At 36.5% G+C, this 144,179-nt stretch overlaps 1 protein-coding gene across 5 annotated transcripts, besides 5 other annotated features; it reads right to left on the minus strand.

Moving 5' to 3' along the window:
• Positions 1 to 4,547: 4,547 nt before the first annotated feature.
• CWC22 (CWC22 spliceosome associated protein) lies at positions 4,548 to 66,969 on the minus strand. Of its 5 annotated transcripts, none has more exons than NM_020943.3 (20): positions 66,539 to 66,969; positions 52,987 to 53,126; positions 48,249 to 48,316; positions 46,367 to 46,477; positions 41,424 to 41,669; positions 37,862 to 37,990; positions 33,306 to 33,474; positions 32,865 to 32,918; positions 30,613 to 30,748; positions 30,322 to 30,528; positions 30,173 to 30,235; positions 25,550 to 25,654; positions 24,219 to 24,300; positions 18,694 to 18,754; positions 14,629 to 14,706; positions 13,877 to 14,029; positions 12,143 to 12,270; positions 10,497 to 10,598; positions 10,184 to 10,404; positions 4,548 to 5,387 (listed from the first exon to the last, which is right to left on the minus strand). In NM_020943.3, exons 2-20 carry the CDS (start codon positions 53,011 to 53,013, stop codon positions 4,801 to 4,803), a joined length of 2,727 nt encoding a protein of 908 aa, NP_065994.1. In that variant the 5' UTR covers positions 53,014 to 53,126; positions 66,539 to 66,969; the 3' UTR covers positions 4,548 to 4,800. The 5 variants fall into 5 exon arrangements, with proteins under 5 accessions (NP_065994.1, NP_001362958.1, NP_001362959.1 ...); NM_001376029.1 differs by having other exon boundaries at positions 66,742 to 66,778; NM_001376030.1 differs by lacking the exon at positions 66,539 to 66,969 and adding an exon at positions 59,403 to 59,578.
• Positions 66,117 to 66,649: an enhancer, noted in NCBI's record as "NANOG-H3K27ac-H3K4me1 hESC enhancer chr2:180871172-180871704 (GRCh37/hg19 assembly coordinates)". NCBI's record gives its function as "activates a minimal SCP1, AML or CMV promoter by ChIP-STARR-seq in primed H9 embryonic stem cells {active_cell/tissue: H9 hESC(primed)}" and the evidence as "EXISTENCE:reporter gene assay evidence [ECO:0000049][PMID:30033119]".
• Positions 93,460 to 93,960: an enhancer, noted in NCBI's record as "H3K27ac hESC enhancer chr2:180898515-180899015 (GRCh37/hg19 assembly coordinates)". NCBI's record gives its function as "activates a minimal SCP1, AML or CMV promoter by ChIP-STARR-seq in naive H9 embryonic stem cells {active_cell/tissue: H9 hESC(naive)}" and the evidence as "EXISTENCE:reporter gene assay evidence [ECO:0000049][PMID:30033119]".
• Positions 116,158 to 116,944: an enhancer, noted in NCBI's record as "OCT4-NANOG hESC enhancer chr2:180921213-180921999 (GRCh37/hg19 assembly coordinates)". NCBI's record gives its function as "activates a minimal SCP1, AML or CMV promoter by ChIP-STARR-seq in naive and primed H9 embryonic stem cells {active_cell/tissue: H9 hESC(naive and primed)}" and the evidence as "EXISTENCE:reporter gene assay evidence [ECO:0000049][PMID:30033119]".
• Positions 116,474 to 116,768: a silencer, noted in NCBI's record as "tiled region #8338; K562 Repressive non-DNase unmatched - State 24:Quies". NCBI's record gives its function as "represses a minimal TATA promoter and a strong SV40 promoter by Sharpr-MPRA in K562 cells {active_cell/tissue: K562}" and the evidence as "EXISTENCE:reporter gene assay evidence [ECO:0000049][PMID:27701403]".
• Positions 131,399 to 131,964: an enhancer, noted in NCBI's record as "OCT4-NANOG hESC enhancer chr2:180936454-180937019 (GRCh37/hg19 assembly coordinates)". NCBI's record gives its function as "activates a minimal SCP1, AML or CMV promoter by ChIP-STARR-seq in primed H9 embryonic stem cells {active_cell/tissue: H9 hESC(primed)}" and the evidence as "EXISTENCE:reporter gene assay evidence [ECO:0000049][PMID:30033119]".

The raw sequence follows: 144,179 nt of genomic DNA on the forward strand, positions 1-144,179 counted from the left end.
GTTTCAAGAAAGATGAAGGACCTTATCTTCCCACTCTATGAGGAGCAGAAACCAAAAAATGACCTTCTATGTCTAACAGTGCCATTCCAAAATTAAGTAATAGTTTTTGAGGGTCTAGAGTGGAGTCACAAATTAGCTACTGTAAAGTTAGTTTGCCTGTAGATCATTTTGTTTGGACAGCTTAATTCTGGCCTATTTAATAGTCAACATTTAAAAATCAGAAGCTCCATAAAAATTCGGATTATTTAATTCTTTCAAATACCAGGGAGATGGTCAACCTTGTCTTCATTTTAACAGGCAGAATTGGATGAAGCTGAGTAAATGGTGCTGCCTTTAAATGACTCCAGTTCACTACCCAATTTGTCTCATTTGTGATTTTCACCTGGCCCCTGTAGGTATTAGAGTTTGCAATTCCTGGTCTAATGGTATTATGTCAGCTTTAATGAAAATGGTTAAGAATAAAACCAGTAACAGCAATAATAGCACACTGAGCACTTAGTTGCAGGCACTAAGTATGCCACAGAGATCACCCACCATTTGAGGGAGGTGCTATAATTGTACCATTGTACAGGTAAAAAACTAAGAGGTTCAAAGACCTGCCTAAATGTCAACAGCCAGAAAGGGGTAATGGTAAGATTAAAAATCCAGTCAGACTTAATTTGCAGTTGCCAAATAGTATTCAAATTAAATGGTACTAAGTTACCCTATATGAAATCTGAGTCTTTTCCTAAAAGCAGATACCTCCATTTCAGCCACAGGAACTTGTGCTCTTTTCCGCAGTAAATACACGGACATGCACACCTCTGTGTGACTTTGGGTTGTTATCTCATTGCCTCTTACCTGTGCCTAAGATGATCTGAGATGAACTCAATAGCTTAGTTTCTTGCCATAAATCATGAACTTTGGGTGGCGGGAGGGGAAGGTGGGAGTGGTAGAGACTTGTCTTCATTTTTATGTCTAGTAAACATAAAATGCATAGATGCAATTAACCAACTTCAAGAAACTGAAGTTCTAATTGGAGATATGCAACAGACTCAGAGGTTTTTAATGAGGTTTAGTAATATGTGGGTGAGTATAAATGGAAGTTGTAGAGCATATTCAAGGTTGAGGGGACACAAGACATCACAATGAGAGCCAGGAACACCATTTGGAGATGTTTCAATGAGTGTTTCAAAGTGTGTAATGTGAAAATGTCCATGTTAAGGGAACAGGTTTCCAAGATGTCACATTGGGCACTCTGAGCTCTCTCCTAAAGTATCAGTGGGTGTTAAAGTTTGCTTGGCTGAATAAATATTCCGTGGAATATACACAGAACAGAATGAAAGAACTTGAAAGATCAGACAGAAAAGACATTTGACTATATTGGAAGAAGTGAGAATTGGATTGGAAAACAAAGGCATCAGGATTCTAAAAAAATCTATGGGGAAGACTTTAATCTGCTAATCTATGAATTTTTTGGGGGGGGGGATTACACGTCAGTTAAGTCAAAATCAAAATGGTGTAAACAAAGCAAGTCAAGAATAAAAACCTCACTCATAACTATCTGGGATAGCCAAAACCTTTGTTTCTGATAATACATTTGAGAAATGTGAAGTAGTGGTATAAGACACAGGAAGTAGGTTGCTTGAGCTAACAGGATACGTACATCTGGGAAACAGGTACTATGATAGAAGTGATGGATAATTACTCTGTCACACCTTAACTCCAAAACAATCAATTCATTTTGCTGTGCTACTTTAACACGATTCTGGTTTTTTTCAACTATAAATGGCATTACAGATGGAATGAAGCAATCAATGAACCAGTTGATGAGCCTGAATTTTCTTCCACATCTTTGCTGTATGCTATGAAAAAGAACTCTGCTAAATGCCCACTGTGTTACATGGTATTCTAGGGCCTTTGACTTCATTATTTCATATAATAATCACTACAACTGTGTAAGGTAGACAAAAGTATTTTAAAGGTGAATCAGAAGGTCAGAAAAGTGAAATAATTTGCCTAAGTTCACACAGCTGCTAGGAGACAGAGCTGATTCTCAAATCCTTCTCTCTGGCTTTTATTCATCCTCCAGTTGTGCTTTGGAATGAAGATGATCTGAGTTAAATACTGCTACTTATCAACTTTGTGGCCTGAGCCTAATTAGTCTCTTTGGACTCCAGTCTCCTCTTCTGTGATGTAGGAAGACAATACCAATTCTCATGGGGTTGTTTTGAAAGAATTAAATTCGTTATTTGTTCATTTATCTATTCGAATGATAGATCACGGAATGAGGGAAGTAAAGAAGTGCTGGGGTGGGGATTGGTAACTGATTGTAACAAAGTCAATGGATCAGAAGGTTTGCTGAGGTGAAGGATTTCTAGAATAGTGGTACTAAAGCAGGTGAACTGGTTGGGAAGTGGCCAAAGTATGATGCTTCAAGGAGGGATTTCAGAGGTGGTATGATTTGAAAGCCAACCTAACGGGGATGACAATGGGAGTAGGTAGCTAGGGATGTAGAATTAGAACTTTGGAAGCAAGGAAATTGAGAACCTGAAAAGGAATGAGCATGCAAAGTATCTAGAATTCAGTTGATCCTTAAAAAATACTAACTCTGAAATAGTGTAAAAATATAGAAATAGCAAACATAGGCAACATGTTTCTTGTTTACACATTAAAAGAGTGAAGGTGAAAAATCTGCCTGAGCGGCAGACAGTACATGTGAATACATCATAGTTGATGCTGCAGAAATGCATTTTCAAAGCAGAACAGAATAGTTCCTCAATCCAGCTTCTAGTCTCTGCTTCTGATATAACTCACTTATACTCAAAATACTTCTGCTAGAGGTAGTTAGGTATTAATTGCTTGTATAAGAGTATAGAACATAGTGAGGAGCACACACACAAGACAAAACACAAGTTAAGTAGAATAGGAAATGTTAACAAAAATTTCCAGGCAATATTTGCTGTCAAAAAACATCTGTATTACAGCTGTTCCTTCTGCCTACAAGGTTCTTCCCAAGCAATCCACATGTCTCAAGCCCTCACTCTGTTCAGATATCTGGGCAAGCATCACCTCATCAAAGAACTGCTCTGTCTATACACCCTGTCCCCCAATCACTCAGTCTCGCCTTTCTCTGCTTTACTTTTCTTCATAGCACTTACCACTACTGGATATATCATATATTTATTTATTTACTGTCTTTGTTTACCATTTCCCTCCCCTGAACTATAAGTCTCAACGAGTAGAGACTCTGTTCACTGTTTTATCTCTAGTACCTAAAACAAACCTGAGCAAACAGTAGAAGATTAATACATATTAATAACATTTTAAAAATAATCTAATAACTCTAAGGTCTTAAGCACTTAATAAAATGAATGGGTTCCCATTTTTACATGTAAAAGTCATGAACTAAGGTTAAAGTGTAGAAAATAAACTAAAATTTCTAGTCTACTGTTTTTTCCTTTTTACCAACCCTGAAGATGAGGGTTCAGGTAAAAAAAAAAAAAAAAACTATTTCCCTTAGGGCTCATGGCCTACATGTTTGTTAAATCCAATTTGCTCAGCTTGTAAGTTCTGTGGAATGCACTGTCCATGATGGTCCCTTCCAATGACACCAAATTTTAACCACCACAAAGGGAGAAAACACTAAAAGGAATTTATCCAAGCTGTCTCATTCGAATGAATGCTTTTTGTGAGTTGGTGGGGAGAAGGAGCGGATATTTCTTTACATGAATTTTATTGTTATTTATACTCAAGTTAAACAACAAAAATAGGAAACATTTTGAATCAGCATATGCCCAAAAACTAAACATTAAAATGGTGGTCCCACTATTCCTGAAACCAAACATTGGCTAAAATGAACTATATGCACCTTTAAGGTGAGCAAACACAAGAAGCCTATATTTAGCAAGGAAGTTAAAATGTTTGTCAGCAAGTCTAATATCTTAGAGGAAATATTTATTTCAAAAGTAATAACTAATGTGGTCATATTAATTAATCAGTTAACAGTTACAATGATGGAAACCCTTAAAATTCATATAAAAAACTGAAATTACATTTAGGCTGCTTGCATATTTCACAACTATATGTTTTCCAATGATCTATTAACCTAAACTAAAAATTAAATACACATTAATTCATCAACAGTGATATAACTTCAAGGCTGAGAAAAATGCACTAATCACAAAGAATTTCAATTAAATGATATCAAGGAGTCCAGAGAGAAGAAATATTTCCTGTGGGAGAAGTTCTAATTATAAATAACTGCGTATTGGTTTAAAGAGTAACATACACCTAGCTTTACCAACACTTGTGAAAAAAATTACACATTACATACTTTGTTCAAAGCCTAATATGAAAATTGTAACAAATCCTCTACTGAAAAAAAAAAAAGTGACTACCTGAAAAAGATTCATAACATCTCATTAACAAAGCAAAACTGTTAAACTGAAAAGGTTCACCTGTTTTGGTCTTCAGTTACAAACAAAAAAGCACTGATAATTCACTATAACAGCTTCTTAAACAACTAAAAAAATATTTTGTCAATTGAAAAAACATCACTGAATCAATGAGCTTTTGATCATTTTATTCACAAAATATAAGCGAGACTTACATCCCTTTCTGGTGAAAGTTTTCAAATAATTTTATGGGTAGGGCCTTGAGATGTATCAATTATAAAACATGTTAAAATGAAAACATTTTTTAAATTTACAAATACAAACCAATACTTTATACAAGAATTCTCTATAAAGTTCGTCAAAGTAAAAAATAATTTGTTTCAACTGAATATAAGGCATGTCCAGTTTATGTCATTTTGTAGAATTATTTTTGTTTTGCTGGAGACTTTTCTCTTCGCCGGTCCTGATTTTTCTTTGATTCTCTGGATTGTTCAGAGTATCTGCTAGATTTTTCCCATCGTCTCTCGGCACCATTTTGATATCTATCTTCATCACTTCTTGAGCCTGAGTGCTTTCTATTCATTTCCTTTGACTTTGATCTATCTTTTCTTCTGAAATTTTCACTGTCTTTAATTCGGTGTGTATGCTTCTCATTTTCAGAAAAAGAATTTCTTCTCTCTCCTCTCTTCTTTTTGGGATCACCATGCTTATTTTCCAAATCTATATGCATTTCTTGGTCTCTGTCATTCGCAACTCTACTGTAGTTATTTCGTTCAGAAGGAACATCTTTGTCTGATGTGTACTTTGTTATAGGATCTCTCCAATTTGAACCACTTGAATTTTGATCTCTGTGTTTTTCTGACCTTCTTTCTCTCTCAGTCCTTGTTTCCTGGTGCCCGTGTTCTTGTCTTCTTTCTTTTTGTTTCCTATCATTTGTTTGCTGGTTTCTGATCAATTTATCTACCTCTTTACTTCTGGTCTTCCCATGTCCCTTCTTTCTTACATCATTAGCTGCGTGTGTAAAATAAAAGACAGTTAGCTTTTATTTCAATCTTAATTTCATAATTATAACAATCACATTTACTGATACAGTGTAGGTTTACTAACTCAGATAAACTAGGTGCAAAGCCAAATTGATTGAATAGAAAGTCTGATGACACAGAGTCTTACCAAATGCTTAATTTTATTTTATTTTTTGAGACAGTTTTGCTCTTGTTGCCCAGGCTGGAGTGCAGTGGCGCAATCTCGGCTCACTGCAACCTCCGCCTCCTGGGTTCAAGTGATTCTCCTGCCTCAGCCTCCCGAATAGATGAGATTACAGGCGTCTGCCACCATGTCTGGCTAATTTTCGTATTTTTAGTAGAGACAGGGTTTCTCCCTGTTGGTCAGGCTGGTCTCGAACTCCTGACCTCAGGTGATCTGCCTGCCTCGGCCTTTTAAGAATATACAATATTTCAGGCCAGGTACAGTGGCTCATGCCTATAATCCCAGCACTTTGGGAAGCAGAGGGGGTGGGGGACAGATTGCTTGCGCCCAGAAGTTGGAGACCAGCCTGGGTAACGTAGCGAAACCCCTTCTCTACAAAAAATTCAAAAAATTAGCCAGCTGTGGTGGCGTCAGCCTGTAGTCACAGCTACTCAGGAGCCTGAGGTGGGAGGATCAATTGAGCCTGGGAGGCAGAGGTTGCAGTACGCCAAGAATGCACCGCTACACCCCAGCCTGGGTAACAAAGTGGGACTCTGTCCAAAAAAAAAAAAAAAGGGGGGGGGGGAAGGGGAGGGGAGGGAGGAAGGGGAATATATAATATCTCAACATTAGTTACCAAAGTACTGTTTTGATCTCGAGATTTAAGACAGTAAACAGAAATTTTATAGCAAATGTAAAAATTTTAGAAAGCGACTCAAATGGTACATTTCTACTTAACAAATTGAATCCAAAAGCTGAAATTCCAGCCCATAGAGTGTTATTCATAGGACTATTAAGTCAGATCAAAATACAATGATCACCCAAACTAGCATTCACTTCCTAAACATAGGAGGAGTAGAACAACTGGGTTTGCTTAACAGCATGAACATATATTTCTCAATGAAAGGTCTCTTCCTGCAAAAACAATAGTTCTCCCCTCTGTTACTATCAGAGAGGCACTAACTGCACCAACAAGAGCAGATATGTTAAGATTTACACTCATGGGCTTTATTAGAGCCACAAAGGCTTAGTTTCTGTAGAAACTCTTCTGAAAAGACCTCAAACAATTTGATTTTGCTGATGTAATCACAACTATAAATACAAAATGGTTATACTGAAATAACCACTTTAAGCAATAAAACAAACTTAATCAGTTTATCTGTTATTTAATTTGGGTGCACAAATCAAAGATGCTAAGATAACAAAAATTTCTCTCAAATTCATACATAGGCAAGAAAGAGAAAATATGATAGAAAAGTGCCTCTTGTCACCCTAATTCTACCTAAATCTCACTGTACCAGCCTCTATTTCTTCCGCTAAATGCATATCTTTGGCACATGGTACAGTCAGTTGGTTTGCCACTAAGGACCTATTTCTCTGGTTCCTATCAAACAGCTCAGCTGAGCTGCAGCTACCCAAGCAGAAACCATCTGGCTCTGTGCTAAACCAGCGTCCCCTTGATCCTACTGTACACCACTGTCGGGCTTTACTGATATTAAAACCCAGCCATGTAACAAGAGGCAATCTCTTCTCCGTTTGCTATGTTTGCATTATAATTTCCTAATTTTGGGGCAGTTCATGCTGCTTTTATGCTATTTAGTATTTTATTAATAAAACAAAGTTCTCTACTGAAATTATATGAGAAGGCAAATTAATTTTGAATCAGCAAGCTTCCTTATTGCAGCAATTCATGCTGTGTTATCATCTGTTCTCAAAATGGATACCATGAAATAACAAATTCTGTAGAATATAAAAATGGTGAATGTTAAATGAACAATGTTTGTACACTTCAATTCATGAATAAAAGTTCCTGTAAGCAAACAATCTTTCTCTGATAATTAAAAAAACAGCCCCACAATTCTGGATGTCACACAGTATGTAAAACACTTTGAAACATAACAAGCTATGGAACAAAGGTGTAAAGATTGGCCTTTCAATTTAAGGCTACAGAGGAAAGTATTGATGCCATATTTGATGAAATATTGCATCCAAACAAAACAAAATGAGAAATGACATGCATGTAGGATAAGCAGACAATCCCTTATTTGGACCAAGATACTGTAATGAAAGAAAGCAGAGCTGACCTTGGGTAAAACAACACAGATCTTTTCAGAAACTGTGAACCAGATCAAACTTTGAAAACATCTTTTACTATAGCATTTCCACTTCCAGGTAGGATAGAGAAGACTGTGGCAAACCTGTGCTCCTGCTGAAAATAACTAGAAATGCCAGATACAATTTTAAAATGTTGCATTGAAAAATGTTGAAAAGCACACAGAAATCAAGTTGAAGGAACTCCTAATTGCCAAAGCTAAGATGATTTGAGCAAAATAAATGACAGTATTGGACTTTAACCCACAGGATAAGATAAATAACCGTGAGTCTATATTGATATTTACAGTTGACTAAATAAATAAATGAGGGAAGAGGGACAATACTTTCTTATAGAAGAAATTCAATTACTAGATGTAGAAGAAAACAGACAAATAAAAAATCACCATTAGGTGATTTTTTAACCATCCAAAGATGGATGTTAAAATTAGTGAGTAAAAGCTGGAGGAAAAAGAGATTTGCATAGTATCAAGTTACCTCCCTACAAGACATTTTCACAGAGAAAAATAGTTTCCCTGAAGACATCCAGTGGACACCACCTTACTCAAGTGATCAAGGTTGTCACCCAAAATAAAATTATGAACCTCTTGATAAGATGCACTAAGAACAACACATTGTTTCTAATGTACTCTTGCCAAAAATGTCTAATCTCATTCTAATAAGGAGAAAACATCAGACGAAACTCCATACTGAGGGACAGGTTACAAAATAAGTGACCAGAGGACTTCAAAAGTGTTAAAGCTATTAAGAACAAGGAAAGCCCGAGAGGAACTATCATAGAATGCAGAAAACTGAGAATACAATTAAATGCTAGCAGAATCCTGAAATAAGAAAAACGACATTAGTGGTAAAACTGGTTTTCAAATCACATCTGTAGTCTAGTCAATAATGCTGTTCCAATGCTAATTTCCTAGTTTGATAAATGAACCAGTGTTATGTAAGATGCTACCATTAGGGGAAGTTGGAATGAAGAGTATATGGAAATTCTCTGTACTGTTTTTGCAACTTTCCTAAATCTAAAATTAGCTCAGAATAAAAGGTTACAGTTACAAAGTAAAAAATATAAAGGCATCAGAGAGCTAGTGGAAAAACAAGTACTAGAGGGGCCAAGATGCAGGAGAAAGCAGAAACATTGAGAAGTAAGTGATGTTCTACAGCTACTTTCTCCCTGGGAGCATCTGCTGATTCAGGGATGCTACTGAGGGACAGAGACACCAGAGGTCTGGTAGCCTTGCAGGGCTAGAGAGACAAGAATGGGACTGGTTATTTGCAATACATATATGTACAAAAGATATCATATCTAGAATATGTAAAGAAAACCTACAAATCAACAGAGAAAACAACTTAACTAAAAAAAATTGGTAAAATACTTGAACAGCCACTTGACAACAAAAATCCAAATGGCCAATAATGGATAAAATGGCATTTAACTTCTCTAGTTGAAATGCAAATTAAAACTAAAACCGCCATGCAGTACCATTACACATCCACCAGAATGGCTGAAATGAAAAAGACGGTCAATTTGAAGTATTAATGAGAATGGGAGCTAATGAAACTCTTATACATGGCCGGTGGGAGTGTAAATAGGAATAACCACTTGGAAAACTGACAGTATTCACCAAAGCTAAATATATGCACATCTTATGACACACTGACTCCACCTATAGGTACATACCCAGTAGAAATGTGAATAAATAAATAAGGTCATCAAAAGATATGTACAAGAATATACATGGAAATATCACTTGAAAATCTAAAGTCTGTTGAGCAAAAATGATAAATATATATTGTGGTATATTCATATAGTAGGAAACTACATAGCAATATTACTGAATTAACTATAACTAAATGCAGTAATGCATCTAAATCTCACAAACATAATGGTAAAAAAATAAGCCAGACATAAAAAGGAGTCCATAATACATAATGCTAAAGGTAAAAACAGGCACAATTAATTTATGAAATTACAAATCAGAATAGTAGCTGCCATGAGGATGGAAGGAGTAGTAACTGGGAGAGGAAACACAGAGAACTTCTGGGGTACCGGTATATCTTGATTTGTGTGCTAGCTATGAGGATGTGTTCCCTTTATAAAAATTCATATAGCATCTGAGATCCACAATGAATGTATGATATATCTCAATTACAAACAGCTTTAATATTAAAAGTAAAAAACTAAAATTTATTTAAAATAAAAACATCAGGATAGCTCCTATAAACTAGATTACAAACATTATGAATGGATGGTTCATATCAGTCATCACTCAGATAAGTATCTGCGAATGAAATATTTTCATTTCTATGATGAGGATGTCAAAAGGTAATCCCAGCATTATAAATGTTGTATTACAGACTGCAAGAATGATAGATGGGACCATTTGTATTAATTGTGGCTTTTAAACAACTGATCTCTAAGACAAATAAACAATCAAATTATTTTCTTCCTTCATATATATCAGCAACATATTTATTAGAAAAGAGCAAGCCAAATTACACATAAGCTTCAATACCTGAGGCAGAGCTATGACTACTGATGGATGAAGAGTCGCTCTCTTCACTGGAAGACTCTGAACTGCTATCACTGCTGTCAGAATCAGAGTCGGATGAGTCAGACTCTGAAGAGGAGGACGCTGAAGAGGAAGAGGATGGGGAGGATTTATTTTGCTCAACATCTGGTTTCTGCGCCACAATGACCTTTGGTGTATTTTTGAGATGCTCCCGCAGTTCATCCCTAATTTAAAATATAATCTGTTAGATTCTATTTCAAAGACAATTATGAGATAATTTTATAATCTGAACATAAATTCTGAGAATAATCCTTACGTTAAACCTCCAAGACCTATAGAAGTAAAGAAGTTGATGGCAAACCGAGTGTTTCTTGGATTATCTCGGGGTAATAATCCTTCAAAGAATGGCTGCAGAGTTCTAAAAAGGAAAAAAATAAACAAAAGAGAACACATTGCTTAAAGATAAAAAGGTAAAATCCTTAGTCATTTTTCAGATTTTTCATATATTAAATTACTAAATGAAATACAACCAAGTAACTAGTTGATGTCATTTATTAGGTTAGGCTACGTGCTATCTAAATGAAATGAGTAGGGTCAAGTAATAATGTACCAAACTTGATTTCTATCATTATACAATGTAGGAGGTTTTTAAAAAACTTTTTTTACACACACACATATAGAAAGATAAATATATACACATATATACACGTGTGAATATATATAGTGTATATATATACACACACGTATATATAGTGAATATATGTACAAAAAATTTTAAAAACCTTCTCTGTTGTGTATGTACACGTACACACACATACATAGAACTGTGCCAAGTACTGGGGGAGAGGTGGAAGTCATCAACAAAAGGGAGAAATCAAGGATGAAGACCATATAATTACAATATATATGGAGTGAGACAACCAGAAAGACACTAACAATACAAGGTGGTTTTGGACATTTGGTTTTCAGCACCACACTGAGTAACTACTCAGTGGAGTCAGAAAAAACTTTCTCACAGAAAAAGGTACAATATAAGAAGAATGATTAAGAGTTTCCCAGATAGATCAATAAGACAGGAGAATGCCAGCAGTGGAAACTGAGGTAAGGAAGCATGAAAGAGCCAGATATGTTTAACAAGCTTGGCAGTGTTGGTATGGCTGGAGTGCAGCTTGCTGAAGAGAGAGAAGACGAGCCTGGTCAAGTAGACAGGGACCAAATAAGTAAGTATATGAAGCCAAGAGAAGTGGATGGAATAGTCCAGAGACAGTGTGTGGAACCCAGGAACACTGAAGAGGCAGGCTGAGGAGAAGACTGAGAGAGGAAGTGAGAAGAAAGTATGGAGCCACAGTGAGTAGGTAGTCAACTGCATAAGTGAGGCAGAGAAGTGAAGAGGCATGCAGCCTGAGAAAGACAACTGAATATGGCAGGTGGTCACTGAGAAATCTGAAAGGATGATTTCAGTAGTGTCAATGGAGTAGAAGTCAACCTAAGTGGCAATCTGAACAAACAGGAAATAAGAAAGGTGAGAGGGGATTACATAATAATCCTGAAATAAGGCTCTAGTTCTATGTAATATTTTGAACAATTATTAATAGATGAAATATATACTCAAAACTGTCCACTGATAATATTAGTTATCATTCTAAGGCTTAAAATTAGGGTAAAAAGAAAATAAAATTATAAATATCACTGGAGAATTCAAGTGAGCATACAAAAACAATTCTGTATTTTCTAAGAAAATCTAAAAAGGCATTAATTTGAACTCCACTTAAACTAAAAACCACCACTAAAAGTTGCATGTTGTCCTGTGTGACATAACATGAAATTCACAGTGATTAATGGATGAAGAAAGTCTCAGGGGGCTTAGCTCTTGTTTTTACAGTCTCGGATGGGCTTATGTCTGCTACAATGGGAGAAAACCAGAGGTCAATAAGAATAAAAAGTGCTTAATGGCAAACTTACTCATCCTTTAATCTTGCATTAAGTTTAGGAAGACCCATGTATTCACACAGTTCCTGGAAAAATATTTTGACAAAAATTCTACTGGATGATGTAGTGGTTTCTTCACTCAGTTTTATACATTCAAGAACCTGAAAATTAAAATAAAAAAAGACAAGTATATTTTAATTTATAAAAGACAGGACATAGTGACCAATATTTGTAGGTTTAAGTGTTTCTCAAAATTACTATTTATTCCCATCTTCAACCAGAGTTATCTCTGAATATCTCCCCTTATGCTGACATAAAGTTTAAAACTACTTCTCTATACTAACTTTCAAAATGTTAAGATGCGACAGAAATAGATTTCATTCTCTGTTTTGAGTAATGTGCTTTTTATAGCAGGGAAGATATCCTCTCTTGAGCATATAATGGTAAAGATTACTAGCTCCTAAACCTTACTCATCAAAATGTGGTGTATATGAAGGTTTGGGGCAAAATGCCACTTAGCACATTAGGCTACAATTTTGTTTAGCACACATAACATACGATTTAAAAAAAGACAGAAAGTATAATGGTTTATTCTGAATATTAAGACTGTGGCTTAAAAACTGAAATGCCTAAAGAAATATTTTTAGGGAAAATAAAAATAAAAGTAACCTCTAGTTTTTATGGGTTATGTGTTTGGGGGGCCCATTAGTTGGTTAATTGTTTAAAATTCTCACTTCATTTTCTCAAAGAGGGGAAAAAAGAAGTCAAAAATTATTACAATTAGTCTCCTAGGTTAGATTACGAATGCCTATTAATGTAGCTGGACATACTTGGTACTTAAAGTACTATAAAAATCTAACCAATGTTTTTAAGTTTGAGATATTGCCTCATTCTACCATTAGTAGGATGGCATTCTACAAGATAATCCTGTTCTTTCCTCCTGGATGTAATTTCTCATCCTTCTCTCTTTCTTTCTTTCAAATTCCTTTAGTAATTTTGCTTTTCTTAGAATCTAAGACTTTTTATTTTGTATCATTGCTATGGGCATATCTTACCTCTGGTCTTATACTGTAACCCTCTTGAAAGGAGGGGCCATGTATAATTCACTCTGAATACACAGCACCTCTCTCAATGACTCAGTATATAAGTGGTGGCTAACTAACACTGGTTGAAAAACAGCTGTAAAATCAATGCCAGCTTAATGAACGCCTTTCAAATTTCAATCCAGTGCACATTTCCCTATCAAGAATATATCTTTCTTTGTTCTATGACTATAGGATATCCTCTCTATAGCTTACCCAACTTCAATGTCTGCTAAAAAGAACACATCCTTCTAGAACAATCATTTTTTCTCAAACCCAACAAGAGAACCATGGAGAGTTATTCCCTCAGGAATCAAGGGAGAGTAATTCAGAGACACATTTACCACCAAAATAGTGGCATATGTGGATGTGAGTGTGCATGCACGTGTGTGTACACAGAGAAGATGAAAATCTGCAGTACTTTTCCTGAAGACACTCCTAGCCATCACTATCGAAACACTGGCATGTTTGGACTGTTAATATAATACAAAGATAGTATTTCTTGTATATTATTTACCTAGCTTTCTGATTCCTTATAACATGATGATAATCTCAAAGACAGCAGTTCTACACATTTCATTTTAAAGCACATTTCATAATAGGATAAATATGGCTAGCTTATACGAAAATCTATTTGAGAACAGGGAATTAGGAAGGAAGTATAAATATTGACCCATGTACTTACACTCCATGGAAGTGAATCAGTGTATAAAAGGTGAGCAAACATCTTAGCAACATTTCGCAACTTGTTTGTTTCCAAGCGATGGATGGTATCATACTGTTCTTTGAATATACCTTCAAAGGATTCCATGTACTCTTTCTTTAGCATGCAAAATCGCTAATAAATAAAAAATCAGTACCATTAAAAATTGAATGTTAATACAATTATGAGCATATTAAATCCTAAATTTACTGAATCAAAACTTTATTAATATGCTTTATATTTTCAAAGAGCATATATCACTAAATCCTTTTGTGCCATATGATGCTCAAAAAAGAAGTTAATATATATGGTTTCTAATTACCTGAGATTTACATGTTAAAACAAAATCATACATGTAGGTGATCACATGAGGGTAGAGCTTAAAGAAATATTTTAGATCATGCTTTAATTGTGCTGCCTGAACATGTACTTGACTTTAGACACTGCTTTGAGATTTTGAAAAGACAGCATTTACTTGTCGTCTATTGGGAAATCATTACAAATCATGGAAAATTCCAAAAAGCTCTGGAAAAGTGATATGCAAAGTTAAAGCACTGCAAAAATGAAGTAGAAAAAGAGGAAGGTGAAGAGAGTGGGAAACCTGAGGAAGGAGAGAATAATTTGCTTTTAGCAAAAGTGGTAATATGTTTTTAAATGAGACCAGACCATAAAGCAGAAATCATTAATTTACAATATTCGTTTTAAGAATTCCCTCAGTAGAGGCTGGAACTCACCCCAGCTAATAAGCCAAAAAATTTTTCGTATGTCCTCTGTTGGGCACAGCAATCAAGTATCATGTTGCAGAGTTCTTTCTATTTGGGAAAAAAAATACATTAATGATTCAAAACACAAAGAGACTAAATATTGTATAATTTACCAGTATGATAGTGACTGCCTGCATTTTTAAATAAGGGTTTAAAACAGTTCAAAAATTTTGTAAATAAAATAAAAACCTCAATCTATGTTAAACTCATCATTTTTTACAGGCTTGGGTCTGGCTGACAGCTTCCACAGTCATTTATGCTAATTACATTAATTATAAAATTCTAAATTCATGATAAGTATGAACCACATCAAGAAAATCTAGTATAGGAAACAGACATATGAGGGAGAGATTTAATACACTGCATTCTTAAAGGATTCTATGCAGAATTCTTTTAAATATAGACTCACCAACACAACATCTAACAATTCAGTTACATATGTCCCAAGGATATGAATTCAATTGCTAAGGAATATATTTAGCATGGAAAAGGCAGATCATTATTAGTCTTTACAGAGGCATAAGTAGGTACAACTTCAACGTTAACATAAAGTTAACGTTGATAAAGAAACATCAAAAAACACCTCTGTGGATGAATTTTCTCACCTCAAAATAAATGTTATTCATATAGACCTATCTATATGGATCTATACAAATAAATGGAATCATTCCATAACTGCTAGTATATTATTCCAATTAGCTATTCAGGCGCCATGTAAACCTCTCTGAAAATTCTGTTAAACTAATGGATAAATGCCCAGTCAAGAAATACTATCATCACAGATGATTTCTACTTAACAAATTAGTTTCTTAATTAATATATTAATTCCTGAAATAATTCAAATGAAATATGTATTGATTATAGCAATGTCATAGATGAAAAAACTCAAGCAACATAAGGTGAATAGAGACAAAATGAAAAAAGGTGTTAATTCATCTACGATCAGTGTAATCTTTTCTATAAAGATTTACCAGAAACTTAAAACAATTTTCCAAATAGAGTAACTGTAATATACTTGCTTTGTGCAAACAGAAAGCAAGCATATAAAAACGTGTTGCTTTTTAATTTTTACCTTTATATTTTCAATGAACAATTTTGACATTTTGTCATATTTACTAACACAGGATATAACCTAACTAAAAATAGTAAATATTTTAAAAAATTATATAATTAAGTATTTACTGCATATGTTAACAGTATTGTCAGAGACTCCAGAGGAGGACTTAGAGCAAGAGGTAGGAAGGGAACCTTGGAGAAGCACAGAACAGATACTCTAGAATTATGCTGTTCAACATGGTAGCCGCTAGCCATTATGGCTAGTGGCTATTTAAATTTAAATTATGTTAAATTATACATAAAATTAAAATTTTAGTTCTTCAGCCACATTACTAGTCATATTTCAAGTACTCAAAAGCCACATGTGACTAGCGACTACTGTACTAGAAAGTGCAGAATATAAATACTTCCATCAGTACAGGAAGTTGTATTGGACAGCACCGCTTTAGATACTGATACTCAAGGAACAATCTACTCAAAGCTCAAAGGCCTCACTTTACAACATAGGGCTGGCTACTTTCAGATGCCATTATATTGTGCTATATATATATATAAATATATATAAAAATAAAGATAAGTCTCAAGTTATCTCAAGTTATCTCCACTAAATGTTTATAAATGTGTAAGTTCTGAAAAGGTGTACTTTATCAAAATTTCATAAAGTACTAAAAACTAAAAAAATAAGGCTTTTCTAAATTCTACCAAATTATGTTAACTTCATATACGAAAATTCACTTTCAACTTTTTTTTTTTACCAACATTACATTTTATAATATAACAGTTAATCAGGTTTTAAACAACAAAACATGGTAATATGCTGATAGCACTGCTATGCACTACTTGCAAAACAAATTACCTTCTTCCCTAGACTAAACGCAATTATAAGAGTTATTCCCTCTAGCTTATAAGAATTAAATATTTTAACATTTTAATTATTACAGCAATTTTAGGAGTCTTTTGAGTACATGAAAATAAATGTACTAAGATACTTTTCCAAATATTATCAAAATATACTGAGGTTATTTCTGGAATAACTATCTTCTCAATGAATATTAATACAATTTATGATGGCTTAATTATCTTCCTCAAATAACATGACAAGATCATACAGTAATTTCAGTGACAATTATAATTTTAAGGGTTTTAATGTATTAATTTCCTTCCAATGATGGCATATCAAGCGTGGCCAGTGTACAAACAAGCACACTATTACTAATATACCAATAACAAAACTTTGAAAGGGAAAAAAAGGAATCTTTTACATTTAAAAAGATAATTTTTTGTCAAAATTCCATATCACTATATTTCAAGAATTAATCTATATTCTAGAACAAAGACTGGCAAATCTTTTCTGTAAAGGGCCAGATAATAAATATTTTAGGCTTTAGAGTCCATATGATCTCTGTCAAAACTACTTATTCTGCGGCTGTGGTGTGAAAACAGCCCATTGACAATATATCAATGAATGAGTCTTGCTATATTCCAATAACACTTTATTCATAAAAACAGGCAGCAGGCCTCCACCGCAGGCTGCCAACCTCTGTAACACATAAACATTTTTAAAGGCTTTGGACAAAGAATTTATATCTAACAGTAACTTAGCTCCGATAATCAAGAAGACCTAGAAGAACTAGAAACTGAACAGCCCATCAGAGCTGATACATTCACTCTGGCATCTGTGCCCGGTTTACCACATTTAAAGCAACGTGAGAAAAATACAATCACCAAAGCTATGGCTCAGTTTTTTCTAAGGATGTAATATCTAGATGGGAAGGAAGCAATATATATAATATACATTAGAAAAAAAAAAACAGAAGAAAGAGCAACTTTATCTACTTAATCTGATCTTTATTATCCTTGGCATTAGGGTTCTCATACTTTGAAAAGTGAAGTATATCAAGCTGTAAGACAGTGAGTCCCATGGAGCCAAGATGGAGCTATCTTGTGGTGTGCCTGACATATAGTATCTGCTGAATACATTTTCATTAAAGGAATTAATGAATGAAGACTGGGAGTGGTGGCTCACGCCTGTAATCCCACTGCCTTGGGAGGCCGAGGCAGGCAGATCACCTGAGGTCAGGAGTTTGAGACTAGCCTGGTCAACATGGTGAAACACCATCGCTATTAAAAACACAAAAACTAGCCAGGTGTGGTAGAGGGTGCCTGTAATCCCAGCTACTAGGGAGGTTGAGGCAGGAGAATTGCTTGAACCTGGGAGGCAGAGGTTGCAGTGAGCCGAGATCATGCCACTGCACTCTAGCCTGGGCGACATAGTGAGACTCTGGCTCAAAAAAAAAAAAAAAAAAAAGAATGAAGAAAATTATATAAATTTTTCTATATCCAACTAGAGCAATGTAATATGTGCTGTGATCTTTATCTTTTCTACTGCAAAGAATGCGTTAGTCACAAGCTCGCCCAACCTGTGGCCAACAGGCTGCATGCAGTCCAGGACAGCTTTGAATGAGGCCCAACACAAATTCATAAACTTTCTTAAAACATTATGTTTTTTTTTTTGCAAATTTTTGTTTTTTTAGCTCATCAGCTATTTTTAGTGTATTTTATGTGTGGCCCAAGACAATTTTTCTTCCAATGTAGCCCAGAGAAACCAAAAGATTGGATACCCCTGCAGTGCATCCAGAAGATGGACCACATAATCCATTAAAGAACAAATTTCCTACTATATTCAAGTCAAAATTTGATTTATAGGCAACAACTCAGAAATTCTACATAAAGTGCAGTGTTTCAGAGACTCTCTTTTTACCATATCTCATTTGAGCAGAAAATTTAATTCACTGGAGTGAGCAATATATCTGAAACACCCTAAGCTTTGTGTTAACTTAAAATGATATAAAACCTACATTAAAAAATAAATATTTAGTACTGAGGTATTGCTTCAATCCACAAAACTTACCCATTAACAGCCTTAAACATTTTTAAAACCAATATATACATTTCCTAATAGAAAAAGTATTAACATACTGTTTGGCTTTCAGGAAACTCCATTTTCAGCAATTTGTGAGCACATTCTTCAAAATCTAAACTGTGGAAATGATCACAATAGGTTAAAAGCTTGCAACATAGACTGTACACTCTTATACACAAGAATCTTACTTTAATAATGGTTTTAAATCATCTTTTTTAACTGTAATTTCATATTGTTGTACTGTGTATATAAGGAAAATATAGCTCTTAACTCTAGAGATAAGTGCCAATACATACAACATGGATGAATCCTTGAATTATGCTAAGTGAAAGAATCCTGACACAAAAGACTACATATAGTATGATTCCATTTATACAAATATTCAGAAGTGACAAATCTATGGACACAGAAAGTAGATTAAATGAGTAGAAAGTGACTGCTAATAGGCTCAGGGTTTAGTTTAGAGTAATAGAAATGTTCCGGAATTAGACAATGATGATGGTTGTACAACTTTGTAAATATAATAAAACCACCTGCAGTCATGCATCGCTTAATGACACGGTTATCTAATGAGAAATGCATTCTTAGGAAATTTTTTCATGTGAGAACATCACAGAGTGTATTTACAAAAACCTAGATGGTACAATCTAATATACCTAGGCTACATGCTATGGCTGTTGCCCCTATGCTACAAACCTGTTCAGCATGTTACTGTACTTCTGAATACTGTAGGCAACTGTTAACACAATGGTAAGTATTTATGTATCTAAACACACTAAACATAGAAAAGGTTTAGTAAAAATATGGTATTATAATCTTATGGGACCACCATTGCCTATGTGGTCTATTGTTGACTGAAAAACCATTATATGGCGCATGACTGTAAATGTACACTTTAAAAGGGTGAGTATCATAGCATGTGAATAACATCTCAATCTTAAAAAGGCAAAAATAAAAATAAGAGGTATATGCATTGAATTGTATTACTTTCTCAAACCAACCAACTTCAAGCCATAACTAATCAGATAAAAGGGTTTCTATTCTATGTGATTTTCTTCATTTTAAGAAACAAAACACATGATGTGTAAGTTTCTCTCATTTCTGCAATCAGATAATGCTTATCGAATGTTTTCCCACTACAAACTGGTCACTCAAATATGACGGTAGTAAATTCTTAAGTGTTAGCAATATCTTTTCCTTCAAGCATTGGAGGATAATAACTGTATATAATGAATTTATTAAATGTTCTGACTTGATAATCCCATATTACAGCACAAATCTAAGTACTCTAAATCTGGGTAATCAGGTCCAGATCTCAAAGAGTGCTTCCCAATGCTCAAGGTTTTAAAGAGACATAGCTGTTCTGTTCTACAATTAGTTGTTAAATAAATCTAAGAAAGAAAAAAATCAATAACTCTATTCAAAAGCTTAGATAAAACAACAGGTAGAATGGTTAACAATGAGGACAAAGAAATAAAAGCTTTTAAAAGTTAATACTTTAAAAAAATAATTACAACTACCTAACATTTTTAAGAAATACATTCTTATTCACAAATGTACACGTAAATTAGAAACAACTGGAGGTAAAAACACCTAAAGGATACTATACTGATTTAGGTTTATACACAGGATTTCAGAAGGATTTAGAGACAATCTAATATGACTCTCATTTTTATAGATGAGAAAAATGAGACTTAGGTATTAGTATTTGAAATTTGCTCCTGGCCACATCGTCCCAGAAGTAGAACTTGAACACAGGAATATTTACACTTTCTCACCCAATATTGCATAAGAAAAGGCTATAATTAATACTTAATTTGAAAAGTCATTTCTTGAAATGTATATCACGTGCTTAGAGAAGCCAGGAAAAGTCCTAATTGAGACAGCAGCAACCACAGGTCAAGTTTCTCTGCTTACATTAAAATCTCAGTGTGGAAGAGTAAATGATATATTATTCTATCATAACTCTATCTACTTTTACTAGACATTGCCGATTTCTTATATTTTTCTATACTGCTTCCAAGAGGTGAAAGGCGTACCAGGAGTTCAGCATAACATTAGTGCTTAATCACTACTTTTACAAGTTAGCTTGGTTCATCCTAAACACAGGGCATCTACATTTTATAAATACCGCATATAAAAATAGTAAATATAAAATAACTTGCAAGAAAAAAATATGCTTTTACCCAGTATTCATATGCACAGAATTTAAAATATCATCAGTATAGTTCACCTAAGAGAATTAGCAAACTCAATTTGTTAATTGTTTATTGATTCAGAAATAATGCTACTATATTTGCATTTCTGTGGAATGACCACACCCTTACTTTTGATAATACAGCATAAAATCATCACTAAGTAATGATTATGGACTTAGTTTTGCAGTTCATCTATATTCCTCAGCTTCTATTACTTAGAGGGTTTCCTAAGCACAACAGGGTAATAATCCAGGATGGTACAAGGCAATGAAATAAAAAAGAAACCTATCAGGAAAGAGATTATATAACAGATAATATTAAACAGTATCTAACATTAAGATTAAAATACTAAACGGTAATTGATACATTTTAATAATACAGCAAAACCAAAAACATTTAAAACAGATGTGACTTTTTCTTTTCCAGCTCTTTTAAAAAACGAAATTAGTACTGAGACAAAATCCTGAAATTTCTGAAAAACAGTCGAGTAGTTGATGAAGAAATGTTACTACTTTTCTTTTATCTACTAAGTGAAGTATCAGGGAGAAAGCTATATGACAGTCTGTTTTTCCTGTTCTTATTTTATTTTGAAAGTATTTAATGACCCCCCCTACACCAAGACAGTTTTTAGGTTGTACTAATTATAAATATTAAATGAATTAAATTTTCTTGATATTTTAGTTCTCATCTTAGGTTGCTAAACCAAATGAGTTTCAGGTTTAACACAAATTAATAGCAATTGAGGAGAGGGTAAAGAAAAAAGAAGACATTTACTGAATTACTGTCTTCTTTACATGATGCCAGATTCCAAGTTGTGTTTACAAATGGTTTTGTTGATGTGTCCAATATCAGAAACTCTAAACAGGTGGGGACATGGCAGTCCATCTCCCACTGATGTTACAACTTCAATAAAATAAAATCAGACTGGAATATCGTTTAAAAGCAAGAACAAAGAGGAATGTTTTATTTTTAATAGCAAAGGCAATTGTGTAGTTTAATGTTTTATGCATATAAAAAAGGGTATTTAAGGAGCCATAACAGAAGGAAGATAAGACTACTGGTGAGATTAGTCAACAAAAACAAATTTAAAAAATAAAATTTCCACACAGTTCAGTTGCCAGAACTTCGTTTTTGTTCACAAGATTTTCAAAAGTGGACTGTTTAAGATGCCCTCATAGCCACCTGGCTTGATTATTACATCCTATTCCTGATTTTTAGCCTGGCATATAATAAACATAAACCTCCCCTTAAGATAATCACTGTTGATATGTTAACATATTACTTCTAGAATCTGCCTATTTTTACAGTTAAGAAAATACTACAAGCACAATTCTATATAGTTATATAGTTTTTATCTGACTTAATATTACATCACACTGTTTGCTCACATTTAAAACAATTCTCTATTAACCTAATTTTCAGTGGTGGCATAGACTGGATATTTTGATTATTTGTGGTAGAAAATAAGATTGTCTCCATTTTTTTTTTGCACTAAACAATTCTGTATATAATTATGTGTCCATATTTATATCTTTAGGAAATACAGTAATAAAAACAAGGGTCAAATAGCATGAACAAAAAGCCCTTGATTCACATTACGTAGCAGGGTGGCTATAGCAAATAACAATGTTGCCAGATTTTGAATGTTGTTACCATAAAGAAATGATGAATGTTTAAAGAGATAGATATGGTAATTACCCTGATTTGATTATACAATGTATAATCACCCTTAGGGTATAAATATGTACAATTATTATGTGTCAATTATAAATAAAAATTAACTAATTAAAATTAATAATGTTTAAAAAAAATAACAAAAAATCCCCACAGAAAATCAACATCTAAGACAGGAGTTACTGCTACTAGGACTGACACCACTATGTAGTAGTGGCTATTACTTGTTTTTTAATGCTTTAATTTTTCAAGTCCTTTGTGTGATTCAGAGATTATCAAGGTTACGTTTCTTTTAAATAATTATTCAAAGAGCTCCACTGTAACTCTTCAAAGTTAATGTAACTGCAATACTAACACAGTAAATCTGCTGCTCACAACTGATGACTGTTGGATTTCTAAAAGGACAAACAAATGAAAGGTCAAACCCAAAGAATATTCACCTCTGAGAAAATATTTCTCACTTTTCACTTTAAGTTTATATGAAAAAATATTTAATACTTTTTTTTTTTTTTTTTTTTTTTTTGAGACGGAGTCTCGCTCTGTCGCCCAGGCTGGAGTGCAGTGGCGCCATCTCGGCTCACTGCAAGCTCCGCCTCCCAGGTTCACGCCATTCTCCTGCCTCAGCCTCCCGAGTAGCTGGGACTACAGGCGCCCGCTACCACGCCCGGCTAATTTTTTGTATTTTTAGTAGAGACGGGGTTTCACCGTGTTAGCCAGGATGGTCTCGATCTCCTGACCTCGTGATCCGCCCGCCTCGGCCTCCCAAAGTGCTGGGATTACAGGCGTGAGCCACCGCGCCCGGCCATATTTAATACTTTTTATGTGAAGAGAAAATAAGTAAGGATAAAGCAAAAAAATTCCCAACCAATGTTTTGCTGTTTAACGTTCCTCTATTTGAAGATAAACCTAAAGCCAAAAAATGTTCAGACTGAAAACAGATGACTCCTACTTATGAATCATTACTGCTATTACATCATCCTAAATGGAAATATACTAAACCTAGTAATGAAAGAAAACTGAGAAAACATTTCTCCTCCAGTGTAAAATGTAAACAGTGTGCCTATTAAATCAATAGGTTGATTCACATACAAACTACCAGATGCACTAAGATTTAACATCCTCATTTATTTCTCTTCAAAACCAAATTCACATCCTTCAAAGGGAATAGGTTTTGTTTTCATGACATCACATCACACTACTTCTTACTTAGCATTACTTCAAAGAGTCCTCAAAATCTTCCTAAGTCTAATTCCTATTTCTGTTTATACTCATTGACATCTGCAGAGCAAATCACTGTCCAACAGTCATCACAACAGTGCTTCTTTGCCTAGAATCAGAACTAGAAACCAAATTTTAAAAATGTTAAATATTACATTTTCATTATAAAATTAGGTACTCTGCTATCTTGTAAAACAGAATTATTTTCAAGTTTTTATTAGTGGCACTTAACTATAAGAAATGATATAGCTAAAAAACCATTTAATTAGGTAACACAATTAGACCTTCCCATTAAGTAAAAACAATTTGCCTATAAAGCAAAGAACCAACAGAAAGGTACTATGAGCTTGGGCATGGGATGGGGGAGAGAGTCTAAGAATGCTGAAATGGTGTCCAGTTTTCTGTTATGAGACCCTAAAATGTATCCCTGATCTCTTTACCCATCCCTTATCAAAAACAAAAAAAGGATGAACTGAGATATGATGCCTTACCTTGACTGAATAGCAAGATAAATTGTACGACGAAATGAGACCAGGTTAATTTCTGTTTTGTCATGAATAGTTACTTTTTGTCCTGAAAGAAACATAACAAAATTACACAACTGCAAAAATAAATGTGATGAAGTTAAAATGTAACTCTGTATAGCATTTTCTTCAAAAATCTATTTAGAATCAATACAAATTTAATAATATTATCTTTTTACTGTGTAAATTAGTATTTATAGAATTGAAAGTAACTATTTCAAGTCTTTTGCTATATGACAATGTTAGCTCAAAGAAGTCCAGTACCAAGCCAAGAAAACTATTTTTGTTTATCTGTTATCTGCTCATTTAGACACTATAAAAGGCTGCACTCATGCTGTTGTTTGGTAAAATATTATTTCTAGAGTTATAAACAATATCTTGGTAATTTAGACGCACTGTATAACTCATGCGTAAAAATTCAGTTGCAGAGAACACTAGATCATCACGACAGGCTGGATGAGTCCAACATAAATACATATATTTGTTAAAATTTTCTCTTATTTAATGCATGAAAACTTTCCTTATAAACATTTAATAGTTTTTATCTGAACAGTAAAATGTAGTACATGGATAGAAGATAATTTTAATAAAAAAAGTTGGAAAAAATTAAATCTATTTTTACAAAATATGTTATAGAAGAAGAATTGTACTATAAGACAGAGTATTTATTATGCCCTAAAAGGCAAATGTATACTTTTAATATCTTCACACATGCAATACATGTAAATAATGACCAGTTTATTTATGTTCTGATGTATTTATTAACTGTGCCTTAACCAAAGTAAAGTTCCGAGCTTATTTCTGTGAAATAAGGTAATCAAAGCTGAAGAGGAAGAACATACTACTTCTGTGTAAATATAGCTTTTGGCATCTTCACTCTATTTTGCCAAAATGAACAGCAAATATGCAGTCACTCTCATTTGTCACATTCCTGCCAGGGCTACATAAATCACATGAACTCAATAAGAAAACATGTTTTTCATTGTCTAGAATATAATCAAAGGCATAATATACTAAATTAAAATTGTGCTGATGTTAAAAAATGAATTTGTTTAATACTTTTTGAGCAGTTTCTCAGTCTTGGCAATACTGGCATTTTGGGCTAGATCATATCTTGTTGTAGGGGGCAGTCTTGTGGTTTGTAGGCTGTTTAACAGCAGCCCTAGTCTTCACCTCCTAGACGCCATCAGCAGCTGTCCTTGCTCTCCCCAAAGATTGAGAACTATTGTTTTAGAAGATTACATTAGAATTAATTTTAGAGTATCTTATAATATTATTTGAATATGCTACATGTTTACCTTCTTCATCTTCTTCTCCCTCTTCCTCTTCTTCTTCCTCGTCCTCTTCACTACTCCCAGCATCCTGGTCTGTGTTCGAGTCAGTATCTCCCTCATCAAGAATTTCTGTAAAGTACAAAGTAAGTTTAGGAAAAAAATGTGCAAGTCATATACATGTATTTCATTCTAAGAAGATAAATTCTCAGTTCGTTGAAATCCACTGTGGTGTAACAGTTTGCTAGCCAACAAAGATAACCACCAAGCCTCGTGTTATTGCCTAGGTTGTCAAAAAGCATTATAACTGATTTGACTAAAGAGAGCTGTATGTATCACTCTTCTGCCACATAAAAAGTGTCCATGAAACAAGGAGATGAAAAAAACAAAGAAAAAGTAGACGATGGTTTTTGAAAAGAGCAAGAGCACTGGCAAATATTAGGAATAGAAGTTAGTATATGGGAGTCAAAATATTGTTTCATCATCAGAAAGAAGACAGTCCATTACAAAAAGTTAAGGCTAGATACAGAAAACAAGAATTTAGGCTAAGAATGTACTTGGAAAGACAAAGAAGGGAGAGAAAATAATTGCATAATTTAGTGTTCACTTGAAATAAATAGTAATGAGATTTTTATTAAAATACATATCTCTAAATTGAACATTACAATAAATTCAAAGACTTTTCATATATAAAACAGAAACAGAAGTTTAAAAGCCTTTAAGACAACTGGTAAGACAAGCACTGTATTAGATGATCACTTTTAAAAATACAAATGATATATTCAGAGCTGGATGAAAATAGTGATGTATATGAGACTACATAAGGCCAGTCATTATGTTAAAAGCAAACAAATGACAAAAACTAAAATTATATTTTGTCCAATGGTGCTCTGTTAGCCTGATAAAAGACTTTGCATACCTGACCAACTCTTTACTTTCGCATTTCTATTATAATCAGAGGGTTTTTAATACAAAGTTCTGGGACCAATTCACTTTAAGAAAAATTCTAATTTCTTTATATTTAAGCAGTATAAATCAGGAGACACATAATGAAAGTTAGCAGAGAACTTCACATTATGAGACACAAATCATTTTACAAAAATGAAGAGTAGTCATGCAGCCCTTATCTGACATATAAATCTCAAGAATATTTCAAACAAATGTGAATTCAAGAGATAATCTGAAGTATCTAGTTTATTACTATGCAACATGGCTTAGACAGACTTTTAAAAGAAACTATTTAGTATTCAATAGTAGGAAGACAGGCATTCCTGCTGTTTTCCCAAACGCTGTTAAGAGCTAAAACACAAGTACACCTGGGTCAGTCGAAGGTGCTAATTACTAAAGCTGTGCCCACTTCCTGCTGGGGCCATTTTTTTATGCCAGCTCTAGAAGAATGTTTTACAAAACAATGAAGGTCAAATGAATTGTCTAATCATTTACATCATCCTCTTCTCATCTCTCCACTTTAGACTCTACTTATTAGTATCACTTAGGCAAGGACAATTGGATTTCATTAACTGAATAAAGGAGTGGTTTCAAAGCATGGTCTAGGAGTCCATCGGGGATCACTGAGACCTGTGAGGTGGTCTGGAGGTCAAAACTATTTTCATAATAATACCAAGACAGTATCTGCCCTTTCACTGTGCTGACATCTGTGATGATGATCCAAAAGCAATGGAGGTTAAAACTTCTGTAACCTAAGCACTAAACAAGGCATCAAACTTCACTAGTAATCAATGTATTCTTTACTGCCACCCTCTTGAAGTAGAAAGCCAGTTTCATCTGAGAATGTCCTTGATGAATTTTATTAAATCTCAGCCCTGAATATAGGACTTTATCCTAATCTGAGTGATGAAATATAAAGTTCATATATATAGCCCTTCTGTTAAAGACATATATACAATGGTGACAGTTATGTCAAGGAAAACCACTTGTGTGACTGCTTGCTTTGCAAGATGAATTAGCTATTTTTTTCATTTTTACTTGAAAAAAATGGCCAACTAACTATAGTTGTTAGATATTTGGCCAACAATTTCTCAAATGCAAACAAACTGAGACTGTCACTTTGGGGAAAACAACTAACAATATCTGCGATGATGAAAACATTAGGGTTTTCAAGAATTTTGAAAAACCTATATCCATCTCTGTGAGCTTGTGAGTTCCCCGACACTTAGATTTTTTTGGACGAGAGCGGTGGTAATATTATTAAATGTGCTATCTAGGTATTATATCAACATGTTAATTTGATCTTGATAATATTAATGTTAACATTTAAAAGATGTGCATAACTCAGCGAATTAGTATTTTCTAAATGACTAATGCAACATTACAAAATCATGCATGAGTAAAAGATTTATTTAAAGTGACAAATGGATTCTAATGCAACACTATCAAAGTTCATTGATATTGTTTCAGAATTCACACTGCAATTAATCTTAAAATTACTAGTTGTTAAATATTGGCATTTATCTGAAAAGGCTGTTAAAATATTGCTCCCTTTTTCTAACTACATATCTATCTGGGGCTAGATTTTCTTCACATACTTCAATTAAAACAACCTACTGCAATAGATTGAATGTAGAAACAGATATGAGAGTCCAGCTGCTTCCCATTAGGCCAGACAGTAAACTTTACAAATAAAATTTTATAAAATATATATATAATACAAAATATAAAAAACACCATTCTCACTAAATTTGTTTTGTAAAATAACAATTTTTCTTTTTTTTTTTGAGACGGAGTCTCGCTCTGTCGCCCAGGCTGGAGTGCAGTGGCGTGATCTTGGCTCACTGCAACCTCCACCTCCCCAGTTCAAGCGATTCTCCTGCCTCAGCCTCCTGACTCGTTGGGATTATAGGCATGCACCACCACACCCAGCTAATTTTTATATTTTTAGTAGAGACAGGATTTCACCATGTTGGTCAGACTAGTCTCGAACTCCTGACCTCGTGATCCGCCCACCTCCGCCTCCCAAAATGCTGGAATTACAGGCATGAGCCACCATGCCCGGCCCGTAAAATAACGATTTTCATAAAAATATGTAATTTATGTTAACATATACTAGGTTTGCTATTATTCTGAAATAATTTAATAAATATTCTTTTATATTGTTTTAACCTTTAATATAGTAAATAGCAATAGATACAACCCACATAAAAAGAAGCTCTTTGGAGTTGCCAATAATTTTCAAGAGTGTAAAGGGATCCTGAGACGAAAGAATTTGAGAACTGCTATAATAAAAGAAAGTACTACTTTCCAGGCATTGGCCAATTGCCTAGATGCTAAAGAAATGGATAGAGAATTCTCAAGTTTAAAAAAGAAAGAAATCAAATCAGGTGTATCTAAGAATTTCACAAAAAACATTTGGCATTTTTCAGGGAGACTGTAGGAAAAGAGGTTCATAAGAAAAGAAGGCAAAATGGATCTATGGAGTTCTCTGTTTGGAAATGAAATTATAACAGAAAAAAAGAATCTGGCATATTACAGTGAAAAGCTCCTAGGAAATCAGCATCTAAGAAGAGAAACTCATTATTATAACAGGTTTTTAGGATAATGCAGAGGAATGGAAGATTTCTCCCAATTTTACTTTTCATTTCAACCTTCTACTTCTAAGCACTACTGAACAATGGAATGCAGACAGAGACAGAGTTCTAGGTTTCTGCTTTCTCTGTATATGAGACTACATAAGGCTGGTCTTTATGTTAAAAGCAAACAAATGACAAAAACTAAAATTACATTTTGCCCAATGGTGCTGTTAGCCTGATAAAAGATTTTGCAAAGCTAACCAACTCTTTACATTTCTATTATAATCAGAGAGCTTTTAATACAAACTTTTGGGGTTTAATACAAAGGTAAATTTTATTGCTTCCACAGCAATAAATACTTCTCCAGTAAAATTACAACTCAAGAGAAATAAGCCCATAAAATTATTATGTAAGTAGGCCTGAGTGTTAGCTTTAGGAGGAAAATAATACAAATGTGAAAATAGTAACTAATAATAGCTATCATTGTAGGTGATAATACACAACACTGTGTTTTATATATCCTTCCATAGAAAGGTAACATTTAGTCTTCCAACAAACAAGTAACTTGCTACAGGTCACTCAGCTAGTAATGTCAAAGATAAATTACACATCAAAACCTGTCCAAAGTTAGTACTTACAATATACCAATGATGTACAAATGAAAATGATCAATTTATTTTATCAGAGAGGCACCAATACTATGATTCATCCTACCAGAAGGATATTAACCTGACCTCAAGAAACAATAAAGTATAGCACTTTACAATAAAGTATACCACTTAATTGAATACTAAACTGGGTGGCACAGAATGTAAATGGTAGAGAAGCTAAATAAAGGCCACCACTAATCTATGAATATTTCTTAAGATGGGTGAGACGTAAGTGTTGCATAGTTTAGAGGGAAAGAGGAAAGAACAATGGGGTAAGTAATTCAGAATGAAGTAAAAAACCCTGGGCAAGCACCAGGAAAAAAATAATGCCCGAGGAAACAGCTAAGAGAATAACTTTATAAGAGCAGCGATTCATTAGGTGGGGATCTCTAAATATTTGCTATCAGTATTACGTAACTACTTAAATTGCTTCTACTTATCCAAACTAAATTATTTTATAAAATTTTACATACCTTTCTTAATAGCTTTGTACTTCTCTTCATTCTCCATAAAATTAGGATCCATCTTGAAAACATCTAAAAAAAATGTAAAAGTTAATGTTTATTTTCTATATTTACATTTGTTGGTAAGCCTCTTTCCAACTAACATGCCCCGGACTTACTAAGAACATCTTCTGGATTATAGTCATCCTCCAGAGGGAGCATATGAGTGAATTGATCATCTTCTTCCACCAAATCAAGACCTTCTAGGATAATGGGGTGGTCCTTGAATCCATCTTTCCGTACAGCAAACATCACTTCAATCATATATTGAACTCTTTTGTCAATTTCAGACTCATGCAGAATGTTTCGAAGGCGTTCAAATATAGCTAAAAGTTAACAGAAAGAAAAGACAATAAAATAAGCAATAAATATAATAAAAACTTAACATCAAACTATGAATGTACACTTACCATTGATTCCTCTTGGTGACACTTGTGTTAATTTGAGGCCACATTCCTTAAGAAAACCAATAGCTACTTCAACGCTATCATCTGTTGGTCTTTCCAGGAGCAAAGTGAGCATCTCTAAGCATAATACTTCGTGTGCCTTAAATAAAATACATATACAAGGAAGAAACAAAATGCTTTTACATACATTAAATTATTTTTATAATTTCTAAAAATTAGTAAATCTGTTTACAATAATTATATTGCACATATGATGGGCAAAGTTTTATAAAGCACATGGAAATACTCCAAATATGGGATACAATTTTTCTATCACTTTTATTATCTGTCTACTAAGAATTTTCAGATGACTGTTTCAAAAATCTTAATTTTCTATGCTGAATACAACTATTTGAATTATCTTCAGAAGAAATATTCTTAGCCATTATGTACGGAAAGTGTCATAGATAAAATATGTTAAAAATCATATACTACTTTCTAATAAGGTAATTATTTTCATAATTACTACATAAGAAATAGTAATATGATTTATAATACCCTTCTCCATGATCACAATTCTTTATATACATTTCCCAATTCATTCTATCAGCAACTCTATTAGACACAAATAGTCCTTAAGTTACATGAATACTAATTTTATCACAAAATATCTTAACAACTTCTGGAACACAACAGTTTTGAATAGTCTATCTTTTTTTAAAAAATTAAATCAAACTATTACTGGCCACGTTCAAAAACTGACATTTATAAACAATGCCAGGAAGAGTGGGAATAAAATTCTATTGAGAAGTTTGCTAAGAGAAGAAAACGAACAACAAAGAATGTTTAAAACACCATACATATGCCTTTCTAAAGTCAGACAGTGATTTAAGATGGTGAGGAAAGAAGTCTAAATCTCAACTCAGGAGATATCTTCTTCCAGCTGTGCACAACATCAAAGACACCCACTACTTCTTTTTACTAGGGGAGGAGGGGTGTCAAACAGTCTTAGGTCAGTGACAAGAAAATACTGCCCTGTACCACAGCTGGAAGATGCAAAAAATTTATCATATCGAGTGTTTCATGGCAATGCCAAAAATCTCTAGTCTAAGTGTAATACACATTTAAAAACGGAAATATATCTCTGGTTACAGATGTGAAATTAAGTTTCCATGGTCTTAAGTAGCAAGTTATCACTGTAATAATATGATGACTAATTAGGTCAAAATCTAAAAGATTTGTAAGAGTGAAAGAATTTTCATGTAAATAAGAATCAAAATATTTAATATTAGTGAAATAAGACTAAGCATGACTTTAAAATTCTTCCTGTTATACATGATATTAAATTGGAAATGATAATATATATCTGAAGGAAACTTTTGAGTATGAGCAAGGACAATTTTAGCATTTTCATGGTTAAATAAAAGCTAAATCAAAACCATCAAATAATGAATATAAAATAAACACAAACTGAATAACAGCATGATAAAATTACCTGCATTTGAAACAGATTAAAATCGATCAACTCTATTCTATCAAGTGATTCTAAAAATATATGACTATACCTGTGTGGTTGCAAGGAATAGAGGTTTTTGTAGAATATCAGATATTTATTAGATTCTCATGAACAGCAGGGAATGAAGTGGAGGAGATACCAACTTTATTGTTTTATAAAAATGAAGGGAATGGTTCTTCAAAGGAATGGTTTGCAGTCAAGTAACCATGTACAGTATTAAGTCAGATTAATTTGATAAATATCTAAAGTGTTTTGATCAGCATCAAAGTGTTATATTAAAGAATATTAAATATGGCCAGGCGTGGTGGCTCACACCTGTAATCTCAACACTTTGGGAGGCCGAGGCTGGTGGATCACGAGTTCAGGAGATCGAGACCATCCTGGCTAACATGGTGAAACCCCGTCTCTACTAAAAATACAAAAAAAACTAGCCGGGCGTGGTGGCAGGTGCCCGTAGTCCCAGCTACTCGGGAGGCTGAGGCAGGAGAATGGTGTGAACCCAGGAGGCAGAGCTTGCAGTGAGCCAAGATTGTGCCACTGCACTCCAGCCTGGGCGACAGAGTGAGACTCCATCTCAAAAAAAGAAAAAAAAAAAGAACATTAAATATATTTATTATAGTTTTAAAATGAAAATATCATCCAACATTTTTATCCCAAGGACTATAAAGCAAAGCAAAAATAGAGAGGTATCAGTGAAGTGGCATCAACCCTCTGGTCTAATGCCACTGAATGGGACCAAGTATTGAAGATAATTACTTACCACATTTTGGTTAATAAGATGCGCCACAAATTTTGAAGCAGTCAGGCAAAGTTGCTGAAAAATAAAGGTGGAAAGTTAACCTATAAACTAAACCCAATTTTCATTTATTTACATAATCTATGGCCTACTAACATCATCTATTTAAAACATGTACCACACAAGTATAATTTTTACATTATAAGAAAGTTACAAAATAAAACACATGAAAGAGTATCCCTTCTGGTTAAATAGTTATAGTTCTACAGTTATAGCCATCATTTTTGTGGCTCATCAATAGTGGCCAGGGATATTTAACAGATCAAAGAAGTTCTCATGAAAGACAGTTTTTAAAAAGCATTATGTTATGTAGCTGTGTCAAAATCAACCTTGCTTACTTTTGTTGATACTGGTTTGTTAGTTTGTTCCTATGTATCATTCTACTTACAAGCCATTCATATATACCTTGTCATTTCTTCGATAGCCTTTTCGAAAATTAAGAATTAACCTTTTGAGGATTAATTCTCCAATTTGTGGAAATTTTGAGTTGATAATTGCCACTAATGCTGCATAAACATGGGTGAAGATTGGAGAAGCACTCTGTGCTTGCAAAACAGACCTGGACAGCAGTCCTCTGTTTAAAAAAGAATTTAAAAAGGAGTCAACAATAATCACCAAATTAATTAAACGAAACAAAAACTATTAAAATTCAGTAATATTTCTCTATAAGTAATCATAAAATCTAAATCAGAACTAACTGGAAAGAGTTTGTCTTACTAATAAATAAAAATTGTTTTTCAGAAAACGAAATGTGAATTTGTGATTTTGTAAAATAGAATGAAGATTTTACTGCAATTTATCACCAAAATTTTTCTCTCTACATATAATTCCTCTTTTCCCAGTCTGTTATATCTAATCATGAATTTGAACCTTAAAAAGGTTCATATAAATAATTTCTTTAACATTTTTTAAAAAGTAAACAAAAGCAGACCTGCTTCAAAAGTATAAAAGGTAGATAACATAAAGTTTCTACTACAGATCTGTCATTTTTATAAAATTAATTTTGTGATTAAAGACAAATTTGGGTTTAAATCTTTAAGTCTAATTTTAGTAGAATAAAATGAAGATGTGGAATACTCCTGTGAGAAATAAAGAAACGAATTAAAAGCAATGCCAGATTAATGCTAAAACAGTAACAGGAAATTAAAAGGTACCTACTTGTAACTCATTTTGAAAATGGTCATGTTTCTATATGCATTTGATGAGGAAGGGGAAAGGCAAATTGGGCAAACTAAAGTTACTTTTAGCAATGTAATGACAAGTAATTATTGGATTGCCAAAAGTCAGGAAAAAAAGTCTTAATGGTAGTTTTAGATATGACAACTGAATCACTAGAGTGGAAAATAAGAAAAAGGATGCAGCTTATAAATTATAGTATCTTTAGCAATCCATAACTCTTCTAAGTCTACTTTTTTTCTAAGTAAATTGGAGAGATCTCTGCCCACTTTTGAGGATAATGGCTGTCTCTTGATCAACTTTCTCTACCTCTAAAACTTGCTGCTCCTACTTTATACCCCCACCTTTTTTGGAGAGGTTGGGGAGAGACAGGGTCTCACTCTGTCACCCAGGCAGGAGTGCAGTGGGGCGATCTTGGCTCACTGGAAGCTCTGCCTCCTGGGCTCAAGCAATCCTCCCACCTCAGCCTCCGGAGGAGCTGGGACTACTGTGTGCCACCACGCCCAGCTAATTTTTGTATTTTTCATAGAGACAGGTTTTCACAATGTTGCCCAGGCAACTCCTGGACTCAAGTGGTCCTCTTGCCTCAGGCTCCCAAAGTGCTAGGATTACAGGCTAGGATTACAGCGACCGTGCCTGGCCACTACATTCCATATTTTTTTAAAGATGAATCATAGTCATGTAAAATGACATGAGAAAACAGCCCTCAGATTTTAAAATAATAAATACAACATGGAGTAATTCTATTTTCTGACCCTTTTAAATATCACCAATTGCTTAAAGCCACATATTCTTATAGAATACGGTGATTCCCTTCTGCTTTTCTAAAATGTATTGCTCATCTTTCCCATTTCTCTCACATTCCCATTTCACTCTCACTAGAAATTAAATTGGAATAAAGGCCATATATGACGAACCCATAGCTAATATACTCAACGGTGACAAGCTGAAAGCTTTTCCTCTAGGATCAGGAATAAGAAAAGGGTGCCTACTCTTTCCAATTCTATTCAACATAGTACTAGAAGTCCTAGCCAGAGCCATTAGGCAAGAGAAAGAAATAAAAGGTATCCAAATCAAAAATAGAGAAGCCTGTTTGCTGTAAACAGGATCTTAATATAGAAAACCCTAAAGACTTAACCAAAAAATTGTTAGAACTAATAAACTAATTTAGTAAAGCTGCAGACACAAAATCAACATACAAAAATCAGTAGTGCTTCCATATGCTTACAATGAACTATCTTTCTGAAAAATCAAGAAAACATCCCATTTACAATAGCTATGAAAAAAAAAGTTAGGAATAAATCTAACCATGGAGATGAAAGAGCTGTACACTAAAAACTACAAATTGCTGATGAAAAAATGGAAGAACATGCATGACATCCCATGTCCATGGACTGAAATAATATGTTAAAATGTCCACAGTACCCAAAGCAACATACAGACTGGACTCAATCCCTATCAAAATTCCAGTTACGTTTTTCACAGAAATAGAAAAAACAATCCTAAAACTCACATGGAACCACAAAAAACTCCAAATAGCCACAGCAATCTTGAACAAAAAGAACAAAGCTGGAGGCATCACACTCCCTGACCTGGAATCTGCTACAAAGTTATAGTAATCAAAACAGAATGACAATAGTATAAAAACAGACACATAGAGCTACAGAGAACAAAGAAACCAGAGATAAATCCAGACATTGGCAGTCAACTGATTTTCGACAAAGATGCTAAGAAGACACAATAGGGAAAAGACAGTGTCTTCAATAAATGGTGCCAAGAAAACAGAATACCCAGATGCAGAAGAATGAAAATAGACCTTAGTCCCACAGCATATACAAACATCAACGCAAAACAGATTAAAGACTTAAACATTAGACCTGAAACTGTGAAACTACTATAAGTTTCTAAAAGAAAAATACAAAGGAAAAGCTCTGAGACACTGGTATGGTTAATGATTTTTTGGATATGACCCCTAAAGCACAGGCAACAAAAGCAAAAAGAGACAAATGGGATTACATAAAACTAGAATGCTTCTGCACAGCACAGGAAAATATCAACAGAGTGAAGAGATGACCTACAGAATGGGAGAAAACATTTGCAAACATACACCTGATAAGGGGTTAATATCCAAAACACATTAGGCATTCAACTCAATAGTAAGAAAACAAATAACCCAATCTAAAAAATGAGCAAACAAGAACAGACATTTTTCAAAAGATGTACAAATAGCATATATATATATATGAAATGCTAAACCTCACCAATTATCAAAGAAATACAAATTAAAACCACAATGAGACATCTCACAACTGTTACAATGGCTGTAATAAAAAAGATGAAAAATAGCAAGTGTTGCCAAGGACATGGAGAAAAGAGAATGCTTGTACACTGTTGGTAGAAATATAAATTAGTACAGCCATTATGAAAATAGTATAGAGGTTCCTTAAAATATTAAAAACAGAATTACCAGCCAGGTGCGGTGGCTCACGCCTGTCATACCAACACTTTGGGAAGCCAAGTCGGGAGGACTGCTTGAGCTCAAGAGTACGAGACCAGCCTGGGCAAGATGGCAAGACCTCATTCTCTACAAAATATTAAAAAATTAGCCCAGTGTGGTGGTGAGTGCTTGCGGTCCCAGCTACTTAGGATGCTGAGGTGAGAGAATTCCTTGAGCCCAGCAATTCAAGGGGGCAGTGAACTATGACCATGCACTGTACTCCGGCCTGACAATAAAGCAAGACCCCCATCTCTAAAATAAATCAATATAAAAAAAATTTTTTTTTATTGTAACTACCATTTGATCCAGCAATCCCACTATTGGGTATATATACAAAGAAAATGAGATCAGTATGTTGAAGAGGTATCTGCACTCCCACATTTATTGCAGCATTATTCACAATGGTGAAAATATGGAAACAACTAAAGTGTCTGTTGTGAATAAATGGATAAAGAAAATGTATACATGTATAATGGAATACTATTCAACCATAAAGGAAATCCTGTCATTTGGGAAAACACAGGTGAACTTGGAGAACATTATGCTAAGTGAAATAAGCCAGGCACAGAAAGACAAATAATGCATGACCTCACTAATATGCGGAATCTAAAAAAAACTGAACTCATAGAATCAGAGTATAAAATGATGGTTACCAGAGGCTGGGGGTTGGGGGAATTTAGATGTTGGTCAATGGACACAAAATTTCAGTTAGACAGGAGGAATAAGTTCCAGAGATCCATTCTACAATATTTTGACCACAGTTAATAACCATATATTATATACTTGAAAGCTGAAAACAGAGTAGATTTTTAAGTGTTCTCACCACAAAAAATGACAGGCATGTGAATGCATGTTAAACAGCTTGATTTAGTCATTCTACAAAGTACATATATATCAAAACATCATGATGTATACCACAAATATACACAATTTTTACTTGTCAATTTAAAAAAGAAATAAAAAATTAAATTAGTTTGAGGTAGTATATTTTAACATTCGTTATTCCTCATGAGTTTAAATTACTGGAGGCATTAAGTAAATGTCTGCAAAAACCATTATGTGAAATCAAAGCTTCTCAAAAAGCAAAAATTCCATACAACCTCTAACAGCAAGGCACAAGTTATTTCTTAGCAGTCTATATTTTTATAAGTCCTGCATTTTAAATAAATATTCTCAATGACCTTTGAAATGAAGTAGCACAATAAATCAATGATTATTGTTCATGTAGATATTATATTCCTTTGAAAAAATACTTAGAAATACTACAAATAAAATAGCCAATACTTACCTTCCTCTAACTATATTTTCTTGAAGAAGCTCTTGAATAATAATACTTATGTTGGAAATGTTGACTTTGTTGATAAGGCCATTAATTGACTTCTTCAGGGCCTCCCAACTCATCCTCTGGTATGCTAAGCTAAAAAGAAGTGATTTTAATAAAGATTAAAACTTAATTACAATAATAAGAAGCTATAAGAACATAAAAACTACATAGTGCTCCTTAATTTTTGACATTATTTTCATGAAACGACCCCCAAGTACAGTAAAATATATGATGCCTATCAGGATAAATAGATTATATCCTGAACCATATTTGATTTTCTATACATATGCTTAAGTATACACCATTTTTCTTTAATAATACAATAAGATTATGTAAGGATATATAAGGATAACATTTTGTTCTTATGCCTAGTACATTTAATTTATTAGTCAAATTCAATACATGCTTATTTTACATATAATGCTTGATTTAAACTTGTCTTTAATGGAAACCTTTAAAATAAATGCAATTAAAAAAATTTAAATGGTAACATGAAATACCCAAATATAAGCCACAAAAAAAATTTGTATGTCCCTTCTCATAAAAAGATGACAGAGACAACAAAATTAAATGTTTTAAGCCACAAAGAAATGGTAACTACAGGAAAAGGGAGTCACATGAAATCATGGGGCTGAATTACCTACCATTCAGTGTATTTTAAAGACAATCTCTATGTTGATGTAGTAGTCCTACAGCTATACCAGTTGAATGTTAGATAGCTGTACTGCTTTTTACCCTAGATTTTGGGGAAATTACTTGGCCTCATTGAGTTTCTTTAGGTTGAATTGGACAATGTCTAAGATCTTTCAATGCTCTACAGTTCTATGGGTTTTGTAACTGCTTTTCTGTGGAATCTGATTTCAGCTGCAGGAAGTCTTAACCTTTTTTCTTCCATACATGTCTCTCTCGGGAAGTCTGGTGAAATCAGTAGACTTTTTGGGATGATATATACAATGAATAGGATTACAAAGGATACTAATCATACTAAAATTCAGTTTTTGAAACATGAGAAGAACAAAAGTTTGATATAATATTCTATGTGCTTCATAACACATTAAACAAGAACTGGCAGTATGCTTAATAACTACTTAAATTTCTAAGTAGCATGGCCATAATCCGTATCATGAAATACCTGTAACAGACTGTCAATACTCTGATCTATTGCCTACATTCTCAAAAGAAAAAAACAAAAGCTAAACTTTAGAGATGAGTAAAAATAAAGATTCAATTTTTTCCCCAAACACATTCATGGACTGATTGCTTGAATTCTATTCATGGACCTCTTGAGGGGCTTGTAGGTTAAGAATCCCTGTTCTGGAGTGGTACAAGGAAGGTTGGTGAGAGCAGTTCTTGGTGGGAACGAGTATTGTATCACTGATATTGTTTAGTATTGCTAGCATGGTGAGGATAAAAAACAGACTCACTTTGCGGTTAATTTTATTTTGTTTCTAAATTCTCTATAAATTATGTACCCCCTTACTGCCTGTACCCAAGGTGGACTATTCCACTGTTTCATAACTCCAACCTTTTGGTATTCCACTATCTCTAGACACAAGATGCATGGCTTAACAAGTGGCCTGATTAATAAGATGTTGCTCATATACAATCACAACCTATCTTATTAAACTAATCAAACGGCTACATCAAATACAATTATACATCCTAATTAGGAAGCCCACAATTCACGTATCTACTGAAAGCAAAGACTATGGCCTTCTCTTACAGATGTCTACTTCTCCTTGTACCCTTTACAGCCTACGAACAGACTTCAACTGTATATAAAATTATCTTAAAGGAATCTGCTTTAAATTGCATGTATTGCTGACTCTCCTGTGTGCTTTATTTAAAAGGAAGCAAGACTTGGACTGACAAAGTTTCTAGTCTTTTACAATCAGGATTGCTTTGGACTGGACTGGAGAAAGTGAATACCTTTCAGTAATGCTGCCACTACTGCCTTGTGCATGAGCAAAACGTTTACATGATAATGAAGGTCCTACTAACCACAGAAGCCATCTCCAAATTCCTTTTCAACCTAACACTTCAAATATCACTGCCAAGCGCTAAAATATGACACATAAAGAAAAACTTATTAGTTTTGAATTTAATGTCACCAAATACCCCTTTCTGGCTCTTAAATTCGGTTTTAATTTATTTCAAATCTTCATAGCTTCTTTTAGATAAATGACATTTCTTATTTTTTTTTTTTTTTTGAGGCAGAGTCTCTCTCTGTTGCCCAGGCTGGAGTGCAGTGGTGCGATCTCGGCTCACTGCAAGCTCCGCCTCCTGGGTTCATGCCATTCTTCTGCCTCAGCCTCCCGAGTAGCTGGGACTACAGGCACCCACCACCACGCCTGGCTAATTTTTGTATTTTTAGTAGAGACAGGGTTTCACTATATTGGCCAGGCTGGTCTCGAACTTTGGGAGGCCGAGGTGGGCGGATCATGACGTTTCTACTTCAAGCTAATCCTTGAAACAAATTTAGATTTAACTTAAATAAGCTTCTCAAGCACTTTTCAAATTGCTACTAAAACACTCATGAAAAGATGTGGAAATATTCCTGTCTGGCTCACCTTGCATCTGTTTTTCTTAAATTATAACTATTAATACCTTCTATCCCAATCTTTTAACTAGTTATCTGGCAACTGAATAATCATTTCAATCTGGGACCATACATTCCCTAGTTATCAACTCATCCTATTAGAGAAAAATATCTTAAAAACTTAGCTGTACTTTCCTAAATAGCTCCTCACCATCTCAATTATTCTGAAAAGGGAAGGAGGAGTGTTTTAAGTGTGATTGTTCATATATAAATTTTGTCTGTCTGCCTTAGAGTAGCAAAAATGTATAGTCTAATAGATCATGATCTGAAGAAAATGTACAAAAAGAGATAATTGCCAGCTTCAGTTTTATAGGTAAGTACAGAGGTTGGCAAACTACACCCATGAGCCAAATGCAGCTGACCACCTGCTTTTGTAAATAATGCTTTATTGGAACACAGCCATGCTTATAATTTTCTACACAATGCCTATGACTATTTTCACATTTCAAGAGCGGAGTTAAGTAGCAACAACAGAGACAAAATGACTCACAGTGTAAAATATTTACAGTGTGGGCTTTTACAGAAAAAGTTTGCTGACTCCTGGTTTACAACAGGAAAAGTCAATTTTAGAACTAAAATGTCAGTATTACTCTTTTCTACAAAAAACAGACATTATCAATAGGAATGCATCCATGAAACTATGAAAGGAACAATAGTTTGAACATACTATAAAAAGGGTAAGCAATCTTTTCCTCAAACTTTTTAATTCATTCATGCAAAAAAAAGAAAAAAGAAGTAATGTGCTAATATAAGGGCACGTAGTGTGTGGCTCTCCAATGGAGCTATAAAGTAAAGAGGTCTCTAATTTGAGGTCTCTATCACTATAGACTAACGTAAATTCTCAAGAACCAGGGTTAATTAAACCACAGTTGACTTATTTTTCAATGACAATTTCATGGCTTTGTATACTGATTGATATAAACATGCCTGTTTTTATCTGTAATCTGTTCCTGCATCATCCTGAGCTTTGCAGGGGGAATATATGCTCCACCAGTGCGAGTAAGAAGAGGATCCAGCTCATCTTTCTTTTTCTTTGTAGCAGGTTCATCCTGAGCAGAGGAACTCTGAGTTACTGATGTTTCTGGGTTTCTCCTCCCAGGAGATGGGGATTTCCGAGACCTTTTCCGATCCGTATCTCTTTCTCTTTCTCTGCGTTTTTCTCGGTCCCTGTTTCTGTAATATAAATTTTTTGAAGAGCAGAAAAGACAATATAAAACACACTCTTAGCAATTAACTGCACACAAATGAGTGAGACCATAAGTGGGTCCCACAAATTCAGACTAGGAAAAGTGGTTTAGAATGGTGACAAAGTGTTTCACAGAGAAAATTCAACAAATTAGGTCCTGAAGGCTTGACAGGATTTAGACTGGGGGCAAGTCGGCAGGAGGAAGGGGAGACGAAGGATGACATTTTGCAACTAGTAGAAGAGGGAATAATTATTGAAAGACTGAGCAGGGGTGTTAAGGTCAGAATGAGTAGGACAATCAGGAAACAAAGGATTATGTGTCATGGTTGTTGGAAAGATGAATTAGAGTTAGACTAAAATCTTAAAACATATGTAAAGACTTTAAGGTTTTTATACTGGAGGTGATGGGGAATCATTAAAAGTTTCTCAGTAGGAGAGTGGCATGAAAAGAGTGTTTTAAGAAGACAAATTAGCCTGTGGTGTATATGACAAATTGTATAAAGGAGAAGAAACCAGAGTTAATCTCCAATAGTGGTTACTTTAGTTGTAAGACTACTATAGAATATAATATTTGAAGTTGTTTCTTGATAGAACTAATATTTTCATTAGAAATCTCAGAATATTGGAAGCTTCTGCTTATTTGAGACAATGTGGGGGGAAAAACTTTTCTAGCCACAATGTCTTCCCTACTAACGTACCTGATTATCCTTTCTTAAGCTGAGGCTTTTAAAACAATCAAGGTACAGTTCTCTGAAACCATCAAGAACTAACGGGAAAGAGCGAATTCTTGCTTTTTGCTATCTTTCCCCAGAGCAAAGTTTATCCACTGAGCTGCTTTTTACATATACTGCCTTGGAAACCCAGATCATTCTGTTTGTGTTTTGGGTAACCATGAGTTATATATAATATAGTAAATAAAAGTAAATTTCATATTATCACTGCATTACCAGGAAACTGTGGTATAGATTTTAGCTAAATCTAAGGAGTATGTTTGAGATGGTCTTTTAAATATATAGTAATAAAACCTACACGGAGATTGAAAAGCAGTCATCTTCCCAGGTAGCTGTGGAGGAACAGATTTTTTTTGTTCATTTGTTTACTTTTATTTTAAGTTCAGGGGTACAAGTGCAGGTTTATTACATAGGTAAACTTGTGTCATGGGGGTTTGTTGTATAGATTATTTTACCACCCAAATATTAAACCTAGTATTCATTAGCTGTTTTTCGTGATCCTCTTCCTCCTCCCACCCTCCACTCTCCCTTCACCCTCCATAAGGCCCCAGTGTGTGTTGTTCTCCATGTGTTAATGTGTTCTCATAATTTAGCTCCCACTTATAAATGAGAACATGTGGTATTTGGTTTTCAGTTCCTGTGTTAGTTTGTTAAGGATAATGGCCTCTAGCTCCATCCATGTCCCTGCAAAGAACATAATCTCATTCTTTTTTATGGCTGCATAGTATTCCATGGTGTATAAGTACGACATTTCCTTTATCCAGTATATCACTGATGGGCATTTAGGTAGATTCTATGGCTTTGCTATTGTCAATAGTGCTGTGATAAATATACACATGCATGTGTCTTTATAATATAATTATTTATATTCTTTTGGGTATATACCCAGTAATGAGATTGTTGGGTTGGATGAACAGTTTTGAAACTGAGGTATAAGAGACTTAAATGACTCCTAGGGAGGATAGACAATCTGTATACACCAAGAGTGAACAGATGGGGGAAAGAGTGATTTCAAATATCAACCTCAATTAGTCACAAAGGCAGATGCTCTAAGTTCTCTACACTAATTTGCAACTGAATTGCTTCTTCTTGTGAATATACATGTTCCAAGAGAGTAGCTACAGCAGGGATTTCCTGACATTGGTTATGATTCTTCTGAGAAACACCAGGTAAGAGAGCTAGCTGGCTGATAAAATCAGATCCCTACCATTATTGTGTTTGTTCCTTTATAGTGCAGAAGTAACAAAATATTCTAAAAGTCTAAATAGAAACATTTTTGGACTGTTAGCCTTTATGTTCTGCATAATACCTAGCCTGCTTACTTCATAGTGTGACTGTGTGGATAACATGAGACTTCATTTTCATATACTAGACCTAACATAGAGTTATACTGAAGTACAACAGTCAGGGATTGTGAAAAATACAGAAGCTTTGGAGCCAGAACTGAGTTCAAATTCCAGTTTCAACATCTACCAGATGTTTAAATGCAACCTCAGGTAAGCTACTTAATAAACTCAAAGCCATTTCCTTATCTGTAAATTGGAAAAAATAGTATCTAGTTTCTAAGAGTTTTAACAGTATTTGGGAAAATATACAAAAAGCTTAGCTTACCAATTATGGTACTAGTAGTCATTCTCATTAAGGTGACAGCAGACAAGCCTGGATTTTGAAGGTTAATATAATCTGACATTATAGGATTAGGTATATACTAGAAAGTGATGAGAAGGAAATTTTTGGCTGTGGATATCAAAGGATGTGCTTAGCTCCAAACTCCAAACTGCAGAGGAATTTGGTCAAAATTCCTGTGGGGGGTATAATATTGGTAGTAAAGGGGTGGATAATATCTGAGAGACATCAAAAAAAGATATTGATTTTAGTCAACGATAAACCATGAGAGTCAAGTTTTAGAAACTAGATGACTAATAAGGGAATACAGGAAAATCAGGAGAAAGCTGGTTTTATGAAAACAATGACAAAGGCAGAAAGATGTCTATGAAGGGATAATGAAAATGGTTGTTACAGAGACAAATCACAGTTCCTTTATAAAATACTAAAATAATGTTAGTTTTGTAAGATTAATTAGAAATACATTCAGAATCAACCACGTTGTTCAACAATAGTTTACCTGAACTCTTCCACTGTTTTCCATATAAAGTGCCAAGGGTTCACCGCTTATCACTACTCAAACTGATATGCTCAAGAAACTAATATTTTAAAGTTGTCATTTTCTTAGTATCTACTATGTTCAGACATGGTAGTAGGACAGACATTATTTTTAAACCTAAACAACCAGACAAGATACATGTTATCATCCTCATCTTATAGATAAGGAAACTGAGGCTCAGAAGAAGTTTGTTAAGAAATTTTACCAAATTTCTGTAACTAGTAACTAAAACTTGAACTCTAATCTGCATGAATATGGAATCTATTCTCTTTCTACTATGCAACACCACCTCATTAAAAAGTGTAAAATATAGACATCCCAAAGTCAATTTCAAATGACCTGGAAATTGTCTGCATCACTACTCCTCTCCTAAGCAAAGATACATGCAAGTTAAGGAAATACTACCCATATAGTGACTTCTGTTTTAAGTACTTGAGAGTATTTCCATCTGCAGAATGCTAGTTAACATCTCTTCCCTATATTGAGCATCTCAAGTATCTGCCCCACTATTTTCTTTGAGACTACCATTACTTCTACCTGGAGAGTCTCTCCCCACATGTACTAAGTAACTTTTTAATTCCATTATACCTTCTCCTGAGCAAATACAGAGGCCCTTTAGTGAAGTTTTAAAGGGAATTATTAAAACGCCGACATCTTTCTAACACAGTAGTCACCCCTTATCTGTGGTTTCACTTTCTGAGGCTTCAGCTACCAGTGATTAACCACGGTCCAAAAATAAGTGACTACAGTACAATAAGATATTTTGAGAGAGGCAGACCACATTCGATAACTTTTATTAGAGTATATTCTTATAATCGTTCTATTTTAGTATTAGTTACTATTGTTAATCTTTTACTATGCCTAATTTATAAATTAAACTTTATCATAGGTATGTATGTATTGGAAAAAACATAGTATATATATATATGGTTCAGGTATTATCTGCAGTTTCAGGCACCCACTGGGGTCCTAGAACACATTCCCCATGGATAAGTGGGGACTGATGTATTCTCACTGTAAAAACTATTACTAATTTCTACAAGGGAGAAAAAGAATTGAAAATAAATACATATCAATAACAAGGGGTTATAATACTCTGCCTAGATTTCAATGAAACATGAATGGCACTTAATGTCTGACTCTTCTTAAATATTACCCCTAGGAGTCTCCAAACACTCTCATTCCAATGTTTCTTACCATCTGCCTTCCATTCAGTTCCCTTGCCCATTTCTCAACCAAGGAAATATTGCAAGTCTTGTTAGCCACAGGAACAGGTGGGTAACCAAGTTCTCTAAAGCTCAAGTAAGAATCCTTCACATGTAGAAAAAAACTACAAATTGGAAACTTAAGTCTCAATGTCCCTCTGCCATTACGCAGGAAAGTAAATTTAGACCACTCTATATCATACAATATAAATTTCTTTCATTGAGTAAAGAATCTCAAAAAATCACATAAACCAACCCCTCTTGCGGTACAATACAATGAATGAGCTTGGGCTTTAGAGTCAGACAGACTTAGGCTTGCCACTATTATGTTTCAAAACATGAACAAATTACTAAACTTCTCTAGACCTCAGTTTCTTCAGCTGTAAAGCAGACATACTAGCACCTACTTCACATATTTACTGCAATAAGAAGTTAATTCATATAAAGCCCTTATTAGAAAGCCTAGCACCTAAAAACATCCAATTAATGTTAGCTAGTATTATTTTTGTTTTTATTACAAATGTAGCATAAAGAGAGTTTAAACAAATACAATTTTCTACAAGTTAGAAATTCCCAACACTAACCGTGACTCCATGCTACTATCATAAGAACGTCCTCTTCTTGAATGCTCATAGTCTGATCTGCTGTAATCAAAGTAATCTCTATCCCGGGGGGATCGTTCTTGTTCTTCATATCTAACATAAAATAAGAAAACCAAGTTGCAAATTAAAAACAACTATGTTATAAATATTTAGGAAAGTCATATATTGGTAATGGTAAAGCAACTCTATGACTGAACAACATCGTGTCAAACTGTTCTTAACAGCTCATTTTGCTAACACCCATTCATTCCATCAGAATTACAAAAGCTTTCAGTTTGTACACAGCAAAACAACTCCTAGGATTCACTTAACCAAACTTACTTGTTTAGTGAATTATCCTGATTCACTTTGTTCTCAGTAGGAGACATATATCTGGATATCATATATAGTTAGCATGAAAAAGGCTATCCTACAAATGACTCCTTTTGCTTAGTTGGCTTGTTTATCAAAACACTGAATGTATGAGACCAAGGTCATTGGCTGGCCTCCATAAGGATCAGTTTAATTCCATACCAAAAGACCATATTCATCAGCTGTTAATCTTGAAAATGCATTACTGGACAGCAATGAGAATGGATTGAAATTATTAGCAAACAAGGATGGATAGCATCAGATCTGTTATTTGAATCTTAAAAGTCAATAAAATCAGAGAACCTTAAGAGAAGTTAAATATATACATAATAGATACATAGTAACATAATCCATATTTTATATACACATCTACAATTAAGTTATACACACAAATACCTGTGTGTGTGTGTGTCTGTGTGTAAAGAGTTTTTTGTTTGTTTTTTGTTTTTAAATATATAGGGAGTAGACAATCGGTGAAAGATAGTAAGTAATTATGAATCAGGGCAATTAACTTGATGTTCACAAAGCAAAGTTTTTAGAGATTATTTAGCAGAGTAGAATAAGAAAGTACATGTGGAGTAAGGAAGCCTAGACAACTGGAAGAAAGTTTGAAGGGTGCTTCTTCCTTCATAAATTATTTTTAATGGGCATAAAAAATTTTTTTTACAGTCATTATTTTTAATAGACCATATGCTTAATGGTCTTTCAATGATCATAAATGAAATAATTGTAGTGCTAATATGAATTCATAATGCACATTAATGTTAACATTTTTGGATCGCTGACCTTAACATAGTTATAATATGATATAATCCAGCGGTCTCAAACCTTTTTGGCAACAGGGACTGGTTTTGTGGAAGACAATTTTTCCACAGATGTTAGGGGGTGAGGGGATGGTTTCAGGATGAAACTGTTCCACCTCAAATCATCAGGCATTAGTTAGATTCTAATAAGGAGCACACAGCCTAGATCCCTCACATGCACAGTTCACAAGAGGGTTTGTGCTCCTATGAGAATGGAATGCCACAGGTGATCTGCCAGGAGGTGGAGCTCAGGCGGGAATGCTGGCAGGCCTGCTGCTCACCTGCTGTGTGGCCTGGTCCATGGCTCTGGGGGTTGGGGACCCCTGTTATAATCTATATAAAAATATTTTAAAGACAATACAGAGCTATGTACATGTAAGAGATAATACTAACAGTAGCAAAAGCAGCACTTCTGAATACTGTAATTTCAACTCAGTTTTCCATTTTACACTTTCATTCCATTAGTCTTTGAAACATTAAAAATTACTCCCTTTCACATAAAAATTACATAATATCTGGAATTATTTACTAGAAACTCCTAGAAGAGTCATTTAAGGATGATTCCTCCTACAGCCCATTCAAGTAATATTGGTTATAAAACCATTAAAAAGAAGTTATCCACCCTAAAATTAGAAATCTAAGAGCTAAATTATTACATAAACCTTACTATAAAAATTTACATTGCATTCAGAGCATATTAAACTATTTACCTGTCTTCTGGAGAGGAGTTCCTCTGATATGAATTAAGGTTTTCCCTTCTGTCATGACCAGAAGAAGGCTTTAAAAGAGGAAAAGGGGAAAACATTTCAAAAATTATTTATGTTAATAACACAGACTGAAATACATGGCTTAGAAAGTTGGAAGTACTTTAGAAATTGTATCAAAACATTTTTTAAATCATTAAGAATAATTCATGTAACCTAAACAGTCTATAAGATAAAACAAAATCTTCAGACCATCCCAGATAGGCCTGTCTGTGGCAGGCACCTGTTTTCATTATGGACCAAAAACTTCTTTTTTTTTCTGTTTATTTTTATTTTTTATTTCTTTTTATTTTATTTTTTATTTCAATAGTTTTATGTGGAACAGGTGGTGTTTGGTTACATGGATAAGTTCTTTAGTGGTGATTTCTGAGACTGTGCTGCACCCATCACATGAATAATGAACACTGTACCCCAATGTGTAGTCTTTTATCCCTAACCACCCCCCTACTCTCCCTGACCCTTTCCGCTGAGTCCCTAAAACCCATTGTATCATTCTTACGGCTTTGCAGAACCAAATACTTCTTTCTAGCCAAAAAAATTCAAGGTAGAAAAAGATAATTCTCAAATTTTTGATGACATCTAGTTTATATTTTACTTCTATGTAATAAGTTATAATAATAATTATTATTATTATTATTATTTTTTGAGACAGGGTCTTGCTCTGTTGCCCAGGCTGGAGTGCAGTGGCATGATCACGGCTCACTGCAGACTCAACCACCCAGGCTCAAGTGATCTTCTCGCCTCAGCCACAATATTGTACTTACCTCCTATCTCCTTTGGCTTATGAAAACCACAACTTTAGTACAGGGTAAAATAGCTGGAAGAAACTGACTCTAACATGTTTATAAAAGTTAATTTTTGTTTTCAACAAACATCAATTGAGTGTCTGATATGTATTATACTGTGGTAGGCTCTAGGGACTCGAACAACATTACTTTTAGGGTATAAGCACTATTCCAAATTTTTTGAAAAACAATCAATATACAAATAAGTAACTTCATGTAACATGAGACTGACATGAGACAGAGATGTGAACCATCCAGTTTGAGACTACATCCTAATTAAAAAATCCAAATACATTAAGGAACCAAAATGTTTACCTCTGTATATAGGTAAAATTTTTTATATAACTGGTCAACATTCAAATATCGACAAGCCTTTTTTTAAGAATTAAAATAATTTTAATTAACCATACTGTAAAGAAAAATAGCATTTAACATACCTTAATCTTGAAATCTAAGATAAACTAAATCAAACAATGAATAACAGTTCTGCAAACTTACATGCTTGCCTCCTTAATGAAGAAAGGATATATTTTAAAAAAGAAAATTATTCTGAGTAGAAATATAAGATCCAACTTCCTCTGATTTTATGACTATCTAATTAACAGCAGTTTGAGTCTAACATAATCACAAGTACAATGCAAAATAGTCTCATTACTGAATTTTTTGAATAGTATCCACTAACTAATTTATATAGGTGAATAAGCATGTAATCAAAATTGATAACTTAAAGTAACCATAGTTTAGCTGTTACTTTGCATTAAATTCAACCATTTTAAAATTCTGTATCTAATATAAGAAAGTTTTAAAAATTATTTCACTCATCAACACAGTGAAATAGAAATGTTCAATATATATGACATAGGTTTCTATAAAACTTCACATAAAGATCTTAGGTCAAATACAAAGCACAAGATTCATTCAATTCAATGGTAACATAAAATACAATATTTATACTGATCACTTATTATAAGACATAGTCCTTCCTGTGTAGACATTCTGAAAGATACAATAGATAAGAAAGGCCAAGGAGCTTATGATCTTGTAGAAGACAGACAGGCTTATAAAGATTTCTATGATTAAACACATTAGATTATATGTTCCCCAGAATGAGAGTGAGTGAGTGAGACAGACAGAGAGAGAGAGAGAGAGAGAGAGAGAGAGAGAAAGAAGAAGGAGGGGGCAGGGAGAGGAGAGAGGAGAAGACAGAGGACAATAAAACTGCATTATCTCCTTTTTCTTTTACAAGGCAAAGAAAGTTATTTTGATTACATTAAGGAGAAGGCCCCAATTCTGTACTAATGATTTTTAACACATCTCCGCAACATCTGTTGTGAGCAAGAGGAAGAGACCAAAAATATTGAAGTTGTGAAGAAGGATTTCATAAATATGATCAAGTAACAAATGACTGGCACACATAGTAAGTGCTAACAGGAGATCTTGAGTAGGAAACAATCACTGTGGCATACAGTGCTAACGGATGAAAGTGGGAAAACGGGGACTTGAATTTGGCTTTGGTAGATGAATAGGATTTCACCAAGTTAAGAATCACTTTCAGGTATGAATCAAATATTAAGAACCTGAATTTCCCTATTTCTTTTATCACAGAGTTTAGATTGTAAGTCAGTGCAGTAGTTGAAAATACTATACAGTCAGAATTACCTTTTAAAATTTTTCGAAATTGTTCATGAAGCAAAACAAATATGGTGACATCATGTAGTAACTCATAGTCTCCAACAATGTAGGGAGAGCAGTACGAGGAGACAAGGGGAACAAGAAGCCTGAGTCCAGTGGCTTTCATGATCCACTAGACTTTAAAAGAAAGAGGGAGGAGGTGCTGGAAGAGGTAGGAGCTTGCTAAGGAAGCTACAGTGAGGTTCAAGGGAAAAACAGGGGATTCTCAGTTGAAGCCTTATGAACCTAATAGGTGAGTCCTCAGAACATCAAGGGAAGAGCTGAGTTTCACCTAAAGAAAGAATCAGCATCAACCCAGCTAGTGGACCCATTGTGGCTAACAGAAAAGAGATAAATGGAAGCAGACCAAAGAGAGCTGGCTGGTAGAGCCAAGCCACTAAGTGTGAAGGGCATGCTAAATGAAGCCACCCACGGGCAGGCTGGGGGAGAAAATGCTACAGGAGACCCATCTGGGCCACAAGAGGGAAGCGTGGAGAAGCAGAGACTAAGAGGAACCAAAAGAGGAGTCTGAGAAAGGCTAAACATTTCTCCCTTTGAGTAAAAGGCATTAGTCTAAAGATCTGAGCGCTCTTGTCTAACATGGCTCTGTCAAGAGCCAGTTCTGTACAAGGTTTCCTTTACGTCTCCAGCTCCTAACCCAGAATCTGCCACCTACTAGGTCCTCAATAAATTAACTGTTTAAGTAACAATGGACCAATGAGTACAAGTCCCAAAAAGGCCGATTTGAGAACAATATACAAGGGTTACTGACAGATGGAACTACCTTAGGAAACTGTGAGCCCCCTGCCAAAAGAGATATGCAAGCAAAGGCTGGATGTCTACTTAAAAGGGAGGTGGGTGAGTGTCTTCTCACACTTGACAGAGGTTGGAAAAGATTGCAGCAGAGGCTGCCTTACTCTACAAGTCTATCAGTTCAGCTTAATAAGCACCTACTACAGGGCCTGCTGTCAAGGAGCTTGCAATCTACTGCTTCTCTTTAAAGAAGGAACTTTAGGTGTGTACAGCTGTAAGAGGATAGGAAGGGAGGAGTGCCTACATTTATAATCAAATAAAAATACAGTTCCCCCTTTACTGACTCCAAGGCCCAAAAAGTGATGTCCTGGTTTTAAATCCATGCAGTTGAAGAGAAAAAGAAGTTGAGTAGTTTGCTCTCCTGCCAAGTCCACTCACAGGCAGAACAGTTTCGAAAGCAGATGGAATTACTGGTCCCTATTCCTGCCCTGATCTCACCTCCTACAATTCTCCCCTTCTGATACCTGCTCCACTCTAGATTCTTTGCCTTTGCTGTTCCTTTTGCCAGGCACACTCTTTCCCCAGATATCGGCATAGTTAACTCTTACATTTTCAAGTCTCTGCTCAAATGGCTATCTTTTCAATGGGCCCTACTCATCCCTCTATTAAAAACTGCAACCCCTCAATGTTGAATCCCCCTACCCTTTTCTACTTCTTTTCTCCATAGGACAATTCTATTACTTAACATTCTAACATACTACATAACTTATCAAGTTTATAATTTATTTTATCTCCTCCCCACAACAACTATAATGTAAACTCCATGAAAATAAGGATTTGTTTTATTCACTATTTTGTTCAAAGTTCTTAGAACAATCACTATAACATCTAACAATCAATATAACACATATAAAACTATTTTGTTCAAAGTTCTTACAACCATCACTAGAACTCAATATGCATTTGTTAAATAAATGAACGCACACTGTCTAAAGTACAGCACAGAATAAAGAGACCATCCATCTATTCATAAGAAATATCCAAGAGGCTCACGTTGTAAACAGATATGCAGAAATTTCCCTGCACTGTTTGTTACTTGTTTTTCTTTTACATGTGATCATTCACATGATATATGCAGGCCCCTGACGCATGCATCCATGTGTATACACACACACACACGCGCACACACACGTACACACACTTCTGTATGTTCTCAACTGCCCTCTTGCACACTAATACTTCCATATAGCTAAGTATCTACATTTAAAATTGTTTAAGTTAGATGGATGTATTAGGTTGGTGCAAACAGTAATTGTGGTTTTTAAAATTGCAAAAACTGCAATTACTTTTGCACCAACCTAAGTGCCATTCTACTGTCTGGCTCTGATGTCCTAATTACATAAATGCATTTATATTTAAAGAATAGGTAATTGACTATAAGTTTACATCCTCCATTTTAAGTTTCAAACACTTACTTTTATCTGTGCCACACTACTTTTCATTTTCTGTTGCCAGTTGGTCCAATAAATCAAAGATGCTTCAAACTGGTCCAAATAACAAGTACCCAATGCTCTGAATTCCTTGACAGTTTACTTTTTCTGTCTGCAAACATCACCTATAAAATATACCAAAGAAAGCTTTATTAACACTAACAAAGTGTGAAAAATGATGATATATTTTTTCTATACAATGGACATTTGACCGCTTTATTTTTCTTAATCCATAAACAAATATAATAAAAATTGTAAAAATCCTTAAGTAGTTACACATAATAATGTATACCTAACACATACAAGTAGAAAAAAAATCCATGAACAAGAGAGCAAATAGAAGGTTTTATTCTAAGGACCAAGCGGAACAAAAGTTAATTTAAAAAGGGATGTCCTATAACTTTATTAAAAATGTTCTCATAGTGAGGGAGATACATACCTACATCATAAAATAGTAGTGTGATATTATTAAAAAAAACCTGAGGAAACGATAGAAGAGAAACTCTATATAAACTGAGTATAAAAATCCAATGTTTCTACACAGACTAAGAATGAAATACCCAATATCCTTGCAATAATGATCATTAAGAAATAAATTTAATCCACATAGAAATTTAAGGTGCTAAACTACAATAATTATGTCTCAATGTGATCTATTAATGGCACAAAGCTTCAGATATATGCACATATGAGAACTAAGTATTTAGCTCAGAATAAACCTAGTCATCAGCATTAAATCTAAAATCTTCAGATGTGTTTTAATACTCTAAGTAAGTTTTAGCAATTTCTGCAAGATGCTAAATTGATACTTATGTTCACAAAGAACTTGCATTCAAATATTTTATTGGAAGTACATATCTAAATGGTTTATAGTATAAGGCACTGAAATCCCAAAAATAAAATAGAAAATAAAAGGATTAAAAGATACAGAGAATGCAGAGAAAGCAACGTGCTTAGTAGCAAAATAACTGAATACAACTGGAAAAAAAAATTAATTTGAGTGTCAGAAAGGGTATAACAGATTATCTGGTCCAATTCCTTCTTTTAAAAGAGAACACTGAAAGCCAGATATCCTATTTCAATTATAATTATAATAATTAAATTATAATGCCAGCTAGACTTACAACTAGAAACCTACCATAAGGACACCCTGTTAAGTATTCCTTTCACTGGCACACACATACAAATAGTCTTGACATTATAAAGTGATACAGAGCGGCTGTCATTTAATGCAGATGGGGATGTATACGAATTACTAAGTCAAGAAATGTTTCTATTACAATGATTGGCATGGTGTCAAGGTTAGTAAAGGCAAACTTATCAATCTATAAAATATAACTACAATCTAAAGCACATCACTGCTTATGTACGAGGCTTACAGTTAAAGAGACAAATGTGTGTAACTTTACATAATACGCTTATTAACAGGCTCTTTCTTCAATTAGTTATTATTGCAGTTGTTTAGAAAGCTCAGCCTTGTTTTCAGCTGGCAAGTTGTCCCCCAATCTTTTCTTTATGTATCTTTTTAAAGTTTATCAGCACTTTGGGAGGCCGAGGTGGGTGGATCACAAGGTCAGGAGATTGACACCATCCTGGCAAACACAGTGAAACCCCGTCTCTACTGAAAAATTACAAAAAATTAGCCAGGCGTGGTGGCGGGCGCCTGTAGTCCCAGCTACTCCGGAGGCTGAGGTGGGAGAATGGCGTGAACCTGGGAGGCGGAGCTTGCAGTGAGCTGAGATCGTGCCACTGCACTCCAGCCTGGGCAACAGAGTGAGACTTCGTCTCAAACAAACAAACAAACAAAAAAAGATTACTCTGGGTCCTAAATCCTGATGCCCACAGACTAGTCTATCTAGGACCTTATTATGCCCACAACTATGACATCATTGTTTGAACTTAGTTTCAGAGTAACTTTTCCTACTCGATGCTATACCTTAGATAAATAATTGAGAAAATCCAGAATAAGTTACGTAAAACACTTCATAAAATCAGACTCTGTGATGGTAGCAGAGAGGAGAGGCATGCCCCTCTACCTTAAACAGTCTATTCTGATATCATGCAAGAGTTACCATCTTAATAAGCCTATGTTATCAAAAGTCAAATAAAAAACATGTTTCAAAGGCGAAAGAGAGGTTCGAGACTAGAGAGAATTACACTGTTTTCCTCTAAGAACTTAAATAATAAGGGTGTTTTGATTCCCAGGGCCACTGGGTAGTTTATGTAGCACTTCTGAACAAATTTTTTAAAACGGTAACTGAACTTCCACTTCTGAAATGGCTAGGAAGTTCCTACTGAACCTAATCCTTTCACAGGTAACAACCATAAACTCTTGACAAAATATACAACAACCACCTGAAGGCACTGGAGAATGAACAAAAGCAGGCTGAGTCTAGAGGAGAGTAGATGCCTTGAGAAAGGAGCAACATGAGTGAGTTATCCCATTTAATATAGCTTTAGTCTGAGGGCAAGCTGCAGTCTGTACCACGCAAGGGTGGCTAAAACTGATGAAAAGCTGCAGCCATTCTCATTTGAAGAACAAGAGGACAGAGTCTGAGGCAACCACAACTGCTGGAAACTGAGGGGGAATCCAGGAGGGGAGAGAGTCAGTGGAGGGGAACCCCATATGCTGGGTATAAATTGTTCCCACATCTCTGACTACCTCTGAACCAACACATGTACAAGACAGATTCCTGCCAAGAACTGAACTAAGATTTGAACTGCTGCTCAAGAGACTAGAGTTTGCAATTTAAGTCCAACCAAGTTAACTGCCTAAAAAGTCACCACTCCTTAGAGGAATGTAAGGAAACCAAAATCTCTATAACATAAAAATAATATCCAGGAGACAATTAAAAATAACATTTAAAAAATGTGGCCCAATCTTAAGGAAAAAGACAATCAAAACAGATCAATGCTGAGATGATCCAGATCCTGGAATTAGTATATAAGGTTTTTAAAGCATGGTTTTTAAAACATATGGAACGATGCAAAGAAAAATATGCCTGGGAAATTTCAGCCAAGAGAAACGATAAAATAGAACCAAACAGAAATTCTAAAACTGAAAAATATATGAAATAAAAAATTCACTGAATACGCTTAACAGTAGAATGGTTAATAGTTAAAGCCAAAGATAAAGAGAAAAATCCTGAAAGCAGAAAAGAAAAAAACAACATATTATATACAAGGAAATAACAATTCAAATTACTGTTGACTTCTCATCAGAAACTAAATAGACCATGTTCTCATTTACATGCAGAAGCTAAAAAAGTGGATCTCATGAAGATAAAGCAGACTGGCGGTTATCAGAGGCCAGAAAGGGGAGTGGGGTGTGGAGGATGAAGGAAAAAAAAGGAGTATAAATGTATTTATTACCACTGAACTGTACACTTAAACACGGTAAAGATGGTAAATTACATCTCTATATATTTTATATCAAAATTTTTGAAAAAGAAACTAGAGAGACTTGAAAATAGTGAAACAATTTTTAAAAGTGTTAAAAGATAAAAAAAAAAGTTAACGTAGAATTCCAGCAAAAACAATCTTTAAAGGAAGACAAAATGAAGACATTTACTGATTAAACAAAAAACAACAACTAAGAGAAAGAAACTAAGAGAATTTATCACCAGCAGACCTGCACTACAAAAAATGCTAAAATAAGTTCTTCAAGCTAAAGGGAAATGATGCTAGATGGAAACTGTTTTTCAGAAAGAAATGAAGAATACTGTAAATGATAACTTTCTCAGGAAATACAAGATACTGTTTTATTTTAATTTATCTAAAATACATATGACTCTTTACAGCAAAAATTATGTCTTGAGGGGTTATAATATATGTAGCCAGAGTATATATATGTATAGTATATAGAACTAGCGACCAAAATGGATCTACACTATGCAAGGTTTTCTACATCTTTCGTAAGGTGATACAATATGGACTCTAAGTAGCACATGAAAAGTTAAGGATATATATATACTGTTCCTTAGAGTAATGACTAAAAAAAAAAAGTACAAAATGTAGCTTAAAAGGCTACAAATTAAAATAGAATTTTAAAAAATATTTAAAACAGAGGCTACCCCCTCCCTCACCTGAGGATGAGAGCCCTGTAGGGATAACCCTTATCTCAGCTGGATTTTAGGACCATTTGCCTCAACAAGATGACTCTGTTGAAACCAAATTGCATGACTCCTTCCAAAGCTCCTGTTTTAATGGCTATAAAGGTATAGAGAGCCATAAAACTCAAAACTTTACTCGACTTACTTTTGCTCAAAGATATTGGTATTTTTTTCCCTACCTCTACTAGCACAACCATTTAACATTTCTAACATATCCTTTATTACCTTTAAACCCAGTGTTATTTATACGTACATTTGTTCCCCAACAAATAATACAGCACTTCTGTTATTTGCCCAGCATCTTTCTAGGCACTGGATAGGCAGCAATGAACTACCGTAACAAAATCTGTTCATGTGAAGCTTACATTCTAGGTATAAGAAACAAATCTATAATGATAAACAAAACACTAAGCCACTCAAGCAAGGTGACAGGTTGGACTTTTTTCCTACAGGTCAGTTTTAAATCACTACTTAACAGTGTAAAACTAGTTTGATGTCACTATATTAAACACAACTTGAATCAAGAAAAAATGCATGACAGGAGAATTACTTGTACATATATTGGGGCCCACCTCTGACTTACAAAATCAGAAAATGGGCAGAAAGTGTAGGGGAAACCCATGCATACTTGTTTTATGAAAGTATTCCCAAGGTAACTCCAAAATCCAACTTTTCCCCAAGTCTCCTCAGCTTTTCAATTTTACATAAGAAACTTTGGTTCTCAATTTGTTCTCAAACCATGAGCCACTTAGGCAGAATATAGAGACCCCACAGCCTACCTACTTTATAGTGAAGAACTTAGTTGTAAATCAATTGGAAAGGGAAACAGAAAATCCAAATGTATTAATTCTTAATAATTCATAGGTAAGAAGTGTTTTTTAAACTTGAGAAATTATGGCCACAATTTATAATCACTTATACAATCTTCCTCAATCCTCATAATTACCCTGTTCTGGTGATTTTTTTTTTAGCCATGTTTTTCAGTGAAACAACTGAAGTACAGAGAATTCAAGCAATTTGTCCACGTAAATTACACCTAGTAAATGGCAGAAGCTAAACTTCAAAGCCAGGTTTATCTGATGCCAAAGCCATATATTTTGTCCCAATGAAAATGCCAACACTAACGAATTGAAGCCAAAATGGTAAATTATAAAATGTAAACAAGTACAGACTCTACTATACAGAAAATTATCCTAGCCTAAACTGATCCATTCGTTCAAAGTTCCAGATAGCAAAGACTGTGATTTAATATAATGAAGCACTACTTCTTTTCAAACATTCATAGTAATTTTAAGGATTCCTTTTTATTTAATTTAGCATACCTAGAATTCACTGTGACTAGGTATACTATGAGCAAAAAATAAAAATAAAAAATCACTTGACCCCATTGCACAAGATTTAGCGTTTTCCTTTGCTACTCTCCTGGAGTCTTACACCCGGTTCCTCTTCCCAACCTACTTACACATTTCAGAACAAGCAATTTCTGTGCATTTTATTTCTATTTAAATTTACATATTTCAATTTACATATTTCAATTTAGTGAGTTTTCTTCTGATCGATATCATCTTTCCCCTTTCAACTTTCATCAGCAAATAATTTCTGGCAATAAAGTACAATCTGTTACATTTCCATGTCTCACAACGTAAGTGTGAAAATGACAATATGGTAAAGTAGACTGCTATCATAGTTCTAACAAAAAATGAATAAAGTATTGTCATTGTCCAGATTTATGCAGAATATGCCTGTTCGGAAATTCTGAGTTCAACATATGCATGCTAATACTTACACTAATCGGAAATTCCTGAAATGAGAGCAATTTATCTAGAGTTTATAGCACTCTCTGCTCTTCTAAGCATCACTATGTGAATTTTATGGTGAATTATTAAATTTCTTTCCCCTTCTCACAAGAAAGCAACTCAACAAAACCACACCTGTTCTCCCGAAGAAAGGATATTTTCCAATAGGAGATATAGTATTCACGAGAGCACTATTAAAAAAAAGATAGTTTTTCTCTCAGTTTCATCAAGCATTAGAAAGCAAAATATTTAATAACATATATAAGTACGTCAGACTGTTAAGCAGAAAACTGTGAATTCTGCAATCATCTCAAAAATTAAGAAAATGAGAAAATATTCAACTAATGGCTGAAATGCACTGCTTTCCAGATGATTTCCGTAGCAAAACACTTCTACCATTGTCACTTCGGTGTTCTCAGTCCAAGTTAGAGGAACTTGCTGAAACATATTGTCATAAAATTGCTAAAGGAAAGGGGAATCAATAGTGAGTTACCTTTAGTTGGCTCCTCTGGCTTCTAAATAGTAAAAACAGGTTTGGTGAATTTCAAACATTTTAACAGAGTTCATATTTAAAACAAAAACAAAAACCAAAACAAAAACCTTAGTTGCCCAATGGGGAAAGTGGTAATATTATACAATACAAAATAAAAACTGTCTTAAAATTATTCTAAATGCCAAAATATAATGGGAGGGGACATAACGGAACGGAATTCTCAGAAAATACCTCAACAACAGCCAAGCCCCCAAGGAACGGATTTTCCTTTTCAGGGAACAAATAGGAGTAACAGATTGGCTTCGCTCTTGAACAATATAAAACAAGATTGCTATGTACTTTCCATATCTGTACTGAAGGAAAACTTACTTGTTTTAGAAAAACCGTTTCTTGCTATTTTTTCCTGTCTTAATTTACATATTAGTGAAAAAATTGCCTCATGATATACCTCATAAGGCCAAAAAATTATAATTTGATGTCAGCATAGAATCACAATTTCAAGAAAATAAAAGGGTCAAAATACTCCTGTCTCTTTCTAGAAAAGTCACCAGGTACAGGTTGAAAATCCTTTATCTGCAGTTCTAAAATCTGTAAAGCTCTGAAAATACAAAGATTATTCTTAAGCATGTGGCAACTCACTTGAGAGCAAAACTTAGCATATACTGACTTGATACTTAATGTGACTTGATACAGTGCAGAAATATTAATGTGTTTTGACTAGAGGATGTTACTCCAGACCCCAAAAGGGGGGATTACTTAATATGTAGTATAGGCACTGCAGTTTTCTAAAATCTACAAGATACTGAAATCAAAACACTTCTGGCTCCAAAAATTACAAATAAAGAGTTGCAGAGCTGTCCTCCCTTTTGCTTCATAGTCATTGCATATGCCAGGTGTGCTGACTCATAACCATTTGAATGACTAGATTGCCAGGTTCAAGTACAGGGCTAGAAGTTGTGCAGACAGTTCTGGACATTGTTTTCTGTAAGAAGTAAGTAATATAAAAGCATTTGACTGGTCTGCAACTCTGTGTGGAGAGTAGACAGCCCAAATTTTCAGACACTTTAAGACAGTAAGACACAGAGGAGTGAAAAAAAAAAAAGACATTTTAATGAACCCAGTGACACCATTATCTATACTGAAAACCTCACATTATAAATTGGGAGGTAGTATTACCCCCATTCATTTCCTGTATCATGAAGCTAGTCTATTTTAGGCTGTTTAAGTAACCAAATAAAGAGTTAAGTGATCCAATCATTTGGAAATACTATTAATTTTTTTACGCATAGGAAGATTCCCCAATGTGCTTCTTTTCAACAGAATGCAGGATCTATGAGAATAGAAATTTGTCTATTTTTGTTAGTTTCAACATTTCAATAAGCTGTCTCTTGATTTACAGTACAGTATTGATTTCTATTTAAGTTGGTTTTAAAGAAAAATTCTACATGTTGAACTTTTTAATGATTCATTTAAAAATAAATTATGATATTTATGGGGCAAATTCCCTTTATCCTGTCCCCTCTCTAGTTTTACTGTCTCATCCCTACACAGCTATTTTGTGATATGTAAGTTCACACTTGATGCCTCTAATTTTTTTTTCTTTTTTTTTTTTCTTGAGACAGAGTCTGACTGTCACCCAGGCTGGAGCGCAGTGGCATGATCTCAGCTCATCACAGCCTCCACCACCCAGGTTCAAGTGATTCTCATGCCTCAGCCTCCTCCTGAATAGCTGGGATTACAGGTGCGCACCACCATGCCCAGCTAATTTTGTGTATTTTTAGTAGAGATGGGGTTTCGCCATGTTGGCCAGGCTGGTCTCAAACTCCTGACCTCAAGTGATCTGCCCACCTGGGCCTCCCAAAGTGCTGGGATTCCAGGAGTGAGCCACCATGTCCAGCCTGATGTCTCTAATTCTTAACCTCTCCTACCCACTGTAATTCAGCTTTCCCTTCCCACTACTCCACAGCACTTACCAATGTTACACAGTAACTTTTTTTCTTGTTGCTAAATCCAGGGGCAGCTTCCTTCTTTTATGGGACATTGCTCTAGCATTTGGCACCTAATCCCCTTCTTGAAGTTCTCACTTGTCAACTTACAGGGACACCACCTTCATTTGTCCATCCCTTTAATATTTACTATGCCTGAGAGTTTAGTATTTGCTCATGAATTTATGTTTTGTTCATTGCTACATTCCCAACACTAGAGGCTCTCAATACATATTTGTTAAATGGATGAATGAATAGTCCTTATCTTTTCTTTCTCCATATTATCTGTGGAAGATCATCTCCATCCCCATAGCTTTAATTAACATGCGAAAACAACTTTTTACTCCAGCCAATCTTCTCTAGAGTTCCAAATCATGATGTCCAATTTGCTACAGGAAACCTCTAAGTGGATGTGCCAAAGGCCATCTGAACTAAAGAAATCCACAGTGGAACTAATTATTTCCTTCTCCCCATCTTAAACCAGCTCTTCTTCTAAGATATGACTTACAAAGCTTCCCAGGTGGCAATTTCCTTTTCCTTACTCCCTGTAAGTCACCAAATCCTACTGATTCTACCAAATCTGCCCATGTTTCCCCCTCATTCTGTCACTGTATATAGGAGGCTGGGGGAAGGTTCCATTTAGGCTAGGGCCATAATTGATATTTATATTCAGTGGCTGAGAAAAGCTGGGTGCAGTGGCATGTGCCTAGAGTCCCAGCCTGGGCAACATAGTGAGATCCCATCTCAAAACAATAGTAAAAGAAGATGAAAAAAGAAAAATGCTTACAGAGAAAATGAGGAAGTATGAAGCTAAGAGAAAAAGTACAGTCATGGTCTTTACTAAAGGCAGTGTCTATGTACGGTGGGGAGATATATACATTACACAACAGACAAGGCATTGAGGACTCTGTCCTTGGGTAAAGAAGAAATGTCTAAGTGCTACAACAATGTCATAAACAAGTGTTACTGGAAAAGAGGGTTTGGGACATACAGAAAGAAGTAGGTCTTGAAGCTGAGTCTTAAAGAACAAGTAGGAATTATCCATATCGAAAGGGGAAAAGGTCATTCAGGAAATACGATAAGCATGTGTAAAGACTCAGAGACAGAGAATTTGGGGATTCCAAGGTGTACATGAAAAACTGAACATGAATAAGATGGAACATGAGAGACTCATTAAGCTAAACTATGAAAGGCTCTGTATGAGTACACTGGATCCTCAAGGTTCTTGGTCACTGCTACATATCCAGAACCTAGGACAGTGTCTGCTACTTAATAAGTTCCAAGTCTAAAATTAAATAAAAAACGGGGAGTGTAGATTTCTGCTGATTACTCCAATTTCTGCCTACATAGAACTTCCTATAATGCCATTTTGTCAACTTGTTCATCAAGGAATACAACAGCAGCGTTGTCTCACCTATTAACTCCTACTTCTTGGAAATACTAAGATTTCCAAGTCTTAGTACATCAAGACAACACTATCAGATGCCACCCCCTATTAGTCTTCACTCCATGTTAACCTGTGGAACAGCTTGAAAACACTTCCTCATTGAGTGAGATGAAAAAAATACTAGTTCCTTTGCAGGCACTGCAAAAGGAAATCTGTCCCTGAAGGTGCAGTTCTTTTAACTTACAAAATCAACCCTAATTACTGAATATGCCATATGCCTTCATCACACATTCAAACCACTCTCTCCTGTCCCAAATCTGTTCCTCAGCTTGCCTAATTAAGTATATGGGTGAACACATTCTGCCAATTTTCAAGGCACAGCTTTGAAAGTCACCTGGTTATTTAATTAGAGAGCCACGTAGTAAACCACATTCTGGTTTAAAGAAAACTTGGAGGTGTTGGCCTCCACAGAGAAATTTAGCCCCTAGACATGCAAGCACTGCATTCTACTACAGAGGCTCCTGTAGCCAGGTCTAAAATAAAGCTATCCTGACAAACTATTTCAGGAAGGACTCACAGGGTAACTTTTCAGGTGGAAGTGCTGAACTCTGTCTAGCTCCACCCATTTATAAGTTAGGCTGAAAGACAGGTTAAACATGAGTCACCGAGTTCCTCCTCCCCACTAGCTAACCCATTCCACAGGAGTTAATATGTCCCAAGGCCAAGGCAGCCCATACCCCGTTTTTGGTATCTGTTCACTAGGAAAGACTTATTAACTTTATTATATAAAGGCTAGCTATAATCCATGCTTAAAGTTTGTACTTTGTTGTAGGTATTCAAATGTCTCTTCCAATGTCCACTTGGGAAATGTACATACTGAGAAAAAGTTTAAGTCTGGGAGTTTGCTGAAACTAGTATGCTCTCTGGCTTTATTGTTCCACCACCCTCCCATGCTCAGATAAACAGAAAAGTAGGGAAATTCGACAAGGGAGGCTTCAAAGTTATAAGAGGGATGCATGAATGTATTACCAATAGCCACTTCTTTCTCGGACTAGCTCCAGGCACCATGAACAAACCATGACCAAGTTAGGGATATGATGAGTAGTACAAAATTCCATTTAAATACAAGTGGACAATAAATTGAAAATATTATTCAAGTTAAGGCATGGGCATCTGAAATACAAAATGCATCACTGTGTTGTCTTTTGGGTGGTCTCAGGTACAAGCCACTGTAGGTCATTCAACAATGTGCAATCACTGGGAAGGAGAGTTAACTTCTTTTTTTCTTCTTCTTCTTTTTTTTTCTTGAGACAGAGGCTCACTTTATCGCCCAAGCTGGAGTGCAGTGGAGAGAGCTCAGCTCACTGCAACCTCCGCCTCCCAGGTTTAAGTGATTGTCGTGCCTCAGCCACCCGAGTAGCTGGGGCTACAAGCGCACAGCACCACACCCTGCTGATTTTTTTTGTATTTTTAGTAGAGACGGGGTTTCACCATGTTGGCCAGGCTGGTCTATCTCAAGTGATCCGCCCGCCTTGGCCTCCCAAAGTGCTGGGAATGCAGGCATGAGCCATCGCCGCCCCCGCCCCTCGCCCCCCTCCCCCCCAGGAGAGTTAACTTCTAAAAATTCAGCAGCTGGGAAAGCTAACAGAGCTAAGAAAGCTGGCTTAGAAAAACAATTAGGTAGTCTAGGAAGTGTCAGAACTCCAAAAAGTGATTGGAGGTACCCTATCCAAAGCAGGGAAGGATGTGGTGGAATAATAATAAATACTGGCTGGCCATGCATCCAAGTACTTTGGAGCAAGGAGGGCAGCAAACATGATTCTGAGGACGGGGGAGGATGAATCATAGCATGCCCCTAAAGGATGAGCCAGAGCAGAAGTTCTCAAACTAATTGGCATGAGAACTACTCGAATGCTTTCGGAAAAAAAAAAAAAAAAGACAGACAGACTGTTGGGCCTCCATTTCCACGTTTCCGATTCAACAGAACTGGGTGAAGCCCAGTAATTTACATTGCTAACAAGCTTCAAGGAGATGATGCTGCTGATTCAGAAGACATTTTTGGAACCAATACACCAGTGTATTAGATCAAAGTTCTTGGCCTTTAACTTATAACCAAGACAGTCTCAGAGCCCCAGTCAACTGAGTTGGGAAAGACTCCATTAAAGTGGCATGGACACTTAAAACTAGGACACTAGCCGGGAGCGGTGGCTCACGCCTGTAATCCCAGCACTTTGGGAGGCCGAGGCGGGTGGATCACAAGGTCAGGAGACAGACACCATCCTGGCTAACACAGTGAAACCCCGTCTCTACTAAAAATACAAAAAATTAGCCAGGCGTGGTGGCGGGCACCTTAGTCCCAGCTACTTGGGAGGCTGAGGCAGGAGAATGGCATGAACTAGGGAGGCGGAGCTTGCAGTGAGCCGAGATAGCGCCACAGCACTCCAGCCTGGGCGACAGAGTAAGACTCCGTCTCAAACAAAACAAAACAAAACAAAAAACAAAAAACAACTGGAAGGACACTTACAGGTGGAAAGGCAACATTCAGAACCAGAGAACAAGAATTGAGGAACAGAGAGAACTCATCAACTGTATCATAGTAGTAATTTACAATAATACAACGCTAACGCTGTGCTCAGTGCCTCATCTGCATTATTTTTCTTTATACTCAAAAAAAGACAATACAGTGAGGCAGGTATTGTATTACTACCTACATGTTTCCAGATGATGAAGCTGACACTAGAGACTTTAGGTAACTTGCTCCAAGTGACAGACCTAATAATAGCTGGATAAAACAGAAATCTTTGGTCTACTAGTCCATCACCCAGGACCAACACAAGTGGCTTTCCTCCACCTACTGATAACGCCTGTAACAATGCTTCTCCTCTCCTGGTCAAAACCACACTTTTAATGTCAATTTTAAATCTGCCCTTCCATAGTAGGATGATAATTTATGTTAACTCCTGAATTCACAAGCAATCCTAAAACAAGGTAAGTCTAAATACAGATAAGAGGTAGGTTAACTGATCTGCTGAGAACCAAGTTTGCTTGCTTATCTGCTATTTCGAGTCTCTGCACATCTAAAAATGCAAAGGAAACTCTTACCTAATTCTTGCATCTAGAATAGCCTTTCTCCAAATCCTGCCTTCTCCACTTACCTCAGAAGAATTGTTAGGATTAAATGGAAATAGGTACCGTGGTTTTTGCAGTTAAACTCAGTGAAATTAACTATTATATTTCCGTTATATAATGCTGTGTTGTAGGACCCAGAGCTCGTTAGAGAGGTGGAGCCTGGAGACCCAAGTTTGGCAGTTATTACCTCACTGGAGATAGTTCAAGTTATGGAAGGATCAAGAATGACAGATGAAGCGGGCACATGAGAAGCGAAGTGTCTTCAAGACTAAACACTAGACACTATCAGTATTTACAGGGCAAATAAATGAAAAAGAAGACGCTAATGAAATTTAAAACAAATAGTCAAAGGGATATAATGCCGGCAAGAGGCATAAGAGTGCAAGTAATTCAACTAACTTTTAATCAACTAGATCTCATTAATCCCACTCCCCTGACCCTGGGACCCGGGCACTAGGAAAGGGGCTTTGGCAAGCCCCAATGGACTCCAGAGGCTCTAAGTATAAAACGCAGTGCACAAGAAACAACACAGCACCAGCGTTGGTGCAGGATTTCAGACAGCTCCAGGAACTTCACAAGGAAGGTCAGCCGGTCCGCTCAGGCAGTCAGTTCATGGCAGCCCATTCCCTCCCCACCTGCTTGGACCTAGCCGCTCTCACACCCCTCTTGCGGGCCCGAGCGTAGCGAGAAGACCCACGCACACTCCAATGCCGCTCACAGCCGTATCAGTGAGCCCGCACCCACTCCTGGGGGTCTTTTACTTCCCACCCGATCCGGCGACCCGCCACCCCCACTCCGCGTCTCTGCCTGCGGGGACTCCACGGAGTTCGATAATTACCTAGAGCTCCACCGCGCCGCCATTACACCGGACGTACGTCACTTCCTCTTCCCGAGCACCGACGGTAGGAAGAAGGCGAATAGTGAAATATTTAAAAACTTGACGCTCAATTGGCTTGACACGTTATCCCTTTAATTTATTTCAAATACCATATCATAATACCAGAGTCAAAGTAGTCGATCCAGGCACACTGTCTTGTTGCCAAAATGGCGACAAAAAAGAGAAGTTGGCATGAACTACAAAGTCCGAAATCCAGCGCCTGTGCTGACGGAAATGAGGAAAGCATAATTGTAGTTTAGCGTGAAATGGCGCGGTGTACGATGGGAATTGTAGTTCATACAGATGCGCGCCAGCGAGTTAACATCCACGCTGCTCACTGGCAGCCTAGTAGTGTTCAGGGTCTAGCCGAATTTACTTTAAAACTATTTCACTGCATTTTGGGGAAATTTTTTTTAAAAAAGCAGTCAGTTGTCACTTTCCTTGAAAAATCTTAAGAGAGAGATTTTCCTGAGACTTTATAAGAGTTTGACCAACAGTTAAGTGCCTAATAAATTCCAAGATATCCAGGCCATAAGAATGGGAGAATATTAAATCATAAATAGAGTGAAATAATGAGGAAAAACTAATTCTATAGAGACTGTGTTGCCTCTCTTTTAGGTTAAGGTACCAACTGGTATGACCTGAGAATAAAGAGATTGCCTGGCTGAGTAGGAAGTAGCAGTTTGTACAGCGTGCAGAACTAGGGCATCAAACAGTTTCTTTAAACTTCACTTTTCACTAGTAACAAAACCTAAAAGTTCAACTACTTGCTATTTTGGAAACTCTCTTCCTAAACCAAGAATATCTTTATGTTATCAAATCTTTCATAAACCAGGACTGGTTTCTCCACACACTTCTCTATTACAGTTTTAGGGTGCTGTGCTTCCACTCCTTTCTGGAGGCAGAGTGTGATGATTAAGAATAAAAACACTGCAGTTGGACTACTTATTTTGAATCTTGAGTCCTTTTATTATTTATGGATGACTGGGGCAAGTAACTTCACATTCTGTGGCCGTTTCCTGATCTGTTAAATGGAAATACCAATAGTATCCATCCAGGCAGTAGTTTTAAGAATTGAATTAGTTGATACACAAGATGCATTTAAGATAATTGCTAGTATACAATAGTGTTATCTATTTTATTTCATATTTAAGATATTTGGCCATTGTTGATGGTGCATTTTGGTGCACCAATACAGGGCACAGGAGATGGATCTGGAGATGAACATTTGTATTCATATATTTAAAAACCCACAATACTACCGGTGATGGTTAATTCTGAATGTCAACTTGATTGGATTGAAGGATGCAAAGTATTGATCCTGGGTGTATCTGTGAGGGTGTTGCCAAAGGAGATTAACAGTTGAGTCAGTGGACTGGGGAAGACAGACTCACCCTTAATCTGGTGGGAACAATCTAATCAGCTACCATCGAATATAAAGCAGGCAGAAAAATATGAAAAGGCAAGACTGGCCTAGCCTCCCAGCCTATATCTTTCTCCCATGCTGGATGCTTCCTGCCCTCAAACATTGGACTCCAAATTCTTCAGTTGTGAGACTCAGACTGGCTCTCCTTGCTCCTCAAGCTTGCAGACAGCCTATTGTGGGACCTTGTGATTGTGTAAGTTAATACTTAATAAACTCCCCTTTTTATATATATATCCTTATATATAGATATATATATTAGGATATATATATAAGGATATATATAAAAAATAGGATATATATGTAATAGGATATATATACGTGTGTGTGTGCGTGTGTGTGTATCTATCTATCTATCTATCTATCTATCTATCTATCTATCTATATCCTATTAGTTCTGTCCCTCTAGGGAACCCTGATGAATATACTACCTCTACAACTATCAACAGAAATAGGAAAGTTAGGGTTGAGCAGAGGAGAACTAGATGGAGCTGGAAAAGAATTGGATTTGTCAGTTGGGTCCTTCAGGAAGCAGACACTGAGAAAGAGTTATGAATAATAAAGGTGAAAGGAAAATGGAGGAAATAGTAGCTCCAGAATAAAGATGAAGAGGCCTACAATGGGATGAAATGGCTAGGCCCTTGTACCAGTTTTGCTCAGTCACTGGCTAGAGCCACCCCAAGAAGAGTGTGGCCTCAACTAAAAACCCAAGGTGGACATGAAGATTCAACAGTTGAAGGCTGTCACCTAACCACACTGCTTGCAGCTAGGCTACAAGCAAGTCCTTTCTTGAAGAGGTATCTGAGCAGCATCTCTCTGTGCCTGTCACAGTCTCCATACACCCAGTCTCCATACACCTTTCAGGAACAACTTTTCCAGGGTTCTAGTGCACATTTCTTCCTAAAAAAAATTTAGAAGTGGCAAGTTAGTGAGACAAACTACACTCCCCATCTTTGGGTCCTGAGGCCACACTGAATCCATTGCCTCTCTTCTCCACTATTCATTCTAAATTTCCCTTGCTGTCAGCTACTGCTCTACTGCTCTCTATGGTAAACTGGTGGTGTAAAAATCCTAATTCCTGGGAAGTCTGAGCGCCTGGTAGTGATCTTCTTTTCAGGCAGGTGCTGCTGCATTTTTTCATTGATGGTCACTATAAGGTAAGGGATTACCAAGAGATGCTAAAGTGGATCGCCTAAGTACCACATATATTCTTACTTGCTCCCATTGTGTAACAGCAAGCGTATCTCCTCCTGCTGTTTGGATTTAGCTACCTCTGACAAAGCATTGATTCCTTTCTTGCCTACTAGCCCCTGAACTCTAGAAGTCCTGTGTTTCCAGGCACCTGCTGAGCTTAGTTCAGTGGGACACTGTGTCCCCTAGCAAGAATATATCACCTTTGGGGATTAGGACCACCAATTCCACAGAGCTCAGAGTTGCAGGAATGGGAAATACTATGTCCCACCGCAGGTCATTGGGAAAAATGGTGAGTTAGGTTACATTCCTGTTTTCATCCCTTGTTTCCTGGATCCAAGTGTTGTTCTTACTAGGGACCCTGCATCCTGAGAGACAGTACCTCATTCTTGCAGAATATTGTCTTCTAGCTGATACTTTAACTGAATCTTCAGCAGGTCATTCCAGTGCTCTATTAGGCCACCAGCTTCTGGGCATGCAGCATGTGATACATCCAGTGGAACCCATGGTCACAGGCTTGTACCACCTTTGCTATGAAGTAAGTCCTGCTTGGATGTTATGTTGTATTATATTCCACACCTGTGGATCAAGCATTGTGGAAGTCCACAGATACTGGTGCTGGATGAGTCTTGGTGAGTATAAAATGTGAATGCATACCCCAAATAAATATTCCCATAAAATTGAACTGCTAGAATGGAAAGATCTCAATGTAGTCTACTTACCACCAAGTGTCTACTTGATCTCCTAAAGATACGGTGTCAAATTAAGGACCAGTCTCACAGGTTAAGCATTCAGATGAGGCAGTAAGTAAGTAGATCAGCTGTGGTAAGAGGGCTTTGTGCTGATGGGCCTGTGCACATATTCCATTTTTGCCACCCTGGCCATTTTGTTCATGTGTCAATTTTACCAGCACTTGAGGTAGCCACTAATAAAGACAGGTTGACATCAACTGAGTAATTTTTCTACTTTTTTTTTTAGTGCTTACTCCATAGATTATACTTTCTTGTGGACATTGATGTGTGATAAAAATATCTTCACACTTTTTGCTCACACCAATGTGTATATCCACATTCCTCCAAGACCCTCAGGATTCTTTATTTGTGATCTTCTAAACTCATTATTTTCAGGCCTCTGACCAGCCAGCCAGGATGTTTGTCATTTCCTGTAAGTATATTTATATTCTAACCCCGGGCAACTTCTCCCTCTACAGAAAGTGGATGACAAGGTGCATCATCCAAAGCTTTGCCCACTAGGAAGACTGTTTCTCTTCACTGTCTTCAAGGCTATTCTTTAATGAGATTGTAATATAAGCTGCTGCCCAATTTCAGCTTTCATCCACATACTTGGGCAACCCATTCGTAAACTAAGCTCAGCCATTTTTTTTCTTTCTTTAGCTTATTGATCAAGACCACACCTCTGCTCCATATGGTCACCAATATGAGCTGAAGGAGTATTGATGCAACTCTAACAGTGATGTAAGAGTGTATGCTGTCTAATCCTATAGATTGATTGTGATCTTCTTTGTGCTTCATCCCAAATGTAATTCTTTTATCTTACGATGGATTACAGTTCAGCTTCCCAGAACTTATAACCTGGTGTGTCCAACAAGCCAATTTTTTTTTTTTTAGATGGAGTCTCGCTCTATCGCCCAGGCTGGAGTCAAGGTACATTTTGTTTTGTGTCACTTAGTGTCCCACAGTAAGCATTTCCTCTTTACCAGTAGCATTAGAAGGGCCATTTTTCGAAAGACTTGCAGCCTTCATCTAGATCCCCAGGCACCTGAACTGTGATTTTCCCACTGAGATTTCTATAAACTCCATACTACATCTTTTTCCACCACTGACACCTCTAACATCATAGGATCTGCCAGATCATATAGCCCATTGTCGAGGCTATTTTCACTACAGCTCAATCCTGCTGTAGAACCCTTTCCTGTGCCAGGCTGCAAAATTGTCAGCTTTTTATGTCACCTGGTTTATGGATGAGAAAAATATTTCTAGGTGTAGAGTATGTGGCTTACAGAACCCAAAGCAGCCTCCTAGGCGTTGTGCTTTTTCCTTTTTCATATTGGAGGTAAGATGCTGCCATTTGTCTTGTATTTTGGAGGGGATATCCTAGCACTCCTCTGAACAATGGGCCCTTAATGTCTTTAATAAAGAACCAGGTCCCTCCATGATTCTTCCAAGGGTTCATTTCTCACTCTCTGGAGCACAAACCTTGAGCATGCTAATAACCTCTCGCTAAACGTGTTTGATCAGCATGATGTCATGATGTAATGAATCAATATAATATTCTACAGGATTTCCAGATGATTCCTATCTCTTTGGACTGTAAGTGTGAGTAGGAAACTTAATATAGTCCTGGGGAAAAGTTTCAATGTATATTGATATTATATTTCATATGGACATGAACTATTTATTTCATATGGACATGAACTATTTTAAATTGTCTTGCTTGATTGGGATAGAAAAGAATGAATTCTCCAAACCGATAGCTGCATACCATATACCTGGAGCCATATTAGCCTGCTTTATCAATGATACTATGCTTGGCATGTCAATCGCAACCGGGGCTGCTACTTTGTTAAATTTTTGGTAGTCTACAATCATTCTTCTATTATAGTTCATCTAGTTTCTGCTAAGGCCAGACTGTTGAATTAAATGGAGATATGATGGAAACTATCAACCCTGCATCTTTTTTATTTTTTTGTTTGTATTTTATTTTTTATGTATATTTTATGGGTATCATTAATCTGCACCATTTTCTAGGCACATTATATTGTTTTAGATGTTGTCTCTTGGGCAAGAGAGGCAGTTTTAAAGACTTCTTTTTAGCTTTGCTCACTATGATAGCTCTTACTCCATAGGCCAAGAACAATACATGGAAGTTGCTCCAACTGTGAAATATGTCAGTCCCAATTAAACACCTGAAGATGGAGTAAATGTCCACTGGGTTGATTTGTGAACCCAGTGGACTCATTGTGAGCAGACTCTGAACAGACTCATGGACATGACTCATGGCCTCCGTATGCTTTCATTTCGAAAGGAGAGTCATGATGTTTCTTCAGATCTTTAGGTATCAGTGTTAATTCTGATCCTGTGTGCAATAGTTCTCAGGAAGTGTGGGTACTCCTTTTCCGAATGTACGGTCATTCAAGTATGTAGAAATGGATCTCTTTGGGGAAGGACTAGGGGAATCATTACATGTCATACTTGACTTGATATCACAGGATATTTCTTCCTGAGACCCAGACAAGTCTCGATAGCTTGACAACTGGCACAGATCCAGGAAGTGGGCAAGATATTGTGACTTTTTATTGGTGTGACCACCCTCAGCCCCCTGTTCATCCATTCTTTCCTTTAATTGCATGTATCAAGCAGCATCCTCATTGGAAGCCCATGTATTTTGCTCCTAGTGACACTATGTTTTATTAACTGTCTTCACAATTCTCTCTTAGCTGCTGCTCTGACATTGTTGGGCACAATGATAATTGTGACCCACCCCACCCCCAGCATTGAGGATTAAGTTTTACTTCAACCTCTCTTGCTCTTGGGCTCCATGATCCTCATTGTTACTAAGGAGCCAAGTTCTATGACAGCCTCTCCTACAGTCAGCACTGACCTGTTGAGAAGAGCCAGTGCTGGATGTCTTGGTGATGTTGGTGCCCCGCTTACTAGCAAATTCCTGATGACCTTGGGGAATGATGTGTCCTCATGGCCTCCTGTGGAAAATAATTTTTTCTAGTAGGCTTTCTGATCTCACATCCACTCCAGCATATCCGCTTTCCTGGTCCTCTTACTGCCTTCCTCCATTGTCCGCAATGACAATTTAGGCATTTCAGTTTTCCTCAGCATGGGCCATCACTTTCTCCAGGTGTCTAGAGGTACCCTAGCAGCAAATTTGCTCTACCTCCTCAGATCCTTTCCAGCGAGTTTAATCTTATATCCCAAGAGAGTGCCCCAATGTCAATAAATTCTTATTTATCTGGTATTATGTTCCAGTACTATTTACCAGTGAAGTATTTTAGCAGCTGGGCTACTATATTGTGCCAGGGACTAACTGTGCCCCATATGCCACCTGCAGTGGGCTCTTGTTTGTCATTCAGATAATGAGGGGTCCAGTGTCAAAGTCTCAACTTACCACTTGTTTTTTTTTTTTTGAATCATTCCTGGAATCACTGTATCAATTGGATCCTCTAAGAAGCAGATACTGAGATAGAAACAGGGGTGTCAAAAGTGTATTAGAAAGTAATACCTGTGAAAGGAAAAGACAGAAAGCAAGATTGAGCAGAAAAACTCAGCAGATCATGATGAAATCTGACAGGTCTTTGAAAGCCCAACAGAGAGGTCCAGAGTAAGGATTGCCTGTTAGAAGAGTCTTACATTGGGTGAAATTTTAGGCCATTTAATATAGTTTGGATGTTTGTCCCCTCCAAATGTCAGGTTTAAATGTGGTCCCCCTTCCCCGACCAAGGTTGGAGGTGGGGCCTGATGGGAGGTGTTTGGGTTATGGCAGCAGATCCCAAATGAATGCCTTAGTGCCCTCCCCACAGAAATGAGTGAGTTCTTGCTCTGTTAGTTCATGTGACAGCTGGTTGTTTAAAAAACAAAACAAAAAAAAAAGGAGTGTGCCCCCTCCTGCTCTCTTTTGCTCTCTCTCTTGCCATGTAACCCGCCTGCTCTCCCTTTGCTTTCTGCCATGAGTAAAAGCTTCCTGAGGCCTCACAAGAAGTCAAGAAGATGCCCGTCCCCTGCTTATACAGCCTGCAGAACTGTGAGCCAAATAAACTTCTTTTCTTTATAAATTATCCGGTTTCAGGTATTCCTTCATAGTGATATAAAACAGACTAACACATCATTATACCACATTCTTGCTTGATCTTTGGCTGGGGTGACCCCAAGAAGAGTATGACCCGGGCCCTGAGGCAGATCTGAAGGAGTTAACAGCTGGAGGCCACAAGTCTGAACATCGGAAGGGTGCATTTCTATGCCTGCCACAATAGGTATTAGCATAGGGAGATGCTAGAAGTAATTAGATATGTTTGGTATGCTCCATATTTTTAAACTAGCTCAACACTATTATAAGAGTTGCATGGGAAGAACTGTCAAATCAGAAGAGATACTCAGCCTCCCCTAGGTTCAGTTAATATAAACATTTCAGAGATTTTAGATTTTAAGGGAAGACTCTGGAGAGTTATCACTGCCCTCACTGTTTATATTAAGTTCTCACTTTATAGGAAGTGTTGATTAAACACTTATGAAATGCTAATGGAAAATTTTATTCTGACTCATTCTGATAGTATTGGTATTATAATAAATCGATCACAGCTATTCAGCCTAATTCTCAAGCAGATTTCTGTTTCCCTCTGAAGCTTGCCTAAAACAACAGGCTAGGCTTTGTTTCTCCAGAGAATATAATCTCAGAGCGCTGCAGAAAAGACTGTGCTAGGTACTCTGAACTATGGATATTTCAAAGAATAGTCTTGAGTATAATCTTCCAAGATAAGATTGCTTAGAAAACTTTCAGGCTGTACTAGTGGACAAAGTCAGGATTTCCAGAACCCCTTTCTGTTCAGAAGCAGTTATGCTTTATCAAATCCAACTGCTTGATCCAAGGCCCAGTGGACTAAGAATTAATTACAGCATACTTAAGCTAATGAGGGAAATTTTAATGTGGTTTATTCAGAATATTTTTGGCATTAATTTTATGGTCTATCTTTTCATAGATACATAACAGATTCTTTTTCTTCTGAAGCTATCTTAAATCCTCAATTAAGTAGACTCTTGGTGTTTTGGGGTTTGATTTTCACTGACATATAAGAATTGAGAAAATTATTTTTACAAGTCTCTTTACTTTTTCATAGCAATATAATTTTTGCATAGGATAAATAAGAATATGTCTTCATTTTTACCAGGGTATAATTGGACAAATCAATTTTGCAATAAGACTGTATTTGGAGTGTTACATTTGAAAATAATTCTCATTTAAGTATATACGAACAAGAGTTGACTTTATATGTGGAGACCAGCTCATAAATGACACCAGCTGTTGTCGTTACTGGGAAGGTCAGTAAGCTGAATAACGACCATTTCCTTGGAGACCAAGGCACCCAGGGACATTGAACTCATCAAAGAAGTCTCACTAATCCCTTTTCCTGTAAAGTTCAGATGCTACTTTGGAGAGGAGGCGGGAAAGGATGGATTGGACACGCTAGAAGCTTTACTGAAATACCTCAGCATCAGTTAGAGTTTTTGTTGTTGCTGTTCAGTGGGGAGGGCAGTACTTACCCTCAAGGGGGTGTTTGGAAATGTATAAGGTCAGTTAAGGTTGCCCCCATGCCAGGAGAGGCAGCTGCTGCCATTTTGTAGGGGAAGGAAGTAGGGTAAGGGAGAAAGTGTGCTGTTAAATCTTACAGTCCATTGGATTTAGGGAAATGGGTTAATAGATTTCTTTTCCTCCCGTTTGCACAACCCAGTGGGTGGAGCTCTTAAGGAAGATAGATTTGTTTAAACAAAATAAAGAATTACGTTTGTGTCCCAGATCCAATTTGTAATATGGCTGGTTCTGTTAGTTACAGGTATATTTAAAAGCACAATTAATCCAAATGCAATTATATCCATATTTTTTAAAGCTGGGAGTATAGATTCCTAGAGGGAACAAAACATACTCTTTAATTTTTTGTTTTAAGATATGTTTTTTTGCACGGCACCTAAATTTCAGAGGATCGCGTTAGTCACACTGAAAAGCTAAAGCTTTGACTCACTGATTTGTCACTTAATTCATATCATATGTTGAATGTTTTAATGAGTCTCCAGTGCTTATGCAACCCACATGTAATAACTTAAAAGTGCTCTTGGAACTATTTCTGACAGTTTCTACAAAAACACTTTAATTGGGGTAGCCAACAGCTTTTAACTGCCATAGGGGATGTTTTGATATGAGAGATGGGTGGGAACAAAAGCAACAACAAAAAACCCACTAAGAAGGTTCTCTTGCCTTGCCCCTAGCCCACCCCCCACCTGTGCTTTTCTTCCTGATGCTGTTTCCAAAAAAACAGTCCTTCTCAGACCAATGTTAATATTTCCAGAAAGTAAATAGTGCCTTCTTCTGTAAGTGAAAGCACAAGCAGGAGAAAACAGTTTACAGGAGAGAGAAGGTAGAAATGAAGAGGAAAATAGATTTAAGGGTAGAAAAGAGCAAAACGGAGTGTGGAAGCAATGAAGAAAAAGAAAGTGGAGAATGAAAACAAATGAAATGGTAGGAAGAATTGACATTTCTGAGTCACAATCCAACAGGAATGATCAATAATGATCTTGTGGTGCAAGCAAGAGACAGGAATCTTTGTTTAGTACCTTAGAGTTGATTGTGTTGTATGCTGTGTGCTAGACTCCCGGCACCACCTGGGCCCCTGGGAAGCAGAGGCAGCACACTGGGCCTGGCTGTAAATGTTGGTCTCTGTGAGGGAAGCCAAGGAGACCGATTCCCAGTGGAACATGGTGGCTATAACATGGTGTTCAATGCCAGGTTATCTAAGTTTAAATTTGTCAACTGTATTAGTTATTGGTTGCTGCACAACACATTAAAACAACATTTATTATCTCACAGTTCCTGTAGGGTGAAAATCCAGGTATAGCTTAGCTGGGTCCTCTGGCCCACCCTTGGCCTCTCACAAGGCTGCAGTTAAGGTGTGGGCCAGGGCTTTAGCCACCTCAATGTTCAACTGGGAGGGGATGGCATCTGCTGTAGTCTATATGCTTGTGTCATCATAAAATTCACATGATGACATGCTAACCCCCAAGGTGATGGTATTAGGAGGTGGGGTCTTTTGAGAGGTGATTAGGTCATGAGGGCCAAGCCCTCGAGAATGGAATTAGTGCCCCTGTAAGAGAGGCCCAAGGCAGCTTGTTTGCCTCTTCCACCATGTGAGGATGCGGCAAGAAGGTGCCCTCTATGAGGAACGGACACTCACAAGCCACCAAATCAGCTGGTGCCTTGATATTATATTCCCCAGCTTCCAGAGCTGCGCAAAATACATGTTATTGTTTATAAACCACCCAGTTTAAGTAATTTTTGTTTTATCAGCCCAAACTAAGACAGCTTTCAAGTTCACTCATGTGGTTGTTGGCAGGGCTCAGGTTCTTGCTGGCTGTTGCCCAGGGACATTGGCTCCATGCCACTGATGTGGACCTCACCCTAGGACAGCTCACAACATAGCAGCTGACTTCCATCAGGGTGAACAAGTGAGAAAGGGCATAGCCTAGTCTCGAAAGTGACATCCCATTATTTTTGCCATATTACATTTGTTAGAATCAAGTCGCCAGGGTCAGCCAATGTTCAGGGGTAGGGAATAACCCAAGGGCATGAATATAGTCACCCTTCTATAGTCACTCGTTCTGTATCTGTGGATTCAACCAACCGCAGATAAAAAATATTCTTAAAAAAACAAAAATAACAGTGCAACAACAAAAAATAATGTAGGTGGGCATAATGACTCATGCCTGTAATCCCAGCACTTTGGGAGGCCAAGGCAAGTGGATCCCTTGAGGCCACTCTCTCATCCCCTGGATACTATGAACCATATCACAGTGGGGTGTACACCCCCCCGTGATATGGGGAGTAATATCACCCTCTCCCCATCTGGATATTACGAACTATATTACGGGGGGCGTGTACACTCCCCGTGATATGGGAAATAAAATCACCCTCTCCCCCCACTGGATATAACAAACCGTATCACAGGAGGGTGTACACACCCCGTGATATGTGGAGTAATATCACCCTCTCCCCCTACTGGATGTTACAAACCATATCACAGGAGGGTGTACACCCCCCGCGATATGGTGAGTAATATCACCCTCTCCCCCACCAGATATTACAAACCATATCACAGGGGGGTGTACACACAGGGTATTTACTCTTTTGGGAGTAATATTATCTCCCTTCATGGATATTACAAACAATATCACAAGGGGATATACACCTTCTGTGATATTGAAAGTAATATCATCCTCTCCCCCCTGTATAATAAAAACAATATTACGAATATTATCACAGGGTGTACACATATGGTGTACACCCACTGTGACATTAGAGGTAACATCCCCCTATAATTATGAGTAATATCACAGGGTGTATACACATGGTGTACACTTACTGTGAAATTAGGAGTAACATCCCCTAAGATACTAGGAATAATATCAGGTTGTACACTCACAGTGACGCTAGTAGTAACATCCCCCTATAATAGTATGAATAATATCACAGGGTGTACAGCCCCTATGACATTACTAGTAACATTCCCTTAGGATATTATGAATAATATCACAGTATGTACAACCCCTTTGACATTAAGAGTAACATCCCCCCAAATATTATGAATAATATCTCAGGGTGTACACATTGTTTGACATTTGGAGTAATATCTCCATAAGGTATTAGGAATAATATCACAGTGTATACACCCCCTGTGACATGAGGAGTAATACCTTTTTAGGATGTTACGAATAATATCACAAGGTGTACACTCCCTGTGACATTAGGAGTAACATCCCTGTAATATACTATGAATAATATCACAGGGAGTACACACCCTGTGACATTAGGAGTAACATCCAAGTAGGATACTATGAATAATATAACAGGGTTTACACCCATGTGACATTAGTAGTAACATTCCCCTAGGATATTACAAATAATATCACAGTGTGTACACCCATTGTGATATTAGGAGTAATATCTTCCTAGAATATTACAAGTAATATCACAAGGTATACACCAACTGTGATATTAGGAGTAATTTCTCCCTTGGATACTATGAATATCATCACAGGGTGTACACCATGTGTGTACACCCACTGATATTAGAAGTAATATCTCCCTAGAATATTATGAAAAATATCACAGGGTGTACACCCACTGTGATATTAGAAGTAATAACTACCTAGGATATTATGAATAATATCACAGTGTGTACACCCCCTGTGACATTAAAAGTAACAAACTTCTAGAAAATAACAAATAATATTACCATGTGTACACCACCTGTAACATTATAAGTAATATCACCTTAGGATATTATAAATAATATTACAGGAGGTACATTCTTTGTGACATTAGGAGTAACATCACCCTTGGATATTATGAATAATATCACAGGATGCACACCAATTGTGATGTTAGGAACAACATCCCTCTAGGATATTACCAGTAACATCACAGGGTGTACACCTTCTGTGACATTAGGAGTAACATCCATCTAGGATATAAAGAATAATATCACAGAATGTACACTCCCTGTGACATTGGGAGTAACATCCCCCTAGGATATTACGAATAATATCGCGGGGTGTACACACCCTGTGACATTAGGAGTAACAATCCTCTAAAATATTATAAATAATATTACAGAGTGTACACCCCCTGTGACATTAGGAGTAACAACCTGCTAGGATATTATGAATAATATCACAGCATGTACACTCCCTGTGAAATTAAAAGTAACATCTCCCTAGGAAATTATGATCAATATCACAGGTTGTATACCCCCTGTGACATTAGGAGTAACAGCACCCTAGAATATAATGAATAATAGCACAGGTTATACATCACTTGTGACATTAGGAGTAATATTCCCCAATGATATTATGAATAATATCACAGGGCGTACACACACTGTGACACTAGGCATGATATCCCCCTAGGATATTACTGCTAATATCACAGGTTATACATGCACTGTGATATTAGGAGTAATATCTCTCTAGGATATTATGAATAATATCACAGGGTGTACACTCACTGTGATATTAGAAGTAATACATCCCCAGGATATTATGAATAATATCACAGGTTATACACACAGGTTGTACAACCACTGTGATATTAGTAGTTAAATCTCCCTAAAATATTACGAATATTTTCACAGGGTGTACACATATGGTGTACACCCGTGGTGACATTAGAAGAACATCCCCCTATAATTATACAAATAATATCACAGGGTGTACACACATGGTGTACACTTACTGTGAAATGAGGCATAACATCCCCGTAGGATTTTACAAATAATGCCACAGGGTGAACACACATGGTGTACACCAACTGTGACATTAGGAGTAATATCCCCCTAGGATATTACAAAAAATGTCACAGACTGTATACACATAGTGTACACCCACTACGACATTAGGGGTAACATCCACCTAGGATATTACAAGTAATATCACAGGATGTACACCCACTATGACATTAAATGTAACATCTCACCAGGATATTATAAATAATATCACAGGGTGTGTACATACATGGTGTACACTCACTGTGACATTAGGAATAACACCCCTCTAGGATATTACTTTTAGTATCACTGGGAGTACCTACACATTGTGAACACTCACTGTGACATTAGGAGTCACATCCCCCTAATGATATTATGAATAATAACACAGGATGTACAAACATCGTGTATGCCCACTGTGACATTAAAAGTAACATCACCTAAGATATTAATATCACAGAGTGTACACCCACATAACACCCCCTAGGATATTACAAATAATATCACAGAGTGTACACACATGGTGTACACCCACTGTGACATTAGGAGTAACATTTTTCTAGGATACTACGAATAATACCACAGGGTGTACACACATGGTGTACACACACTGTGACTTTAGGAATAATATTCCCCTAGCATATTATGAATAATATCATATTAAACATTATTATTATAATTATTAATTGTTATTATTTGTATTATCCAAGGGAGATGTTACTTCTAATACCACACAGGGTACAGCCCCAGTTATATTATTCATAATATCCTACTGAGATATTACATCTAATGTCGCGGTGGGTTTACACCTTGTGATATTATTCATAATATTGTAGGGAGATGTTACTCCTAATGTCACAGTAGGTGTACACCCGGTGAAATTATTCAAAATATTCTAGGATAAGTTTACTCCTAATTCCAAGGTAGGTATTGCAAAGGACTGCACACTCCCTCACAATGTGGGGAGTAATATTGCCCTCTCCCCCCTGGATATTACAAACCATATCGTGGTCGGGGGTATACACCCTACTTCCCCATGATTTGGGGAGTAATATCACACTCCCACCCCGCCCCCCGGATATTACAAACCACTTCGCGGGGTCGGTGTATAATACCCCCCGCCGCGATGTGGGGAGTGATATCACCCTCTCTCACCCTGGATATTACGAACAACCTCGCGGGGGGTGGTGGTCCATAATATCCGGGTGGGGGGAGAGGCTGATATCACTCCCCACATCGCGAGGGAGGGGATGTACACCGCCCGCCGCCACGCGAGGTGGTTCGTAATATCCAGTGGGGGAGAGGGTGATATCACACCCACATCGCGGGGGGTGGGAGGGCATGTACACAGGATATTATGTTGGTTGAGGTTACTGACTCTGAGGCAAGGCGGCCAGAATATGTACCTTGGCTCTGCCACTTACTGCCCCGTTTGATCTTGATCAAGTTATTTAGCATTTTTTTTTTTACCTGTTTTCCTACCTTTAAAGCAGGAATAATAATATTCCCTAGATTATATGAGATAATCTGTGAAAATGTTTAGAACATGTTAGTTCAAAAATGTCTGGCTCAATAAATATGAGCATACTATTTTTAGCTGGTTGTTGCTCACTTTTCTCCACAAAAAGACTGTTTCTGACTTTTCTAGTCATCACCTATTATCATCTTGTAAACACTTCATCTGGTTGCTGTTTGCTTTCTACTTTAGTTATGCCTCAAAGATTGGCATGACTCCTAACCTTTAATTGCCTATAGCACAGCTGTAGCATTTTATAAAAACTTTACTCAAGCTTATTATGAGATGATATATGCATAGATAAGCATATATGAGACTATAATTCAAAAAAGGAAATCCTAAAACAAAGAGGCACCGTTTCTCCTAGAGTTCAATAGTCATGCCCTTCCAAAGAGGTTCCCTAGCAGCCCATCCCTGTTCTTTGTTTCACTTTGCTGCCGTGATCCAGGGTTTGCTTTATTTTCCCTCAGGAGCCGGGCCCCCACTCCAACCCCAAACCAGCCAATATCATCATAATTTCTACATAGATAACACTTGTTCATAAAGAAAACAGAACAGATTTCTTTCTCCTTGTCTCAAGCATTTCCATAGCCAGTTTCTCCTTTGCTTTGCATAACCTGAAAGCCCAGGAAATGCATTTTTACTAAAGAGCTGTCTTTCCTCAAATATAAATATCCTGCCACACGTAGAACAAGAAACACAAATTTCAATCTGATTTCACCTATACTGAACTACATCCAACAAACCCTCATTATAGTTTGTATCACAATTCCTGGATTAGTATTTCAGGGTAGAAAAAGGTGAGGAAGATAATGAATCAAATTCATATCCCAGTAACTTTTATTCTGCATTGGGTCCAAGTCTCCTTTTCTAAGGAGACAACTGAGTGTCTGATCTCTGAAGACAAGTATCAGTTACCATGTCTTTTCATAATAGCCTGTTCTCGTGAGTAAACACCTTCACTTTCTCTAACACATTGAATAAACTAGGAAAACCACTCCTTAATTCTACCAGCTCATGAGCTCTAGGTGAGTTGGAATTTATTGTTTTGCTGGAAGTAAAGCATTTCTTGAACATTTGCCTGGATTCTCAATGTATTTTGTTAGGAATGGTACTCCCATTCCAGAAAAAGGAGCATGATGCTGGGGTTACATTTGAGAGCTTCCATTCAGGATGATTGATTTGTGGTGCAGAATCAGCTGTTAGAGTCTTATAATACCAATGTAGTAAACCAAAGGCCTTCCAGCATTGCAGCAAAGGCTGTTGGTGGAATGGCACTGGGGAAGTGAAAGTGGCCCCGCAGAGATGGAATGACATTTGAACTAACCTCTTCAGTCTGATGGGATGGAATCCCTGGATCCTATCCCATCTCAGTGTAAGAGGGAAGCCGCCTCCTTTCTCCTTTGCAAAGCAAAGGAGAAACTGTGTATGGAAATGCTTGAGACAAGGAGAAAGAAATCTGTTCTGTTTTCTTTATGAACGAGTGTTATCTCTGTAGAAATTATGATAATATTGGCTGGTTTGGGTTTGGGGTGGGGGCCTGGCCCCTGAGGGAAAATAAAGCAAGCCCTGGATCATGGCAGCAAAGTGAAAGAACAGGGATGGCCTGCTAGGGAACCTCTTTGGAAGGGCATGACTACTGAACTCTAGGAGTTCTATAACTTTTGTTCTGAGCAAGCAGCATTTGAGCCTGTGGAATCCAGGCATTCTAGAAAAAGATGAGAAGAATAGTATCACTGAAGAGTAAGGAAATTACAGGAAGAAGCTTCTGAAGCTGAGTAAAAAGAACAGTTTTTACAGATTAACATTGTCAAATTTAACAAATAAAAGTATAGGACACTCACATTTTAATTTGGGGTAAACGACAAAAATGTTTAGTATGTCTCACACAATATTTGGAACAACTTTATACTAAAAAAATTTGTCTGAAATCCCAATTTAACTGGGCATTCTGTATTTAATTTGGCAATCCTACTACAATGAAAACCTGGAAATCTACCCCAAAACTAGATTTACTCATAATAATTTAAGGGTTCTTAGAGAGGATGCCTTCCATGCAGCTAGAAGCTGAAGGATATGAGGGAACAATTACATCAATTTCAATACCTCAGTCCTTGTTTGCCTACAGTATGGGGATGGTGAGATTGAAGAAGCGGACAGTTGGAGTATAGTACGTCTGTATGCAAATGATGAAAGAGGGAGAGTGTGGAAAGACAGATTTTACACTTTTTTAAGTGATTAAGGTTGCAATGACCAGATTTCTATAATTACTGTATTCTTCCTGCCCTCCGACAACCACGTTTGATCTGTGTGACACAGTGGTTGGGACTATAGTTTGAGACAGAGGTAGGCACTAGTCCCAAGCTGATACAACTACATTCTTCTGTTAACTTGGAATTGGGCAGAAAAGAAGACTAGATAGACTTGGAGGAACATGCAAACTTGGGGACAGTGAGATAGTCATTCTCTACAGGTTATATAGACAATATAAAAAGCCAATCTCTAGAGGAAGCAGAATAAAATAGACATGCAAAAAGGAATAAAGACAAAATATTACATGCTGCCAGGGGGGATGTGGGAACCAGAGACAGTCAGATAAAGGTTTAGTTCTTTATGATTTTCTAGATTTAATTTTATATGTCCTTCCATGTTTCCTTATAATAAGTTCCCTTTTTGTATTAGGTAGGGCATAGGCTAAAAAATTGTAACAAAGAGATCTAAAGAGCATAGTGGTTTACTTCTCTTTCAATTTAAAGCTTGACTGGTCCAGGCTGGTGGGGTGTCTGTGCTCCAGGAGGTCATGCAGGATTTCGGGTTCTTCTGCCTATTGTTCTCTTCCACCAGGGCTCATGACCACTCTCCAACTCTAAGTTTGATAATTCTCTAGAAGGACTCACAGAACTTAGGAAAGTGTTCTCATTTTATCAGTTTATTACAAAGTCTACATACAATTCTGAGACAGCCAAATGAAAAAGTTGCATTAAGATAAGGTAAGGGTTGGGGGTGGCTGTGTGTAAAGCTTCTATCCCCTTTCTTGGCGCATCACCCTCCTAGCATCTCCATGTGTCTCACCAACTTGGAAGCTCTCTGAACCCCATCATTTAGGGGTTTTTTATAGAGGCTTCATTACATTGGCATGATTAATCAAATCATTAGCCATTGGCGATTAACCCAATATCCAGTCCATGTCCTCTCCTTGCAGGTTTTAGATGGAACTGAAAATTCCATTTCTAACCCAGGCTTGGTCTTACTGGAGACCAGCCAAATCTTGAAGCCATCTGGTGCCTTCCCTTCAAGTCATGTCCTTAGCATACAAAGGACACACTCTTCACTCCAGAGAGTACAAGAATTGGGGACAAAGAACAAATATCTTCCTAGGATACCATGATAGGATAAAGAGAAAAATCCTACAGGTACAGAATAGAAATATCAGGTTACCTACAAAGAACAAGAATCAAAGCTGCCTCTTCTCTATGGGCCTAAATAACGGAAAGCAGTGAAATCAGTTCATAAGACTTCTATGAAGAAATGTTATGATGCCCCAAATATATATCTGTTCAAGTTGTATTATTGAATGAAAATTATAAAAGGCATTTACAGACCCAGATTTCATGAAATGAGTGCAAAGTTTTCAGTATCCACATTCTAGGATTGCACTTATATATCTGTTTTTCTGGCTTCCTATTAAGAAAAGAGCACGTATATTCCAAATAGTTGATTTTCTTCATACATGTGCACAATTATAACATATATCAAATTATTTGTTCCAAAAATAAGAATAAGACTTTGAGGGAATAGCTAAAGTAATAACATGCATTTTAAACAAATCGATTGACTATTTTAATAGGAACTTATCCATTATTGCTGCTTTTTATGGATTCTGAAATTATACTTTATTCTAATTTTAAATAAAGATTTTCAGGTTTACAGAAAAGTTATAAGACTAATACAACAAATTCTCACACGCTTTTAAACAAGATTTTTCAAAATTAACATTTTACCACATTTGCTTTCTCTTCTCTCTCTCTGTGTGTGTCTCTGTGAGCACTTGTGTGTGCATGCGTGGACACACATATCTGAATCATTTGAGAGAAAGCTCTAACAATGATGCTTACTTATACTTAAATATTGTTTCAGTCTATTCTGGCATTGCCATAATGAACTACCTGAGACTGGGTAATTTATAAAGAAGAAAGGTTTAATTGACTCATGGTTCTGCAGGTTGTACAGGAAGCATGGCTGGGAGACCTCAGGAAACTTACAGTCATGGTGGAAGGCAAAGGGGAAGCAGGCACATCATATGTGGCCAGAGAAGGAGAAATAGAGTGAAGTGGGAGGTGCTACACACTTTTAAACAACCGGATATTGTGATAACTGACTCGCTATCATGAGAACAGCAAGGGGTAAATCTGCTCCCGTGATCCAATCACCTCCCCCAGACCCCTCCTCCAACATTGGAGATTACAAATTCGACCTGAGATTTGGGTGGGACCACAAATCCAAACCATATCAAATACTTTAAAACAAATACCTTCTCTTATAAAACCACAGGACAGTTAACAAAATCAGGAAACTAACATTGACCAAACACTACCTTCTAATCTACACACCTGTACATTTTTACATTTGTCAGTAACATCCTTTGTAGTAAAAAAAATCTTAGATCACAGGTTGCATTAGTTGTCATATCTCCTTAGCCTCCTCTAAAAAAATTTTTTTTGTGGGTACATAGTAGGTGTATACGTTTCTGGGGTATATGAGATGTTTTGGTATAAGCATGCAATATGTAATAATCACATAATGAAAAATTGTGTATGCATCCCCTCAAGAATTTATCCTTTGTATTAAGAACTATCCTATTATACTTTTCTACTTATTTTAAAATGAGCAATTAAGTTATTGACTGTATTATAAGTAATAACATGAATTTTAAACAAATTGATCTACTATTTTAATAGGAACTTATCCATTATTGCTGCTTTTTATGGATTCTGAAATTATATTTTATTCTAATTTTAAATAAATGTTTTCAGGTTTACGGAAGAATTACAAGACTAATACAACAAATTCTCACATGCTTTTAAAGAAGCTTGTTTTATCACATTTGCTTTCCCTTCTCTCTCTGTGTGCCTCTATGTGCACTTGTGTGTGCATGTGTGGACACACACACATCTGAATCATTTGAGAGGAAATGATTATTATTGACTATAGTCAGTAATAATTTAATGTATTTAATATATAAAAATAATAATTTAATATATAATTGACTACAGTCAATAATAATTCTCTTGTGCTGTCAAATACTACATCTTATTCATTCTTTCTATTTTTTTTGTACCCATTAACCATCCCCATCATCACCCCCCTCCCTACCCTTCCCAGCCTCTGGTAACCAGCCTTCTATTCTGTATCTTCATGAGTTCAATTGTTTTGATTTGCATATCCCACAAATAAGTGAGTACATGCAGTGTTTGTCTTTCTGTCCACCTGGCTTATTTCACTTAACATAATGACCTCCAGTTCCATCCATGTTGTTGCAAATGACAGAGTATCATTCTCTTTTTTATAGCAGAATAGTACTCCATTGTATATAAGTACATTTTCTTTATTCATTCATCTGTTCATGGACACTTAGATTGCTTCCAAATGTTGACTATTATGAACAATGCGGCAATAAACATGGGAGTACAGATCACTCTTCTCTATATTGATTTCCTTCCTTTCGGTTGTGTACACCTAGCAGTGGGATTGTTGAATCACATGATTGTTCTATTTTTAGTTTTTCAAGGAATCTTCAAACTGTTCTCTGTAGTGGCTGTACTAATTTACATTCCCACCAACAGCGTATGAGGATTCCCTTTTCTCCACGTCCTCGCCACCATTTGTTATTGCCTGATTTTTGAATAAAAGCCATTTTAACTGGAATGAAGTTATATCTCTTTGTAGTTTTGATTTGCATTTCTCTGATGATCAATGACAAGGACTTTTTCATATGCCTGTTTGCCAGTTGTATGTCTTCTTTTGAGAAATGTCTATTCAGATTTTTTGCCCATTTTAAAATAGGATTTTTAGAGTTTTTCCTATAGAGTTGTTTGAGCTCCTTATAATATATAAGGAGCTGGTTATTATATAACCCTTGTAAAATGTGTAGTTTGCAAATATTTTCTCCCATTCTCTGGGTTGTCTCTTAATTTGGTGATTGTTTCCTTTGTGGCACAGAAGCTTTTTAACTGGATGTCATCCCATTTGTCAATTTCACCTTTGGTTCCTATACTTATGGGATATTTCCCAGAAAATTTTTACCCAGATCAATGTCCTGGAGAGTTTCCCCAAAGTTTTCATGTGGTAGTTTCATAGTTTGAAGTCTCAGATTTAAGTTTTTAATCAATTTTGATTTGGTTTTTGTACAGGGCGAGAGATAGGGATCACATTTAATTCTTCTGCATATGAATATCCAGTTTTCCCAGCATCATTTGTTGATGACACTGTCTTTTTTCTAATGTAGGTTCTTAGCACCTTTATTAAAAATGAGTTTACTGTAGGTGTGTGGATTTGTTTCTTGGTTCTCTGTCTATTCCATTGGTCTGCGTGTCCATTTTTATGCCTGTACCACACTGTTTTAGTTACTATACCTTTGTGGTGTAATTCAAGGTCAGGTAATGTGATTCCTCCAGTTTTGTTCTTTATCCTTAGGATAGCTTTGGCTATTCTGGGTCTTTTGTGACTCTGTATAAATTTTAGGATTGGTTTTTCTTTTTATCTGAAGAATGTTGTTGGTATTTTGATAGGGATTGCATTTAATCTGTAGATTGCTTTGGGTAGTATGGACATTTTAGCAATATTAATTCTTCCCATCCGGGAACATGGAATATCTTTCCATTTTTTGGTATCCTCTCCAAGTTCTTTGATCAGTGTTTTATAGGTTTCATTGTAGAGATCTTTCACTTCTTCAGTTAAGCTGATTTCTAGGTACTTAATTTTATTTGTGGCTACTGTAAATGGGATTACTTTTCAGATTTTTTTCATATTGTTCATGTTGGCATATAGAAATGTTACTATTTTTTGTTGTTGCTTTTGAATCCGATCTTATCAACTGCAAACAAGGATAATTTGGCTTCTTATTTTCCAATTTGGATACCCTTTATTTCTTTCTCTTGTCTGATTGCTCTAGCTAAGATTTCCAGTACTTCATAGAATAACAGTGGTTGAAGTGGGCATCCTTGTCATGTTCCAGATCTAGGAGGAAGAGCTTTCAGTTTTTCCCCATTCAGTACAATACTAGCTGTGGGTCTGTCATATATGGCTTTTATTAAGTTGAGGTATGTTGTTTCTATACCCAGTTTTTTTTGAGGATTTTTATTATGAAGGGATGCTGAACTTTATCAAACACTTTTTTTTTAGCATCAATTGAAATGATCATATGCTTTTTGTCCTTAATTCTGTTGATATAATGTATCACATCGATTTATTTGGGTATGCTGAACCATCCTTGCATTCCTGAAATAAGTCCCACTTGGTCATGATAAATGATATTTCTAATGCATTGAATTTGGTTTGCTAGTTTGCTAGTATTTTGTTGAAAATATTTGCATCAATATTCATCAGAGATATTAGCCTGTAGTTTCCTTCTTTCCTTCCTTCCTTCCTTCCTTCCCTCCTTTCTTTTTTTCTTTCTTCTTTCTTCTTTTTATGTGCTTTCTTCTGGTTTTGCTACCAGGGTAATATGGCCCCATAGAATGAATTTGGAAGTATTCCTTCCTCCTCCGTTTTTTAAAACAGTTTAAGTAGGATTGGTGTTAGTTCTTCTTTAAATGTTTGGTAGACTTCAGCAGTGAAGCTGTAGGGTCCCAGGCTCTTCTTTACGGGGAGACTTTTTATTATGGCTTTAATTTCATTACTTGTCTGCCTAGGTTTTGGATTTCTTCATGGTTCAATCTTGGTAGGTTGTATGTGTCTAAGAACTTATCAATTTCTTCTAGATTTTTAAATTTATTTGCATATAGTTGCTCATAGTAGCCACTAATGATCCTTTAAATTTTTGCAGTATCAGTCATAATGTTTCCTTTCTCATCTCTGACTTTATTTATTTGGGTCTTCTTTCTTAGTTACTCTGGTTATTTCTTCTTTGTTATTCTGGTTAAAGATTTGTCAGTTTTGTTTATGTTTTCAAAAAACCAATGTTTGTTTTATTGATGTTTTGTATTTTTTCTTCATTTTAAATTTACTTATTCCTGCTCTAATCTTTAGTATTTCTTCTACTAATTTTGGGTTTGGTTTGCTCTTGTTTTCTCATTCTTTAACATGGATCTTTATTTAGTTGAAGTTTTTCTTCATTTTTTTACTGTTGGAGATTATAACTACAAATTTCTGTCAGTATTATTTTCACTGTATCTCATAGGTTTTGATATGTGATATTTCCATTATCATTGATTTCAAGAAGTTTTTCAGTTTTCTTCTTAATTTTTTTATTAATCAACTGGTCATTCTGGAACATATTATTTAATTTCCATGTGTTTGTATAGTTTCCAAAATTCTTCTTGTTGTTGATTTGTAGCTTTATTCTATTGTAGTTACAGAACATGCTTGATATTATTTCAAATTTTTTGAATGTTTTAAGGCTTGTTTTGTGGCCTATCATATGGTCTATCCTTGGGAATGATTCATGTGCTGAGGAAAAAAAATGTGTGTTCTGTAGCCATTGGAAGAAATGTTCTGTAACTATCTATTAAGTCCATTTGTTCTAGAGTGCAGATTAAGGCTGATGCTTCTTTGTTGATTTTCTATCTGGGGGATCTGCCTAATGCAGAAAGTGGGCAGTTGAAGTTTCCAGTTATTATCATATTGGGGTCTGTCTCTCTCTTTAGCTCTAATAATATTTGTTTTATATATCTGGGTAGCCCAGATTAGGGTGCATATATATTTACAATTGTTATGTACTCTTGCTGAATTGATACCTTTATCATTATATAATGGCTTTCTTTGTCTCTTCTTACAGTTTTTGTCTTGAAATCTGTTTTGGCTAATATAAGTATAGTGAATCTGTTCATTTTTGCCTTCCATTTGTATGGAATATCTTTTTCCATTTCTTTATTTTCAGCCTACATGTATTTTTATACATGAAGTGTATTTCTTTTAGGAAACAGATCATTGGGTCTTGTTTATTCATCCATTCAGCCCCTCTATGTCTTTTGTTTGGAGAGTTTAGACCATTTACATTCAATTTTAATTGACAAGTGAGGACTTACTCCTGCTACTTTATTTATTTATTTATTTTTTGTGGTCTTCTCTTCCTTCTTTCCTTCCTTTCTGTCTTCCTTTCAGTGAAAGTTATTTTATCTGGTAGTATACATTAATTTCTTGCTTTTAATTTTTTGTGGATCTGTTGTATGTTTTTTGGCTTGAAATTACCATGAGGCTTGCAAATACTATCTTATAACCCATTATTTTAAACTTATGACAACTTAACACTGATAGCATAAACAAGAAACAGTCATGCAAAAAGAAAACTAATAAAAACTCTACAGTTAAACTTTGTCCCCCTACTTTTTTCATTATTTTCCTTATGTCTTATTGCACTAAGTCTTGAAAAGTTGTTGTAGTTATTATTTTTTGATTCATTTATCTTTTAGTCTTTTAAGTCAAGAGAAGTTTTTACACCACATTTACGGTGTTGTACTATTCATGTTTTACTGTGTGCGTACTGTTACCAGTAAGTTTTGTGCCTTCAGACAATTTCTTCTTGCTGATTAACATCCCTTTCTTTCAGATTGAAGAACTCCCTTCAGCTTTTCTTGTAGAACGGTCTAGTGTTGATGAAATCCTTCAGCTTTTTTTTTCTTTTGGTTTGGGAAGGTTTTTATTTCTCTTCCATGCTTAAAGGATATTTTCACTTGATATACTATTCTAGGGTAAAAGTTCTTCTCTTTCAGCACTTTAAGTATGTCATGCCACTCTCTCTTGGCCTGTAAGGTTTCCACTGAAAAGTTTGTTGCCAGACATATTGGAACTCCACTGTACATTATTTGTCTCTTTTGTCTTACTGCTTTTAGAATCCTTTCTTTATCCCCCTACCCCGCTTTGGGAGTTTGATTATTAAATACCTTGAGGTAGTCTTTTTGGGTTAAATATGCTTAGTGTTCCAAAACCTTCTCGTACTTGAATGTTGATGTCTTTCTCTAGGTTTGAGATGCTCTCAGTTATTATTACTTTGAATAAACTTTCCACCTATCTTTTTCTCTACTTCCTCTTTATGTCCAAAAACTCTTAGATTTGTCCTTTTGAGGCTATTTTCTAGATTTTGTAGGAATGCTTCTTTTTTCCTTATTCTTTTGTCTCCTGACTATGTATTTGCAAAAAGCCTGTCTTCCAGACTACTAATTCTTTCTTATGTTTGATCAGTTCTGCTATTTAGAGATTCTGATACATTCTTCAGCATGTCAATTGCATTTTTCAACTCTAGCATTACTGCTTGACTCTTTTTAATTATTTCATTCTCTTTATTAAATTTATTTGATAGAATTCTGAATTCCTTCTCTGTGTTATCTTGAATTTCTTCGAGTATTTTTATATCTTTTTATATTTAGAGATAGGGTTTTGCCATGTTATCCAAGTTGGTCTTGAACTTCTGGACTCAAGTGAAAACAGCTATGTTTTATCTGTCTGAAAGGTCATATATCTCTGTTTCTCCAGGATTGGCCCCTGGTGCCTTATGTAGTTAATGTGGTGAGGTCATGTTTTCCTGGATGGTGTTGATACTTTAGATGCTCTTTGGTGTCTGGGCATTGAGGAGTTATGTATTTATTGTAGTCTTCACAGTTTGGGCTTGTTTGTGCCTGTTCTTTTTGGGAAGGCTTTCCAGGGATTTGAAGGCACCTGGGCCCCAAGCCCAGTAAGTAATGCTGTGATTTTTACAGACTCATAGAATTTCTGCCTTGGTGGCCTTGGATAAGATCTGGAAGGATTCTCTGGATTACCAGGCAGAAACACTTGTTCTTTTTCCTTTTTTTTAATCCCAAAATATACAGATTCTTGCTCTCTGTGCTGAACCACCTGAACTGGGAATGTAGTGATGCAAGCACCTTTATGGTCACCACCACTGGGACTGTGCTGGGTCAAACATGAAACCATCACAGCACCGGGCCTTACCCGAAACCCTTCACTTCGGTGTGGCAACTTCCACCAAGCCCTTGGCATGTCCAGAGATGTGGTCTGGGATTGGAGTAAAAAACCTTAGCAATTTATGTAATGTTCTATTCTACTGCGGCCAAGCTGGCACTCAAACCACAATATAAAATTCTTCTTATTTGTACTCCCCTTTCCACAGGCAGAGGAGCCTCTGTCACTCTGTGACTACCACCACCACTGGTCCATGGGAGATTTTGCCAGGCCAGTGCTGACATTTGCTTAAAGCTCAAGGGCTCTTCTGTCAGCTTGTGATGAATGCTGTGAGGCCTTGGACTCACCCTTCAGGGAAGTGGGCTCCCCTCTGGCCCAGGGCAGGTCCAGAAATGCTGTCTAAGAGCCAAGGCCTGGACTTAGCAACCCCAAGACCCAGATTGTTGCTCTACTTTACTGTGGCTGACCTGGTACTTAGGGTGCAAGACAAAGTCCCCTCTACTTTTCCCTCTGCTTTTCTCAAAAAGAAGTCTTTCACCATAGCCACCACAGCTGAGAATATATGGGTCTCCCCTGATTTTGTACATCTCAGAGCCCATGGCCCACAGTGCACTCCCTGGGTATCGCAGGTGGTTATTCAGGGCTTAAGGGCTATTTAGTCAGCAGGTGGCAAATCCTGCCACAACTGGTTCCTTCCTCTGAAAGCAGCAAGTTCCTGTTTGGCCCAGGGTATGTCTAGAAATATTTTCTGGTTGCTCAGTGCTGGAATGGAGGCCTCAAAACTCTGCCTGGTCCCCTGTCCTAGCTGGTGTCCAAGATGTAAGACAAAATCGTCTTTATTCTTCACTCTCCTCTCTTTAAGCAGAAGGAAGGAGTCACTTTTATTGCTATGAGCTGTACTGCCTGGGGTTGGGGGAGGGGTAGCATAAGCCCTCCTTTAGCCATGCCACCTGATACCTCCCTTGGTCATGTGCTACTCTCATTCACTGGCTCTAAGCCCAGCCTAACAGTAGGAGTTCCCTAAGAATTGCAGACATTGTGTCCTAGAATGCGCTTCAAGTTTATCTAGAACTCCAGAGCACTTTAGCCCATGGGGGAGGCATAATGGCAAAGTTTGCGAAGAAATTCAAGTTATGACTGCTGGGATGGGCAGTTTCCCTCTGGCTAGGGCTGGTCCCACTTCTCTTTTCATGTGGGGGCACTGGCTGACCCAGCACAGCTTTATTCTCTGCTGTGACAGGGCAGCAGTAAGTTCAATGTAAATTCCCCCAGCTGCCGCACTTTCCCTCCTCAATGTACACAGATTCTCTCTCCATACCATAGAGCTGCTATCAGGGGATGGGGGAGGGGTGGCATTGATGATTCAAGACTCTCTCTCCTGCCCACCTCAATGAGGGCATGATATGAAGTTAAAACCAGATACTGTGGTTGCTCCATGATATGGAGTTAAAACCAGGTACTATGATTGCTCACCTGATTTGTGGTTATTTTAATGGTGCTTTTCTGTGTACAGATAGTTGTTAAAATTTGGTGTTCCAGCATGTGGGTGGTGGGGTGGTGAAGAGTGTAAGCTTCTATTCTGCCATCTTGCTTTGCTCAAGCCTCCTTTAATTTAAAGTAGTTTCTCAGTTTCTTTTCCTTTTTGTCTTTCATAACATTGACATTTTTGGAGAATACACACTGGTTATTCTGTAGAATGCCTTTTAACTTAAATTTGTCTGGTGTTTTGTCATGATTAGATTCATGTTATGTATGCATTTTTTCAGGAATACCACACAAGTGATGAATTGTTTTCTCAGTGGATCATATCAGGAGGCATATGAGGCCAATTTCATTGGAGGTAGTTTTATTATAAAATAAATATTGACTAAATTAAGTAGTCTATTCATTCACATAGTTGACTTACTCTGGTGCAAGTTTTTTGTTTTAATCTTATTGTTGACTGGTAAAAAATAATTCATGAACTGGCATTTTGAGTAGCACTTTTACAATATAAATTTGTTAGTTATATTTTCAATGTCTATTTACCAACTTGTCCCCTTCACAATAGTCTTTAATTTTTATTTGGGGATTTCACCTTTATCTGGGGACACTAACTCAATCCATCACTCTACCAGAGGGCCTATGATCAAGACTAGACCAATAAAAGCATTGCATCCCTCTGGATACTTGTTTTAGTCATGGAATGTGACCAAACGAGTCCAATCACAACAAATCTTGGGATTTGGATGGAAACCTTGGGGCAGAGATGCTATTTTCTTGTGGACAATATGGTAGAAATGTGAAGTCTAGAATTTCTGCAGCCATTGTTACTCTGGGGTCAACCTGAGAACAAAGGCCATTGAAGGAGGAACAGTTGAACAAAGTGAAGAGAGCAGAAACACTGTTAGCCTTCTGAATGTGGAGATTAACCTTGACCTGTAGCATGCTGCTGAACTGTCTAGCAGCAGTTCTAAACCAAGCTTTGTACTATTCACTATGGGAAGAAACACTGCTTGTGTTGGGGGCTGCTGTCACCAGCATTTAGTTCCTAAGGCCAGGGATGGTAAATATTTTGTGATGTAAAGAATAATTAGGAATAATAAAGAATTACTTCAGAAAAAATGTCAATAGCATGTTCCCCCATTAAGAGATACTTTCTAACTTTTTAGATTTAGCTTTAAATTTTGAATTATTTTGGGCTGGACTCAGCGGCTCACATCTGTAATCCTAGCATTTTGGGAGGCTGAGGCAGGAGGATCACTGGAGCCCAGTAATTCGAGGCTGTACTGAGCCATAATCATGCCACTAGTGACAGCCTGGGTGACAGAGACCTTGTCTCTAACAAACAAACAAACAAGCAAACAAAAACCAAGTGTGGCATTGGCAAATAGATCAATGGAATAGAATAGAGAACCCAGAAATAAACCCTGGTTATATAGTTGATGATCTTCAACAAGGGTGCCTAGACTACTCAGTGGGAAAAGGACAGTTTCTTCAACAAATAGTGTTGGGAAAACTGGGTATCTATGTGCAAAATAATGAAGTTGGACTCCTCTTTTACATTATATACAAAAGTTAATGGAAAATGGACTACAGACCTAAATGTAAAATCCCAAACTATAAAACTCTTATAAGATAATGTAGAGAAAAAGCTTTGTAACATAACACTGGACTTGGCAATGATTTCTTGGATATGTCCCCTACAAAGCACAGACAACAAAAGAAAACTAGGCAAATAGCACTGTATGAAACTTAAAAACTTTTGTGCATCAAAGCACACAATCAACTGAGTAAAAAGGCAACTGGCAAAATGGGAGAAAATATTTGCAAGTTTTATGACTGTTAAGAGGTTAATATCCAGAATATATAAAGAACTCCTACAACTCAACAACAAAAATCAAATAATCTGATTAAAAATTGGGCAAAGATCTTGAGCAGATATTTCTTCGAAGAAGAAATAAAAATGGCCAACATTCATATGAAAAGATGCTCAATTATCACTAATCATCTGAGAAATATAAATCAAAACCACAATGAAATAATTCTTCATACCTATTAGGATGGCTACCATAAAAAAAAATCCCAGAAAATAACATATGTTGGAAAGCATGTGGATAAATATGAACCCTGGTGCACTACTGGTAGGATTATAAAATGGTGCAAACCCTATTGGAAACAGTACGGAGGTTCCTCAAAAATTGAACTACCATGTGATCTAGGAATCCTACTTCTCAGCATGTATCGGAAAGAATTGAAGGCAGGATCTTAAAGAAATACTTGCAAACCCATGTTAATAGCAGCATCATTCATAATAGCATAGAGGTGAAGTAACCCAAATGTCCATCAACAGATGAAGGCATAACCAAAATGTAGCATATGCATACAATAGAATATTTTGCCTTACAAAGAAAGAAACTTATCATATGCTACATCATGGATGAATTTTGGAAATATCATGTTAAGTGAAGTAACCAAGTCACAATAAGAGTCCACTTATGTGAGATATTTAAAGCAGTAAAATTCATATAAATAGTACAATGTTGGTTACCAGGGATTAAGGGAAGAGGAAAAGCCACATTATTTAATTAGTATAGAGTTTTCAGATTTGCAAGATGAAAAAGCTCTGGCAATTTTTTTTGCAACAATAAGAACATACTTAATACTACCAAACTGTACACTTAAACATGGTTAAGATAATACATTCTAGGTTTAAGAGCTATTTATAGATTCTGATGTATTGATTTAAGATATGCTACAGATCATTTCACAACTAATTTTGACCACAAAGACATCTTCAAATCTTTATCTGATTTCTTTCTCCTCTAGTACGAAGTATACAGTATTTAGCTGCAGAAGGGAAAACAAAAACAAAAAAGCAAACAAGCACATGGTTTATTTCCAGACTGCATTAGAAAGTGACTTGACTAAATCAAGCCCCAGCTCTCTCTGACGCTAGCTCTTTAAAACTTAACTTTTCAAGGGTACATGGTAGGTGCATAAAGAATCAAAACCTATCTTCTTTACCATGCCCCATTAGAAAATTTTTGTCACTAGGTGTGTGCCATTCCATTATAGGTACAGTGCAGTTTCATAGAGTTGATGTGTGAAAGAAAATGAGGAATAAAAAGAAATGTAAATTGAGAGAGAACCAAAACCACATTTGGCAAATTAAACATTTAGAAGACATCTCTCAACAATTTCATTAACATGTTTTTCTGACCTCAGTTAAGTTGCATTTTCTTTAGTTGTCAGCTGAGGATAACTTGGTCTTTCATTTGCTCCTTTTGTTTATTTTTTTTTTCTGCTTTGCTTATTCATGAATTAATTCAGTAGGGATGGGGTGCCTATAATCAAGTAATGAGTTTCTAGCATATCTTTAATTTTTTAAAATATTTGTGTCACATAATGCAGTTTGAAGGTTAAACAGTACACCAAAAAGCAAGGAATGACCAGAGATATTCTTTTACTATGAGCAAAGTTGAGCAACTGTTGCTTATTTATTGCCAGATGTACTCCAGCGATTGTCGTGCTCTCAATTTTCTTCTTCTCAATTTGCACAGGGAGCTCTATTGGAACTATTTCATTAGGTATCATACAGGGTTGGAGAGTGAGAGGGAGTAGAGAGGGTATACATGTAGACTACCAGTAGTGTGTGGTCTGCCTCTGGTATTTAGAACAGAGAATAAATCTGCCTAGTTACTAGGGAGCAAGCAATATTTCTTGAATGGTTCAATGGTGCCATCACTGATGTTATCAGTTTACATTGAGATTTCAGATTTTCAAGGTAGAAAAGTTTTTTGATTACTTACTATTGTTAGGCATATTCTTGGTTTTCCTTATTAAGAGACAGGTAAATTTATTCTTCCATGTTTTTACAGATAAGGGAACTCACGTTCAAAGAGTTAGGCAACTTGTTCAAGATCGCACAACAAAGTAAATGAAAGATAAGGGGTTTAGATCCCTTATCTCTCTTAGCTTTCTATCTTTGTGATTGGCCAAATTAAAAATATTCAAACAGCTACAATTTTACCTCGAGGAAGAATAATTTCCTATACCATACCTAATTGCACTTCAGCAATCCATAGAATGGTCCTTTAATTCATTTTTTCTTGACACAAAGATATTTGCATGAAAATGAGCTAATTTCTTAGTGGCTTATCTGCTCACATTTTCCTTGTTCTTAATATGAAAGTACAAACATCAGTGCATGAAAGATACCAAATAAAGAATTAGTGGTCAGAACCTGGAAGAGAAAGCAAAAGCTAAAAGTCCCTGGAAACCAAAACGTGAGTTAAGAGGAATAGCATTGAAATCAGTAAGGCTCTTTTACTGGCAAACAGGGTATGAGCATGTGCCTGTAGGGAACAGCATGGTAAAAGTAGAGACATTTTAAGACTTTGTTAGTTCCTAACACTTACTTTTGGAAATCCTGCCTCGCATTATACCAAACTCACTTAAATGTGCCCACATGCCACATTAAATGCAATATCTGTGCAGTGAACAGAATGTAAATGCTTTTTATAGTTTTGTTTTTGAAATTGTTTAATTTATAGTTAGTTCCAATTTCTAAAGAATCATTGTGCTTACTGGGGAATTATTTTGAAATGAGATAATTTGACCTGCAGATTTCTCTCCAGGGTAATGAAATTGTTAGTAATATTAAATTTAATGAAAGAAACATAGCATTCCTTTTGTAGATATATATTTTGCTTTGTGTTTGAAACCAATAACTTTTTAAAAAATAGAGCACTGCTTTTTAACTAGCAGCTTTATTAATATGTCATTCTTATACCACACAACTTACTCATTTAAAATGTACAATTCAATGATTTTTAGTACATTCACAGATATATGAGATCATCATAACAGTCAATTTTAGGACATTTTAATCACCTCAGAAAAACCCCCTGTGCTTTAGCTATTATTGCTTTCACCCTCCATCTGCTCTCCAGCCCAAGGCAACCACTAATCAACATTCTATCTCGATGGACTTTCCAATTCTGGATATTTCATATGAATGAAATAATATGTAATATTTTTGACTGACTTCTCTTACTTAGCATAATGTGTTCAAGATTCCTACATGTTATAGCATGTATCAGTAGTTCATTACTTATTATGGTTGAATGATGTTTCATTGTATGGATATATCATATTTTATTTGTCCATTCATCAGCTGATGGACATTTGAGTTGTTTCTGCCTTTTGGCTGTTGTGAACAGTGCTGCATGAACATCTGTATTCAGCTATTTGAATACCTGTTTTCAATTCTTTGGAGCATATACAAGGAGTGGACTTGCTGTGTGATATAACTATGTTTAAATGTTTGAGAAAATGCTAGGCTCTTTTCCAAAGTGTCTGTACAATTTTACATTCTTACCAGTAGTGTATGAAGGTTCTGATTCTTCCACATCCTTGCCAATGCTTGTTATATTTGGCACTTGATTCTAAATTCCTAGTGGATGCAAAATGGTATCTCATTGTGGTTTCCATTTGCATTTTCCTGATGAGTAATGTTGTTGAGCAACTTTTCAAGTGCTTTTTGGCCATTTGTACATCTTCCTTGGAGAAATGCCTATTCAAATCTTTTGCCAATTTTTAAATTGAGCTATTTGTCATTTTACTATTGAGTTGTAAAAGTCCATTGTATATTTGGTATACAAGTTCCTTATCGGGTATATGATTTGCAAATAATTTTTCACATCCTGTGGTTTGTCTTTTCATTTTCTCAATGGTATCCTTTGAAGCACAAATGTTTCTAATTTTAATGAAGTCCACTTTATTTTTCCTTTTGTTGCTTATGCTTTTGATGTCATATTCCAAGAATCTTTGCCAAATCCAAGGTCATGAGGTTTACTCTTTGGTTTCTTCTAATGGCTTTGTAGTTTTAGCTCTTATTTTGAGGTCTTTATTTTGAGTTAGTTTTTGCATATGGTGTGAGGAAAGGGTCCAGCCTGATTCTTTTCTGTGTAGCTGTCTGGTAAATCCAGCACTCTCTTTTGAAAATACTCACATTAAATGGTCTTGGCATCCTTGTTGAAAATCAGTTGACCATAGATGCATGATTTTATTCTGAACTCCCGTTTCGATTCCATTCATGTGTATGTCTGTCCTTTTGCCAGTGTTGATTAACATTGCTTGGTAGTAAGTTTTGAAACTGGGTCATGTGAGAGCTCCTACTTGTTCAAGATTCTTTTGTCTATTCTGGACCCTATGTAATTCCATATGAATTTTTAAAATTGGTTGGTCAATTTCTAAAAAAATATCAGCTGGGATTATTATGCAGATTGTGTTAAAAGTTGGAAGATCAATTTGGGGAATATTGCCATTATAACACTATTGTCTTCGAATCCATGATGTGAACCTTTTCCCATTTATTTGTATCTTCTTCAGTTTCTTTCAAAAATGTTTATGGATTTCAAAGTATAAGTTTTGCACTTATTTTGCTAAATTTATTCCTACATATTTAATTATTTTGATGCTATTATGAATGGAATTGTATTCTTATTTTCATTTCTGGATTGTTCATTGTTAGTGTGTAGAAATAATATTGATTTTTATATATTGACCTCATATCCTACAACCTTGCTGAGCTAACTTATTAGTTCTAGTAGTTTTCTAGTGGATTTCTTAGGACTTTCTGTACACAGCATCATATCATCTGTGAACAGAGATAGTTGTACTTCTTACTTTCCAATCTGGATGCCTTTTATTTCTTTTTCTTGACTAAATGTCTTTATTAGAACCTCTACTACAGTTTTCAATGAAAGTGGTAAAAGTGAATATGTTTGTCTTGTTCCTGATTTTGATATTATGATATAATAAATACATATTGGTCTCTGCCCCTGGTTCCCGACATAGAGCTCCAAAACCCTTGTAGGTAGGGGTATTAGGATAACCTTTTGTTCTAATATTTGGTCTTTGACTCCAGTTCCTGACACAGAGTTCCTAAGACCTTTGTAATTTCCTGAGTGATAGGAGCATGATATGGTTTGAATGATGGTGTCTCCTCCAAAATTCATGTTGAAACTGAATCCCCAATGCAACAGTATTAACAGGTGTAACGTTAGGAAGATGATTAAATCATAAGAGATCCACCTTCATAAATGGAATTAGCACCCTTATAAAAGGCTCTTCTACCCTTCTTCCATGTGAGGACCCAGTGTTTGTCCCCATTTTTGCCTTCCTTCTCTTCTTCTCTTTTTTGCCATTCTATCTTTTGCTATTTGAGGATGCAGCAAGAAGGCCCTCATCAGACACCAAATGATGGTGCCTTGATCTTGGACTTATCAGCTTTCATAACTGTGAGAATAAATTTCTGTTTGTTTTTTGTTTTAACAAATTACCTTATCTGTGGTATTCTCTTATAGCAGCACCAATAAACTAAGGGCATCTGATACAGAGCTCCTACATTTCTTGGAATGTCCTTCAGGGTAGGAACATCTTTTGTTCTAATAAGGAAACTCTTACTGAGCTCCTTGACAGCCTCATGATGAGAGTTGGTTGCCAGGGGAATCAGCCTTATGGTTAGAGAGTTGGAACTTTCAGTCTCATTCCTTAGCCTCTTGGGAGGTAAGAGGGGTTGAAATTTGAGTTGATCACCAATGGCCAACAATTTAATCAGTCATAACTATATAATGAAGTTGCCATAAAAACCCAAAGGACAGGGTATAGAGAGCTTCTGTATTGCTGAACACACAGAGGTCTCAGGAAGGAGGTATGCCCAAAGGGGCCATGAAAGCTCTGCATGTTTCCCTGAACCCCATCCCTTGCCCTATGCATCTCTTCATCTGGTCATTCATCTGCATTCTTTGTAATATCATTTATAATAAATGTAAACCTAAGTGTATCCCTGGTAACCTAAATAAGTGTTTCTGTGAGCCTTCCTAGCAAATTAATCAGATCCAAATTGGGAGTTTTTAGGAACCCTAATTTATAGCCAGTCAGTCAAAATAGGTGATAGCTTACTAGTTGCAATTGACACCTGAAGTTGGGGGCAGCTAGATAGTGTCAAAATTGAGATAAATTATAGGACACTCAGTTGGAGTTCGTTGGAGAACCCGTTGTTGGGGAGAAAAGCCACACACACTTTGGTGACCAGAGTATTGCACTCTGTGATGAGTTATGTGAGAATAGGATAAAACTTTTCAGTTTTGTTTATCTCTTACACTGATTTTAGGGGGAAGACATGTAGTCTTTTGATATTATGTATGATGTTAGCCAAGCTGTATAGTTTTTGTAGATGACCTTTATTGAGTTGAGGAAATTTCCTTCTATTTCTTGTTTGCTGAATGTCTTTTTATGAAAATGTACTGGATTTTGTAAAACGGTTTTCTACATTTATTGAGATGCCTATGTGATTTTTAAAATTTTACTGATATGGTGCATTATATTAATAGATTTTCAGGTGTTAAGCTAACTTATTAATCCCATGGGGTTATGATGTATAATTTTTTATATGTTACTGGATTCAGTGTACTGGCATTTTGTGGAGGATATCTGCATTCATATTCACAAGAGATATAACTCTGTAGGATTTTTTTTCCCCCTATGATGTCTTTGTCTGATTTTGGTATCAGGGTAATACTGGCCTCATAAAGTGAGTTGGGAAGTATTCCTCTTTTTCTATTTTTCTGGAAGTGTTTGTGAGGAATTAGTATTAATTCATTATGTGTTTTGTAGAAATCACCAGTGAAGCCATATGGATCTTGGCTTTCCTTTGTGGGTAGTTTCTTGATTACTAATGCACTCTCTTCACTTATTATAGGTCTATTCAGATTGCCTATATATTTTTGAGTCAGTTTTGGTAGTTTATGCCTTTCTAGGAATTTGTCCATTTCATCTAAGTAATCTAACTTATTGGCATACAATTGTTCATAGCATTCCTTTAGAACACTTTTTAATTTCTGTAAGGCCAGTAGTAATAGCTCCTCTTTCATTTATGATTCTAGTAATTTTAGTCTTTTTCCTGGATTTATCTATCTAAAGATTTACAAATTTTGATTTTTATAAAAAAACAGGTTTTAGTGCCATTTATTTTCCTTATTGTTTTTGTATCCTCATTTTCCTAATTTCTCCTCTGGTCTTCATTATTTCCTTTCTCTGCTTGCTTTAAGTTTATTTTGCTCTTGTTTTTCCAGCATTTTAGGTGAAAGGTTAGGTTTTTGAGTTGAGATATTTCTTCTTTCTTAATTTAGGTATTTTTAGGCATAAATTTTTCTCTAAGCACTGCATTAGCTACCTCCCATAAGTTTTGATATGTTATATCTTCATTTTCATTTATCTCAAAATATTTTCTTATTTATCTTTTGATTTCTTCATTGACCTATTGGCTATTTAGGAGCATATTGTTTAATTTCCACATATTTGTGATTTTTCCCAATTTTTATTGTTATTGATATTTACTTTCATTCTGTTTTGATTGGAAAACATACTTTTTTTATTTCTACCTTTGACGTTTTTTTGAGACTCATCTTGTGGACTATCCTGGAGAATCTTCCATGTGCAGTTGAGAAGAATGTGTATTCTGGGCTGGGCGCAGTGGCTCACGCCTGTAATTCCAGCACTTTAGGAGGCTGAGGTGGGCGGATCACGAGGTCAGGAGATGGAGACCATCCTGGCTAACAAGGTGAAACCCCGTCTCTACTAAAAGTACAAAAAATTAGCCGGGCATGGTGGCAGGTGCCTGTAGTCCCAGCTACTCGGGAGGCTGAGGCAGGAGAATGGCGTGAACCCGGCAGGCGGAGCTTGCAGTGAGCTGAGATCACGCCACTGCACTCCAGCCTGGGCAACAGAGCCAGACACCGTCTGAAAAAAAAAAAGAAAAAAAAAAGAAGAATGTGTATTCTGTTGCTGCTGGATGAAGTGCTGTATAGACATCTATTGAGTCTGGGTAGTTTATAGTGTTATTTTAGTCTTCTATTTTCTTATTAATCTATGTGGTTGTTCTATCCAGTATTCAAATTTGAGTATTAAAATCTTTATCATTATTGAATTGTCTGTTTTTCCTTTTGTATCTGTCAGTTAATAACTCTTTTATATTCCCACTTTTCTTAGGTCCTTACATATCACAGGCCATGGTCACTGTGCTACCTAATGGGAAAATGGTGCAAGCTAAAAGGTCCCCGCCGGCAAGGCCTGACTATCTCAACAGATATAAAACTATTTTGTGAAAGTTATTGCTGCTGAAACTTCTGAATTTCCAGTGACCTAATTTATAATCTAGTGATCAAAGGGGAGCCCCAAATTCCAGTTGCAAGAAGAAAGGAAGGAGAAAGCTTTTTTAGCTTACTAGAAACTAAAAACCAGAAGACATTCTATGTATGAGCTGGGGAAAAAAGAGAGAGAAAGATTTATTGCTTCGATATGATATATGGAAGAAACAAAATAAGAAAAGAACAAGAAACAATTACAGAACAATGTAATTTATTGTTAGGGGAAAGAACCAGATAACCACTCAAAAGCCTTATTTGCTTCTATCAAACCCACATACCCTCTAGTCACTATTTCCGTACTTAGAGTCTCAGGAGACACAAAAATGAAAACACTCCTAGTCAAATGCACTGTTCATTTCTAAATAGGGTTTCTATGCCAAATCTTTTTTTTCCACTTTTTTTTTTCCAGATGAGTTAGACATACATACCCTTTTAAAAATAATCCTTAAATTACCTTAAGAGTCAGGTCTGGGCATCCCCATACCCTGGTCTCCTCAGCTAACTATAGTCAGGGTTGTCCTGAAACAAAAGGCCGGGTTACCAAATGTTTACCAGGAGAGAATAAAAAGTGTTGGATGTAACATCACATTCCTATAATCTTTTAATTCAATTGATAAAGAATTCCATCTGCTTGTATTTGGGAAAGGAGTGAGTTCAAGGGATCATTTCCTGGTGGTCTCACTGTGTACTCTTTGTGAGCAGCTTTGTGCCTTGGCACAAAACTGAATCTTTGCTTCTGGCGTTTGAAGTTGGGGGTTCTTGGTCACCAACTTGACAAAGGTTCTTGTGGAAAAATACTGGGATCTTATGAACTTGTTTTTAATATATTTGTGTTTAATAATAGAATCACAGAGTTAAAGTTAAGTTAAAATTAACTTTAACTTAATACTAATAACAAATTTTAAGCAAAAAACGTCTAAAAAGAGTAGAATATATAATAAGTTTTTGATTAGAAGTTAGTGTGAAGTAAGAACCTCAGTAATGAAGCCCTGCTTGAGGTGGGCTAATCAGATGAGGACATTACACAGGAGGACTCAGCCCACCAGGCGACATTAAGAGAGATTTGAGTACTGAGGGGTCTTCACAAAGAGACAAAGCAGAGAGTAGATAATATTTTCTGGGGGCCAAAAAACCTTTTGCATTTTCATAAATTTGCTTACAGCCAACTCTGCCTTGTTGACATCAAACTGAACATCACAATTTCTGGATCTTAGGACATATAAAAGTCAAAATATTATATTAGCTAGTTAATTTTTAAGTAACATCACTTGTTACTTTGGGACACTTTCTCAGATTGCATCATCCATGACAGCAAGTAATGGTAGACATTTATTACTTTTAATGATCCAAATGAGTGTTCCATGTACTCCCCATGCTGTTCCCCAGGGTTACTCAGAGTAAGTCTTTGGGAATACAGGGATTCTATGGAACGTTCACTTTGAGTTGCCTGTAGGGCTTTCTGGTTTGAGAAATGAGTCTTTAGAAACCTAGCAATCTTTAGAGACACTTTTAATTATCTGATCATAGCAAGAATTCTAGGAGGAAATATCCTTTGTAGTACTCTAATTACCCTTAGAATCACAATTGAGATGGTATCGATTATAAAAGGTAAAAATAATACCCAAAGATCTGTTCCTAAGGCCCCAAACGCTCCTAGAATACGTTGTCCCACTCCTTGAGGACAAACAAATTAAAGACCAGTCTTCTGAGCTTTGTCACCAGAGTCTGAGCCTGCATTGAGGCTGATGAAGTTAAAGATGTTATGATTTACAGATGAGAATGTTGAATCTTAGTCAGGTTAAGAGCCTGAGGTCTCCAAATGGCATAGCTCAGGGTTTTTGACTGGACTACAGTTTTCTTTCCACTATGTTATGACTATTAACACTTTATTATTTTATGTTTCATTTATTTTTTTAAAAATGGCTGTGGTCAAAGGAATTTCCCTACCATAACATATGAAGTTAGTCTGATTTGAGTCAAAGGAATGAAGTCTCAGGAAAATTTCCAAATAGAAAAGGAAGAGAGAGAGAAAAAAAGAAAAAAAAAGTAGATTAAGTATTATATATCAAAGACTTATTTACAATAAAGAACCAATAGATACCTGAGAGTTGTTTTATTAAATATATTATGTTGGTGCAAAAGTAATCATGTTTTTTGCCATTCAAAGTAATGGCAAAACTGCGATTACTTTTGTGCCAATCCAAATAGATTTAATTTAAAGTTCTACAGGGACTTACTGGAAAAAAGGTGTTGCCTATCATTGAATTAAAAAGAGCCTCAATAAAGGGCATCCAGATCAGTAAAGAGGAAGTCAAACTGTAACTGTTTGCTGATGATATCATTGTTTACCTAGAAAACTCTAAAGACTCTTCTAGAAAGCTCCTAGAACTGATAAAAGATTTCAGCAAAGTTTCTGGATACAAAATTAATGTACACAAATCAGTAGCTCCTCTTCACACCAACAGTGACCAAGATGAGAATCAAATCAAGAACTCAACCCCTTTTACAATTGCTACGAATAAAATAAAATAAAATACCTAGGAATATACCTCACCTAGGGGATGAAAGACCTTTACAAGGAAAACTACAAAACACTGCTGAAAGAAATCATAGATGACACAAACAAATGGAAACACATTCCATGCTCATAGATGAGTAGAATCAATATTGTGAAAATGAACATACTGCCAAAAGCAATCTACAAATTCAATGCAACTCCTGTCAAAATACCACCATGATTCTTCACAGAGTTAGAAAAAACGATCCTAAAATTCATATGGAAGCAAAAAACAGCTTGCATAGCCAAAGCAAGACTAAGCAAAAGAACACATCTGGAGGCATCACATTACCTGATTTCAAACTATGCTATAAGGCCATAGTCACCAAAACAGCATGGTACTGATATAAAAATAGGCACACAGACCAAGGGAACAGAATAGAGAACCCAGAAATAAACCCAAATACTTAACAGCCCCAACTGATCTTCGACAAAGAAAAAAAAAAAAAAAAGAAAACAAACAAAACCATAAAGTGGGGAAAGAACACTTTATTAAACAAATGGTGCTAGAATAATTGGCAAGCCACATGTAGAAGAATGATGAAACTGGATCTTCATCTCTCACCTTATAAAAAAATCAACTTAAGAATGGTAATATAGATTGAGCATTCCTAATCTGAAAATTCAAAATCTGAAATGCTTCAAAATCCAAAACTTTTTCAGTGCCAATTTCCCATCCTCCTGCAGCTGCAATATATCTTTTCTCACATGCCCAGATTTCTCTACACAAGGGGGGATGAAAAGACAAGGGGTAATAAAATGTTATGTGTGCAGGCCAGACACGCTGATGTCCTACATGAGGCCAAGACCTATGTGTATTACTCACTGTTTTTTTTTTATTCTCTGCTCTGTGGTTTAAAGATACTGTTGAAAATGTCAAAAGGCCTACATAACACCCATAGGGTAGTGCAAATGTTCCAAAGTCTGAAAAAATCCAAAATCTAAAACACTTCTGGTCCCAAGCATTTCAGATAAAGGATACTCTATCTGTAATAACCAACAATTATTGAATGCATATACCATGACAATTATTTGCTAAGTCCTTTTTGTGGATTGTGTCTTTTATTCTAATAGTATCCCCATGAACTAGGCTATCTAATCATCTTCATTTCAAAGATGAAACCGAGACACAGAAAGATCAGTGACTTGTTTAAGGTCACACAGCTAGGAGTGATAAAGCTGGATTTGAGTCTAGATCATCGGAGTCTAAAGCTTCATACTCTTAAGAACTGTGAGTTATGATACCTTTATTTATATGTTTATGGATTTATATTTATGTGGTCCATTTGGAGTACTTCTTCTTAAATGATCTATTCCTATCCTTTGCTCTTTGTTTTATTTACATAACAGCTTGATCAAATTTTATTACCTAAGTAAGAGTGATACTTCTTGATTGTGTTTCCAATGCCTTGGACTTGTAGCACATCAAAAGACCAATTTGTAGTGGATTAACATGAAATGGCTTTCATAATGTTTAGACATTTTCTAGCTTATAAAATTATTGTGTTGTAAACTATTAGGAATTACTTCATATAGTTTGTGTTTTCATAATGGAGAAAATTCTGGGTCTTCATTCTCAATGTTCCCAAATAGTAATTTAGAAAATGCTTATGAGATTTTAAAAATGAATATTTAGTGGTTAAGTCTACTTAAGATATTCTTAAATAAAACACTTAAAAACCCACAATTTTATTTTTTCCAAGGATACGTAGTTGCTGTGAATATTTTAATCTTTGAGAATATTGCATAATTTTAACTGGCAGAAAACATAAATGTACCAACCAAGTTAAAAATTATGAAGAGAAGCTTCCAAGAAAAATTGTCAAGCTCAGATGTTGACTTCCTTTATCCTGTTGATACAGTAAAGGTCATTGGTTCCAGTTAATATGACCTGGTTAGTTTTACAGAAATGAATGTTACAGACCAAATCCTGCCCTTTCTCTTCACTTTCTTGCACTGATTTGTTTACTGGTTAACATAATTTTTGCCTTTTGCTGTTTTCACTATTAAATTGGTTTTTCAAAGGAATATGGAAAAATTGCTTGACTTCAGTAATGTAAACCAGCCAGAACACACACACAAACAAACACACACATATGCACACACACACACACGTGCATAGCCTTCTGTCTGAAGCCAAATGAATATTTCAAATGTTACTCTCAGTTGTTTGAGTCTAGAATTATATGACAACAGAAACTGTGCTATTAAGACAGGAAGTAAAAGAGGAAACCTTTGCTAAAGCAGTGGCTAATTATGTAATTAAGTAGTGGAACATTACTTTGGAAATGCTTAGTTAACATCTCTGCTATGATGTTTGCAGAATGTCTGCCATAAATGTAGGTGAGACCACGAAACATTTGCTTGGCTGACATAGGCAACACTGGACTTTGGCCCAAACAGTTGATGGATGTCCCATTCATAAGAGTAGATACAGATATTGCCCCTCAGTTCAGATCTCTACCTTCCTTTTCCCTACATCGGCCCAGGCTATTGTCTCCCCGGTGGCTTTCCTGTCTCTAGCTTTCTCAAAATTGTTTCATCCATTGTTCATTCTCTGCGTCTTTTCAGGTAGGTTCCATGGAGACAGGAGGAGAAAGATTGAGGAGATGTAGGGGAAAGTAAGTCTGTAAGCCACTGATGCAAATGTTTCCTTTCCTACCCTTATCCTCTCTCCACCTCGGGGTAGTTTCAGAGTATTCCTCGTCACCTCTCCACAAGTCTCCCTTTTGCCTGTTCAGCTTCCTAACTACAAACTATGCCTCATCTGCTCTTACGAAATGCTTGGGGATTCTTCTGAACATGAGGCAAATTTTACTACATAAACCTTCCATTATCATCTGCATCATTATTATCTTTGCTACTAGAGTGGAAGCAGAAGAAAGAAAAAAAAAAACCCCTAGATAGATAGTAAGCAATTTTTTTAGTCACATTTTACCTTTAATTACCAAAACTGTGAGAAAAACCATAAAAATAGTTTCATGCTTGCTTTAAGACAAGGAGAATAGGGCAAATGCTGTGAGATTACTAAATTTCTCATTTGTTGAGGGAAAGTCTCTAGACAGAAGCAAAAGATGTGGTATTAAATGTAGAAGTAGCCTGACCAATTCTTGAGGCTTTTAGGAGGTGATAGGGCACTGTCCAAGATGGTAACCTCATTTATCATCATTCCTAGGAGCCTCTGATTTCAGTTAACAAGATCTCTATCAAGCCACCACATTCTGCTGGAGGCCCTCCCTAGCCCATGAGAACTGCATCAGGTGCTTGGATCTAGGAGTAGGAGAAGGTCCTAGGGAGAAAACTGATGAACAACAGCTGATTTTACTGTGTTGATGTGTTTCATTTGGCCAATATGGAGTCCTTTTCTTTGTTTTATTACTTTGAAGGATTTTAGGTGTAGAATATGCACTCTTCAGTTTACCAATCTCCCCACCACTCTCTGGTACCAAATACATTACAGTTTCAGTTATTTATGTTGGTTGCCCAATGTTGAAGACATTTATGATTCTGATTACAATTCCATAGCTGGAAAAGCAGTATAGAGAGGCACATTCTTACTTCCTCCCTGGGTTTATGTAGAGTGGGGTCTTTTGTAACCCTATAGTGAGGAAGAGGGGAAAGGGCTGCTCTCTGATGCCCCTTAAGTGTTGTTTTATTGTTTCATTTGCCTTTCTTCTTCTTATTATTATTTATTTTTAAATAGAGATGGGGTTTCGCTGTGTTGCCCAGGCTGATCTCAAACTCCTGGGTTCAAGCAATTCTCCCTCCTCAGCCTCCAGGGTAGTCGGGACTACAGGTGCATGCTACCAGGCCCAATTTAGTTTTGTTTCTAATTTTGTTTTTCTTAAGCTTAACTCCTATAGGTAGGCTCATAGACTGCATTCTTACCCATGGTCTGTCTCCTTTCACACTCAAGCCTACATTTTGCTATACTAACAAATGTGTTTTTCTGCTATACTAAGTGTTCATGCTGAAATGCTGAATACAGTTCCCCATAGAAATGTGTGTGTATTTTTACATACTTTCTTTTGAAAAATCAACAACAAAATAGAGCAATATAAATTCTGACACATCCACATTTCCCTGACTTCATAAGCTTTTTTCTTTAGCAAAAACAGTTCAACTGAAAAGGACTTATTTGTTGAAAGTTGTAGTTTTAGATTGATTTATGTTTCAGTAAAAGATAATATTTGTTAATTGGGGTTCAAATATGTACTTTTTTCTTAATGTATTACCTATAATTTTAATGTAATAAACAGAAAGTATTACTATAAGAAATTTAAATCTTAACCTCATTTGTTTTGTAACTGAAAATGTAATCTATTTTCTTTTTACTGCTGGCTATTAACTGGTAGATTTTGTGGATAGTGTGACTGTTTGGCTACAAACAAAAAATGAAAGATAAAGAACTTTAAAAAGTCTAAGAATAGCGTAAGAAAAAGTCTTTCTTCTTTCCTAATTTCCCTGTAAAAATCAACAAAGCAGTGAGCTGTCTTAATTTCCAGGGAGAAGTGAGAGAGAGCTAGACACAGTTTGAAGAACCATATGATCCAGCAATCCCACTTCTGCATATATATTCAAAAGAATTGAAATCAATGTCTGAAAGAGATGCCTTCACTCACATGTTCATTGCAGTATTATTCACAATAGCCAAGATATGGAAATAACCTAAGTGTTGACAAATAAAGCAATAAGAAAAATGTGAAAGGTACACACACATACACACTAAAACACACACACACAGGAATATTATTCAGCCTTAAAAAGAAGAAAATCCTGCAATTTGCAACAATATAGATGAACCTGGAAGACATTATACTACCAACGAAAAAACCCCAGGACCAGACAGATTCACAGCCAAATTCTACCTGAGGTACAAAGAGGAGCTGGTACCATTCCTTCTGAAACTATTCCAAACAATAGAAAAAGAGAGACTCCTCCCTAACTCATTTCATGAGGTCACATCATCCTGATACGAAAACCTGGCAAAGACACAACAAAAAAAATTTCAGGCCAATATCCCTGATGAACATTGATGCAAAAATCCTCAGTAAAATACTGGCAAACCGAATCCAGCAGCACATCAAAAAGCTTATCCATCATGATCAAGTTGGGTTCATCCCTGGGATGCAAGGCTGATTCAATATATGCAAATCAATAAATGTAATCCATCACATAAACAGAACCAATGACAAAAACCACATGATAATCTCAATAGATGCAGAAAAGGCCTTTGACAAAATTCAACAGCACTTCATGCTAAAAACTCTCAATAAACTAGGTATTGATGGAACGTATCTCAAAATAAGAGCTATTTATGACAAACCCACAGCCAATGTCATACTGAATGGGCAAAAGCTGGAAGCATTCCCTTTGAAAACTGTCACAAGACAAGGATGCCCTCTCTCACCACTCCTATTCAACATAGTATTGGAAGTTCTGGCCAGGGCAATCAGGCAAGAGAAAGAAATAAACGGTATTCAAATAGGAAGAGAAGAAGTAAAATTGTCTCTGTTTTCAGATGACATGATTATATATTTAGAAAACCCCATTGTCTCAGCCCCAAATCTCCTTAAGCTGATAAGCAACTTCAGAAAAGTCTCAGGATACAAAATGAATGTGCAAAAATTACAAGCATTCCAATACACCAATAATAGACAAACAGAGAGCCAAATCATGAGTGAACTCCCATTCACAATTGCTACAAAGAGAATAAAATAACTAGGAATACAACTTACAAGGGACGTGAAGGACCTCTTCAAGTAGAGATACAAACCACTGTTCAGGGAAATGAGAAGACACAAACAAATGGAAAAACATTCCATGCTCATGGATAGGAAGAATCAAAATCGTGAAAATGGCCATACTGACCAAAGTAATTTATAGATTCAATGCTATCCCCATCAAGCTACCATTTACTTTCTTCACAGAATTAGAAAAAACTACTTTAAATTTCATATGGAACCAAAAAAGAGCCTGCATAGCCAAAACAATCCTAAGCAAAAAGAACAAAGCTGGAGGCATCATGCTACGTGACCTCAAACTATACTACAATGCTATAGTAACCACAACAGCATGGTACTGGTGCCAAAACAGATATATAGACCAATGGAACAGAACAAAGGACTCAGAAATAACACCACACATCTACAGCCATCTGATCTCTGACAAACCTGACAAAAACAAGCAATGGGGAAAGGATTCCCTATTTAATAAATTGGGTTGGGAAAATTGGCTAGACATATACAGAAAACTGAAACTGGACCCCTTCCTTATACCTTATACAAAAATTAACTCAAGATGGGTTAAAGACTTAAACATAAGACCTAAAATCATAAAAACCCTAGAAGAAAACCTAGGCAATACCATTCAGGATATAGGCATGGGCAAAGACTTCATGTCTAAAACACCAAAAGCAATGGTAACAAAAGCCAAAATTGACAAATGGGATCTAATTAAACTAAAGAGCTTCTGCACAGCAGGAAAAAAAAAAAAAGAACTATCTTCAGAGTTACAGGCAACCTATAGAATGGGGGAAAATTTTTGCAATCTATCCATCTGACAAAGGGTTAATATCCAGAATCTACAAAGAACTTAAACAAATTTACAAGAAAAAAACAACCCATGAAAAAGTGGGTGAAGGATAGAGATAGACACTTCTCAAAAGAAGACATTTATACGGCCAACAAACATATGAAAAAGAGCTCATCATCACTGGTCATTAGGAAAATGCAATCAAAACCACAGTGAGATACCATATCATGCCAGTTAGAATGGGGATCATTAAAAAGTCAGGAAACAACAGATGCTGGAGAGGATGTGGAGAAATAGGAACACTTTTACATTGCTGGTGGGAGTGTAAATTAGTTCAACCATTGTGGAAGACAGTGTGACAATTCCTCAAGGATCTAGAACCAGAAATACCATTTGACCCAGCAATCCCACTACTGGGTATATACCCAAAGGATTATAAATCATTCTACTATAAAGACACATGCACATGTATATTTACTGCAGCCCTGTTCACAATAGCAAAGATTTGGAAGCAACCCAAATGCCCACCAATGATAGACTGGATCTGGATAAAGAAAATGTGGCACATATATACCATGGAATACTATGCAGCCATAAAAAATGATGAGTTCATGTCCTTTGCAGGGACATGGATGAAGTGGAAACTTTACCATTCTCAGCAAACTAACACAGGAACATAAAACCAAACACCACATGTTCTCACTCATAAGTGGGAGATGAGCAATAAGAACACATGAACATAGGGAGGGGTATATCACATACTGGGGCCCGTTGGAAGGTGGAGAACTAGGGGAGGGATAGCATCAGGAGAAATACCTAATGTAGATGACAGGTTGATGGGTGCAGCAAACCACCATGGCACATGTATACTTATGTAACAAACCTGCACATTCTGTACATGTATCAGAGAACTTAAAGTATAATAAAAAAAGTAGAGCAGAAAAAAATAATAATGCATTATATATGTACTTGAAATTTGCCAAGAAACTAGGTCTTATGTGGCCTCACATACACAGAAAAGGTAACTATGTAGAAATTTGTTAAAGGATACCAAATTATAGATAGATAGGAGAAATAAATTCTGGTGTTCTATACCACTGTAGGATGACTATAGTGAGCAATAATATATAGTTTCAAATAGCTAAAGGAGGATGGTGCATGTTCCCAACACAAAGAAGTGATAAATGTTTGAGATGACAAATGTGCAATAACCTTTATCTGATCAGTGTATGTATCAAAACATCACCATGTACCTCATGAATTGTACAATTATTTGCCAATTTAAAAGGGTAACTATATAAGTTGATGAATATGTTAATTAGCTTGATTGTGGTAATCATTTCACGGTGTATATTATATCAAAACATCAGTTTATACACCTTTTGCATATATATGTATAAACACACAATTTTTATTGATGAATTATATCTCAATACATCTGGGGAAAATTAATTATTTTAACATTTGAGGTGAAAATGCAATAAAAAAATTGTGTGATTTTTGTTGTGCCTGTGAATAATATCCAGTAGAAATCAGTAATAACTGAGACAAGTCATGAGTCATGAATTGATAGAAAAACTTTAGTTTCTGAAGATCACAAACCCAGTATGAGAATGGCTGTTCAAATAAAAAAAGCAAATTGGCATTTGTTTACATTCTTCCATGTTAAGTAGGATCAAGTTTGGACATTTTTCCCCTTTTAGACTATGATAGCTTTAAATTAAATAGCAGGAAAAGCAAAGCATAAAATTTACAGCAGAGAATATTCTTGGAAACTGATACCCTTCATCAACATCCTGTTCAATTTGAAAGTAAATGGTTTGAGTGAAAAATCAATTAAACATCCATTAAGGAGCTGCTTCAGAATACTGCATCATTAAGTAATAGCAGTTGCTGATTTTTTCTTAACCACAGTGGAAAATGTGAACAAGAAATTGAAGTAAAGGGGACATTTCTGAATGATGTGGTTGACCTATGAACCCTACTCTGAAGTTGTTATAATTCTGTCCAGCTCATTTATTATACTTATTGCAATTTTAGTGGCCCTTAATAGTAGGGAGGAGAGAGACTGGGAGGGATCAGAACAGGAAAAATATATCTGTCTTTTGGATGGTGGAACATAAACTTTTTTGGGGCTATGGATCCTAAGAGACTTTGATCAAAATGCATTTGCATATGACCTAAACTATCCACACATAAAATCAATACTAGGGGTTGAGGGATTGCTTGAAACTTATTCATGGGTAATCTAAAGCTTTTTAGACTTTGCCTTAAGACCATTTGCTCTATGGTTTGCCTTTAAGCTGGGAAGTTTGTTGGGAAAAAGCTGAGTGTTGGGAGGGAAACTGAGGCAGGGCTTGCATAATGTCTTTGGAATGTTTCTAGACTTGCTGGCTCCTTGTTTCTAGCCTTCCTAGGCTCCTATTCCCATTATCTCAAGTAGCAGAACATGTTTCTTATAAATGCTAAACCATCACAGCTGTAAATCATGTGCTTAATCAGTGTGCCCTTTTGACCTCCACATTCTCACCACCTGTTTCTTTGTTGGGTTACCAATAAATACCGTGGGCTCCCAGCGCTACGGGCCTTCGCAGCCTCCGTACGATAGCTATTCCCCCCACCCCAAGCATCCCACCTTTTTCTTTCTCACTGTTTTCTCTTTCTCTGTCTTTTTCTTAATCCTTTGAGTCCGCTGGACTTTGTCACCCCCACGATCTGTTGTTGGGTCTGATCACCTTAACATTCCTGGCTGCCCAGTGTGGGGCGACAAAGACGCCGGTGAAGGAATGCTATGAGCGTGTGAAAGCGGAGAATGTCTAAAAGAAGCTCAGCGGGAAAGCTGAGCACTTGGAAGAAGCAGGGTAACAATGGGACAAAGGAAAAGCAGATATTCTGCTTAAATTTCTTAAGGCATTTATTACGAAGAGGGGAAGTGAAAGTTAGTACTCAGAACTTATTACTCTTTCCTACAGTAAAAGTTTTGCCCATGGTTTCCAAAACAAGGGACTATGGAATTGGGTGAATGGGAGAGAATTGGAAGAGACTTTAAAAAGGCGTATGAAGAGGGAGCAGAAATTCCAGTTTGTTTGGTCAATGTGGACACTAACAAAGGCAGCTCTTGAGCCATTTCAAACATGATGAGGTAGGCTCAGATGAGGAAGAGGAGGATAAGTGTAAAAAATTAGATTGTTAATGTGAGGAACAGGAAACGGAGAGAACTAAAAGAAAGGGAAACTGAAAAAAGTAGGTCTTACTAGACCGTCGGCTCCACCTGCTGAATTAAGTGAAAGGCCACCTCTCTCTCCCCATAATGGGCTAGGAGATGAATTAGCTAGAAAACGTACTGCTCCTATAGTTGCAAAATTAAAACCTGGAACAATTGGTGCTATACAAAATTCTACTCAAAAGGCTACAGCTGAGGGACACCTCGAAGCATGCAATTTCCCGTAACTATAATCCAGCAGGGAGGATAGCAAACGTCCTTCCACTGTGTTTCCAAAATCCATCTACAAAGGAGAAAGATACACAAGCAGTTAAAGGAATAGGGTACACTTTTTTTTCTTTAAAAGCCAGGGTAAATTTAAAAACCTATAACTGAAGGTCTCCGTGGCCCTGTAACACTCCAGTACTACCTTATCAGTGTAAACAAGGCCGAAAGCACTGAGACCACGGACAACCAGTAGCCTTCCTATCAAAAATTCTTAACCCAGTAATCCGCGGATGGCCCAAATGCATTCCATTGGTAGCAGCAACTGCTTTGCTAACAGAAGAAAGTAGAAAAACGTTTAGTGGAAACCTCATTGTGAGCACACCTCACCAGTTCAGAGCTATCCTAAGTCAAACAAAAAGGTAGCTTACTAACTCAAATCTAAAAGTATAGGGCTATTCTGTTAGGAAAAAAGATTTAACATTAACCACTGAAAATTCCCTTAACCCAGCAGGTTTTGTAATGAGGGATTTAAATTTTAATTACCATACAAAGGCCCGATCAGACCCCTAGGAGGAACTCCCTTCAGGACAGAACAATAGATGGTTCCTCCTGGGTGACGGGGGAGGGGGTGAAAACACAATGGGTATATTCAGTAATTGATAGGGAGACTATATATAGAAGCAGAGTTAAGAAAATTGCCTAATTCGTCTGCTCAAACCTGCGAGCTGTTTGCACTCAGAATCAAAAAACTTTCAATCCTGACTCAAAAGGTTACCTACACCCTCTGAAATGAATTTGCTTAAGAACTGTTCATGGGAGTGAATCTTGATGGGGCAGCTGGGTGGGTATGAAATACTCAGGAACCCAGCCCAGCTCTAGGACTCACCTGTGAGCGCAAAGGCAATGTTGGGCATGCTGGTAAAGGACCACTAGAATCTAGCAGCCTGGACCCATTTCTTTGTGGTCAAGAAAGGTGGGAAAACAGGTGCCGGACTGCTACATTGGTAAGAGTAACTAATCTGATAAGCAGAGGTCTATGGGTGGTTACGCACCCTGGAAAGGAATAAGCATTAGGACCGTAGGGAATGCTCTAGGACTAATGCTCATTGGAAAACGACTTAGGGGTGCTGGCATCCCTGTTTTTTCAGATGGGAAATGTTCCCCACAAGGCAAAAATGCCCCTAAGTGTATCCTGGAGAATCGGCCCAGTCAGAGTGTAGTACCTTTTTCCCTCTCAGACTTTCAAACAAAATAGACCTAGGTAAATTCTCAGATAACCCTGATGGCTATATTGATGTTTTATAAGGGTTAGGATAATCCTTTGACATGGAGAGAGATTTAATGTTACTGCTAGATCAGACACTAACCCCAAATGAGAGAAGTGCCACTGTAACTGCAGCCCCGAGAGTCTTGCGATCTCTGGTATCTCAGGTCAACGATAGGATGACAACAGAGGAAAGAACAATTCCCCACAGGCCAGCAGGCAGTTCCTACTGTAGACCCTCATTGGGATGCAAAATCAGAACATGGAGATTGGTGCTTGTAGACACTTGCTAACTTTTGCGGGCTAGGAAGGACTAAGGAAAACTAAGAGGAAAAAGTCTATGAATTATTCAATGATGTCCATTATAATGCAAGGAAAGGAAGAAAATCCTGCCTTTCTGGAGAGACAAGGGGAGGCATTGAGGAAGCATACCTCTGTCACCTGACTATGTTGAAGGCCAACTAATCTTTAAGGATAAGTTTATCACTCAGTCAGCTGCAGACATTAGAAAAAACTTCAAAAGTCCGCCTTAGGGCCCGGAGCAAAACTTAGAAACCCTATTGAACTCGGAAACCTCGGTTTTTTATAATAGAGATCAGGAGGACCAGGCAGAATGGGACAAATGGGATAAGAAAAAGCCACCGTTTTAGTCATGACCCTCAGGCAAGCGGACTTTGGAGGCTCTGGAAAAGGGAAAGGCTGGGCAAATTGAATGCCTTTAGTAGGGCTTGCTTCCAGTGCAGTCTGCAAGGACATTTTCAAAAAGACTGTCCGAATAGAAATAAGCCACCAGTGCCCCTTATTTCTGCGCACCTTATGTCAAGGGAATCGCTGGAAGGCCCTCTGCCCCAGGGGGACAAAGGACCTGTGAGTCAGAAGCCACTAACCAGATGACCCAGCAGCAGGACTGAGGGTGCCCAGGGTAAGCGCCAGCCCATGCCACAGAGCCCTGGGTATGCTTGACCATTGAGGTCCAGGAGGTTAACTGTTTCCTGGACACTAGCACGGTCTTCTCAGTCTTACTCTCCTGTCCCGGACAACTGTCCTCCAGATCTGTCACTATCTGAGGGGTCCTAGGACAGGCAGTCACTAGATCTTCCAGCCACTAAGTTGTGACTGGGGAACTTTACTCTCCTCACGTGCCTTTCTAATTATGCCTGAAAACCTCGCTCCTTTGTTAGAGACATCCTAGCAAAAGCAGGGGCCATTATACACTAGAATTAGGAGAAGGAAAAAGGGTAAATATACATGCAGACTCTAAGTATGCTTACCTAGTCCTCCATGCCCTTGCAGCAATATGGAGAGAAGGGGAATTCATAACTTCCGAGGGAACACCTATCAAACATCAGGAAGCCTTTAGACCCCAAAATTCTCCTTACCTCTGAGTCTGCTTCCTCTGATCCCTGCCTAAAGATAATTTTATGGGGAAGAGGATTTGCTTGCCTCAGGTGCCTGTGTGGGTGCCCACCAAACATCTGAAGATCTATCATCAGCCACAGCATCTAGTGGACCCACCTGTACAGTGCGAATTTGAAGGTTTGAAAAGCCTCGATTTGCTCTCTCTATGCCTTCAGTTAATCACAAAAGGCCTGTCTCATCAGTGGCCGCCTGGCTACAACCACAAAAGTTTTTGCTTCTATTTCAGTAGATTTACTAACGTGGAGATTGAGGGTATGCTTTTGCCAGGAGATGAACGAACCGTGTGGATGACCTCAAGATGTGTACGACCATAGAATTGGGGAGACTGGGGCGGGGGGGAACCCATGGATCCCAACCATGGACCGGGTTCTCCCCCAGCATGAGCCATGAGACAGTTGAATCTGAATGCGAAGATGGAACAAGGACTGACCAGAGTCACAATGCTTAATGGACCAATGCTTTCTGACTCCTCTCTACCATGAATACAAGAGACCCTAATAGTTAGGCAGGAGTATCATTGCCCCTATTCAGCATTTGAAGAAGTTACAGAAGACGGACCTTCATCCTCCTGCAACCCCTAGGATTGAGGGTCCCCTTGTAAAAGGCAAAGTGGGGGAGGTATGTGGGAAGCATTCAAACCAGAGTGACTCCAGTTTGAATAAGGGTTAAAAGAAAAAAGCTGGGTCACCGGCAATTAAGGACTACACAGCCTGCAATCGCCTTGCTAACAATTGCTAGTAATGTAATAATGATACCTTCCCCCTTACAAAAAAAGGCATGTTGGGGGAAAAAGCTGAGTGTTGGGAGGGAAACTGAGGCAGGGCTTGCATAATGTCTTTGGAATGTGTCTAGACTTACTGGCTCCTTGTTTCTAGCCTTCCTAGGCTCCTGTTACCATTATCTCAAGTAGCAGAACATGTTCCTTATAAATGCTAAGCCATCACAGCTGTAAATCATGTGCTTAACGCAATGTGCCCTTTTGACCTCCACGTTCTCACCACCTGTTTCTTCGTTGCATTACCAATAAATACCATGGGCTCCCAGAGCTCGGGGCCTTCGCAGCCTCCATACAATAGTGATGGCCCCCTGGCGTACCACCTTTTCCCCCCTCACCCCGCTCAATCCTTTGACTCCGCTGGACTTCGTCACCCCGACGACCTGGTGTTGGGTCTGATCACCCCAGCAAAGTTGGTGGTCGAATGCCCAGCATACACTCGGGCTGCATGGTGGTCTATTCGGGAAGATGGAAAATAGTGGCAGGACAAGGTAGGCGGTGCTGACATGCATAGCTAGACGTGTGACAAATTCTCTAGATCATATTCCTAATCAGACTACAGACTGCAGCTGAGAGTGGAGGAGAGAGGGCTCCATCTCTCTCTAAATGAGCAGCTTCAAATAGTTAATTATTAAACAGTTCACAATTATTAAACAGGACAGCCCTAATAGTTGACTAGAATACAAAGCAGGAAATTGAGCCAAATCTTCTAGCCTGGGCTAACCCAGCAAGGATTTGGAGAGTGTGCTACCTGGAGGGCAAATAAAGCTAAAGGTTTATGCTGATCATGTACCATACTTTTGGCAGCAAACTACATTTACAATGATGGATATTCTTTTAGCACTTTATGCCCTGGTTATACTTGTCTTGGTAATTCCTAAGCTAAAACCTATAGGTAGAGTTTCAGAGACTGCAGTTCAGCATGGCTAAAGATGAGAAGAGTTACTGGTGCTTGTACATTTTATTTCTGGATATGCACTTGGATTCAGTTGTATAGAAGGTTTGGAAGTAGCTCTCACCCTTACATAAAAGGCCACACATCAAGCTACTTCATACAGAAATGGTATGGTAAGTGCTGCTGTACTCCTTAGTTGAAGAGCAGGTTAGACCTCGTTATATTATGCTGTTTCCCGCAGATTCTCTATTAACCGAATTCTTTGGCATGATCTTTTTTTCTCTTCTAAGTGATTAAGACTGCTTTAAGGAGAACATATATATTTAGTATTTCTTCTTCCCTCTCAATGACTGACATCATCGGACCTATCACCTGAGCATGGTCTGACTCAGTGTGTCATCTGGTGTATCCACACCTGCCACACTACAGCCTGGCTCTCATGCATGTAAGTCCAAGAAACAGGTTGTCTGAATTGCAGCCATGCAAACAGTTTCCTATTCATTCAAATAACATCTGAGATTTGCATGGATTAACATTCAGTTGACAGAAATCTAGTTCTTATTCAAGTAAAGAAATAAGGACTAGTTCATTTTAACCACAGGCCAGTGGAAGATTCCCATCTCATTGGAACTAATCAGTGTCCATTATTTTACCAAAGGTTTTTCATCTAGCCTTACAATGCATTTAAAGCCAAGGTCCTAGTATCTTCACAAAGAAAACATCACAGGGTGTGTAACACTGTTTCTTATTTAAAGATTGCACTCAACTAATTAAAAAGTGTCCTCAAATGTTCCCTCTGCTCACTGCACTGGGAAAAATCTACTTTTGGAATATATAGGTTCATCTTAACTCATACCATACCTACTTAATTCTCCAAGAGAATGGGGTATGAGTCCGTGGAGGATAGAGTGACAGTCATCTTTCCAGGATTGATTTTGGTCAGTAACTCTATGCTCTGTGACCTGAGGGAGGTTGTTGGGAGGAGATGGTGGGAGTCAGGATGCAGAACATGAGGTGCCTGTAAATCTCATCTTTTCTGGGAGCTGATGGCCTTGTCTCCACATTAAAGTGTGGATGCCTTGCAGGGAACCGCTATCTGCAAGTGCAGATCTAGAGACAGTTGACAGAGCACCAGTCACAAACAAGGTGGCTTGATGTAAGTTTCTTTGTGTAGCATAAGCTGAGTAGTCTTAGAAAGAAATAACTTTATTACTGTAAATGCTGAATCATAAATATAAGCCTTGACATAACCCTGAAGTTCTTGAACTCTTTTCCAGGCTATGCCTAGAAAAAATTGTGGGATAGAGCCAGGTTAGTGTTCAATGCCTTCCTGTTTTTCTACTCCCAGTCTCCTCTCCCCCTCACGTACCCTGAACCACAAGTCTTTTTTCCTTATCTCCATCACATCCTATATCTTGCTTTTTAAAGTCAGAATCATATTTGTATTAAGTTTAAAAAAAACTGACTTTTGCTTCTAGCTAAGGTGAAGTAACAGACTTGATTTATAGTTATGCCTGAAATAAACTTGGAAAAATATGAAATGTTTTTTCAAGACATCAGATGATACAAGACATTAATTTCTGAGAAATGAGAAACAAATGAGGTGAAGCCCTACAATTGCCCTAATTTACTGCCTTGAGAGAGTGTCCAGGTCATGGCATGCTGGGACGTGGAAACTTGGAATAGCCTGGCCGACTGCCGAATTGAGGAATGAGAATGTTTGGTTGCCTCTATGACTGAGGATGCTGTAGACATCTAGTGGACAGCAGTTGATGGGATAGTCCTGAATAGTTTTTCTAGTGGAATTGTGCAGGTGCCACTGGTGATAAACAGATAGATGCTCACTGCTGAGAATGCCAAGGAGGGTTAGCAAATGTCTGAGACTCCATACTTTGACCCTGTGACGCTGAGGACAGAACAATTCCCAGAAACATGAGCAGCATACATACTTAGAGAAGAAAATATTCTGAAATGGTGCATAATTTCACCGGTCTAAAGGCTTCAGGGGGAATTTTGTTTAGGGTGTTGTAAAAACCCATGACCTTGGGGCACCCTTTTGTTAGTAATACATTCTGATCTCTTTTGAATTTTTTAATTTTATGCTGGCATTGCCTTTTGTGAACAGGCATCTTTAAATAAACATGGCTTTAATCTGGTTTCATGAAACAGGAGTAGCATTCCTGCAGATGAAACGGCAATTCAAAGTGTAGTCTGTCCACTTTGGAACATTTTATTTATAAGTAAACACTTTGTTCTCTTGGTGACAAATAGAAATTCTTCCTATTTTATGACCATATTAAGGAAGCAAACAAATCCCCTCAGTTATACTGGAAAATAAGTCTTTAATTTCAAAGAATAAGAATCTTGTCATACAACTTAGTAGCATAGGTAGAAATCAATAATTGTGTGTTAACGGATTCAACATGTCAATATGTTGATCTAGTCAACAAAATTACTTTTGTAAATAGATTGCCCTTGCTGAGTAGAGCTGAAGAAAACTGTTGGCAAGTAAGCACTTCACTTTCTTCTCTTGATCATTGCTTTTTGAGTGTGTTCTGTGGAGAGGACAGTGCTCTGGGAGATGTGAACCACACTCTGCCTCTGCGCTTTACCTCCTTTGAGTTGCTTTCAGTTCATAAACGTAAAGTTGCAGGAGCTGGAGAGGCTAATTCTTAAGTGGGTTTGGTGTGGAAAGAGTATTAGGGAGGGAAGTACCCTGGGATAGAGTGGAATTTGGGTCTTGGGAATAGCTATGGCACCAACATATGGCCCTGCACAAATCACATGACCCATTGGGCATCAGTTCCTTCATCTGTGAAATAAATGTATTTCTGTTTGAGCTCAAAGGTTTTTTCAGCTATAATTTATGAATGTAGCTGTTTGCCCCAAGGAATGAGTTTTCTCAACTCTGAAAGCAAAATTTATGTGCTAGGCAGAGAAATTTTACTTTACCTGCCCTGATTCTTGCTCTATGCTACTGAGCAAAGTGCTAAGACATCTGAAATCATCCAGTATTTATTATTTTCTCCTAACTTTTTCCCTAAGATGAGTGCCAAGATTGTTCTAGATTCCTTGGGAAACTTTTCAAAAGGCTGAAGCCTCTTCAGTTCTAATTATTCATTCAATACAATGTATGAACAGGCCCAGTGTTCCATGTTGTGTAGATAGTTGCTCATGTGGTTGTATTTAACTTGGAGTTCTGCTGCAGCTGGGCTGGAAAGTCCAAGAAGACCTCCCTCACATATTTGGAGACTTTAACTGCATCCTAGCAACAATGAGCACAAAGATTGAATGTATGACGCCCAAATTTATAAGTTGAAATTCTAATCCCCAATATGATATTAGGAGGTAGGGCCTTCAGAAGCTAATAAGGTGGAGCACTCATGAATGGGATTAGTGCTCTTATAAAGGTACCTCAACAAACTTTCTCATTCTCTTTTTACCATATGAGGATGCAACAAAGAGATGGCAGTCTGCAGCCTGGAAGAGGGCCCTCACCAGAACCTGACCATTTTGGCACCCTGATCTGACTCCCAGCCCCAAGAACTGTATGAAATAGATTCCTATTTATAAGTCATTAAGTCTATGGTGTTTTGTTATAGATAGAAGGCTGAACTGACAAAGGCAGATGCCTCAAGTCTTATGCACAGGGCCTTCCTGTCCAGCTAGGTAGCTTGGACTTCCTTAAAGCATGGCAGCATGCTTCTAAGTGTAAAAGTGGAAGTCATGGGTTTCTTAAAGCCTGGGCTCAGGGCTGCAAAGCATCACCTTCACTGCATTCTATTGGTCAAATAAAGTCACAAGTCTATCCCAATGCCAAAAGGAGGAGAAACAAATTCTACCTGTTGATTAAAGGAGCAAAATAACATGTCCAGGGAGGGGAGAATTGATGGTGGCTCTCTTTGGGACTACCTGTCAGTCACGTGGGTCTATATCCAGGTGTCTGGTTGATAGGTTGGGACTCATATTGGCTAGTAGGATCAGCAGTCAAAGAGCAGGTCATGGAGCAGAAGAGAAGGGGAGGACAAGCTGAAACTCATTGAAACCTCTGCCCATCACTGCAAATAATCATTGTCAGCTTCAAAGAGCAATAGCTGCTGATCCACTTCCACTTCCCAAATCCCATGCAAATACCTCACTTGGCCAATTCTAATCTGGGAACATGACTCTAGCTTAACCAAGTTAAAAATAGAGTGGTCCAGCACACTATTCAAAAATATGGCATCTCTCTCCATTCAGGTGTACTTTTATACCATTTAGAAGTGTTCTATTAGTTTTGTTCATATGACTTTTTTTATTCACACATGTTTAAAAGTTTTGTCTTTATTGCTTCTGTGAATGGCATTTTTGTTATGTAGTGCCATTCAAAATGTATATAACTAAGCAGGTTATTAATTATGGTCTTTTCATCAATACAATTGTATTTTCTAGGCAGACATTCATGTGTAGACGTTGGGAATTTTTTCTTAGAAAAATGTAAATAAATTTTTAAAGTCTGGATATACTGGTTACCATTGCCAAGGAAGCCCTCTCCTTAAGATTCATGCTTTATATGGCTCTACCTATCTCAAGAACCCATAAGAATAAATTTACTGATGAGCTTGATTGCCATGTCACTTGAGATTCTACACTCAATGCTGATTTAGTATAATCTGTGAACTTAAATGTCCATGTCTTAGCCCATTTTGTTTTGCAGAATATCTAAAGCTGGATAATTTGTGAAAAACAGAAGCCTGGGCCTATCTCGTAATTTATGAAGGAACGAGGTTTATTTAGCTTACAGTTTGACAAGTTGTGAAATACAAGATGTGAGGCACTGGCATCTGCTCAGCTTCTGGTGAGGTCCTTAAGCTGCTTCCACTCATGGCAGGGAGTGGTCGTGTGCAGGGATCACCCAGTGATACAAGCAAGAGGGAAACCAAGGCTCATTACAGTTAGGTGAAAGTACACAAAGATGGGCTTGGCACTAAATTCATCTATGTCTAGATGCTTATACCTCTGAAAAATTGACAGAGTGGGCAAACCTTGTAAAGTGATTAGTTGCAGTTGTGTAGTAATAAATAATTTATAGCAAAGAATCTTAGGCTAAGGATGTCATCAAAGAGTACTTCAAATGCAAGAAGTGAACAAATAAAAAGCTCATATTTTTTTAAAAAGAAACTAAAGAAGCCAAATTCTTTAACACCCACTCTTGGGAACTTGTCTATTCCTGTGAGGGTGGGAACTCACTAACCCTGTGGGAGGTGTATTAGTCTGTTTTCATGCTGCTGATAGACATACCCGAGACTGGGCAATTTGCAAAAGAGGTTTAGAGGACTTACAGCTCCACGTGGCTGGGGAGGCCTCACGATCATGGCAGAAGGCAAGGAGAAGCAAGTCGCGTCTTACATAGATGGCATTGGGCAAAGAGAGCTTGTGCAGGTGAACTCCTGTTTTTAAAACTATCACATTTCATGAGACTCATTCACTATCATGAGAACAGCCAGGAAAGACCTGTCCCCATAATTCAATCACCTCCCAGCACGTTCCTCTCATGACACATTGGAATGGTGGGAGTTAAAATTCAAGATGCGATTTGGGAGGTCAAATCCCCTCCATATTGGGAGGGCATTAACCTAATCATGAGAGATTCAAACAACTCCCACCAGGCCCCACGTCCCGAAACTGCCACATTGGGGTTTGAATTTCAACATGAATTTTGGTGAGGACAAACCACATCCAAACTATAGCAGCCCACTTTTCTAACACAATTAGCAGAGAGATGCTTCTCCCCAACTCCTGCCTCATGTCTTTGAAACAAAAGTCAATAAAAAGTTTTGAGGATTATGCCACTAACATTGAATGGACACTGCTTTGGAGTGAAAGGAGGCTTTGAACAATGTAAGTTCTTGGTCATAGGACACATTAACTAAAATCTTTTCTGTCATAACAGATATAATTGCATTTTGTGTAATGAATTATTTATCAGTACCACTAATCACTGAGCATCTGTCTTCTTCTCTTCATGTTCTCTCATTCACAGTTCTGGAGGTACTTATGAATTACCACAATGTTTGCTATAGTTGCTGATGGCAGCTGGAGGGATACTACAATATTAAACGATTCATATTACTCTATGTATGTGTAGATCTAGATATAATGTGAAAACTAATATGATTCTTTACATCAGCTATTGCTTTAAAAATAGTGAAAATTGCAATTAAAATGTGATGAGTTGCAATGATGAAAATAAGTATTTTCTAGTATTGATACTAATTTGTGATATGTGATCCATTACAATGTTTTAACATAATGTGGAGAATTCACATTTCTGAATCCAAACATTGTTTTAAGATTTTTGACACTTCCAGTTGCAGTGAAATTCTCCAAATTGAAATTGTTGAAAAAAAAAAAAAAATCTAAGATCTAAGGTGACTCAAGGAAGGTTGTCTAATTTGGTATTACTGCCAATAGAATACAAATTAAAGTATTAAACCTAATGTAATTAGTAACTTACTGAAATAAAGGGAATGAATTCTTAGAATAAATCCATAATTTATAAACTATATATTTTTATTACTCATTTAAATCTTATTTCACCAATAGAATACCAAGATAGCTGTATAAATAAGCTCAACTGTCTTTGATATTTTGATAACTTATAAACTATGTGTAAACCGATGATTTTATATATTTTTTTGTTACCAGGGCTGGTAAGTAGATGGGACTGCAAAATAGGTTCTAGACTATGGATGCCCTGTGAGTCACTTTTCATAAACTAAAACATTGTGTTAAAAAGCACCCTAAACCAGGGACCTCACTCACTTGGAGTGGTATATTTGTCAAGCTATGGGATAGAACATATTTGAATTAGCATCATTTTAGTTTGATTTGTAACTCCTAATTATGTAGTCTTGTGGTCTGTAGGCCTCATTTTGTTCTTTCATTTTAATACCCACAAAGGTGAAAGCCTGGCCAAAACCAAATTAAAGTCACAATAGTTAAATTCCTGTGTTATTCCTTAATATGACAGAAATGCTGTTGATTTCATAATTTTATCTTGGTTATTCTGTGACTTGAATTTATTTGGTTAATTTTTTAGTCAGCAGGATTATTTGTTTGAGTAAATGTTTTAAAAGTTTATAATTTCTGTATTACCAAATATCTGGGAATCTTTTTGTTATCACATATGATCTCTTGTGAGTCTATTGAATTCTTGTTTCATTATCTTTTTCCCTAAAACATTCCAATTGCTCTTATATTTGAGGAGATATTAATACCAACTTTATTTTTTTTTCTATTTCAATTCATTCAACAATTACTGTGAGCCTACTATGTATAGTGTAGGTAACTGGATCTCTCCTTGGATTCTTGTGATTTTGATAGTTAAACATTGTCAAAATCTTTTTTATCTCATTATTCTTTGTTTAAAGAGAATTTCTTCAAATGATCTCATTCTCGTTTGTGGCATTTCTGCAATGTGCAATCTGCTTTTTACTGTCACCATAATATTTGTAATTCAGCTCTTGCCTTTCATTTAAAAGCAGCTTTTCTTGATAGCAGAATGTGTGTTCCTATTGTAGATGAAATATCCCCTTAAATAGCTTCGGGAACATTGATTTTTTTAAATTATGAATGGAGAATATGTGCTTTATTCCTCATCCATTCAAATATTTACTGAATACCTATTATGTGAAGTATTGCTCTAGGCACTGGGGATACGTCAGTGAACTAAAGATAGTCTTAAATCCCTGCCCTGAGGAGCTTATATTCTAATAGGGAAAGAAACATGATGAACAATGAACATATTTTTTTTGAGGGTTCCATGATCACTCAAGTTTCTCTTGCTTGGAAGACTCAGAGGACACAGAGGTAATTCTATTCACAGCTATGGATTCATATCAGGATCTGCAAGAAGAAAAGACAACAGTCAGACCCTGTAGGAGTTCAGACACAGCCTCCCAACATTCTCTCCCCCAGGGGTTGCCTAGTGGGAGGGGTAGAATAGGTGGGAGGTACAAGGTGTTACACAGGACCCACTTCCTGCTGTAGCAATGAAATGTAGCAACGCATGCTGGGTGGCATTGTTTCCTCCCAGATAATCCCACTTGAGACTGAGTGCAGAGTTTTTATTAGGGGCTCATTATGTAGGCATTCTTTGCCTGTGCAACCAGCCACAATTACTGAGATTCCAGACTCCCTGAAGGAAAGTAGATGTTCACCACAAATCATTGTTTTTACAAACAGCTCAGGCAAACGTTGCTCAGTGCCTCAGGCTCACAAAGCAGCCTTGTCAGTTAGTAAAACAGCATTCAAAAATTCAAGTTCCTAGGCTCAGCCAAGGGTTAGCCCCCACCAAGCAAGTCTTTCTGAAGGACAGTATCAGGTCTTCTTTGTCAACTGTTTCCTGTACAATAACATAATATTACAGTTTAATATAATGTCACAAAACAAAGCAGGATAAGAGGGCATTGGAGGTGCCAGGCGGGGAGGCAGTGGGAGATTATAATTTTAGATAGCCTTTCAAGGAAGGCTTCTTTTGAGAAGTTTACTTGAACAAAGGCATAGAGGAGGTGAGGCAGTGGGCCATGTGGATAGCTACAGAAAGAGCCGTCTACAAAGGAATCATGGTGGGAGACATGTATGCTATGTTCAAAGTTCCTGGAACAGAGTGTAAATGAGATGTGGTCAAAAAGGCAGAGTTTTGATTTTCATTTAATGAAGCTTTTCATATGCTAGTGTTTATCCTTACGTGGAGATGTCTATTAGTGGGAATTGCAATTGGTTCTAGTGAGATTGTATGACTTTCTAATGAAAGTTTTACTTCCAAACAAAGAAGAGGAGAAAATTTTACACTTAAAACTTTTTTATTTTGATGGATTAAAGGTTGTTTTGCCTAGACGGTGAGGGGGGAGAATGAGATTGGGGGCTGTTTAGAGCCAGAGGCGGTATCATAATGCATTACTTAATTGTTATGGCAAATGAGATCTCTTTCATTGCCTTCCCCGAGTGGGACCCCCAGCACTCCTTGTGCTGACTCCCATTGCGCTCTCTGGAATTGAAGGAGGGCTGACCTTTGCCCCTCAAAACTGCCCTTAGGACCAGTCCTCACATCAAGTTCCTGAGCTACAAGATTGGAGTTCCAGTGTCCTGAGGAAAACATAGACCTGGTCAGAAAATGAGTTTCAGATCTCTGCTTATTTGTGCCAGTCTGGAGTGAACTAGGGTAATGCCCTGTTTCTCTCATTGGCAACACTGCCCTCATTTGGGGTCTTTTATGGCAATTCCCTTTTGGATTTCAAGATTTACATTTTAACATGGGTTTTTCAGCCAGGGCTGGTCTGTAGGTGACAATCTCCACCTTTAGGATATATCTAGGAACCTCCTTCAATAGATGGGTGTAATGCTATAATGGGAAGTCCTCTAAGGGTGGAATCCTCACCTGGAGGGAGTGCTGTAATGAATAATGCCTGCTGTGGCACAGGGGGAAAGAACAGGTATTCATCATCTCTGTTCTAGGCCTACTAAAAAGCATGACTACAATTGCAGTTGCAGGCACTGTTAAAAGCAAATTGAGGAATTCTGAGAACTAGAGAATAAGCTATTGTGGTAGTCCTCAAATGATACCACACAACCACCATTACAGTATTATATCTAAGTTGTGTATAACACCAGCAGCAGCACTAAGCTTTTTTGTAGTTAGTTCAGAAAGCCTTGATTTCATATAACTGGACCCCATCACCCAGTAATTGGGAAAGAGATCTAAGTCCCTGCAACCACTAAGGAACAGCACAGGGCTCAAAGAGAGGCAGTTTATAGTGATATGTAAGAGATCTAGAAGGAAATATTAAAAACCAGTAGTAAGTCTGAGATTTTGCTCTAGTTATCTGTAGTTAGCACTTGGGAGAAATTTGGGTTAGAAAGAACATTCCTGGGGACACATGTTTATGGTAACCTAAGTCAAGTGCATAAGTCTTAAGCTTATGCACATGTCCTAACTTACAAGCCCCTTAAGGGCTGCGACCGTGTGTTACCTTTGTTCCGGTTCCCAACCAGGGCCTCTGTGGGTAGTCAATAGACATTTGAATGGTAAGCTCTTGTCAGTGAATGCCATGGCTTTTAAAGTTTGAATTAATAGCTTGGTTCAGGCATTTTTTCCACACAGAGTTCAGAAATATACTATGGAAAGATTGTTGCTCCCAGGTCAGCCTTTTTAGTCACATCAAAAAATAGTATAGCACCAAGATTTTAAATGTGAAGTCCCTCATCAGAAATTTCTGGAAAGTAATGTATCCCTTGCTGGAAAGTTGTGTTAAATGAGAATTCAGTTTTGGCACTTTGCTGAAACATGATGTTAGTTTCCTTTTCTCCTTTCAAACATGACAACTTATGAAAAAATATAGCATAATCTACAAGACAAGAATAAGATAATAAAATTCAAAATGGCTTGAAGTTTATTAAGGTTGATTACTCTTGCCTAAAATATACTTTTGTTGTTTGTCTGTTTTAAAGTAGTTCAAATGAGGCTAATAATCTAAACTTTTTCAATTCATTTTGGCACAAATAGAGATAGTTTGCTTGTTATATCCTTACTCTCTGGGATCCTATTTTCTAGTTTAGTTTGACTCTGGAAAAAGCTTTATGGTCTAATCTAATGTGCCTTTTGAGAACTAATAGGAAACATGGATTTCAGAGAAGAATTCTGTGAACATTTTGACCATTAGTTCTGTATTACTCTTAAAAAGACACCAGTATGTATGCAAATCTTTAAGATAATTAAAATGTTGACCATTTCCTAACATTTGTAGGATTGACAGAAAATTATACTGATAATAAAAAAATATGGTTCTTTTTGCTTTTATGTCATAGACAATATGCTTCTTTATTTACAGCTAGGAAAATACAACATAAGCTGAATGGTGAAATTTCTATAGATATTCAGCCTCTGAAAGAACATCTTTAGCTCTTAGAGCTATCATATAGGACTAATTTTTATGGAGCTAGCTCCTGATTTTGCATATGCACCAAACACCAAGAAGTGAATTATTGAGAAATATAGATAAGGAAGTTTATTCAGCTTTAATGAAGCTAGTTGCCCTATACTTAGTTTTCTCAATAGTAGTTTTATTATGGGGGGAAAAGGCCAAAGTAAATTTATAAATCAAACCATAAAGTCTACTGTGATGATATTGCTACTTCATATATAGAGTAGTAAATACTAAAGATTTTTAAATTTCATTAAACCATTATTCCTTGGATTTTTCTCTAATCCCTAGCATTTATTTCAACTCTGAAATTTTGGCAGTTTTGAAACTTAGTTGAGAGGTCTTTATTTTTGTTTGAAAATATTTTGTTTTTGGACAAGCCTCTGGCAACATCTGAGGCCAGAATGGGAATATGGCAGAAATAAATTGACTTAACGTATAAAAATCTTAAAAGACTTAATACATTTTTCAACTTACAGTATCTTAAGGAAGTATTTCCTTCAAGTTGTAGAAATGTCTAGTTTGAAATTAGATTTAAAAAATTTTAATACTTATGATAAATGTGAAACACATAATTTAATGCTGAATTGATATTCTGTTAGAATAGCTGAAGACCACAGGCAAAAACTGGAAGCATTCTTTGAGAACTGGAACAAGACAAGGAATGCCCACTCTCATCACTCCTATTCAACATAGTACTGGAAGTCCTAGCCAGGACAATCAGGCAAGAGAAAGAAATAAGACATCCAAATAGGAAAAGAATAAATCAAACTATCTTTCCTCTGACGACGATATGATTCTATACCTGGAAAACCCTAAAGACTCTGCCAAAGAACTCCTGGAACAGTTAAACAACTTTAATAAAGTTTCAGGATACAAAATTAATGTACAAAAATCAGTAGCATTTCTACACACCAATAACGTTTAAGCTGAGCCAAATCAAGAAAGCAATCTTATTTACAGTAGCCCCCCCCACCCCACACAAACAACTCCAGGAATACATTTAATTAAGGAAATGAGATCTCTACAAGGAAAACTGCAGAAAACTGTTGAAAGAAATCATAGACGACACAAACAAATGGACAAACATTCCATGCTCACGAATTAGAATCAATATTATTAAAATGGCCATACTGCCCAAAGCAATCTATAGATTCAAACATAATTTTTTTTACAGAACTAGAAAAAACTATTCCAAAGTTCATATGGAACCAAAAAGGAACCCTAATATTGGAAGCAATCCTAAGCAAAAACAAAGCAGAGGTATCACATTACCTGACTTCAAATTATACTATAAGGCTACAATACCCCAAACAGCATGATACTGGTATCAAAACAGACACATACACTAATGGAACAGAATGGAAAACTCAAAGATGAAGCCGTACACCTACAACCATCTCATCTTTGACAAAATTGACAAAAATAAGCAATGGGAAAGGACTCCCTAATCAATAGATGGTGCTGGGATATCTGGCTAGCCACATGCAGAAGAATGAAACTGGACCCCTACCTGTCACCATATTCAAAATTAGCATGGATTAAATATTTAAATGTAAGCTCAATATATAGGAATTGTAGAAGAAAACCTAGGAAACACCATTCTGGACGTTGGCCTTGGGAAATAATTTATGACCAAGTTCTCAAGCAATTGCAACAAAAACAAAAATTGACAAGTGGGATCTAATTAGATGAAAGAGCTACTGTACAGCAAAAGAAGCTATTAGGAGAACCTACAGAATAGGAAAAAATATTCGCAAACTATGCATCTGACAGAGGTCTAATATCCAGAATCTATAAGAAATGTAAACAACTCAAACAAATCAAACAATCCCATTAAAGACAGGCAAAAGACTGAACTTCTTAAAGGAAGACATACAAGCAGCCAATGCCCATGTGAAAAAATATTCTACATTACTAATCAGAGAAACGCAAATCAAAGCCACAATGAGATATCATGTCACACCAGTCAGAATGGCTATTAAAAAGTCAAAAAATAACAGATGCTGGCGAGGCTGAGAAGAAAAGGAAATGCTTATACATTGTCTATGGGAATGTAAATTAGTTTAGCCACTGTGGAAAGCAATATGGAGAAGTTCTCGAACTTAAAACAGAAATACCATTTGACCCAGCAATCCCATTACTGGGATCTAAAGGAAAATCATTCAACCAAATCTCAATCTCAATCTCTCTCCTTTATTTACAACAGCAAAGACATGGAATCTACTTAGATGTCCATCAGTGGTGGATTGGATAAAGAAAAAATGTGGTATATGTACACCATGGAATACTACACAGTCACAAAAAAGAAATCATGTCCTTTGCAAAAATATGGATACAGTTGGAGGTCATTATCCTAAGTGAATTAATGCAGGAACGGAAAACCATGTAACACATGCTCTCACTTATAAGTTGAGAGGTAAACATTGGGTACTCATGGACATAAAGATGAATAATAGACACTGGGGACTACTAGATTGGGAAATGAAGGGGAGAAGGATTGAAAAGCTATTTGATACTATCTAGTCTCAGTACCTGGATAATGGGATCAATCATATCCCAAACCTCAGCATCACACAATATACCCAAATAACAAGTCTGCACATATACCCAAATCTAAAATAAAAGCTAAAATCATAAAAAAATTCAAAGGCCTCTTAAAATGGTTGTAAGATTACCTAATACTAATTTTAATGAAAATGTCAGCAATTGTAGTCAGAATTTTTTTTTTTTTTTTTTTTTTTGCGACAGAGTCTTGCTCTCTCACCCAGGTTGGAGTGCAACAGCACCATCTCCGCTCACTGCAACCTCTGCCTCCCGGGTTCAAGCTATTCTCCTGCCTCAGCCTCCCCAGTAGCTGGGATTAAAGGCTCCTGCCGCCATGCCCGGCTAATTTTTGTATTTTTAGTAGAGACGGAGTTTCACTGTGTTCTCCAGGCTGTCTCAAACTCCTGAGCTCAGGCAATCCACCCGCCTCGGCCTCCCAAAGTGCTAGGATTACAGGCGTGGGCCACCACGCCCAGCTGTAGTCAGAATGCCTTTAAAGCACATGCAATTTCTGTCATGTTATGAAGCTTCTCAAAGTCATCTCATTACTTAAGTCACAGTGGAGGGATTGGAGCCAGCTGAAGCCAGAGTTGTGAAGTTCTGCTTAGAACTTCTATATTTGGTTCTCCATTTACTTTCTTGATGGCAGTACACCCACACTCTTTATAGGCATATAATGCTCATATATAGCCCTCTATATAAAAATCTGTTTGCAGATAAGAGACAGCCATACTTTTATTTAAACAAACTGGTGATTCATTGTATGCCTTTGACAGATATTATAAAACAAGTTTTCTTTGCTGCTATTGGTGATCATAGAAGGCAGATATCTAAACATATAAGACCTTACACTTTGCATCAATCTGATAGCTGCTTTCATAATATTGTAATGAATTGATGAACCAAAGAAAGACCTTGTGCATTATCTAGTTCAGTTCCTTTATGGGGGTGAAAGTGGTGGGCAGTTGGTGAGTGGGGGTGTAGAGGACCCTAAGACCCCAGAACAATGCACTTTTCCCAGCCTCAGAGGTGTAGTGGCAGTGAAGGATTGGAATCCAGGCTACCTAAAAATACTAGTCCAGAATTCAGCCTTGTGATAAGTAGCGTAACATGTATTTAAATGTACAGGCTCTGGAGGTAGACCTTCTAGATTTAATTTTGGTTCCATCCAGCCCTTGCCATTTATTTAACCTGTGCCTCAGTACGAGCGTCTATCTCACAGTCTTGGTGAGAATACATGAGCTAAATGAAGCTTAAGATAGCCTGGCATAGTGAGAACTCTATAGATGTTAATGACACCATGTTGCCTTAAGAAGGCTGGTCTGCTTTGCTATTTGACCTATATTTAGAATCATTTAAGCTGTTGGTAGTTCCATCTCATGCTATAGTGTTATGTATTCTACTTTTTCAGGCCATTAGAGAGGTTATTCTCATTGGCTTATGACTCGACCCATGAATAAAATGCCATTAGGGCTGCCATAAAAAGTATTGGGCTATATATCTTTGGTAGTTGTGTGTAGTAAACTGAGGTTCCTATAATCCAGTGCTTTAAGCATGGAGTAGGGAATTCTTTGCAAGGATTCCTGCTGCCTGTTTCTGGGGAAACAACCATTTTGTCTACTTGATATTTCCCAAATGGACTCTATTAGCATGTTGAGGTAACACTTTATTCTTTTTTTACACTTAATTGCTACTGCTGTTGAAGCAGCAACATGCTCCCTAACCTCCTTCTAGCATGAAGACAGCTTTATGCTGGGGCCAGAACTACGTATTTGTTTTTTCTGTTCTGGTTGGTAACATTCCATCTCTAGTGCTGGGTTAACCCATGAACATTTGATTTTAGGAATTATTCGTGTTTCCAGAAATGTAAGACTGACTTTTTTCAATAGCTCTGAGTTATAGTTGAACATGGAGGCTAAATTATTTTGATCTTGACATCATTAAAAGGTGTTCCTCACTACCTCAGTGAATTACATTAGTCTGTGACAGTGAATTTTTTTAGAGAAATACCATCCCCTTGTGGTATAATGTGGTACACCATTGGATGAGGATAATTTAAGAAATAAAACGTTTGTAAATTCTCAATTCTCTGTAAGTATAGCAAATCCCTCTTAATAAGAACATTAAATAATGTATACTGTGTGCAGTACTTTTTTCACATTTCTGTTATTAACAAGTAATAACAGAAAAAAGACGAGTGTCCATTCCCCAGCATCCTCCTAAAAGCTAAATCTTTATAATATTTAATATTTATAATTTAATACTTAATATTTAACTTTTGCCAACTGGTGAAAATTTTTATGTCAGTTTTATGTTTTCCTGATTAGTTGTGAAGTTGAGAATCTTAACATCTATTTACCATTTATTTTCTCCTCTGAAAATTGCTTGTTCACTGCTTTTGTTTTATCTATTGAGTTTGTTCTTGTCTTTTTCTTGTTGGTCTATAAGAGTAGTTCTTATATTTAGGGTTTTAACTTTGGTATTTTATGTATTGTAAATCGTTCTTTTCTTTGTTTACTTGTTTTAATGTTTGTGAGATCCTTTTTTGGACAAAAGTTAAATATTTTTTATATTCAAATATGTTAATCTTTCTCCTTACAAAAGCTGTGTTTTCATATTCCCTAGGAAGCTCTTCCCCATTCCATGTTTATAAAATTTTCATCCAATGTGTTTTATGGTTTATGGTTTCTTTTGCTTTTCTTCCCAAATGAATGGCTAATGGTCTAAATAATGTTTATTCAGTAGCTTACCTTTTCCACACTGATTTGAAAATGTTACTAGTATCTCAAGATCTAAATTACCCTATAATAGTTTTTAGATATGCTTTTTATATCTTGTGGGCAAGTTTGTATTCTTTGTTCCTTTTAAAGTATTTTGGCCACCCAAGTACTTCTTCTTTCTATATAAATTTTAGATTCAGATTATTTGGTTTTAAAACATCCTGTTAAAATCTTATTCATACTGTCTCAATTGTTAATTTGGCAAGAGTACATATTTAAACCATTGAGTCTTCTTATCTAGAAATTTGGTATATATCTTTCCATTTATGTTCTTGGTACAATTGAATATCTACTGTAAAAACATTGGTTGTCTACCCCATGCTAAAAAATAAATTTCAGATGTAATAGAGAGGTAAATATAAGAGTCGTATGACCTGTCTTCACACCTTTTATTAGAATCTTTCTTAGATAACTTATTTTTATTCTATTATCTATTATCTATTCTAAAATAGTGGCACCTATTTTGTTATTTTATAATTGACCATTGCTAATATGTTAGAGATCTATTGATCTTTAACATTTTAATCTTTATTGGTTCCCTACAGAACTTTCTTCTTAGTTTTTATTATTTCTTGGCTGATTGTCTAAAATTAATTCTTCCATAAATAATGGTATTTACCTCTTTGCAATGTTTTTTTTTCTCTTGCCTCATTACACTGGGGACTTCTAATATAGTTTGTAAAGCAGTGTTGCTAGAAATGTTCCTGATAGTTATTAAATTTCAAGAGGTGGGTGGATCACCTGAGGTCAGGAGTTTGAGACCAGCCTGGCCAACGTGGTGAAACCCTGTCTCTACTAAAAATACAAAAAATTAGCCGGGCGAGGTGGCGGGTGTCTGTAATCCTAGCTACCCGGGAGGCTGAGGCAGGAGAATCACTCGAATCTGGGGGTCGGAGGTTGCAGTGAGCCAAAATCACATCACTGTACTCCAGCCTGGGTGACAGAGCAAGACTCCATCTCAAAACTAAAAAATACTCCATCTTGTTTAGGGCTTTTAATTTATATTTTACCAAATTTTATACTATTTTTTTGAGTCAGTGTCTTGCTTTTTTGCCCAGGCTGCTAGAGTACAGTGGCACAATCACAGCTCACTGAGGCCTTGATCTCTTGGGCTCAAGTGATCTTCCTGCCTCAGCCTCCTAAGTAGCTGGAACAACACACACACACCATCATGGGTTCTTAAATTTTTTTTTTTTTTTTTAAGAAATGGGGTCTTGCTTTGTTGCCCAGGCTGGTTTCAAACTCTTGGCCTCAAGCAAACCTCCTGCTTCAGCCTGCCTAAGTGCTGGCATTACGGATGTGAGTGTATTTTACTAAGAAAATTTTTAACAAATTTTATTAAGCTTTTTCTTGACATATATGATTCCATTTTTTTGATGCTTTAGTATGATATAATTAATTACATTAATAGTTTGGCTACCTTGAACCACCCTAGCGTTTCTCGGATAAAACCCAAATGGTCAAGATAGATTTTTAAAAATCTGCACTTTGGATTTGATTTACCAATAATTTGATTATCAATTTTGTACCTATGTCCTTAAGTTAGCCGCCTTGTTTTGAGCTATCTTTGGGCTTCACCATAAGGATTGTGAAATACCTTAAAGAATGCTTTAAAAAGGTTTCTATTTTATACTCAGAAAAAGTAAGTTTATCTACATAGAAATTGTTTCTTGAAAATTCTTAAAACTATCGGAGCTTTTTTCCTTCATTTGAACATTTTGCAGTTTTTCTGATTATTGACATATTCAGAATTTTTTCATTGGATTGGCATAATTTTGACAACACATGTTCGTACAGAATTTTTTTCAAGTTAAAATGATCAAATTTAACTGGTGGTACATCATATTTTACTACTATTACAAATATATTATGTCTGCAGTTTTATTTTCTTTTGTATTCTTAATATTATGTAGTAATGTTTTTATTCTTTTTATTTTGATCCCACAGGTAAGGATTATTTTATCCAGCTTTTTAAAATGTGGCTTTTGGCTATATTGATGTCATTATGTCTATTTCTACTTTTATTAATTTCTTTACTTTTTTAGAACTTGTTTTGTTATTAATTAGCTTTTTAAGAATTTTATTTTTCATTTTGATTTGTAACAAGTACAACTGAAGCTATCGTCCACAGATTATTGCTTTGACTTACATCCCACAAGTTTTGATATGCAATGCTCTCATTTTGCATTTTTCTTTCCTTCCTCTCTCTCCCTCTCCCCTCCTTTTTCCCTTTCTTCCTTTCATCCATCTTTCTATCCTCTTTCCCTTCATTCCTTTCCCTTTCCTTCCTCCCCTCTTCCCTTCTTTTCTTCCTTATATTTTTAGAGTGAAGGAGGCTTATTAGGGAGTGTCCTTGGGATCAACACGTGCAGAAGGGAAGGAAGGGAAGCAGAAAAGGGTAGAGGGAGAAGTTAAGCTGCAACACAGGGCCCTAGCTGTACCCCCGGGGAGCAAAAATGGTCTGCTAGAGTTGTCCCAAGTTTGGACAAAATGACTGGGCTATTATATTCCTGCCTTGATCAATCATCAGGTGTGGGCTGTTCTTTGACCTTGAGCAAAGTTCTTTGCTTAACCTGAGGCGCTCTGTGAAGGGGCTGGTAGATTAAAGCTGTTCGCTGACAGCTATCCAGTAACCAGTGCTTCCTTGAAAGAGACTGAGAGTGCATCACCATGTCTACCACAGTTTAAAACATGCTTAGCATTTGTTTTGCTTACCATTTCTTCCGATGAGACTCCTTCTTGAAGTGCGTCAATTAGAATTTCCTTCAGTAAAGGTACATTTAATCAAATATGTTTTATATCACCCTCATTCTTAAAAGGTAGTTTGGCTGGGTACAAAAGTCTGGCTAGGTTTTTTGTGTTTTCTCTTCTCACTTTGAAGATACGATTTCATTATCTTCTTACTTACACTGCTACTATTTAGAAATTCTGGTCTCTGTCATTTCTTTTTAGCTAACCTATTTTTTTCTGGTTGCTTTTTCGTCTTTGGTATTTTACTGTTTCACTCTAATGTGTAAAAAAAAAAAAAATTAACATTTCCTCTTACCTGATCACATTTGTCCCTCCTGCATCTGTATTTTCCTCATTAAAACAATTTCCAGGCATATGTACACCTTTTCATTTTATTACCTATGTCTTTCTATTTCTTTGCTGTCTCTATGGCTCTTTCTCTCTGTGTGTTTATCTCTTAGTAACTTTAAATTTATGTATTTGTTTTTAAACTTTAGATTCAGGAGTACATGTGAAGGTTTGTTACATATGTAGACTTGTTACTGGGGTTTGTTGTACAGATTATTTCATCACCCAGGCATTAAGCCCATTACATACCCAATAGTTATCTTTCAGCTCTTCTCCCTCCTCCCACCCTCAACCCTCCAGCAGACCCCTGTGTCTGTTGCTTCCTTCTTTGAGTTAATAATTCTCATCATTTAGCTCCCACTTACAAGTGAAAGCATGCAGTATTTTTTTCTGTTCGTGTTAGTTTGCTAAAGATAATGGCCTCCAGCTCCATCCATCTTCCCCCAAAAGACATGATCTTACTTTTTATGGCTGCATAGTATTCCATGATTTATATATACCACATTTTCTTTTTCCAATCTGTTATTGATGGGCATTTAGGTTGATTCAACATCTTTGCTATTGTGAGTAGTGCTGTAATGAACATTTACATGCATATGTCTTTATGGTAGAATGATTTATATTCCTCTGGGTATAAACCCAGTAATGGGATGGCTGGGTTGAATGGTAGTTCTGCTTTTAGCTTTTTGAGGAATTGCCATACTGCTTTCCAAGATGGCTGAACTAATTTACACTCCCATCGATAGCATATAAGTGTTCCCTTTTCTCTGCAATCTTGCCAGCATCTGTTTTTTTGCTTTTTAGTAATAGCTATTTTGACTGGTGTGAAATGGTGTCTTATTGTGGTTTTGATTTGCAATTCTCTAATAATCACTGATATTAAGCTTTTGTTCATATGCTTGTCAGCCACACGTATGTCTTCTTTTGAAAGGTGTCTGTTCGTGTCTTTTGCCCATTTTTTTAATGGTCTTGTTTTTTTCTCTTGTGAATTTCAGTTTCTTAAAAGATGTTGGATATTATTTTGTCAGATGCATAGTTTACAAATATTTTCTCCCATTCTTATAGGCTGTCTGTTTACTCTGAGTTTCTTTTGCTGTGCAGAAACTCTTAAGTTTAATTAGATCTCATTTGTCAATTTTTGCTTTTGTCATGATTGCTTTTGGTATTTTTGTCATAAAATCTTTGTCCATTTCTATGTGCAGGATCGTTTTGGCTAGGTTGTGCCTTCCAGGATTTGTATAGTTTTGAGTTTTACATATAAGTCTTTAATCCATCTTGAGTTGACTTTTATATATGGTGTAAGGAAGGCATTCAGCTTCTTCTGTATATGGCTAGCCAGTTATCCCAGCACCGTTTATTGAATAGACAGTCTTTTTCCCATTGCTTATTTTTGTCAGCTTTGTCAAAGATCAGGTAGTTGTAGATTGTGTAGCCTTATTTCTGGGCTTTCTATTCTATTCCATTGGTCTATGTGCCTGTTTTTTCTTTTGCTTGTTTTTGTTTTTCACCACTACCTTGCTGTTTTGGTTACTGTAGCCCTGTAGTATAGTTTGAAGTCAGGTAATGTGAGGCTCCCAGCTTTATTCCTTTTGCTTAGGATTGCTTTGGCTATTTGGACTCTTTTTTGGTTTCTATATTAATTTTGAAACGGTTTTTTCTAGTTCTCTGAAGACTGTCATTGGTAGTTTGATAGGAATAGCACTGAATTGGTAAATTGTTTTGGGCAGTATGGCCATCTTAATGACATTAATTCTTCGTATCCATGAGCATCAAATATTTTTCCATTTGTTTGTGTCTCCTCTGATTTCATTGAGCAGTGTTTTGAAATTCTCATTGTAGAGATCTTTCACCTCCCTGGGAAGCTGAATTCTTATGTATTTTATTCCTTTTGTGGCGGATGGGATTGCCTTTCTGATTTGGCTTTCAGCTTGGCTGTTGGTATACCTTAAATTTTGATGTAGCTCAAATCTCTACAAAAAATTGCAAATAGTAAAATTTGTTCTTCTCTACTCTTTACCAGGCTTCAATAATTGCTTATAAATTTTTACTCATTTGCATTATCATGAGTACTTTTTTGTCTTTATTTTTATGTATATGTGTGTACATATGTGTCTGTATTTCAGTTACTATACATACGTTTTCCCAAAGTTTAGTGACATTAAAAATCATTTGTTATACGGATTCTATGGGTCAGAAATTTGTGTAGAGCAAGAGGACATCTGTCTGCCCTATGACGTCTGCAAGACTCAAAAGTTCGATGCTACAATTCTCTGCAGGTTTGCTTACTCATATGCCTGCCAGTTGATGTTGACTGAAGGCTGGTGACTACTCAGTTTCTGTCCATGTGGGACTTCCCATGTCATTCTCTCTTTATCTAAGGAATGAGTATATTCAACTTGGATTTATTTCTATTATGTTTTTCCATTTTCTTCTTCCTAAATTTCCTTCTTATTTGCTTGCCTTTTGTGGATTGATTGTGTTTTAATTACATCTGTTAGAAAAACTTCCTCTGGCTGTTTGAAAGTTACATGCTCCATTTTTCTTTTAGAGGTCACCCTAAAGTTTTTTGAATACACATAAGATCAGTGCATAAGCTCATGATTCTCTAACGTGGTCTAAAGTTAATCTAAAGAAGAGCATGTGCACTTTTTCTGTCCTCTTTCATCTCCTGCTTCCTATTGCTGTTAAGATCATCTACAATTGCCGGGCATGGTGGCTCATGCCTGTCATCCCAGCACTTTGGGAGGCCGAGGTGGGCAGATCACAAGGTCAGGAGATCGAGACCATCCTGTCTAACATGGTGAAACCCTGTCTCTACTAAAAATAGAAAAAATTAGCTGGGCGTGGTGGCAGGCGCCTGTAGTCCCAGCTACTCAGGAGGCTGAGGCAGGAGAATAATGGCATGAACCTGGGAGGTGGAGGTTGCAGTGAGCCGAGATCGCACCACTGCACTCCAGCCTGGGCGACAGAGCGAGACTCCATCTCAGGAAAAAAAAAAAAAATAGACCAGATTATCCATAATTCTATTTGTATTGTTATACTTTAAGGTTTGTTTTGTCTAGGTTAAGTACGTAGATTCTGAGCAATTTTAGAAGGATTGATAAAATAGCCTAAAACCCAAAGAGTTCTCAGAAGTCATTTCTGAGCCTGGGGTGCCCT

Source organism: Homo sapiens, chromosome 2 (genome assembly GCF_000001405.40).
Source record: "Homo sapiens chromosome 2, GRCh38.p14 Primary Assembly".
Classification (NCBI taxonomy): Eukaryota; Metazoa; Chordata; class Mammalia; order Primates; family Hominidae; genus Homo; species Homo sapiens.

Coding starts and splice junctions, on each gene's coding strand:
- CWC22 (NM_020943.3), bottom strand. CDS start 53,013: ATGAAAAGTAGTGTGGCACAGATAAAA. Junction 33,475..37,861: donor GAAAATATAGTTAGAGGAAG/GTAAGTATTGGC, acceptor TTTTTTAAACAG/AGGACTGCTGTCCAGGTCTG. Junction 25,655..30,172: donor GTACAAAGCTATTAAGAAAG/GTATGTAAAATT, acceptor TGTACTTTACAG/AAATTCTTGATGAGGGAGAT.